The sequence below is a fragment of the Phalangium opilio genome, unplaced genomic scaffold, assembly GCF_054372755.1.
Source record: "Phalangium opilio isolate 3A_F unplaced genomic scaffold, DU_Popi_V2 ptg000061l_1, whole genome shotgun sequence".
NCBI lineage: Eukaryota > Metazoa > Arthropoda > Arachnida > Opiliones > Phalangiidae > Phalangium > Phalangium opilio.
The window spans coordinates 3,469,291-3,611,690 of NW_028324178.1; the positions used below are offsets into that span (position 1 = coordinate 3,469,291).

General features: G+C 42.3%; 2 protein-coding genes, 2 long non-coding RNA genes and 37 other non-coding genes across 43 annotated transcripts; 3 read left to right on the forward strand and 38 right to left on the reverse strand.

The window, feature by feature from the left end:
• Positions 1-9,538: 9,538 nt before the first annotated feature.
• LOC149663753 (uncharacterized) lies at positions 9,539-11,926 on the forward strand. Its single transcript, XM_089841966.1, has one exon. It carries the CDS (start codon positions 9,539-9,541, stop codon positions 11,924-11,926), a length of 2,388 nt encoding a protein of 795 aa, XP_089698092.1.
• A 112-nt stretch (positions 11,927-12,038) lies between these two features.
• Positions 12,039-13,598, forward strand: LOC149663754 (uncharacterized). The gene is made up of 5 exons (XM_089842114.1): positions 12,039-12,170; positions 12,243-12,427; positions 12,496-12,681; positions 12,758-13,003; positions 13,099-13,598. Exons 1-5 carry the CDS (start codon positions 12,083-12,085, stop codon positions 13,459-13,461), a joined length of 1,068 nt encoding a protein of 355 aa, XP_089698240.1. The 5' UTR covers positions 12,039-12,082; the 3' UTR covers positions 13,462-13,598.
• A 12,634-nt stretch (positions 13,599-26,232) lies between these two features.
• Positions 26,233-26,704, forward strand: LOC149663755 (uncharacterized). Its single transcript, XR_016368432.1, has 2 exons — positions 26,233-26,466; positions 26,554-26,704. It is a non-coding gene; the product is annotated as an uncharacterized LOC149663755 (long non-coding RNA).
• A 15,619-nt stretch (positions 26,705-42,323) lies between these two features.
• On the reverse strand, positions 42,324-44,556 carry LOC149663756 (uncharacterized). Of its 3 annotated transcripts, none has more exons than XR_016368435.1 (3): positions 44,417-44,556; positions 44,174-44,354; positions 42,324-42,612 (listed from the first exon to the last, which is right to left on the reverse strand). It is a non-coding gene; the product is annotated as an uncharacterized LOC149663756 (long non-coding RNA). The 3 variants fall into 3 exon arrangements; XR_016368434.1 differs by lacking the exon at positions 42,324-42,612 and adding an exon at positions 43,918-44,050; XR_016368433.1 differs by lacking the exon at positions 42,324-42,612 and adding an exon at positions 43,918-44,050 and having other exon boundaries at positions 44,111-44,354.
• Positions 44,557-45,235: 679 nt separating this feature from the next.
• On the reverse strand, positions 45,236-45,358 carry TRNAL-CAA (transfer RNA leucine (anticodon CAA)). Its single transcript has 2 exons — positions 45,321-45,358; positions 45,236-45,281 (listed from the first exon to the last, which is right to left on the reverse strand). It is a non-coding gene; the product is annotated as a tRNA-Leu (tRNA).
• Positions 45,359-45,425: 67 nt separating this feature from the next.
• TRNAL-CAA (transfer RNA leucine (anticodon CAA)) lies at positions 45,426-45,547 on the reverse strand. Its single transcript has 2 exons — positions 45,510-45,547; positions 45,426-45,471 (listed from the first exon to the last, which is right to left on the reverse strand). It is a non-coding gene; the product is annotated as a tRNA-Leu (tRNA).
• Positions 45,548-45,614: 67 nt separating this feature from the next.
• Positions 45,615-45,736, reverse strand: TRNAL-CAA (transfer RNA leucine (anticodon CAA)). Its single transcript has 2 exons — positions 45,699-45,736; positions 45,615-45,660 (listed from the first exon to the last, which is right to left on the reverse strand). It is a non-coding gene; the product is annotated as a tRNA-Leu (tRNA).
• Positions 45,737-50,144: 4,408 nt separating this feature from the next.
• Positions 50,145-50,266, reverse strand: TRNAL-CAA (transfer RNA leucine (anticodon CAA)). The gene is made up of 2 exons: positions 50,229-50,266; positions 50,145-50,190 (listed from the first exon to the last, which is right to left on the reverse strand). It is a non-coding gene; the product is annotated as a tRNA-Leu (tRNA).
• Positions 50,267-52,411: 2,145 nt separating this feature from the next.
• TRNAL-CAA (transfer RNA leucine (anticodon CAA)) lies at positions 52,412-52,533 on the reverse strand. The gene is made up of 2 exons: positions 52,496-52,533; positions 52,412-52,457 (listed from the first exon to the last, which is right to left on the reverse strand). It is a non-coding gene; the product is annotated as a tRNA-Leu (tRNA).
• Positions 52,534-55,054: 2,521 nt separating this feature from the next.
• Positions 55,055-55,177, reverse strand: TRNAS-CGA (transfer RNA serine (anticodon CGA)). The gene is made up of 2 exons: positions 55,140-55,177; positions 55,055-55,100 (listed from the first exon to the last, which is right to left on the reverse strand). It is a non-coding gene; the product is annotated as a tRNA-Ser (tRNA).
• Positions 55,178-56,377: 1,200 nt separating this feature from the next.
• On the reverse strand, positions 56,378-56,499 carry TRNAL-CAA (transfer RNA leucine (anticodon CAA)). Its single transcript has 2 exons — positions 56,462-56,499; positions 56,378-56,423 (listed from the first exon to the last, which is right to left on the reverse strand). It is a non-coding gene; the product is annotated as a tRNA-Leu (tRNA).
• Positions 56,500-58,832: 2,333 nt separating this feature from the next.
• Positions 58,833-58,954, reverse strand: TRNAL-CAA (transfer RNA leucine (anticodon CAA)). Its single transcript has 2 exons — positions 58,917-58,954; positions 58,833-58,878 (listed from the first exon to the last, which is right to left on the reverse strand). It is a non-coding gene; the product is annotated as a tRNA-Leu (tRNA).
• Positions 58,955-59,399: 445 nt separating this feature from the next.
• On the reverse strand, positions 59,400-59,521 carry TRNAL-CAA (transfer RNA leucine (anticodon CAA)). Its single transcript has 2 exons — positions 59,484-59,521; positions 59,400-59,445 (listed from the first exon to the last, which is right to left on the reverse strand). It is a non-coding gene; the product is annotated as a tRNA-Leu (tRNA).
• A 1,198-nt stretch (positions 59,522-60,719) lies between these two features.
• On the reverse strand, positions 60,720-60,841 carry TRNAL-CAA (transfer RNA leucine (anticodon CAA)). The gene is made up of 2 exons: positions 60,804-60,841; positions 60,720-60,765 (listed from the first exon to the last, which is right to left on the reverse strand). It is a non-coding gene; the product is annotated as a tRNA-Leu (tRNA).
• Positions 60,842-61,665: 824 nt separating this feature from the next.
• On the reverse strand, positions 61,666-61,787 carry TRNAL-CAA (transfer RNA leucine (anticodon CAA)). The gene is made up of 2 exons: positions 61,750-61,787; positions 61,666-61,711 (listed from the first exon to the last, which is right to left on the reverse strand). It is a non-coding gene; the product is annotated as a tRNA-Leu (tRNA).
• Positions 61,788-62,800: 1,013 nt separating this feature from the next.
• On the reverse strand, positions 62,801-62,922 carry TRNAL-CAA (transfer RNA leucine (anticodon CAA)). Its single transcript has 2 exons — positions 62,885-62,922; positions 62,801-62,846 (listed from the first exon to the last, which is right to left on the reverse strand). It is a non-coding gene; the product is annotated as a tRNA-Leu (tRNA).
• Positions 62,923-63,746: 824 nt separating this feature from the next.
• TRNAL-CAA (transfer RNA leucine (anticodon CAA)) lies at positions 63,747-63,868 on the reverse strand. Its single transcript has 2 exons — positions 63,831-63,868; positions 63,747-63,792 (listed from the first exon to the last, which is right to left on the reverse strand). It is a non-coding gene; the product is annotated as a tRNA-Leu (tRNA).
• Positions 63,869-64,314: 446 nt separating this feature from the next.
• TRNAL-CAA (transfer RNA leucine (anticodon CAA)) lies at positions 64,315-64,436 on the reverse strand. Its single transcript has 2 exons — positions 64,399-64,436; positions 64,315-64,360 (listed from the first exon to the last, which is right to left on the reverse strand). It is a non-coding gene; the product is annotated as a tRNA-Leu (tRNA).
• Positions 64,437-66,205: 1,769 nt separating this feature from the next.
• TRNAL-CAA (transfer RNA leucine (anticodon CAA)) lies at positions 66,206-66,327 on the reverse strand. Its single transcript has 2 exons — positions 66,290-66,327; positions 66,206-66,251 (listed from the first exon to the last, which is right to left on the reverse strand). It is a non-coding gene; the product is annotated as a tRNA-Leu (tRNA).
• Positions 66,328-67,340: 1,013 nt separating this feature from the next.
• TRNAL-CAA (transfer RNA leucine (anticodon CAA)) lies at positions 67,341-67,462 on the reverse strand. Its single transcript has 2 exons — positions 67,425-67,462; positions 67,341-67,386 (listed from the first exon to the last, which is right to left on the reverse strand). It is a non-coding gene; the product is annotated as a tRNA-Leu (tRNA).
• Positions 67,463-68,853: 1,391 nt separating this feature from the next.
• Positions 68,854-68,975, reverse strand: TRNAL-CAA (transfer RNA leucine (anticodon CAA)). The gene is made up of 2 exons: positions 68,938-68,975; positions 68,854-68,899 (listed from the first exon to the last, which is right to left on the reverse strand). It is a non-coding gene; the product is annotated as a tRNA-Leu (tRNA).
• A 5,172-nt stretch (positions 68,976-74,147) lies between these two features.
• On the reverse strand, positions 74,148-74,269 carry TRNAL-CAA (transfer RNA leucine (anticodon CAA)). Its single transcript has 2 exons — positions 74,232-74,269; positions 74,148-74,193 (listed from the first exon to the last, which is right to left on the reverse strand). It is a non-coding gene; the product is annotated as a tRNA-Leu (tRNA).
• A 7,625-nt stretch (positions 74,270-81,894) lies between these two features.
• TRNAL-CAA (transfer RNA leucine (anticodon CAA)) lies at positions 81,895-82,016 on the reverse strand. The gene is made up of 2 exons: positions 81,979-82,016; positions 81,895-81,940 (listed from the first exon to the last, which is right to left on the reverse strand). It is a non-coding gene; the product is annotated as a tRNA-Leu (tRNA).
• Positions 82,017-84,731: 2,715 nt separating this feature from the next.
• Positions 84,732-84,853, reverse strand: TRNAL-CAA (transfer RNA leucine (anticodon CAA)). Its single transcript has 2 exons — positions 84,816-84,853; positions 84,732-84,777 (listed from the first exon to the last, which is right to left on the reverse strand). It is a non-coding gene; the product is annotated as a tRNA-Leu (tRNA).
• A 4,223-nt stretch (positions 84,854-89,076) lies between these two features.
• Positions 89,077-89,198, reverse strand: TRNAL-CAA (transfer RNA leucine (anticodon CAA)). Its single transcript has 2 exons — positions 89,161-89,198; positions 89,077-89,122 (listed from the first exon to the last, which is right to left on the reverse strand). It is a non-coding gene; the product is annotated as a tRNA-Leu (tRNA).
• A 7,052-nt stretch (positions 89,199-96,250) lies between these two features.
• Positions 96,251-96,372, reverse strand: TRNAL-CAA (transfer RNA leucine (anticodon CAA)). Its single transcript has 2 exons — positions 96,335-96,372; positions 96,251-96,296 (listed from the first exon to the last, which is right to left on the reverse strand). It is a non-coding gene; the product is annotated as a tRNA-Leu (tRNA).
• Positions 96,373-99,273: 2,901 nt separating this feature from the next.
• TRNAL-CAA (transfer RNA leucine (anticodon CAA)) lies at positions 99,274-99,395 on the reverse strand. Its single transcript has 2 exons — positions 99,358-99,395; positions 99,274-99,319 (listed from the first exon to the last, which is right to left on the reverse strand). It is a non-coding gene; the product is annotated as a tRNA-Leu (tRNA).
• A 2,523-nt stretch (positions 99,396-101,918) lies between these two features.
• TRNAL-CAA (transfer RNA leucine (anticodon CAA)) lies at positions 101,919-102,040 on the reverse strand. Its single transcript has 2 exons — positions 102,003-102,040; positions 101,919-101,964 (listed from the first exon to the last, which is right to left on the reverse strand). It is a non-coding gene; the product is annotated as a tRNA-Leu (tRNA).
• Positions 102,041-103,807: 1,767 nt separating this feature from the next.
• On the reverse strand, positions 103,808-103,929 carry TRNAL-CAA (transfer RNA leucine (anticodon CAA)). Its single transcript has 2 exons — positions 103,892-103,929; positions 103,808-103,853 (listed from the first exon to the last, which is right to left on the reverse strand). It is a non-coding gene; the product is annotated as a tRNA-Leu (tRNA).
• A 1,767-nt stretch (positions 103,930-105,696) lies between these two features.
• On the reverse strand, positions 105,697-105,818 carry TRNAL-CAA (transfer RNA leucine (anticodon CAA)). The gene is made up of 2 exons: positions 105,781-105,818; positions 105,697-105,742 (listed from the first exon to the last, which is right to left on the reverse strand). It is a non-coding gene; the product is annotated as a tRNA-Leu (tRNA).
• Positions 105,819-108,150: 2,332 nt separating this feature from the next.
• On the reverse strand, positions 108,151-108,272 carry TRNAL-CAA (transfer RNA leucine (anticodon CAA)). The gene is made up of 2 exons: positions 108,235-108,272; positions 108,151-108,196 (listed from the first exon to the last, which is right to left on the reverse strand). It is a non-coding gene; the product is annotated as a tRNA-Leu (tRNA).
• A 17,784-nt stretch (positions 108,273-126,056) lies between these two features.
• Positions 126,057-126,178, reverse strand: TRNAS-CGA (transfer RNA serine (anticodon CGA)). Its single transcript has 2 exons — positions 126,141-126,178; positions 126,057-126,102 (listed from the first exon to the last, which is right to left on the reverse strand). It is a non-coding gene; the product is annotated as a tRNA-Ser (tRNA).
• Positions 126,179-128,131: 1,953 nt separating this feature from the next.
• On the reverse strand, positions 128,132-128,253 carry TRNAS-CGA (transfer RNA serine (anticodon CGA)). The gene is made up of 2 exons: positions 128,216-128,253; positions 128,132-128,177 (listed from the first exon to the last, which is right to left on the reverse strand). It is a non-coding gene; the product is annotated as a tRNA-Ser (tRNA).
• Positions 128,254-131,716: 3,463 nt separating this feature from the next.
• Positions 131,717-131,838, reverse strand: TRNAS-AGA (transfer RNA serine (anticodon AGA)). The gene is made up of 2 exons: positions 131,801-131,838; positions 131,717-131,762 (listed from the first exon to the last, which is right to left on the reverse strand). It is a non-coding gene; the product is annotated as a tRNA-Ser (tRNA).
• Positions 131,839-135,301: 3,463 nt separating this feature from the next.
• On the reverse strand, positions 135,302-135,423 carry TRNAS-AGA (transfer RNA serine (anticodon AGA)). The gene is made up of 2 exons: positions 135,386-135,423; positions 135,302-135,347 (listed from the first exon to the last, which is right to left on the reverse strand). It is a non-coding gene; the product is annotated as a tRNA-Ser (tRNA).
• A 2,707-nt stretch (positions 135,424-138,130) lies between these two features.
• Positions 138,131-138,252, reverse strand: TRNAS-CGA (transfer RNA serine (anticodon CGA)). The gene is made up of 2 exons: positions 138,215-138,252; positions 138,131-138,176 (listed from the first exon to the last, which is right to left on the reverse strand). It is a non-coding gene; the product is annotated as a tRNA-Ser (tRNA).
• Positions 138,253-138,506: 254 nt separating this feature from the next.
• On the reverse strand, positions 138,507-138,628 carry TRNAF-AAA (transfer RNA phenylalanine (anticodon AAA)). The gene is made up of 2 exons: positions 138,591-138,628; positions 138,507-138,552 (listed from the first exon to the last, which is right to left on the reverse strand). It is a non-coding gene; the product is annotated as a tRNA-Phe (tRNA).
• Positions 138,629-140,205: 1,577 nt separating this feature from the next.
• Positions 140,206-140,327, reverse strand: TRNAL-CAA (transfer RNA leucine (anticodon CAA)). Its single transcript has 2 exons — positions 140,290-140,327; positions 140,206-140,251 (listed from the first exon to the last, which is right to left on the reverse strand). It is a non-coding gene; the product is annotated as a tRNA-Leu (tRNA).
• A 257-nt stretch (positions 140,328-140,584) lies between these two features.
• TRNAS-CGA (transfer RNA serine (anticodon CGA)) lies at positions 140,585-140,706 on the reverse strand. Its single transcript has 2 exons — positions 140,669-140,706; positions 140,585-140,630 (listed from the first exon to the last, which is right to left on the reverse strand). It is a non-coding gene; the product is annotated as a tRNA-Ser (tRNA).
• A 632-nt stretch (positions 140,707-141,338) lies between these two features.
• On the reverse strand, positions 141,339-141,460 carry TRNAL-CAA (transfer RNA leucine (anticodon CAA)). The gene is made up of 2 exons: positions 141,423-141,460; positions 141,339-141,384 (listed from the first exon to the last, which is right to left on the reverse strand). It is a non-coding gene; the product is annotated as a tRNA-Leu (tRNA).
• Positions 141,461-141,717: 257 nt separating this feature from the next.
• Positions 141,718-141,839, reverse strand: TRNAL-CAA (transfer RNA leucine (anticodon CAA)). The gene is made up of 2 exons: positions 141,802-141,839; positions 141,718-141,763 (listed from the first exon to the last, which is right to left on the reverse strand). It is a non-coding gene; the product is annotated as a tRNA-Leu (tRNA).
• Between the last annotated feature and the right edge of the window lie 561 nt (positions 141,840-142,400).

A 142,400-nucleotide genomic window follows, 5' to 3' on the forward strand; every position in this document is an offset into this window, starting at 1 on the left:
ATATGGTTAGAGTCCAATACTTCCCAGGATAAGAAGTAATAAACTTCTGATATTATTTTTAATTTTTTTTTGAAGTTTTTACCCATGTGTAATTCTTCTATTTTTGACTAAACTCTATTTACTTATTAACTTGTTGTTTTCGGTTAATATTATTTTAATTATACTTAATGAGATTGAAATTAACCTTGTAGCGTGATAAGTGGCGTTGATTTAGTATTTAAAATGAGTTAAAATCAATAATTTCTTTGTTATGTTTAGTGAAGTTTTGAATTTTTCCGAACATTCAATATTTTACCCTAAATTTCCAATTTTCACGACTTTCCAAGTATTTTAATCATGATTTAAATTAGTTGGAGTGTTTTAATCTTAATTCGTTAGTCCAATTAAAATTATTCATGTCTTCATTACCTCTAAAATCTCTCTTTTTAGCCATATCGTAGTATACGATAGGCTCTTAGTTTGACCCGAGCCGTAGTAGTAGTACTAGTAGTAGTCGTGGCCGGAGTTTTCGCTTTCGTTATCGTCAGATTTTAGCTTAAAAGGAACTTTATATTACCACAACCCACCCATAGGGGTTACTGGGCTCGGTTAGAGATTTAATTTCAATTAAAATTTTTTCAGGTCAGACCCGGGAATCGAACCCGGGACACTGGCGCAGTAGACAAACATTCTAACCACTAAACCATAGAGACTTGATAGAAACCTCGAGTTTTTTATTATTTATTTTTATCTCTAAAATGTCGGGGTGATGTGGGGTGGGGTACCTCTCAATATGTGGGGTCGGATACTTTTGAATTTTTATCTGTGGGGTCGGATACTTATGAATTTGTATGTTTGGGGTTTTTATATTTATTTTCTTTTTATGTATGTGCTAATTAAATAGATAACGATTTTCCCCGTTTCCTACCGCGCTCATGTGTTTCGTTCTCGTTCGGTAGCTATCGTCATCTATGTTATGTTTGACTGGAACGTTTTGGCGGTTAATTCAAATGTGGGTTTAGATAGAGCTAACATAGTGCTAAATGAGCGTTATGCGTTTGATCATTTAGCATTACTAAAGGTAATTCGAGGGGATAATCACTAAAATGCGTAATCCCTATAACTAAACTTTCTCTTTCAAGAGTTTCTGGGCATAAGTCCTTGTTAGAAATTTATAAGATGCGATAAGTGTGCATCGGCAAATTCGGCATAAGTCTATGTTAAAAGCTCATCGAGGGGATTATCACTAAAAACTATCTGTTCTTCGATTCGCCGGAATATTAGAATTAAACCATAAGTAAATTTATACGGTTATAATTTAATCACTGTTTAGAGAGTAGGGAATCGAGGGGCTATTCACTCTGATTTTATGCACAGTAAATCATTTAAGCATTGAAAAACATAGCGCTATTCACTCATTAGGGTAAGGTATAGAGGGGTTATCCACTCATTAGGGTAGGGTATAGAGGGGCTATTCACTCGTACGATATGGCTACTATTACGAGCCCTTGGGCCGTCTTGTTTTAGGCTAATTTCATGTTAATTATCACCACGAAAAAAACCCTGCTTTTTCTAAGGGAAATTTATCGAAAGGGTGTGATTTTTTTTCGTTAAACATTACGATTGGGTGTCAAGTCTTGTAGATTTAAATCTCAATTTTAGAGATGGATATCCTTTTTCTTACCAAAAAATTATTTTCCCCTGTTAATTTCCGGTTAATTATACTTTATTAAGTTGAAAGGGTAGTAGGGTAGTAGGGTAGTTCATTAAGGTTCATTTAGTTTCTAAAAGGGGTTAGATAAATATTTTACTTTTGGTACCACTTTCAGTTCAGTTTTTTTACTTTTTACTGCACAATATTGTGACGATAAATGCCGTAACTCTATTTTATCCCGGATAGCCAAAGCAGAGAAGTCATTTAAAAATATTTTAGCAGACGACGAATAGTTGAATTCATATTATTCTGGAATTTGGGATAATTCTATAAAAGTTCGACCAAAATAAATTTAGGGTATAATAGTCCCTGTCAGCTATGGAACGCCAATCGTGTCACATGCAACACAAATCAACGCGTTAATATTTAAAATCAACGCGACAAAAATTTTTTGTCGCGTTAAAATTTATAACCAAAAAAATCCACGGATATTTTTGATAAAAATATTTTAACGAATCATATTACGGAAATCAGGAGGGAGTGGCAAAGGCGTGACTTTAAATTTAAACGCGACAAAATAATTTTAACGCGTTGAAAATATTTTAACGCGATGAAATCGTCTCGTCGCGTTGATTTTCATTTTAACGCGACAAAATCGTGTCGTTCATTTTCGATGGTTTTCTATTGGCTCAACCTTTGTCCAATAACCAGAAACCTTTGCCCAAAGGGAGTTGTTTAATGATCTTCACTAACATAATTGGTCCATTACCAGTTTCACGACATCAAATCTAGTATATCATTGGTCTAAATTATCGTCGCGTCAAAATATTTTCAACGCGTCAAAATCATCTTGCATGTGACACGATTGGCGAGTTTGTCGCGTTAAAAATGAAATTCAACGCGACAAAAAACCCGAAATCAACGCGACAAAAATCCGAAATCATCGCGTCAAAATCATCTTGCATGTGACACGATTGGCGAGTTTGTCGCGTTAAAAATGAAATTCTACGCGACAAAAATCCGAAATCATCGCGTCAAAATATTTTTAACGCGTCAAAATCATGTAGCATGTGACACGATTGGCGAGTTTGTCGCGTTAAAAATGAAATTCAACGCGACAAAAAACCCGAAATCAACGCGACAAAAATCCGAAATCATCGCGTCAAAATATTTTCAACGCGTCAAAATCATCTTGCATGTGACACGATTGGCGAGTTTGTCGCGTTAAAAATGAAATTCAACGCGACAAAAATCCGAAATCATCGCGTCAAAATATTTTTAACGCGTCAAAATCATGTAGCATGTGACACGATTGGCGAGTTTGTCGCATTAAAAATGAAATTCAACGCGACAAAAATCCGAAATCATCGCGTCAAAATATTTTCAACGCGTCAAAATCATGTAGCATGTGACACGATTGGCGAGTTTGTCGCGTTAAAAATGAAATTCAACGCGACAAAAATCCGAAATCAACGCGACAAAAATCCGAAATCATCGCGTCAAAATATTTTCAACGCGTCAAAATCATCTTGCATGTGACACGATTGGCGAGTTTGTCGCGTTAAAAATGAAAATCAACGCGACAAAAAACCCGAAATCATCGCGTCAAAAATCCGAAATCATCGCGTCAAAATATTTTCAACGCGTCAAAATCATCTTGCATGTGACACGATTGGCGAGTTTGTTGCGTTAAAAATGAAAATCAACGCGACAAAAAACCCGAAATCAACGCGTCAAAAATCCGAAATCATCGCGTCAAAATATTTTCAACGCGTCAAAATATTTTCAACGCGTCAAAATCATCTTGCATGTGACACGATTGGCGAGTTTGTCGCGTTAAAAATGAAATTCAACGCGACAAAAATCCGAAATCATCGCGTCAAAATATTTTTAACGCGTCAAAATCATGTAGCATGTGACACGATTGGCGAGTTTGTCGCGTTAAAAATGAAATTCAACGCGACAAAAATCCGAAATCAACGCGACAAAAATCCGAAATCATCGCGTCAAAATATTTTCAACGGGTCAAAATCATCTTGCATGTGACACGATTGGCGAGTTTGTCGCGTTAAAAATGAAATTCAACGCGACAAAAATCCGAAATCATCGCGTCAAAATATTTTCAACGCGTCAAAATCATGTAGCATGTGACACGATTGGCGAGTTTGTCGCGTTAAAAATGAAATTCAACGCGACAAAAATCCGAAATCAACGCGACAAAAATCCGAAATCATCGCGTCAAAATATTTTCAACGCGTCAAAATCATCTTGCATGTGACACGATTGGCGAGTTTGTCGCGTTAAAAATGAAATTCAACGCGACAAAAATCCGAAATCATCGCGTCAAAATATTTTCAACGCGTCAAAATCATGTAGCATGTGACACGATTGGCGAGTTTGTCGCGTTAAAAATGAAATTCAACGCGACAAAAATCCGAAATCATCGCGTCAAAATATTTTCAACGCGTCAAAATCATCTTGCATGTGACACGATTGGCGAGTTTGTCGCGTTAAAAATGAAATTCAACGCGACAAAAATCCGAAATCATCGCGTCAAAATATTTTTAACGTGTCAAAATCATGTAGCATGTGACACGATTGGCGAGTTTGTCGCGTTAAAAATGAAATTCAACGCGACAAAAAACCCGAAATCAACGCGACAAAAATCCGAAATCATCGCGTCAAAATATTTTCAACGCGTCAAAATCATCTTGCATGTGACACGATTGGCGAGATTGTCGCGTTAAAAATGAAATTCAACGCGACAAAAATCCGAAATCATTGCGTCAAAATATTTTCAACGCGTCAAAATCATCTTGCATGTGACACGATTGGCGAGTTTGTCGCGTTAAAAATGAAAATCAACGCGACAAAAAACCCGAAATCAACGCGACAAAAATCCGAAATCATCGCGTCAAAATATTTTCAATGCGTCAAAATCATCTTGCATGTGACACGATTGGCGAGTTTGTCGCGTTAAAAATGAAATTCAACGCGACAAAAATCCGAAATCATCGCGTCAAAATATTTTCAACGCGTCAAAATCATCTTGCATGTGACACGATTGGCGAGTTTGTCGCGTTAAAAATTAAAATCAACGTGACAAAATCATGTAGCATGTGAGACGATTGGCGAGTTAACGCGTTGAAATTCATGTCGTGCGGAGCTGAACACCGGTAATTCACCGATCCCTATTTTATAAGCAACCATGGGCTACGGTTCTTAATTCAGAGCGTTTCCGAACACACTTCTTTTTAAATCCAAGAAAAAAAAAATCCCAGCAACCAACCGAAGATTGCACAGTGCATAATCATAGGTTCAGTTGTAACTTTATGGTTTTCTATCACTGAAGAAGAGCCCTTAAAAGTATGTAGGCATTGAAAACTACGCCTGGTGTTGCTTTTAGCCAACCAGGCATCGCAAATCGTTTGGAATAGCGATATTAACATGGCGGATTTCAGGAGGCGTATTGCCAAACAAATTCTATTATGAGACCTCAGAAACGTTAATTACTTTATTCAATCACTGAAAATGAGGTAAATTTGGTTGTAAGAATCGCCGAATTAAAAATTATTATTTTAACAATTATAATTGAACGTTAACATTCGTGTGAGTTCAGCTCTATAATCTAAGCCTTGGTGTCAACTGCACTATAGAAGCCCGTTCAATCGGCCAATAAATGAGACCTTTGGATTATCGGCGGGAAGTTCGAATGATGGCAAAAGTAACATTTAAGTTCTATGGGAGGAGGTAGCTTTTTGGCCATATCCTCTGTCCTATTGATCCAATTGACCTGAAATTTTAATAAGACGTGTGGTTCGATGTGTTTTATTAATTTAAAAAGGATTCAAGATTTCAGAGTAGTGGGAAGATTTTATTTTTTTTTTGATATAAAAACTATTTTCCAAAAGTCAAAATGATGACTGAATATTTCTTCGGATCTACTGGTCCAAATGTCCTGAAATTTGAATGAGAGGTGTGTTTCAATCTATTTTATTATAATGAAAAGGATCTAAGCTTATAGAATGAATAGTTTTTAAATAAAAATTAATTTCCTATGTCAAAATCGTAAATTCAATACTTACAACCGGTTTCTAAGATAAAAAATACCCAATCTCATCCTACTTTTCCAAAACATGTCTTTTAGAGAATATTAGATTTAAGAAACCTAGACCTTTGGAACCAATTTTCTAAGATTTCAATCGAGACAAGGCCTTACATCTTGGCACCAATTTAGACATGGAGCCCATGAAATCATGTTGCCCCAAAGAATGTGGCGTCATAGGTTGAATCGGCAATGGCGAAAGGGACTTCAATGTATTTTCAAGCTTAAAATAATGATTGATTAATAATGACTAAAAGTGATTTTTAGCCTGGTTTGGGTTATTATTCAAGATGCTATGATGTGATGATGTAATTGAAATTCCTTATAAAAATTAATGCATTAAAATTTAAAATATAAAGTCTAACACACAAGAAGCTTCAGAATGTCAGAGGACAGCTGTGAGGGACCTTTTTTCTTCTTGGCCCTCCTTGACAACTGAGTATAATTTAAAACTATATATCCTTGTTTTTTACCAACATCAACAGGTATTATGAAATTTTCCCCAACGACTCTTTCAGTTAGCTTCTAATCATGTTTATTCTAAAATATGTAATCTTTTCAATAAATACAATCAGAAGTCCATTAAATTAGCCTAGGAAGTAACCAAAAGCGGGGTTTGGTACTCCCCTCTCTTGTGTAGCAATACTGAAGAAGGGCGACACATTCGCCACCTCGCGATAGTTTTTCTCAGATCTCCGGTTTAGGTGCGACTCGTACGCCAAAATTTGCCCTATCGAGAGAGAAAAAACTATTGGCCGAAAACGCCCCCTTCCACTGTAAAACCGAGCCCGCTTAAAAATAGGAGAAGGGATGGGGGTGTGAATTTTGGAACAGTCAAGGTCATTCAGTTTTTTATGACTCTTCATAAACCTATTGAAAAAAACTATTTAAAGGGAGGGTGAAGTAGAAAATCAAGTGGTTTTTTATCGATTCCCCTACTATTTACAAGACCAGTCTGCATAGTCAAACATTCAGGAAATACTAGCTCCGAATGATTTTAAAATTCAAATTAGGTTCAGATTTAAAAGATAATTTTAAATAAGGACGTCCGACCAATCGCGTAACCCACTGCCTTTTTATAATTAGTAGAAGAATCGATTAAAAAACCACTTTATTTTCTACTTCACCCTCCCTTTAACAACCGTGGCCGTTCCTTTTTTGAATTTTTTATAAAGCAAACACTCTACCCTTTAGAGATGTAGCGTTCATGGGCTGAAGAAGTCACGCCCCGCTCACGTCAAGAAAGACTTTCTAGAGAGGAGCTCGAGATTTCTAACTGTGTTAGGAAAGGGGAAAAAATTTAACCCCCTATCCATGGAGTTAGAAGGAGTTTTTATCCCAGCAGAGACGAACGCTATACCAGCCATTGTAATTGTTCACTTCCTAGGCTAATTTAATGGACTTCTGATACAATTTAGAACTAAAATTGATTTTTACTTGGTAGAAACACAAGGGCTCTTCTGAACCTTTCCAAAATAGGCGTGTTTTAGGCTTTAGGTACTATAATTTTGTTTAATTATAAGATTTTTAGTGTCATGCTTAAGCAATATGTTTAATAATTTATTAAAAAAATAAAATCTTCCCACTACTCTGAAATCTTGAATCCTTTTTAAATTAATAAAACACATCGAACCACACGTCTTATTAAAATTTCAGGTCAATTGGATCAATAGGACAGAGGATATGGCCAAAAAGCTACCTCCTCCCATAGAACTTAAATGTTACTTTTGCCAACATTCGAACTTCCCGCCGATAATCCAAAGGTCTCATTTATTGGCCGATTGAACGGGCTTCTATAGTGCAGTTGACACCAAGGCTTAGATTATAGAGCTGAACTCACACGAATGTTAACGTTCAATTATAATTGTTAAAATAATAATTTTTAATTCGGCGATTCTTACAACCAAATTTACCTCATTTTCAGTGATTGAATAAAGTAATTAACGTTTCTGAGGTCTCATAATAGAATTTGTTTGGCAATACGCCTCCTGAAATCCGCCATGTTAATATCGCTATTCCAAACGATTTGCGATGCCTGGTTGGCTAAAAGCAACACCAGGCGTAGTTTTCAATGCCTACATACTTTTAAGGGCTCTTCTTCAGTGATAGAAAACCATAAAGTTACAACTGAACCTATGATTATGCACTGTGCAATCTTCGGTTGGTTGCTGGGATTTTTTTTTCTTGGATTTAAAAAGAAGTGTGTTCGGAAACGCTCTGAATTAAGAACCGTAGCCCGTGGTTGCTTATAAAATAGGGATCGGTGAATTACCGGTGTTCAGCTCCGAACGACATGAATTTCAACGCGTTAACTCGCCAATCGTCTCACATGCTACATGATTTTGTCGCGTTGATTTTCATTTTTAACGCGACAAACTCGCCAATCGTGTCACATGCAAGATGATTTTGACGCGTTGAAAATATTTTGACGCGATGATTTCGGATTTTTGTCGCGTTGAATTTCATTTTTAACGCGACAAACTCGCCAATCGTGTCACATGCAAGATGATTTTGACGCGTTGAAAATATTTTGACGCGATGATTTCGGATTTTTGTCGCGTTGATTTCGGGTTTTTTTTACTCTATAGAGTAATGTCAGTTCTACGTATGCAAACGCGTCATACCCTTCTATCTCTTGGGTCAGTGTCAAAGGTGGGGTGGCGTAGCGGTTAGCGCTTTCGCCTCGCAGCAAGAGGATCCCGGGTTCGATCCCGGACTGTGGCACCGGGTGAAAATCTGGGAACAAATCCTTCTGCGTAGAGTTTGCAAGTTCTCTCCCCACTTGTTAAAAGGAGTTTTCCTCCGCGGTCTAACCCGGTTTCTCCTTTCCATCAAAAACTTGCTGAGGTTAACGGTAATAGTTAGTATAGGGCGCTGTAGGTTAGCTGTGGCATAGGGGCTAGCCACCACCCCTCTATGCATTGTAAAGGGACCCACCTGTAAATAAGTCGCGAGTTGACTTAGTGTGGATATCCCTTCCTAGACCAAGCTTAGATTATTATTATTATTATTATCCCCCCTACCAGTCGCGTACAGTATCCTCTCTTACAAAGCGCGCCTAGAGAGAGGGTTACACCCCCCTCTCTACCGACACTAAAGTTTATATATATCATTTTATCCTAGCAAGGGCTGAAAAACGTTCCTAGATCCATTGTTGAGTTGTAGGTATGTCCTTCAGCGTATCTTCTTCGTAAAGGGAGGCTGAAATGGAAATATAGTTACCACTTAAAATAGAATTCCTGTCTTTTAAAATTTAGGGTTAAGACTAAATAAAATTTCAGAGTTTCTAATTGATATTTATCAATTCTTCTACGTGCCTATAAATGCCAGTTTTTGTAAAATACCTCAAATTTGAATACGAAAACTACTTATTTGTCTCGTTGTTCCGATATCGATGTTTTAAATAATAAAAGATTTTCTTATATATTTAAAACAATCAAAACGGAAACATCGCAACAAATAGGTACTTTACGTATTCAAATTTGAGTTATTTTACAAAAACTGAAATTTGCAAGTACGCAGAATAATTGACAAATATCTATCAGCAACTCTGAAATTTCGTTCAGTCTTTACCCTCCCTTTAAAATGAGTGTCAGGAATTCTATTGAAGTTTCCACCCTTTTTCGGGTTTGGTTGAATTTTACACACATAGAAGCCCGAAGAAGATTTTGTAACCTTGAAAGACCTTATTCCCAATAATAATAATAATAGCAGAAGTATATAACCATAAACAATCGATAAAATGTAGTTGTGGTATATTTTGCTCGTTGCAGTCTACCGTGTGAGGTTTCTTAAGTATTATGGATCGTGAAGACATCATAGTGTGCCAGTTCTGTAGTTATTTCACCAAGGACAGTAAACTACTCTTGAAACATATCGTGCGATTTCATAAACATTCTGATAAAGTATCATTTCGCTGTAATACCTGTGGTGCAGTATTTAAAAATCCAAGTTCATTTAATACACACAAATCACGCAAGCACCCGTTTCAAGTTGATGTTTCGGATAATGACGATATCGCGAGTGGGAATGATGACGCGAATATAGTTGAGAGTTTTAATGATTTTAGAAATACTGCTAAGCCAATCCAAAAGTTCATCGAAGCAACTTATATTTTAAAATTAAAGGAGAAGCATGGATTGTCAGACGAAGTGATTCATGACATAATGGAGACCACTTCTGATCTGATAAAAACTTACAACTCAGAAAATATTGACAATAGAGGCAGAACTCTATTCGATGGACTAGAAACGGCTTACAAAAGAGAAAGGTTTTTTCAGTCTGAAATGAATTATGTTGCACCTGTTGCAGTTAAAATTTGCAACGCTATTAGTAGTAAATTTAAACCAGTATTGGCTTATTATATCCCGTTTCTGAAATCGCTCGAGATTCTTTTGACTATGCCAGAGGTTGAACGGTTTTTAATTAATAATTTTGAAAACGATCATGATACAATGTCAGACATATTTAGTGGGGAGAAAATTAAACAAAAATGTTTAGCTGAGGACAATACAGATAACGCTTTATATTTACTTTTTGACTTGTATTTGGATGACTTGGAAATTGCTAACCCCATAGGTGCGCACGCGAAAACTCACAAAGTGACAGTATTTTACTGGCGACTTCTTAACATACCTCCATTTTTGCGATCGAAATTAACTTCTATACAACTGCTCGCGGTTGGTAAACAAAAAGATATAAAGAAATTTGGGTTAGAGGTTTTGCTGAAGGATTTCATCGACGACATTAAATCGCTTAGCGCTGGGGTTAAGATAAATTTTAATGGAGTTGAAAGACTTATAAAAGGGAAAATAGCCTATGTTCTCGGAGACACTTTAGCAGCACAGGAAATTGGAGGATTCAAAGAGGGTGTTGGCAGCGCTTACAAATTATGTAGAACATGCGAAATCACTAGACCTGAAATTAAAGAATCCATTTCAGCAGACACATTTCGTTTAAGAGATGAAGTTGAACATAATGATCGTTTAGTTATGTTGCCCCAATGTTCGAAGAAAACTAGAATTTACTGGTCTAAAATGTGGGGAGTAAATAAAATTAGCCCTTTTGCTAATATACCAGATTTTAAAGTAACAAAAGACTTACTGCACGACCCAATGCATGTGTTACTGGAGGGTGTAGTTAAATATGAGATTAAGTTAATGCTTTTTCATTTTATCTACGAAGTTAAGTTTTTCAAATTAGAGGAGCTAAACGTTTCCATACAGTCATTTAAGTACCATAAAAATCAAGTTGAAGTAAAACCCTCTTTGATTGAAGAAAGTCATTTGAAAGGCAAAGGTGAGCTGAAGCAAACGGCTTCAGCCATGAAAACACTTCTTTTCCTTCTACCTATGTACATAGGTCATTTTATACCTAAAGAAAATCCGCATTGGATAAATATTTTACGATTAACTCAAATCACTCAGATCTGCTTTTCAAGTCTCGCGAATGAAAGTGCGCCTATAACACTTCATTGTCTAATTGCCGCGCACAACGACCACTTTCAAACACTTTATCCAAATTCAAATGTTACACCTAAAATGCACTACTTAGTCCATTTTCCAAAACAAATGAAAGAATACGGACCTTTAAGGTACCATTCTTGCATGAGGCTAGAAAGTAAGCACGCGTATTTCAAAGGAAAAAAATGGAGGTGTTTTAAGTCAGTACCCAAAACAATGGCCCTAAGGCATCAACGCTGGTTGTGCCTACAACAAACAAATGGAAGTGGCGGGAAAAATCAAAATTTCTTAGGTAGTTTAGATGATATTAAAGTTGGATTTGACTCTGACATTGACGATGAAATTAAGCCTTTGTTGCATTTATACGATGAAAATGCGGGTGCAACCCAGCTTATGCACGTAAGCCCGACAATAACGGTGTGCGGACATTGTTACGAAAAGGATATAGTCTTAATCGACAGTTATTCCGATCAATGTGGTCCCACCTTTATAGTGGTCGTCAGCACTGTGTGCATTAATCTGAAATGTTACATCATTTGTCTAAAAGCTGAAATTGATTTTTTTGACATCCATTTGAATCGTTATGTTTTCGAGAGACCTCGGAAAGGAAGGAAATTCCTATACCAAATTCAAAAACTTCAGTTTAAATGGCCACAAATCTCTCATATCACTAATGATAAATTTTATGTTATGTTATACAATACTCCAAGCCTGGAAGTGGTTTGATAATTGTTAAAAATTTTATGACTTTATCACCATCTCATTTCTAAATTGTTTCTCAACTTCATGTAATTCTTTAATTGTCCATTTTAAGATTTAAATATTTTATGGTAACAACAATAAAATACTTAGACAATTACTAATTTTTTAGAATGAAAAGAGATGCCCTTGTTTTTTAAAGTTACTAATCAAAATAGAGAAATTAAAAAAATAGTCACCGGAGAAAATTTTGAAGAATTTTTGAAAAATGGTGAGAATGTATCGAGTTTTTTGATGCGCAAACTTAGAAAAATGTCTAAAGGCTATTTATTTATATTTTCAGCATGTGTAAAACTAGGTATATCATCAACTGAGGGAGTGACACTAGTTTTGGAATCGGATGGAGCCGAGGTGGATGACTGGGATATTCTTTCTTTGGTCAGTAAAGAATTATTAATGCTTCTCCAGAAGAACGAGAAATATCGAGGAAAAAACTTTGAAGCCCAAGAGAGTGAATCAAATTCTACGGTGGGCGATTAATACTAAAAAGATATCTCTTCACTGTTCATAAGATAAAGACGTTGTTTTACATATAGTCGATAACCTTTCAAGATGTGCCTGTTATTGCTTCGGACATATCAGACATTCTTCCTGGGTATGAACTGATGGATTTGCAAGAAAATTTAAGTCATCATAACAGCTCTGAAATTTCGTTCAACATTGGCGAAACTTCGTCCGCTAATAGTTCCGTTTGGCCAACAGAAAGTTCACCTTCGACTTCGGTGGATTATCTTTATATTGTTTTGCTTAGAGTATTAGTTTCTTCAAATTGAGGTTCACTGATAAATTTGTGCACAGATTTCAACCCGAACCTCACTCAGGCTGCCTTCCAGTCTTCCACAACTTTCTGACTACACAGTAAAGAGGTTGATTGAAGGAAAGCCAATGGCTGTTTATGACCAACTGGTTAAGGAAATGGCTTACGGGTTGCTTCTTCATCATGAAATGAGAACACACGTTGAATACCAGGCTGCTGCAAATTTACTGTACAAAAATTATCCATGCATTGATGTCAGTAGGAAGAAGGAAAGCCAAGACTCAACGGTGAGTTTACCAAGACGATGTGGTTCATAAGAGGCCCATAACACAAATTGATGAAAGGAATAATGACTAAATAGAGCATAAAAATGCTTTTCTAGCGTTACTTCATAGACAGGCTTTCAGCGAAAATTAGACATATCAGGTGGCTTGAGAAACGTCGAGAGAGCAATCCAGAACACAATGATGAAACCCAGAGGCCCACAAAAAGAAAAAAAAACTCGCGAGTCACTACATTCAGCGTTGAAGTTGAACATGCAGAAGACGCCGATATTTCTTATGACGATGCTATAATTCAAATCAAGGTGGAATACAATGAAAAAGATCCAGATATCCCAAAAATATTGCGATTAAATCGCCAAACCTTTGTTGGAAGACGAAAATGGATGCAGAAAAACAATGTTAATTTTGAGACCTTTTTTGAAACATTTCCTTACTTTATGGACACACGCCTTGTAAGATGATTGTAATTAAAAATACACAATATTCTAGAAACTTAATTTAAAATAATTTACTACTATCTTAGTTGGAAGCCGAGTTTAATTTGATTTTGAAGGTAGAAGACTCAAAATCAACGCATTTGAAAAATGTAGAAAAACTATCGATGATTTTGAAAGAAGATATAGAATCTGTAATAATTAAATTTAGAATTCAAACTGGCTAGTTTTCCTCGCTAAATAATTTTAATCAAAGGACGATGAAGATTGCGATGATCTGCATCAAACTTTAGCGCTCATTAAATACTTGGAGAGAAATTTAAACACACCCCCACGGACTAAAGGATGCTCGAAGCAAAAGGGTAAAGGAAGGAAAAGTGAACCTTTTTCAATGATAAACGTATCAAAGGTAAGAAAATTGTACGTGGTAAGACCAAAGTACAGTGGGTTCTTTGAGCCGAAAATGTTCAATGACGTTTTGTCCAAAGGGACACGGTTTAAAAGTTGTGATTGGAATGTTTCACGAATGATCCCTCAAAATTGAGTAAGAAACTGAAAGACATCGCTAATTTAAAACACTCCTAATATAACTTGTAAACGTTGTTCCTTGGGGCAAACTACTGCACTTCGGTCCTACCACCCTTTTTAGAACACCGTGAACAACTGCAAAAAAATCAGTATGCATTAATATTATTCATATTGAATTCTCTCTAGGAAAACCCCGAGCCTTCTCTTAAAGATGCGCCACAATTAGTAGTAGTGGAAAAAAATGAAAATGAAACGGAGCTCTTTCTTGTTTTCAAAAGTAAAACCATAAAATTCCAAGAACCCTTGGTAAACTGCGTCTACTACTTGTTAGCTTTTTACTACGTTTTCGATTTAGCATACCCTTTGGTTTTGGGACAAGTGTTAGGGTTCCTCCAGGAATATTTAGTGGGTGATAAATCTTGCTCATTCCAAAAATCATCTAAATATTTAAAGTTTGTAGAAGAAAAGGAGATTGAAAAAAAATTATTACCATGAATTTGTAAATGTTTTTACGTGTCATTTAAGCCAAGAAATTAAATGATAATGAATTTAGTTTTTTTGTGTTGTTTAAAATTAAAAAAATTATTACAATGAATTTGAAAATGTTTTTACGTGTCATTTTAAGTCAAGCAATTAAATGTTAATGAATTTAGTTTTTTTGTGTTGTTTAAAATTAGTCTTACCTAATATCAAGTTTTATATATTAATTAAAAAAGAAAAACACTTTAGCCTTCCTTTATCATTAGATGTAAAACGTATCTGAAACCTCTACAATTTAGGCCTTCAAAATATTTAGAACCTAAACATTTTACCAATTTAGGGCCTGAACATTTTAGTGCTACACACGATTTAGAGCCTAAACATTTCACTTCTAAACAGCATTTAGATCCTAAACATTTTACTTCTAAACAGCATTTAGATCCTAAACATTTTAGTACTAAAAACCATTTAGAGCCTAAACATTTTACTACTAAACACCATTTAGAGCCTAAACATTTTAGTACTAAACACCATTTAGATCCTTTACATTTCAGTACTAAACACCATTTAGATCCTTTACATTTCAGTACTAAACACCATTTAGATCCTAAACATTTTAGTACTAAACACCATTTAGATCCTAAACATTTTAGTACTAAACACCATTTAGATCCTAAATATTTTAGTACTAAACACCATTTAGATCCTAAACATTTTAGTACTAAACACCATTTAGATCCTAAACATTTTAGTACTAAACACCATTTAGATCCTAAACCTTTTCGTATTAAACACCATTTAGAGCCTAAACATTTCGAACACTACACGTGTTTAGGTAAAACACATGTTTCAAAACGAGTCTCATTTTTCCGTTTAGGAAAATGTATAGACTCTAAACACTGTTTTTTCTGTGTGGTTTCAAAACTTAACTATAAATAAGAACAGCGCAATTGCGTGAATCTTTGGTGGAAGCCCCGTCATTGGGAGGCTAGACGTTTCTCGTAACCCTAGCCGATCGCCGCGTACGTCTTAACCTTAATGATGATGGAGTAGAAGCCAGTGTGTAGAGACTGGTGTCCATGTGGGATGGAAAAAAGACCAAAAGATGGTGGTGTGTAGAAGCCAGTGTGTACAAACTGGTGTCCTCGTTGGATGGACTAAAGACCAGATGATGGTGGTGTTTAGAAGCCAGAACGTACACTTTGGTGTCCATGTGGGATTTTAAAAAACCAGAAACGAAAGGAAAATTCATGATTGGAAAACCGCCCAAATTGCGGTATTCGGTCAAACGGGATTCGGTCGAACAAGACGTTCGATCCAATGGGATTCGACCCAATGGTAGACAATCGGAAATTACCTTAGTTGATTTAAAAGAAAGTGCAGATAACAAAACACTATACTTTATAATAATTATACTAAATATAAAAGTAAAATAATAAAAAAATTAACAACTATTACAAAAATTGAGCATTTGTATAGTGTATGACACAAAATTGGGTGGTCATTTATAGCATCTTCTCTGCTTTTGAAAAAAGGGGATCACTCTTTCAACAGTTTTTTTTGGATATTACCCTTCAGCGTATGAGACTCTAAATGAAAAAAAATATGAAAAATCACACCCAAGTAATAAAAGGTTTATGTACAACCTGCTCTTTGACTTTTATGGAAATCGGAGAAATGATTTTCCTCAATAAATGAAGCAATCCCCAGATTGTACGTTTTGAGCCTAAAACAACTGCAGGGAGCCCAGCGCAGTTGTTTTTAATATGTCCTTTTAATTTCACGAAATGCCCTACAAGTTTTCGTATATATTGCGTCAAATTTATCCTAAAATTTAGTTATCTCTTTAAAATAGAGATCACGTTTGAATTTTCGAGTTTAATTAAGTTCTTCTTCTCAAAGTAAAATTCAATCGAAAACTGAATACCGAACTGACTATTCGGTTAAAGTTCGACTGCCCTAAATTTACGTCCCTCGCACTAGTCGTCCATCAAAAACTACCAGCAAGTGCCTAAGAATATTTTAAGAAATACTTGGCCACCAATGAGGAGAGGTATTTGAAAATTTAGGAGCTGCGAATTGTTTTTCTCCTTGCTTTGTATTAACTATTCACGAATTTTAGGGATAATACCCGATTAATCGCGAATAGTTGAGCCTAGTATTCCCGAATACAATTTGCGATTAATCGGGTAGTTAAAAAATTACCAAGGCCTTAATATTCGGTATTCGATCTGGAATGAACTATTCGATTCGGTATTTGTTAAGGAAAATCTTTTGGTATTCGGTAATCGGTTCGATACCAAAAAAAGTGGTATTCGCACACCCCTAGTAAAATCCAATTTGTTATTTCCTTTTTTAGATTTATTAACATGGTTTAAGCCAAAATAGTATTAAATATACGAGCACTTTTAATCCCATATTTTTCTATAAAAGCGGGTGTTTTTTCCCCTATAAAACCCTATAATTTCTAAGAAAATTGGGTTTTTTTCCTATAAGGAATTATTACTTTTGGCTTGGCCGATGCCTGCAACTGCCTGAAGCCCCGATATGATACACTTACTTTTTATTAATCAAAGTATTAGATAATTTGATTTTATCTTGTCCGCAGATGGTTAAAAGTTTCTCTATCGTGGTTTTTTCTTTAACCCCGTCAAAGACTTCTCGAAACTAAAACACGAACAAAAAGGTTTTTCAAATGAAAAGAAAGGGTTACATCGGTTCGTCATTTAAATAAGATAAGGAAGATATATATACTTACAGACTCCACACTTTTGGAAGAATAATTCTGAAATAAGATCTAGATTGATATATTTTATAATTCGAGTTCGTTTATCCGTCGTTTAACTAACCTTGCGTTGCCTTAATGTTTTTAAATTCCACAACGGATTCGTCTTTGTCCGCTAGAAAAGCAAAACAAGATTGTCAAGACCCATATCAAAGCCACATCGTTCCTACGTTCCTGCTCTTAGTAGGGACACTATCATCACGAGTTCATTAGATATTTTCCTTCCATAAGTTTGTGCACTGGTTACAAACTGGAGCTTGTCACGAAGTGAGTGAGTGAGGTAGGACACAGATTCGAAGGGTGAGTGAGGCGCTGCTGTCGAAGGGCCTAAGTAATGCGGACTAAATACTTGCAGATGTTAACGGTAATAGTTAGTATAGGGTGCTGTAGGTTAGCTGTGGCGTAGGGGCTAGCCACCACCCCTCTATGCATTGTAAAGGGACCCACCTGTAAATAAACCCCAGGCTTAGTGTGGAAATCCCTTCGTAGACAAAGCTTAGATTATTATAAATAGGAGCTATATGGAAGTCCAGAAAAATTAACCACCCCCGATTGTAGACATTCAGTTGACTCGCTTCCGTCGTTCTCCCTCGAACTAGCTTTCAGTAATACTTCTAGCACTACGAAATATAGGTAGTGTCATACTTATAGAACATATTTTATAAACTTATGGGCGTATAAATAGAATTTCCTTACTTCCATTTGTCAGTCTCTCAGTAGCATTACTATGTATTGGAAGTGTCATACTTTTGGAACATATCTTATAAACTTAACGTTTTCAAACTTGTAGCATTATAAAAATGGAACTCTATCGGATGGAAGGTAAGCTCGATTGTGTTCCCGCCTCTACATATCACAATGCTAGTCTCTTTCAGCAAAGGTCATTAGTGTCATTACCATGTAACAATTGAAATTTTCTCGTTTTAGGCATATAATTGAGTTTGATCCATTGGAATTTCTCGCGACATTTTCCAACATTTTCTTTTCCAGGATCTCCAGGTCCATTTCAAAATCATTTTGGCAACTACCTTCTTTTCCCGGCAAAAACTTTGCGAGAAGTGACCGCATTTATCCGAGTTTTCTTTACTTTGGGACATAAATACGTTTATTATTTAAGTTAATAAAGGTTCACTTAGCATAATCAGAAGGGGAACGTGATAATCGTGGTGCGAGACACGGAGCGTGCCACGAGAGTTTTGTTAACAAAAAGGCAGGGCGGTACGCGATTGGTCGGAGGTCCTTGTTGAAAATTATCCTTAAAATCTGATCCTAATTTGAATTTTAAAATCATTCATTTAAAATCTTATAATTGGTAGAAGAATCGATAAAAAATCACTTGATTTTCTACTTCACCCTCCCTTTAAACAATTAATATAAAGCGAGTCGAAATAGACTTATGTTCGATCTAAATATAAAAAATTGCAATTTAGAAAATCTAATTTAGTTCAAAAACTTTGAGACATTTATAAATTCGTTTTCAAGCCTAAGAGTGAAGAGGAACGTCACGGAGAGGTAAAATGCTGGACGTCTTTAATTCGGTCACCGCGCTCTAAAGACGAATCGGGTCGACTTTCTTTACGACCCGACTCGGCCCGAGTCCAAACTTTAAAATTATAAACTTAAGCCGACCCGACCCGACCTTATTAAATTTGTAAATGAGCCCGGCCCAACCCGAAATAAATAACTAAAATCAAACCCGGCTCGAGTTAAAGCCAGGGAGAGCAAACGTAAACGAAGAACTTGAGCCCAGCGGCCGTATTCTGCTGAAAAAGTATGCTCCTCCCCCAGACTTAAGCTAACGGATTGGTCGGTCAGGATCGAACTTAAGGCTGTTGGTTGGATATCATGCTGCTGATGACGCCGTTTTGACCTAAGGGTGTTGACTCGTAAAAATAAATAGCGCAGGCTCTCCTCAACATAGTCAAAATAAACACGAAATTCAACCTGGGAAGAAATCCTTCTGCGTAGAGTTTGCAAGTTCTCTCCCCGCTTGTTAAAAGGAGTTTTCCTCCGCGGTCTAACCCGGTTTCTCCTTTCCATCAAAATTTGCAGAGGTTAACGGTAATAGTTAGTGTAGGTTAGCTGTGGCATAGGGGCTAGCCACCACCCCTCTATGCATTGTAAAGGGACCCACCTGTAAATAAGTCGCGAGTTGACTTAGTGTGGATATCCCTTCCTAGACCAAGCTTAGATTATTATTATTATTATTATTATTATTATTATTATTAATTATGAATTTGATGACCGCCGAAACGTTTAGGTTCTTGAATCGGTTATGTTACCGAATTTTATGGTTACTTGATGTTGCTGAACGCACTATGAAGCAGACGACAGCCAGCACTATTGTTCATTTCTAATTCTACAATGGCAGTTCGAGGCCGTGTTTATTTAGCTGCTGCTCCCTATATTGATGAACGTGATAACGGTGAGATTTATCGAAGGAATAAAGGCGATCCATATCTATTGCCAGATGAAGAATATTTAAGACAATACAGACTGAATAAAGACGAAGTTCGTGCCTTGTAATAATAATAATAATAATAAATGAATGAATGAATGAATTGAGTGTTTATTGTGCACGAAAAAAGTTGTTTACAACTCACGAGAACGGGCACATTTGAGTACAATGCAAAATAGATACAAATCACAATTATATATACAAGAATGTTTATACAATCTCAAATTTTAGATTAATGTACATGCAGGGGTTATTTGATAAAAATTTGGTTATTACAGTAGAGCTACGTCACGTAGGACTTGTTTCACTTGGAATAGAGTATCACAAAAGAGATCAATATCTGTTGCAAACAAATTGCACTTATGCTGCATCCTTACAATTGGAGTTATACTTTTACGGGGGTTATAGAAAGTCGAATTATGACGTATATTTTTAGGAACTAAAAAATTGAGGGACTCTAAAATGGTAGGGAGATGTAATCGGTTGTGTATCAATTTATGAATAAAACAAATATCATTGGACGAAAGAACTGTGGAAATTTGGGGAATGTCCAGATTTTTAAGTATCGATACAAAGTCATAGTTAGCTAGGGGCATAAAAAATGTGTGACAAAATTCAACAAATTTGCGCTGTACACGTTCGATCTTTAAGAGAAGATATGGGCTACATCCACCCCAGGCAACCCATCCAAATAGTAGGCGTGACCTAACAAGGCTAAGATATAGTGTTCGAAAATCAGCTAGGGAATGCAAAGCCAGGCATAATCGTAACGAAACCGCCAAAGTGCGACGGCAGATATTAATGGATTTGGTGACATGAGTTTTGAAAAGTAAGTGGGCATCAAAAACGGTGCCCAAATCTTTGGTTTCAGAGTCCTGTCGAACAGGCACGTGGTCAATTTCGTAAGAAGTCAAAACCGTGCGACAGACACGCCTTGTGAAGGTAACATGTACTGACTTAGATGGGTTTATAATAATAATAATAGTCTAGGCTTTGTCTAAGAAGGGATTTCTACACTAAGCCTGTGGCTTGTTTACAGGTGGGTCCCTTTACAATGCATAGAGGGGTGGTGGCTAGCCCCTATGCCACAGCTAACCTACAGCGCCCTACACTAACTATTACCGTTAACCTCTGCAAGTTTTGATGGAAAGGAGAAACCGGGTTAGACCGCGGAGGAAAACTCCTTTTAACAAGCGGGGAGAGAACTTGCAAACTATACGCAGAAGGATTTGTTCCCAGATTTTCACCCGGTGCCATAGTCCGGGATCGAACCCGGGATCCTCTAGCTGCGAGGCGAAAGCGCTAACCGCTACGCCACACGCACTCTAAATTAAAGGGATGCACAATCCGTTATGTATGGGCGTGTCAATAAGACTCAAGAACTATATTTTGGAGTAGTAGTGTTACTATTTCCTGGAGTAGTGATTAGGCTGTCGTCTGCTTGAACGTCTGTTCACAGTTTCGGCGGTATTGAACAAGCGAGCTCGGGAGTCTAGACGCGTTGTTGTGATAGTTACCGCGTTTATGTAGAGTAATTCAAGCAATGTCTACATGCAACTGCAAATCAAATTGCTTGTCTAGTAGTGGTAGAAATGGTTGTATTTCCGCAGGTCTGGCACAAAATGCAATAACTTGCGCACATGTGCATCAAGTTTAGTAGGGTGTATGAACAAACTGGGTAATGATGAGGACTGTGCATATGGTAAGATAAACAATTACAGTTAATTACTGAAGTTGAAGAATTTATAATTATTACTTTTACGTACAGCTAAACCCTTAAAATGAAAGAAAAGCATGCCTTGTGATAAACGGTCCAGAAAAGTGATAAATCTTTGAAACGTTCAATGGATGGTGAATTATTACAGGTACCATGTTTTAGTGGCCCTTGTTTGTAGCTTAATTGGAAATCATAATGCCCTTAGAAATCAAACACAAAACAATCAAGGTCCTCAACCTCTACTAAAACACAACCTAATGAATCAACCTCTAAGTCAAAACCTAATGAATCAAATTTATACGAAGTTCCACAAGAGTTGGACAATGCTACTGATAGAAACACAATTACATTGTCAAATGTTGTGGTTACTAGCACAAATATAAACGAAGAACTTCGCTCTACAAGCAAAGGACCATCCATAACATTAACCAGATTTCGGCAGCTCAACTGAGAGGTATTTTGTTTGAAATACTAGATAAAAACCCAAACATTGACATATCAAACTATATGGGAGTTATTGAAATGGGAATGGCACCTCAAAGCCCATACATTTCATCCCCTTCTGATGTACCAAAATGTGCAAATGCAATAATTGCCGACCAATGCCAACACCAGATGAAAATCTATGTTGTGCAAGGAGAATGTAATATACTTGGTTCATGAATGTCGTAACACACAATTGTTAAATAGATTTTATTTTTATAGCAATACTGGTTGTATTACATATACAGAAAGGTTTCGCTTTTTCGTGCTCGACCAAGAACAGCTTAGAATACATCTGGACAATGCATTTGACGTGGCTGGCATTGAGTTACAATATGAAACTGATAATTTTCGCCATGCAGCGTACAAACAATATGTATGGTGGCGCCACGGCCAATTGGGAAGAAACCATCGTCGCGTTGTACCATCATGCGCTGTTTTACAAATAAGAAACTTGTAACCAAGTCCTGACGGTACATACACAGGATGCAAGCCACCTGCAAGAGGACGTGGGAGAAGAGGCAATGTAAAAAACTAAAGCCTGTAACTACTAAGCATTTTATTAAAGTTGTCGAAAACAAAATACACGTAATTTATATCTTTATTATTTCATTCCTGGAACGTTCTAAAACGACTATATTTCAATCTCAGACATTTCAAAAGTTCTCTGTCAGGGCAGGGTTGTTTGGCAATGGTTTTCCTTATGTTTTGTGGGTTTTCGGGAAACATGTCAATCGATTTTCTCTTAACTTCTCCTGACATTGTCAGTTCAAGTAAATTCCTACTAAATCGTGAAGATTTGACAGGTTTTACTGGTACCAAGGTCCATCTTGAACTGACCTTAGAGCACTTCACCCTTGACCTATACCATTGAAAGTTTGAAACAATTTTATGCTTTATCATACAAATGTTATGAACTAGGACAAATTTATAATAATTATATACATTTCTGTTCCATCTTTTTTCAAAGAATATGGCCGAAAATTATTATCATTATAATCAAGCACCGCCAAGATGTTTTTCGCTATATATCCATTCCAACTACAGTACAAACAATACGTTTACTTTGATGCGCTCTAGGATTTATTGTTCATTTTGATCTTACGTAAAGGCAATTCGTTTTGGAGCGTATTTCAAAATCAGGTTATGGAAAGATTCCAAAGGGCCGCCTTCAAAACCAATTCGTTTTTAAAAAACAAACCAAATATAAATCATTTGCGACACGTTTCTACGATTAGTACCTAAAATTTGCATAAAAGTGAAAGTCTTTCAGAAAATTTAAATCTTTAACAAGTCCTCGCAACTTCTGATAAGCCACACTCTTATTCTCGAGCCACGGCTTGTCAGAGTTTCGCTCAGCTTCACTTAATTCTTCGTGATCACATGCACCAGTATACCATTCGTGATTATTACGAATATGATGCAATAAAGTCAACCATAGTAGCTAAACATACAATCTTATTTTTCCAAGAATAGGTTCTTTAACAATTTGTTTGTTCATTCTACAAACCCGCATTCTGTTGGCATCTCCTTCACAATTTTTAGACACCACCAAAAATGGTTAATAATGTCATAGATCCATGGTTTGATTGTATAGCATTCAGGTTCATCACACAGCCAAGAAAGCAAAGAATGTTTTAGTCATGTTGCTCATGAGTCTCATCCAGTCATTATCGAAATATTGTTTTTACACTTCCAAGCCTTTTGCGTAAATTTTTTGAAACGTGCCATATGTCCAAAGAATGTTTCACGTTCGGATAATCTTTCCCTAAATATTATTTTATTAAATACCTTTCAACACTGGCTTAGTAGTCGTTACACTAGACAATACTCAAAATGCAACGAATTTGGGGATGAACATCCGTTATAACTTCTTTTATTTTGCAATGTTGTCGCAACTGCTCCATAAGTTTACGGAAACAATACGGTTCCATGTTTGAACTCTTATTGTCTGTATGTCTGCAATCAGCAAACACAATTTCGATAATTTTATTTGTATCAATATCTACGGCGGTTAAGGTACAGTTCTTAGCAGAATAGCCAGGAGAGTCACACCGTGCGTCAACAATAATTGTTAGGGATTCTTTGCGTTTTGTGAGCAACGCAACTTAAAGCAATATTAAATTAAACATAAATGCTGTATGAGGCATTTTCAGACAAAAACGTTAAGAATTTGGCACCTGCTCCGAGTCCCAATATTGCAAAATCACAGGATAACATAGCTCAGTTTGAGACTTATAAAGGCTTGTTCTTTTATGGAGTTAATATTCAGCAAGGAGAGAAAAGAATCCAGCTAAAAGGGAAAAGCATTACACTGTTTAAAATTCCAGACACTAGTTTAAATCAAAAGATAAGTCACCATTGCAAATGATGTCCCAGAATAGAGAACACTGGCAGCAAAACGGTCATTAAACTTTGGAGCAGTTGAACACCATTTGTCAGAGTGATATTTCCTTTTACCACATCTCCATGAAATAATATAAGTGCCACCGTTGAAGTATGTAGTATAAGTTGAGAGCCACGGTCATTCACTTGGCATACTAGTCCGTTAACTTGTTTAATTAAAGACAACAGTTTCGTTGTTGAAGAAAAACATGTTTTCTCCTCGTTTCTTTCTAATGGCGTTGGAATTTCATGATCCCAATTCATTGACAGTTCTGATAACGCTGGACTTGAGAAAGACCCAAACGTAGCGCTATAATCAATTAGTAACGTTCTAGTGATTACGGTAAAGCTTCATATGACCCCTAATTTACTTTGAATTAAACGACACGTTTAGCTTGTCAAGAGTTGAAGGTAATTCAAGCTCAATACTAATACAAATACTTCATAATTAATATAAATTATGAATTACATGGTTACATACTGATCATACTCAAGAATGGATGGGAATAATGCCTTCTTTGGTGTTGCTTGTTTTGATGTTTCCGAGGTTTCTAACATAGTTGGTATAGTGCAGGTTTCAAGGCGCCTGTCAATACTTTGGATTAGTATCTATCTTCTTACTTTTAAGAATAATATAAGTAACAATACCTTTTCTTTAGATATGGGCTACAACTGTTGTCTCCACCATCAAGGTTATCAAAACCATCACATAATTTTGACTGTTTCAAGCTTCGCTTACTTTTACCATGCACGAAACCTTTTGTACTTTCCCTCTTTGGAGTGCTCATAACAGTTTTCTCTTGCATAAATTGCTCGTATTGAACTGGGGGTTCTACTATCTCTTTAGAAGTATTTAAATCATCAGTCAATTGTCCAGAAACAACAACTGAACCCGCGACAATTTCCTCAACAACACTGACAACAGTTATTACTGAATCTAGAAGGTTCAGGCAATCATTGCGCGTTCTTCAGAGTGTTGCTGCCTCAATTAAATCTACACAAGGATTCAAAGCTCCCATTATGCGGTTTGAATTAATAACTTCAATAGTGTTATCTTCTGGGTCTTCCGCAATTTGAAAACCAGTCCCTTCTACCACATCCTCAAGAACAGTTTCTTTGCAGCCCTGATGGTTATTGCAAACATAACAATCCGTGCAATATTGTTTGAGAATTTCCAAAAGATGTTTTGCAAAGAAACTGTTATCGTTATTTACAAATCGAGTTGTTGTTGCACCTTGATCAACTCTTACAGAGCTTCCAGCTACAGGTAAAGGCCTAGCATCAGGAAGGGTTTTCTGGGACTTCTCACTAAGCCATAACGATTTCTCCTTTTCCCACTCGTTAAAAACAAGTGTTAAACAGACTCTTGCCTTATTGCTTTTCTGCAGCGCTACCTTACGCTTCTCTTTCTTTAAATTGTTGTAAATTTTAATTTCGTCATCGATATCTAAAACACCGTTACCGCTCGCCATCGCCATTATTGATTTGCCAGTTGGCAAGATTTATAAGGATGCGATCATCATAACTCAACATAATGACGGTTAAACTAATCTGGTTTCTACGGTAGTAAGCGTCGAACGACCCGGCGGATAATCTAAACAAAACGCCGATGCCCATTCCCAATGCACTGATAATGCTACGAACTTCACGCATGCTCAGTAGAGCTATATTTGATGGAAGCAGCCATGGAAATAACACAGGTTTACAGGTCCAAAACCACTTTATTAATTACTCAGACTAGTTTTTTTATTCAAAAACCGAGGGTCACGAGTCCTAGGGACTTGTTTATTAATTCTAAACTTTGATAAATATTGAAAGGGGACCAGTTTATTAATTAAAGGTTTTCGTCAAATTTCGACTCCTTTCTCATTGCAAGGAGTCTTAATCTTATTTCCTAATAGATAGTTTTCACTCATGCCCGGCCTCCTGGTGTAAATGGTATGAATCCCACATGAGTGAAAACTATCTATTATCTCTACTCCTAGTCGTAGTGTCAGGTTAGTAGTAATCAGTACAGCGTTGCCAGACGTACGATAATTATAGTACAATGCGATAATTTTAAGAGTTACTATAATTATGACGCTGTACTAATAGGCTAAATTCGATAATTCGGCTTCGGCGTACGATAATTGTACGATAATTTAGAGGGAAATCTAACTAATCTGGGCACAAAAGGCTCGCTAGAGGAAGAAAAAGGTGAATTAGGATGAAATTATTCATGTTTTAAGTCCAAAGGCAGGATGAAAGAAAAGTTTGGAGACGTTATTTGTCCATCTCCTTCAGGACCCTTGTAAGTTGTACCGATTTTAGTATAATTGCAAGGTCAATCAGAACACCGCTGGAGCGTACGATAATTTTGGTTGAAAATCGATAATCTTTTGGCTTTCGTACGATAATGTAGTCAAAGATGGCTAAATAAAATTATTAAAAATGATTTGGGATCATGTAATTTTATATTTATAAATAATTTTAAAGTGGGACCAGTAGTAAAATAAATCGCACAGGGGTAACTGGTCTCAGGGACCAGTTTGAATATTGTTGATGTCGGGGTCACTGGTCCCGAGGACTAGTTGAAAAAAAAACCTTATTTCCATGGCTGGATGGAAGATAAGTTTGATATAGGCCCCTCCATCCTCAAACAACGAAGTTAAAAGCCATTTCCGAATCTCCGGCGCCAACGAACGTAGAGCAACTGAGAGCGTTCTTGGGCTTACTAAACTACTATGCCAAGTTCATTCCAAACTATTCCACTCAACTAACACCACTATATCGCCTACTGGAAAAAGCCTCTTGCTGGAAATGGGAGACCGAAGAAAGTCAAACCTTTGAGAAGGCCAAGAAGCTGCTGACCGAATCGAATCTCTTAGTACATTTCGACTAAACCAAGGAGATACGACTCGCCGCTGATGCATCACCTGTCGGAATAGGGGTCGTTATCTCGCACAACATCGAAGGGGAGGAACGTCCAATCTCGTTTGCCTCACGCACGCTCTCGCCAGCTGAAAAGAACTACTCGCATTTTGAGAAAGAGGCATTGGCGCTGATATATGGAGTCACCAAGTTTCGCGATTACCTACTGGGGCGACGCTTTACTCTACTTACCGACCATCAACCTCTGGTCAGTCTTCTCTCGGAAAATAAACCGATACCACAGATTACGAAGATGGGCGCTAGTACTATCAGCTTACGACTATCACATCGAATACAAGAAAGGGACATTACAAGGAAACGCCGACGCTTTGAGTCGCCTACTTTTACCGGTACAACACACGGAACCACCATTGCCAACGGAATACGTTCATTCGACGGAGAGAATTGACAGCAGTCCTACAACCACAGCAACTATAAGAAGAGAAACAGAAAACGATCCACTACTGCTAAAAGTTCTCGACAACGTAATGAACGGGTGGAATCGTCATGACAAAGAAGCCGCGGAAATGAAACCTTTCTACACCCGACGTGACGAACTATCGACTATGCAAGGCGTACTTATGATAGGACAGAGGTTAATCATACCGAAAAATCTCCGAACTCAAATGCTACAGCAACTTCACGAAACGCACGAAGGCATCGTTCGCATGAAGTCTCTGGCACGGTCCTTATGTTGGTGGCCAGGGATAGATGAAGATATCAAGGAAGTCAGCGAACAGTGCACTACATGTAGATCCCACGCACCAGAACCTCCGAAAAAGTTTTCGCCATGGCCAGATCCTGCGGAACCGTGGAAAAGAGTTCATTGCAACTTCGCTGGTCCAGTGGAAGGCAAACTGTTACTGATCACTGTGGACTCTTACACAAAATGGATCGAAGTGGACATCGTAGCTTCAGCTTCAACGGAAACAGTCATCAGAGCACTACGAAGCAAAATGGCCCGTTTCGGCATCATGACCACGCTAATAACGGACAATGCCACATGCTTTACCAGTGACCGATTCAAGGAATTCACATCCAACAACGGAATCACGCACATGACAATTGCGCCGTACCATCCGCAATCAAACGGCCAGGCCAAGAGAACCGTTCGAACGATAAAGGGATCGCTAAAGAAACTGTCTGGAGGCAGTAACGACGCTATCGACACACTTGGTGAGGGCCTGAACACCTTCCCCAAAGGTCCACTAGAGCAGAGACTTGCTCGAATCCTGATGCGCTATAGACGAACACCTCTAAAAGGCGGAAAATCACCCGCCGAACTCATGCTTGGGAGAAACATCGTCACGTGCTTAGATCTTTGTCACCCACGCAACCAACGTAAAGACATAGAGAGACACGTCACAAATCCATCCGAATTACAAGTCGCAGATCCTGTGTTGTCCGAAACTACTATCGTGGTCCAAAATGGATTCCCGGCGTAATTGACAGAAGAATAGGCAAAATGATGTACCAAGTGACCAGTGGCCATCTAACTCTTCGCAAACATCAGAATCAACTTAGAAAGCGGCACGCCACACCAAAGGATAGATCAAGGACATCGGAACCTCCGACACCTACATGCCTTGAAGAAATTAGGAACATAAAAAAAAGGAGAAAGTGATGTCGTGTTCGCATAAAAAACATTACCTAGCTAGTATATCTAATCTGACCTATTATTGTTATCTGACCTACTATCTAGTATATAAGCTGTAGCCACAATATCAAATCATGTCAGTATCCCGGTATCATTATATCTTGTCAGCTGTCTTTCACTTATGTAAGTAAACGATCATAACTCATGTAATAAAGTATTTTATTCGTCGGGTTATCGTTACTTGTTGTAAACACAACACACATTTTAGAGAACATTTACAATATCTTTAACTTCCTACAACTCGTGTAAAAACTTGCTAATTCTAGAGGGCCGGTAGGCCCTTCTAGATAAGATCCCACACCCTCCCGTAATGTTAAATGAAAATTCACAGATTTTCGCCGATTTTCCCATAGGAATAACATGGGGTTTTTGGTGCTCCTGTACATCGAATCATTTAAAAACTACATGGAAGTTAGCTTTCGGAATACTTTTAAATTAACAAGTAACTATTCAAGGTGTGCCTTTTTCAAGTTTCATCAAATTTAATTAAGTCTAAGTATGTTAATTTAATTAAAAATGTAAGTACCTCAAAAGATTATTCTACAGCAGACGACGCTAATTGTTCGTTACTCTACAGTAGACGACGCTAATTTGCCATTTCACCGCCTTGAAACTTTAACTTGATATTTTTCAATAAATATAACACTATATTTATTAAAAACTTCTCTGGCGGGTCTAATTTTCGTTTAATTATGTGTCGGTTGAAATTCTATACTTAAGATACCTTTTTAATTTATATTTTAGATGTTAGTTTCGACCAAGGCTTAAGTTGCCTTACTTAGGCCATGGATTTATAATAGAAGCTTACGCTTCATGGATATTTCCCTGTAGCCTTCAGTAAGGCATTTTGATTTTAAACACATTTATGTCACAAAAATTCGCGCGGGTGGGGACTGGGGGGGCTGATGACGTAGAAATTGAGGCAAACGTTTTTCTTTCGGCGCGCGTGCGCGCGTGCTTTTCTAAAAATAATTTCGCGAGCGCTATTCATAATTAGAACTCGATCACGTGAAAAACTTCAACCCCCCTCTGAATTTGCCTCAAATTCTACGTCACAAACGCGCGTGCCAGGCTGGTACTATTTCAGACGAGGAATAAATGTTGTGCGCGTTTTAAGGTCAGTGAAATATCCAGGAAGCGTAAGCTTCTATTATAAATCCATGCTTAGGCATACTATTGAGTGAGTCTATGCAATGGGCGATTGTAAAAGCTGGAAGGATAGATAAATCAGTGTTGGAAATAAGGATATTTTTGAAACTGGACCTGTGGCCTAGGTATTTTAATTAAAATAACTCTCCACGGTGCCAATCACTGTAAACGTACAAGGGCAGTGCACGCAATGTCATGGATAATTGCAATCGTAAAGTGGACAGTAAAAGATACGGCTTTGATAGTTTAAAAATCGTGGCAGGTTTGTTTTGAAGTTGACTATAAAGCTCGGGTTCTAAAACGAATTGTGAGCCGTATCATATAAGAATAGTAGAAGTGTAGAACCATTTTTAACCTCGTCCTAGAAGTGAAAAATTTCGCATTTCAGGCAAATATTATTCTATAATAGATTAATACAAATAAAGACTGAAGGAACAGATATTATATAAAAAAGGACTTGGTTTGCCCAAGCCTAAAAAACAAAACGATAAGAGTTTTTTCCAGTTGACTGAAGCGCGGATATTTTATTTTTCTATATAATTTTATAGACAATCTGTATTTTACTACTCTTTAATTCAATCTCCTGATTTTACTGGTAATGGATTTATTTCCTATAAATTAGTTGAAATAAAATATTACTATCTCAGATTTTTCATGATAAAATTTTTACGAAAATGGAATTGTTGTTGAAAAATCTGAGATAAGATATTTTATTTCAATTAATTTATAGGAAATAAATCCATTACCAGTAAAATCAGGAGATTGAATTAAAGAGTAGCAAAATACAGATTGTCTATAAAATTATATAGAAAAATAAAATATCCGCGCTTCAGTCAACTGGAAAAAACTCTTATCGTTTTGTTTTTTAGGCTTGGGCAAACCAAGTCCTTTTTTATATAATTGTAATTTAGCTTCTATTGCATCTTTCTGGACTAACGCTTTTTTGGAATTAACAATAACATTCTAGATTTGAAAATTATAAAAAAAATTTTTCTTATCGCCATGCCCAAAAAAATAATTTAGATTTGAGCCATATTTTCAAGTTTCAAGCGTTAACTTAAAGTACTAGTTAAAACTGTCGTAAAGATAACGACAAACTATTCTATTGACAAGTTTCATCCATTTTATTTAAATTCAAACGAGAGTGAGAAAATTCTATATCATTTTCGTGTCATAAGTACCTCTTATAAGCATGAATCTATTAATTAACATAAATTTATATCTTCATTGACTAGTTTACCTATTCAGGGATATAGGAGGGGCTTAGTGATTATGACGTTTGTCAAGTTCCGGGCAGGGCTCTAAATAAGGCACTAGTCAAAACATTTGACTACTTAAAAAAATGCCTTGACTACTAAAATAAATCGAAATCTGGGGGTTCACTACTCAACTTGACTAGTAAAAAAAATGTCCCAAATATTAGTAAACCATGCGTCTCACTTGTCAGTGACTACTAAAAAAATTGGGATAGGGGGCTCACTAGTCAGGCTGACTACTAAAAAAATATCTTTATGTAGAGCCCTGGTTCCGGGACTTTTTGTAAGTAGACGACGCATCTAGGGAGTGAATAGTGCTAACGTTTTGAGACGAGGAGGGAGGACATTGGGAAAATCGGAATTACATTCCTGGCGAACTTGTCTTAATTTCATTCTAGAAAAAAAAACCATCTAACCCAAATTAACACGATAGAAAGGCTAATGGTACAGATTTAGGTATTCGAAAAAAATAGTAAAAAAATTCTAAACCCGCCGCAAGTCGGTCAAATTTTTTTGGAAAATTTCAAAATTCACGCACTTACCGCCACTGAGCCCTAACGCTAACGTAGTCTGCGCCCATTCTTGAAAAATGGCTAGCGGGGAGTCGGGACTCGAATAAATTTACGGACGCGCGACGGAAATATATAGCTATGAAATTTTAAACACCCGCTGAAAATTAAAAGGAAAAGGACGAAAATTGTTTTGGATGTAACTAACTGTAAACACCAATATTTTGGGAAATTTGGCAAATTTCTTGGGAAGTACTTAATTGGAAACATGTATATTTTGGAAAAGGTGGTAAGCAAATTTTGGAAGCAACTAACTGTAAACATCATGTTTTTTGGGAAAGGAGGCAAATTGTTTTGAATGTAATTAAGTGTAAACATCATGTATTTTGGGAAAGGAGGCAAATTGTTCTGAATGTAATTAAGTGTAAACACCATTATTTTGGGGAAGGTGGCAAATTATTTGGGAAGTAACAAAGTGTAAATATTAGCATTTTGGAAAAGGCGTAGGCAAATTGTTCTGAATGTAATTAAGTGTAAACACCATTATTTTGGGGAAGGTGGCAAATTATTTGGGAAGTAACAAAGTGTAAATATTAGAATTTTGGAAAAGGCGTAGGCAAATTGTTTTGGAAGTAACTAACTGTAAACATCAGTATTTTGGGAAAGGCGGCAAATTAATGGTTAGCGTAACTAAATGTAGGCAACGATATTTTGGAAAAGGCAGAAAATTAAGGGTTAGAGTATTTTAATGAGCGCAACAGTATTTTGGCAAAGGCGTCAAATTAATCGAATTTAAGCCTAATCAAACTTAAACCTAATCGAGCCTAAACCAACCCAAAGTCTAATCGAACCTAAACTTATCCTAATCCTAATCGAACCTAAACTTATCCTAAGCCTAATCGAACCTAAATCTATCCTAAGCCTAACCTACCAAACCTAACCATACCAAACCTAACCTACCCTAACCAATAATAAACCTAACCTACCCTAGGCCTAATCGAACCTAAACAAACCTACCCTACCCTAGGCCTAATCGAACCTAACCAAACCTAACCTACCCTAGGCCTAATCGAACCTAACCAAACCTAACCTAAGCCTTAACCTAATCGAACCTAAACACATCCTAATAATTTGCCCTCTTTTCCAAAATATTTGTCTTTACAGATACTTGCATCCAAAACAATTGCCACCTTTTTCCAAAATACTCATGTTTATAGTTAGTTCGTTGAAAAATAATTTACTACCCTTTCCAAAATATTGGTGTTTGCAGTTACTTACATCCAAACCAATTTGCCACCTTTTCCAAAATATTGGTTTTATCTTCATTTACTCCTAAACAATATTACGCCTTTTCCAAAAAAAATGATGATCACATTTATTAGTTCCGAAATAATGTTACACTTTTTCTAAAATATCGTTTATCTTCATTTAGTTCTCAAATAATATTACGCCTTTTCCAAGCCGTTTATTTTTAAATATGAATAAAATTGAAGCTTTCTTGAATTATTACTCTATCCTGCTATGAGAATGGAAATGTTTCAGCGTGTTTTTAAAATCTCATATTTAATTTTCCGTCGCGAGTCCTTGTTGTAAATTTCTGCAGAACGCTTTTAGTCAAGGACGGGCGCAGACCGCGTTAGGGCTACATGGCGGTAAGTGCGTGCATTTTGAAATTTTAAAAAAAAATTTCACCGACTTGCGGCGGGTTTAGAATTGTTTTACTATTTTTTTCGAACTCCCCGTGGTCTGTTTAGTCAGAATCAAGTGTTGGTTGAGTTAATTAAGTAAAGTAAAATCCTACCCAGATTTATATTCTTGTTAATTAATAGATTCATTCTATAAGTTTAAGTGTAGATCGCAACACGCAGTGATTTCGTTGGTGAACTTTGCATTCCGAAGCAAATAGAAAGTTTGTGTATTATCAAGAAATTCAATTTGGTGTCGTAACTTTTTTAATTTGCATCTTGCAAGTTAATTAGTAGAATATTATTTCTGTTGTGATGACGGCTACTGTTCCTCACAACAACATGAGAAGAATGTAGAAAGGAACGCAGACGCTACTCAGGTTCAAATCAGTCGCGCTTTTCAACGGTTTCTCCCACTTGAACTGCTCAATCCTGTATTGGTTTTCAAAATCCAGATACTTGAAAACTTGCGTTTCGAAAAAAGGGTGCCATGCTGCAATAGAAAATAATCTTCAAACCAATTCATAATTTGCGATAAAATTCTTACTGACTTCAGTTGGACGGACTCATGCACATGGGGACTTCTTCTCACCCAAGAGGTGTTGAACATGGTATGCATGTAGTCGAAGCCAACTTTTTGTTGCCAAAAATAAAATCCTCCTTTGCTCATGATGAACTCTATCTTATTGGGTTTGTTGTACTCTGATTTCAACATACTATTCAGGCCTTCGATCGTTGTGATCGCAGCTTTAGTCCCTGAAATAATCGGAATGAAATAATTATCTTTCCTTAGAACGGTGAAATGACAGTAGAAAACTTCCTCCTCAATGGCGCTTAGCCATTCCTTTACAACAGGGTCCTGGGTTGCCTGTAGATACGCGCCAAAGACATCATAAGAAATGAGCAATTTAACATACTGAAGGATATTCACCGAAAATTTGAGCTGTTGGTATGTTTCCTCGTTCATTGCTGTTGTAAGTCCCGATTTAATCAAGTCCGAGAGAGTGTCGATGCTTTTGTAGCTTTCCGTGGTGAACTCCATCCGCATGAAGCAACCCAAGTAGAACAGAATGAAGGTCACTCCGATTAGCCACGACGCAGCCAGCAGACGACAAGTAATGTGTGGCAAAACGGAGGGAAACGCTGTAGGGAACAAAATTATCCCGTTGGCTTTACCATGAGTGATTTAAGCGCCAGCCATCTTTCGTTATGGGGACATAATCTTTGGTAATTTAGTTCCTCATAGAAAACTGGTGAATTGTTATCAGCTGTTTGGGGTGCGCTTAATCGCTTACGTTCGAGGCAGAAGAGCGACGCGTTCTCCCAGACATTTTCTAGGGTTTCTCGGGCCATTTTCTGGACAACTTTCTTAATAGGCATCGATTTGTATTTGTTTGTTACGATGGAGTAAGCGATGGGCAAAATGGACAGAACGACCAAAGTGAACACAATTAAAATCACCACCTAATTGAACCGAGAATGGAAATTAATCAATTGGGTGTTGAATGGAATGTTTATTGAGGAAAATTTACTGGCGTGTCCATGTTTAAGAAGGACAAGGAAGTGGACGTGACTCTCTTCGGAACAGCCGAAAGGATAATCGTGTTGGTCGTTCCGTAGGGAAAAGACTGAGTGAAATATTCCAGTCGTTTATCGAAAATTGAGCGTGACGTATCCAACGTGAAGATATGAAATTCCTAAAACCATCTTAAGGATTAAGTATTTATAATTCTTAATTACGTAATTAACTATAAGCGTTTTAATCACTTACAGTGAACAAGTGTAGCATAGATTCGGTATATAATGAATTTAAGTAAGGAATTGGAACAGGAGTCCACTTGACTCTGTAAATAGAGCGACAAAATGAATTAAAATATGACCTTAATTTATTCTTAATAGTTTTCATAAATTGAATCATATTCGTTTCTGAGGGATAATTAAGATAACATATAAGGAATTTTTCATATATTTTTGTCTCAAATCACAACCAAACGGGTTAACCCCTCGGTTCGATTACATTAGAGCTTTCCGCATTTCGCAGATCGATTTCGTCAAAAGAGCGAGCGAGCCAAGATTAATTCATTGCGTTAAGGCGATTCTTTCTCGCTCGCCCCAATTAATAGTTGTCTAATAGTTTGAAATATGAAATTTACTTCATGTTCAGGGATCGTTTTAAATACTGCCGCATCATTTCGTTCTCGACCCTTTTATTTATGCTATAATGAAATTCCTGAAAATAAATAAAAGTTCAAATGTTCTAGAAAATGGATTTTAATCCCGAGACTCTGGGCAATCTCGCTTCAACAATAATTATAAACTCACTGCAAGTGTCCCGTAGTTAATTTCGGTCTCATTGGCGAACCTATTATAAACCACTCATTTGTGAAAATCAAGGATAAATAGCATTTACGATTTGAAAATTCAAATTCTATACCTGTATTTGAAATATCGATTATTTCCCAGAAATTCCATTTCGTTCAGCGCCATTTTGGGCTCCACTTAAATCATAACGTGTTAAATCCGAAATTCGAATTACGACAATCCTATTATCGTCAAATCTCTAAAATTTTCGAGGCATAACGATTTTGTTAAATTTGAAGAAAGTTTGCTACGCTCCTTCGAGTACCTTTTTACGTTTAAGTGTGTTAAGCCTCGTGCCGAACAGTTTGCAAAATGAATAAAAAAAATATCATTTTAATAGCTAATTTTGTTAACCAAACACTCCTGCTAATGTTTCTGTTGCCAGGGTAACTGAAACGAAAATGATGAATAATGCATTTTTCCAATCAATATTTTTAATTTAAAATAAAATCCAGACTAAAAGAGTTGTACTTTTAAAGTTTAAAACATGGAAGGGAATGGGTTTTGTAGGGGAATTTTACCCTTTCTAAGACTGAATTCTGCTATGTACAAACTCTCGTTACATATAGTCTTGGTCTTGCTCGTTGCCCCACCTCCAATCTTTTTCGTTTTTCAAGAGGTGATGAAGTGAACTGGCGATTTTAGCGAAATCTTTTATAAATCGCCTGTTATAGCTCGCCATGCCGAGAAAACGTCTAAGTTGACGGACGTTCCTTGGTGTAGGGAATTCGGCCATAGCTTCTGTCTTTTCTGGGTCCACCTTCACACCAAGCTCCGAAACAGTACGTCCCAATGCTGCGCTCAATGCCAACCCTGCTTCCAATAACCGATTGAATACGTTTTCCAACGTTTCTATATGTGAATCAAAATCTGCGGTGGCGATAATTAAATCGTCCAAATAAGCGCAGACGCCTTTTCCCGATAGCGATAGGTCAGCAAACATGTTGTTGACCATGCGCTGAAATGTAGCCGGTGCACCGGTGAGACCAAACATGACAACTTTTGGTCGAAACAATCCGCTCGGTGTCACGAACGCAGCTATATCGCGGTGTGGCTCATATATCGGTACTTTATGGTATGCGGCGTTCACGTCTAAGGTCTTTATGAAAGCGGGCTTATGGATGGAGTCTAAAATGTCGTCTATACGCGGCAACGGATATGCGTCTTTTCTAGTTACACTATTAACCGGTCTAAAATCTATGCACATTCTCGTTTTCGACTTTTGCATAACTAAAAATGCTGGGCTTGCCCAGGGGCTGTTACTTGGCTCAATTATATCTAACTTAATTATATCACTAATAATGTTTTCTAAAATCACCCTTTTGGCTGGGTTGAAACGGTATGGGGGACTAGTTTTAGGTAACGCGTTCCCCACGTCAATATAATTATAATGTTCGATTCTTTCGGTTCTACCGGGAATCGTGGAAAATATGCTTTGGAACCTATACACCAAGTCCCTAAGCTGTTCCTGCTTCTCAAAATCTAGAGTATCGGTCCTTTCTAAGGCTGCTTTAATTCCATCATAATCGGTGAAACGGTTTTGATGAGCTAAACTACAACACAGTGGTACCTTTGCATTTACATTCTGAAATTCTATTGGCTCGCTATCCTTATCGGGCCAACTAAAACAATTTTTCCCAAAATTAGCTATCATACCCGTTTCCCGTAACATATAACGACCTATAATACAGGAATACTCTATGTTCGGAACGTAGACCGCCTCAAAACTTAACTGTTTCTTCGGTAAACCAAAATCTACTTTAACTAAACCTTCTGTAGCCAAAAGTGAACCATCTGATTTAGCTAATGTTAAATTATTTTGTTTTGTGCAATATCCGAATTTTTCTATAAGGGGTTTTATTGCGCTGTTAAGCAAAGTATGAGTGGATCCAGGATCCACTAAAGCTAAGCACGGTATAGGACCTACACAAATATCCAGATAATCTTGGCCCCTACAAAGTTCAGTGGTTTCGTTATACACGAGCTAGTGGGGTTCTCCTTCTTCTTTACCTCGATGCGGGACGGCTGACCCCTTTTTGGCCGCCCGCCACTTCGTTTCCCTTTTCTTTGGTTATCAGAACCGGCCCATTTTTATTTGGACAGTGAACATTTTTGTGCCCGAACTGATGGCTTTCGTAACACTGAATGTTTGAAAAGTAAGGGGCACTCCTTCCGTGTTCTGGCCGGTTACTCGGCCTAGACCAACAATTGTCTATGGTATGCCCCTGCTTTCCATAGCGCGCGTATTCACGAGGACGAGCACCGTTATTTTCTCTTTGAAAATTTTGACGGGTTGGTTGACCGGCAGTGTTCGCACTATGGTTAGCTACATTTTGATTTAAGATCGAAGGCTGCCTATTCCTTCTTGCTAGTCTTTCTATCATTACCGCGTCATCAATTAAATCTCGTAACGTGGCATAACTCTTCGTTATGAGATGGATTTTAATCTCCTGTCTGAGATTGTGTCTCGCTAGCCTGACTTGTTCGGCTGACGAAAGGGGCTCATTTAATTGTCCAAACAATTTTTGGAGGACGTCTAAATATTCACTGACCAATTCCTGTGTTTTTGTAAGCGTTCACTAATTTTATCCTTGACATGTTCTTCATTAGTCGTACGCTCGAAACGAGCCCTACATCTACTTTTAAATCGGCCCAGTCATGAAATCCGCCCTCTTCGTCAAACCAGTCAAACGCTGGACCCAACAACATTGTCGACATCCATCGTTGAATAAATTCTGATTCAGGCTGATTGCTAGTTAGCATCACCTGTCTCGCTCTCTTCAAAAACTGTTTCGGACTGGGGTCTGACGGATTACCGGTGTACGAGGGAATGTTTAACGGGGTAGAATAAGTAAAGGATGACCCTGGAAATACTGGAGTGGGAGCTACCATAGATCCTCCCGAGTTTGCTGTATTTGGACTTACGCTATGGGCGCTAGCGTTGGACGGTACAAATACGGCGCTTGCCGCACCTGACGGATAATGCATTAGGGTTTGAATCAAGTTTTGTTGAGAATTTTGGGTAGTGATTAATGAATCAATACGTGTTAATAATGCGTTTAGGGCATAGTGTGGGAGTACTACATTCGAAGAAGCGTTAAGTGAGGCATTACCGCTATTATTACCAGTGGGAACATTACGATTACCGACGGGAACATTACTATTACCGATGGGAACATTATTATTACCAGAATTAACATTACTAATTAAACTAACACCGAGACCCTGAGTTCCAGGAGGGATGGTCTGAACGGGACCTGCTGTGGGAACACTTTGCGTTTGTGCCTGACTCACATTGGGATGAAGAACAGTAGGGAAGCTAGGAGTTGTAGGTTGTGATCTAATAGGCGACGGTTGTCTGGAATGCGTAGGGGTTGCTGACAAAAACATGGTTTCGTTCACACCTTGCGCCGAATCATAACCTGGCTGACTTATCGCGTTGCGTCTCTCATAACGCTCATTACGTAACTGTTTTAATGTCTCTACTAACGTTGAATCGGATCTACTATAAGTATTAGCCATAAACAAAAGCTTTAGTTTCGGTTACCACAATTAAACCACTTAAACCATTCGATACAGTACGTTAACTAAAAATCAAAAACACTTTCAACCCTGCACAGTTACCGTAATTACACACTATCTTACAACCCTACACATCTAATCCTACTACTAGCATTTCCTTATTTAATTACACTATTTACATATATATGAACAAAACCATGGTATTCTTTCTAACGCCCGTCTTACACTTCGAATACAGCCTTTGTATCCCGGACCGACCCCCATTTTATCGATAAATACTTTTACTCCGGGTTCCTCCTCGCTTAACGGTAGAGGGTGGGGTTAGAGAGTCTTGTCCATATGTCTAGGGGATTTGTTTCTACTTTTGCGTTAGGAATAAGAAGACCATGCTTTGGGTTTCGCAAATACTCCAGATTTAATCATCAATCAAATCAAAACAACAATTCAACAAACAGCAAAATATGCATTGGCCTTACGGCCGTACCAATGCCAAATAAAAGACGTCAATAGTAAATTAAAAATAAATCTGTACGTTACAGTTTGTACCGAGCGTCCTGTTCCTTGACCGCCACGACGCGTAACCGGGTGCCGAATATTTACAAGATATTTACATATATTTACACGTCGCGCACCTCGCGTATGCCATCGGGGCTATATCGCCTTTTCAGAACGTCGTAGTTCTCAGGAACTCTTTTATTTTTTTGGCTCCTCTTGCAAGGTTCGGATCTCATATTATCAAGTCATTATCTCCTGTCTCTCCTATGGAGTCCGTCTATTTATGAGTTTTCATTTTGGACCCACACCTATGTCCACCAATTGGGACCGCGTCCCGGAAGCCCCCGAAACTGCTTTCCAATCAAACGAAAGCCCGAGAAACCTTTGCCAATCAGGCAAGTGTTGGCGTCAGGTCACGTCACGCGTGGTGCACGTGGACCGCTCGCCATTGGTCAGAGGCATTCCCGGGGCATGCTCGACCCTGGAGGTAACTTTCTCACGACCTCGAAAGTTCGAACACCTTAGCACTGGTGGTCGAGGTCGTGATAATAATCCTTTAAAAGAAGAACGCTTTAATTTTTACAATGATTTCCCTCCGTGCAAAAAGGTTTTCGACCAATGTTATGTAGAAAGTACCAATTGCCTAGGTAGGGCTATATTTTTGGTTGGCGACAACCTAGGCAATTGGTACTTTCTACATAGCATTGATCGAAACCCTTTTTGTCAGAAATAGAAAATACAAAAGAACTATAGGCACGGAGTTGAACCATGGGGATTACCAGCGGTTCTCACTTGGGATGGTCACCGCTAAAACCTTGCGAAAGTAATGTTTAAGCTATAAATAGGATCAGGAGACAAGAAAGGAGCGAGGCCTAACACTCTAACCATGGCGCCTGAAAGTCGTGCTAAAAATATAACCCCTTTGTTACTCTTCGAGCGACCAGCGCCCGAGAGAGTTTAAAGGAGGAAATAGTACACAGAACAAGGCGACCCAAGGGCTCGTAATAGTAGCCACATCGTACGAATGAATAGCCCCTCTATACCTACCTTTATGAATGGATAACCCCTCTATACCTTACCCTAATGAGTGAATAATGCTATCTTTTACAATGCTTAAATGATTTACCTTGCATAAAATCAGAGTGAATAGCCCCTCGATGCCCTACCCTAAACAGTGATAAAAACTTCTGCCCGGTTGATAAAAATTTAATATGCTTTTGCCTCTCCAACCGCGAAGTTATCTCCTGGCCTCGGATAAGATCATGACTCCTAGTTGAAGAGATAGAGGGAGAGAGAGAAGGGGACCGTGCCTGTGACAGACCTCTCTCTCCGAGTATATTGCTTTATTCGAGACCGTCTCTTTACAAGCGATTTTAGGCGAGGCTGTATAGTACTGGGCTGGCAAGTGAAAGGTCCGCGGTTCGATTCTCCGTGGAGGAAGAAAAGTTAAAAAAATAATTTATTCCCTGTATTAAGTTTAAAACTCCACCTGTGAACTGTTAACTAAAAAGTAAAATGTTTTCTCTCGACGTTCAAAAATGACGATCGAAAAATTTGATAACGCCAAAGGCAGGACTGTGACACTCCTACTACTACTACTACTACTACTACTACTACTACTACTACTACTACTACTACTACTACTACTACAAGAACAACAGGGCAGCGGCCGTATTCTGCAGAAAAGTTAAGCTCCTCCTTCTGCCCTTGGCTCGCTGGTTGGACCGTCAACCATTGTCCTTGGCCTTTTAATTGGCTACGTCTACCGATGACGTTCCTTGCCTTGGCTCAGTGATTGGAGGTTCAACCGGCAAAAATAAGCCTTTGAATTCAGTTCAGTTTGAGTTTCAAGTTGAACCAAATTTCGGTGTAAGGTCAGTGTACAGTGTAAATTTGTCGCCAAAGATCAGTGCTGCAACCTTTCACCCGAAACGTTTAAGCTATTAACGCCACCTATCGTATGAATTGAATAGTAATTTCGTGCCGTCTGCTCTTTCTCAATTTTAAATGACGTCAACGTATTTGACACAGCCGCTTGTTAAGGTAACATCGTTTAATGTTGAGTAAGTTATATATTTTCACGTAAATAATGTGCTTGACATATTTGTATAAAAAATTAAAAACCAATTGTAATTGCTGAATTAAGTATTAAACGTCAAATCTTTCCCTGTTTCCATGTTTTTACTTTGATAACATCGAACCACAACTACCTAAGCGTAATGAAGGCATAACGTGAAGGGCACACAGATTTTTGTATCAGTAGTTTTATTGGTAATGGTGAAACATTAATTTTTTCATTCCTGTGTAATTTAACTTCAACTTTTGAAGTTGTAATTACATGTATAATTATATTTTCTAACATTGGTAAGATTTATTTGTAGTTATTGTATTGAATTATACATAGTAAAGAAACATGTTTAAAAAACTGAAAGAGGCGCCGCATTCCCTCTATAAGTTGAAGGTTGTACCCTTGTTATTCATCAGTGACTTAGGTAACACGCCCAAGAGAGGACAAAGATGTGATAACATATCACAAAGCAGGTAAATGATGTCCACCGCCAACAGAGAACCCTTTCCCAAGGTGACATTCCTCAACAATATTCCACTTGTTATAGAAGAACGTGAAGCTCTGCGTATTGCAAATTTGGTAAGTTCTCGTAATGTATTAACCATGTTATTAACATAATTTTTTGTTGCAGGTGGGTGCAAGCTTCTTGAATAGCCTTCTTCCAGTTTTTGCTGAAGATTCCTCAAAGAGCCTTCTGCTTTCCATGAACATGGTGCTCATCCACTTGCCACTGAAGAACACAGACATGGTCATAAGAATGGTTTCTATTCGACGTAGGGTATAATAGTCCACCTTCTGAAAATTTCATTAGGACATTTTTTTGAGATAGAGGGTTGCTGCAAAGTCAGTTAACCATTAAGAGTTACTGCGGTGTCCTTTTAATTTTATTCTTCACTTCAACATTTCATTGTTCTTTTTTCCATCATTCCTTGCTATTTTTTCTGCATGCATGGCCTTATTCCTTTATTGTTTCATTTATAAATGGGCTAAACTTTCTTATAGCCTAGTAAGAAAAGCAAGAAACGCTCATAGCTTCCGCTAATGCATGTTTGGAGGCCCTACTCATGTTTGCGTCTGTTTGGCAAATAATGACTGAAAATGAAAGGGCTAGGAATGAATTCGAAAAGCTAAGGTTTGAAAATAAAAGGTTTAGACTGGAAACCGAGAGTATTCAAGCCAACATCATGACCGAAGTAAAAAATTGCAGCCTGAAAATAATGACTAGTTTTGTTCTTTGAAGACATGCTCAAGCGAAGCATGTTCTACTTTACTGCAGATAATATTCTAAATGCCATGATAGGTTGTTTGAATAACGTCTCCCTGTATTTCGATTATTTTCAATGCTCAATTTGGTATGCACTTTCTTCATGATGGCATAAACTCTCTCTGATTATTGTATTCTCCTTTGTGATTTTATAGTACTCATTGTAGATATTCTATTAATTCATTAACACCAAAGTTTCTTTAATATCCAATTTGACCTGTACTTTTTTTCATTCTCTCATTATAAATAGTTATTTTTTCGCGTTTAATCCATATAATTTATTACACGCGATATTTGCGTGTATTTTATGATTTATTTCTCGCATACGTGTTAGTTTACTGTTAACTTGTATTGTAATTTAGTAGACGCTTCATTTAATAAGCGCGTTAAATTATTGCATGGGTTATATGCATGCATTGAATAATGTATTAGATAGACATCATAACATTTTTTAAAATTATTTGGATTTTTGTTATCATTGACCGTTATTATAAGGGGTTGTGAGCCTGTGTGGATAGTGTTTGTCATCCTCATAGAGCTAAGAGGAGCCGGGGAGGGATTTAAAAAAGAAGAAAAAGTCTGTTACCGCCTTTAATGCTTTAAAACCGTTAATGGCATGTTTTTAATCTGTTCACATTAGAATTATGTTGATGATGTCTAGCCCGTACTCAAGATGACATTATTTATTTTATGTTGATGATGTCTAGCCTGTACTCAAAATGACATTATTTATAACCAGCATGCCAGCACCCAATCAGTCCCGATACACTCTCAAACCCAAAAATTCGGCAATTTATTTTCCACGTGTATTAAATTTTACATATTTCTGACTGTCAAGAGTTCATTGCTTTTTTCTGTTGCATGATTGCAATTTACATCCTCCGAAGTCTTCATGACCACATACCTATTTTAAATATAACTTAAACTATTCTATTGTCATTCATTAGACCTATTTCAGATTTACCATATTCATATTAAGAGAAACAAAGGGGTGATTATACCAATTGCTGCATACTGAAATGCTTACTTTTCAAGTAACTGTTCATTGGGAAGGTGTAAATATGGTTACTGGTTATGTTTTATAAGTTATGTCGATTTGCAGTTGTAAAGCGCTTCCGCGACTTCCAGTGTTAGTTGCGAGGCGCAAATGGCTTGACACTCAGTCTCTGGATAAGCTTTTTCGTCAGCAGTTGGAAGATATACCTCGTCTGCGAGAGGAAAGGATAAATATTGATTAAAGGGTATGGGTGTATCTCGCTCATGAACACACCATTCCATGAGAATATAATAAGTGCGAAATTGTTAATGCCACAAGAGCATGAACGAATCATGGAGTTGCTCTTGCGATTTTGGTCATGCTAAGTGCTCAAATAAGGCTTTAACCATTCAGTTACCACGGGCGATCAGCCCTCTCACCTTTTTACTGCAGTGACTTCTATACTGCGATCGACAGTTGCCACACAATCTGAATAAGTAATAAATAATAAAAGAAATAAATTAAATGGTGTGTTTTTATTTAAATCGGATTTTTAAGGGGGAAAATTAAAGAGTTTAGTTGAATACTTCATAAATTAATTAATCCTTCATAAATTACACTCACTACTTTTCTCGACACGTTGATCAACGTCGGGAGGTTGATAGAAAGTGTTGAAATGTCGTCTGCTGTAAGTGCGTTCAGCACATAGCGTTACCGAAGCAACCAGTAAAACCGGTGTTTAACCGGTAACTCATTTGTCAGTTTATGAAAAAACATTTTGAATTTGCTGTATAATTTGATAGTTTACATCTGAGTCTGCGCGGAATTTTCACCAATCACTGAGCCAAGGCATGTAACGTCATCGGTAGACGTAGCCAATTAAAAGGCCAAGGGCAATGGTTGACGGTCCAATCAGAGAGCCAAGGGCAGAAGGAGGAGCTTAACTTTTCTGCAGAATACGGCCGCTGAATACACAAACTCACGTTGTGAACGAAGGAAACTGAGCCCCTTGAGTCTAGCGCCTTAGACCGCTCGGCCACCCTAACTTGGATTCATTCAATTGGGACGTTGTATAAATTACAACTCTTCCAGTTAATTTCATAAAACATATCGTGTCAGAAGTGGGATTCGAACCCACGCCCTCAAACGAGGACCAGGAATACACTGATTCACGTTGTGAACGAAAGAAACTAAGCCCCTTGAGTCTGGCGCCTTAGACCGCTCGGCCATCCTGACTTGGATTCTTTCAATTGGGACGTTTTATAAATTACATCTATTCTAGTTAATTTCATAAAACATATCGTGTCAGAAGTGGGATTCGAACCCACGCCCTCATACGAGGACCAGAATACACAGATTCACGTTGTTAACGAAGGAAACTGAGCCCCTTGAGTCTGGTGCCTTAGACCGCTCGGCCATCCTGACTTGGATTCATTCAATTCGGACGTTTTATATATTACATCTCTTCCAGTTAATTTCATAAAACATATCGTGTCAGAAGTGGGATTCAAACCCACGCCCTCATACGAGGACCAGAAAACACAGATTCACGTTGTGAACGAAGGAAACTGAGCCCCTTGAGTCTGGCGCCTTAGACCGCTCGGCCATCCTGACATGGATTCTTTCAATTGGGGCGTTTTATAAATTACATCTCTTCCAGTTAATTTCATAAACCTTTTCGTGTCAGAAGTGGGATTCGAACCCACGCCCTCATACGAGGACCAGAATAGACAGATTCACGTCGTGAACGAAAGAAACTAAGCCCTTTGAATCTAGCGCCTTAGACCGCTCCGCCATCCTGACGTGGTCACTTCCAATTTGGACGTTTTATAAATTACATCCCTTCCAGTTAATTTCATAAAACATATCGTGTCAGAAGTGGGATTCGAACCCACGCCCTCATACGAGGACCAGAATACACAGATTCACGTTGTGAACGAAGGAAACTGAGCCCCTTGTGTCTGGCGCTTTAGACCGCTCCGCCATCCTGACGTGGTCACTTCTAATTTGGACGTTTTATAAATTACATCTCTTCCAGTTAATTTCATAAAACATATCGTGTCAGAAGTGGGATTCGAACCCACGCCCTCATATGAGGAGCAGAATACACTGATTCACGTTGAGAACGAAAGAAACTAGGTCCCTTGAGTTTGGCGCCTTAGACCGCTCCGCCATCCTGACGTGGTCACTTCTAATTTGGACGTTTTATAAATTACATCTCTTCCAGTTAATTTCATAAAACATATCGTGTCAGAAGTGCGATTCGAACCCAGGCCCTCAAACGAGGACCAGAATACACAGATTCACGTCGTGAACGAAAGAAACTAAGCCCCTTGAGTGTAGCGCCTTAGACCGCTCGGCCACCCTGACTTGGATTCATTCAATTAGGATGTTTTATAAATTACATCTCTTCCTGTTATTTTCTTAAAACATACCGTATCAGAAGAGGGATTCGAACCCACGCCCTCATACGAGGACCAGAATACACAGATTCACGTTGTGAACGAAAGAAACTAGGTCCCTTGAGTTTGGCGCCTTAGACCGCTCCGCCATCCTGACGTGGTCACTTCTAATTTGGACGTTTTATAAATTACATCTCTTCCAGTTAATTTCATAAAACATATCGTGTCAGAAGTGCGATTCGAACCCAGGCCCCCAAACGAGGACCAGAGTACACTGATTCACGTTGAGAACGAAAGAAACTAGGTCCCTTGAGTTTGGCGCCTTAGACCGCTCCGCCATCCTGACGTGGTCACTTCTAATTTGGACGTTTTATAAATTACATCTCTTCCAGTTAATTTCATAAAACATATCGTGTCAGAAGTGCGATTCGAACCCAGGCCCTCAAACGAGGACCAGAATACACAGATTCACGTCGTGAACGAAAGAAACTAAGCCCCTTGAGTGTAGCGCCTTAGACCGCTCGGCCACCCTGACTTGGATTCATTCAATTAGGATGTTTTATAAATTACATCTCTTCCAGTTATTTTTTTAAAACATACCGTATCAGAAGAGGGATTCGACCCCACGCCCTCATGAGGAGCAGAATACACTGATTCACGTTGAGAACGAAAGAAACTAGGTCCCTTGAGTTTGGCGCCTTAGACCGCAACGCCATCCTGACGTGGTCACTTCTAATTTGGACGTTTTATAAATTACATCTCTTCCAGTTAATTTCATAAAACATATCGTGTCAGAAGTGCGATTCGAACCCAGGCCCTCAAACGAGGACCAGAATACACAGATTCACGTCGTGAACGAAAGAAACTAAGCCCCTTGAGTGTAGCGCCTTAGACCGCTCCGCCATCCTGACGTGGTCACTTCCAATTTGGACGTTTTATAAATTACATCCCTTCCAGTTAATTTCATAAAACATATCGTGTCAGAAGTGGGATTCGAACCCACGCCCTCATACGAGGACCAGAATACACAGATTCACGTTGTGAACGAAGGAAACTGAGCCCCTTGAGTTTGGCGCCTTAGACCGCTCCGCCATCCTGACGTGGTCACTTCTAATTTGGACGTTTTATAAATTACATCTCTTCCAGTTAATTTCATAAAACATATCGTGTCAGAAGTGCGATTCGAACCCAGGCCCTCAAACGAGGACCAGAATACACAGATTCACGTCGTGAACGAAAGAAACTAAGCCCCTTGAGTGTAGCGCCTTAGACCGCTCGGCCACCCTGACTTGGATTCATTCAATTAGGATGTTTTATAAATTACATCTCTTCCAGTTATTTTCTTAAAACATACCTTATCAGAAGAGGGATTCGAACCCACGCCCTCATACGAAGACCAGAATACACAGATTCACGTTGTGAACGAAGGAAACTGAGCCCCTTGTGTCTGGCGCCTTAGACCGCTCCGCCATCCTGACGTGGTCACTTCTAATTTGGACGTTTTATAAATTACATCTCTTCCAGTTAATTTCATAAAACATATCGTGTCAGAAGTGGGATTCGACCCCACGCCCTCATGAGGAGCAGAATACACTGATTCACGTTGAGAACGAAGGAAACTGAGCCCCTTGAGTCTCGCGCCTTAGACCGCTCTGCCATCCTGACATGGATTCTTTCAATTGGGACGTTTAATTAACTATATCTCTTCCAGTTAAATTCTTAAAGCATATCGTGTCAGAAGTGGGATTCGAACCCAGGCCCTCATACGAGGACCAGAATACACAGATTCCCGTTGTGAACGAAAGAAACTACGCCCCTCGAGTCTTGCGCCTTAGACCGCTCCGCCATCCTGGCGTGGTCACTTCTAATTTGGACGTTTTATAAATTACATCTCTTCCAGTTAATTTCATAAAACATATCGTGTCAGAAGTGGGATTCGAACCCACGCCCTCATACGAGGACCAGAATACACAGATTCACGTTGTGAACAAAGGAAAATGAGCCCCTTGAGTCTGGCGCCTTAGACCGCTCCGCCATCCTGACGTGGTCACTTCTAATTTGGACGTTTTATAAATTACATCTCTTCCAGTTAATTTCATAAAACATATCGTGTCAGAAGTGGGATTCGAACCCACGCCCTCATACGAGGACCAGAATACACAGATTCACGTTGTGAACAAAGGAAAATGAGCCCCTTGAGTCTGGCGCCTTAGACCGCTCCGCCATCCTGACGTGGTCACTTCTAATTTGGACGTTTTATAAATTACATCTCTTCCAGTTAATTTCATAAAACATATCGTGTCAGAAGTGGGATTCGAACCCACGCCCTCATACGAGGACCAGAATACACAGATTCACGTTGTGAACAAAGGAAAATGAGCCCCTTGAGTCTGGCGCCTTAGACCGCTCCGCCATCCTGACTGGGATTCATTCAATTGGGACGTTTTATGAATTACATCTCTTCCAGTTAATTTCATAAAACATATCGTGTCAGAAGTGGTATTCGAACCCACGCCCTCATACGAGGACCAGAATACACTGATTCACGTTGAGAACGAAAGAAACTAGGTCCCTTGAGTCTGGCGCCTTAGACCGCTCCGCCATCCTGGCTTGGATTCATTCAATTGGGACGTTTTTTAAATTACATCTCCTCCAGTTAATTTCATGAAACATATCGTGACAGAAGTGGGATTCGAACCCACGCCCTCATACGAGGACCAGAATACACTGATTCACGTTGAGAACGAAAGAAACTAGGTCCCTTGATTCTGGCGCCTTAGACCGCTCGGCCATCCTGACGTTGATTCGTTTTCTTTGGACGTTTTATAAATTACATCTTTTCCAGTTATATTTATAAAACATCGGGTCAGAATTGGGATTTGAATCCACGCCCTCATTCGAGGACCAGAATACACAGATTCACGTCGTGAACGAAAGAAACTAAGCCCCTTGAGTGTAGCGCCTTAGACCGCTCGGCCACCCTGACTTGGATTCATTCAATTGGGATGTTTTATTAATTACATCTCTTCCAGTTAATTTCATAAAACATATCGTGTCAGAAGTGGGATTCGAACCCAGGCCCTCATACGAGGACCAGAATACACAAATTCACCTTGTGAACGAAGGAAACTGAGCCCCTTGAGTCTGGCGCCTTAGAACGCTCGGCCACCCTAACTTGGATTCATTCAATTGGGACGTTGTATAAATACATCTCTTCCAGTTAATTTCATAAAACATATCGTGTCAGAAGTGGGATTCGAACTCGCGCCCTCATACGAGGACCAGGAATACACAGATTCACGTTGTGAACGAAAGAAACTAAGCCCCTTGAGTCTGGCGCCTTAGACCGCTCGGCCATCCTGACATGGATTCATTCAATTGGGACGTTTTATAAATTACATCTATTCTAGTTAATTTCATAAAACATATCGTGTCAGAAGTGGGATTCGAACCCACGCCCTCATACGAGGACCAGAATACACAGATTCACGTTGTTAACGAAGGAAACTGAGCCCCTTGAGTCTGGCGCCTTAGACCACTCGGCCATCGTGACTTGGATTCATTCAATTCGGACGTTTTATAAATTACATCTCTTCCAGTTAATTTCATAAAACATATCGTGTCAGAAGTGGGATTCGAACCCACGCCCTCATACGAGGACCAGAAAACACAGATTCACGTTGTGAACGAAGGAAACTGAGCCCCTTGAGTCTGGCGCCTTAGACCGCTCGGCCATCCTGACATGGATTCTATCAATTGTAGCGTTTTATAAATTACATCTCTTCCAGTTAATTTCATAAAACATATCGTGTCAGAAGTGGGATTCGAACCCACGCCCTCATACGAGGACCAGTATACACAGATTCACGTTGTGAACGAAAGAAACTACGCCACTTGAGTCTTGCGCCTTAGACCGCTCCGCCATCCTGGCGTGGTCACTTCTTATTTGGACGTTTTATAAATTACATCTCTTCCAGTTAATTTCATAAAACATATCGTGTCAGAAGTGGGATTCGAACCCACGCCCTCATACGAGGACCAGAATACACAGAGTCACGTTGTGAACAAAGGAAACTGAGCCCCTTGAGTCTGGCGCCTTAGACCGCTCCGCCATCCTGACGTGGTTACTTCTAATTTGGACGTTTTATAAATTACATCTCTTCCAGTTAATTTCATAAAACATATCGTGTCAGAAGTGGGATTCGAACCCACGCCCTCTTACGAGGACCAGAATACACAGATTCACGTTGTGAACGAAGGAAACTGAGCCCCTTGAGTCTGGCGCCTTAGACCGCTCCGCCATCCTGACTTATATTCATTCAATTGGGACGTTTTATGAATTACATCTCTTCCAGTTAATTTCATAAAACATATCGTGTCAGAAGTGGGATTCGAACCCACGCCCTCATACGAGGACCAGAATACACTGATTCACGTTGAGAACGAAAGAAACTAGGTCCCTTGAGTCTGGCGCCTTAGACCGCTCCGCCATCCTGGCGTGGTCACTTCTAATTTGGACGTTTTATAAATTACATCTCTTCCAGTTAATTTCATAAAACATATCGTGTCAGAAGTGGGATTCGAACCCACGCCCTCATACGAGGACCATAATACACAGATTCACGTCGTGAACGAAAGAAACTAAGCCCCTTGAGTGTAGCGCCTTAGACCGCTCGGCCACCCTGACTTGGATTCATTCAATTGGGACGTTTTATGAATTACATCTCTTCCAGTTAATTTCATAAAACATATGGTGTCAGAAGTGGTATTCGAACCCACGCCCTCATACGAGGACCAGAATACACTGATTCACGTTGAGAACGAAAGAAACTAGGTCCCTTGAGTCTGGCGCCTTAGACCGCTCCGCCATCCTGGCGTGGTCACTTCTAATTTGGACGTTTTATAAATTACATCTCTTCCAGTTAATTTCATAAAACATATCGTGTCAGAAGTGGGATTCGAACCCACGCCCTCATACGAGGACCAGAATACACAGATTCACGTCGTGAACGAAAGAAACTAAGCCCCTTGAGTGTAGCGCCTTAGACCGCTCGGCCATCCTGACGTTGATTCATTTTCTTTGGACGTTTTATAAATTACATCTTTTCCAGTTAAATTTATAAAACATATCGTGTCAGAATTGGGATTTGAATCCACGCCCTCATTCGAGGACCAGAATACACAGATCCACATCGGAAAGGAATGAAACTAAGCCTTTCGAGTCTGGCGCATTAGACCACTCGGCCATCCTGACATGGTTTTATCTAGTTATTACGTTTTCAATTACATCTCTTCCAGTTATTTTCTTAAAACATATCGTATCAGAAGTGGCATTCGAACCCACGCCCTCATACAAGGACCAGAATACACAGATTCACGTCGTGAACGAAAGAAACAAAGCCCCTTGAGTCTAGCGCCTTAGACCGCTCGGCCATCCTGACGTGGTCTCTTGTAATTTGGACGTTTAATTAATTACATCTCTTCCAGTTAATTTCTTAAAACATATCGTGTCAGAAGTGGGATTCGAACCCACGCCCTCATACGAGGACCAGAATACACAGATTCACGTTGTGAACGAAGGAAACTGAGCCCCTTGAGTCTGGCGCCTTAGACCGCTCGGTCATCCTGACTTGGATTCGTTCAATTGGTACGTTTTATAAATTACATCTCTTCCAGTTAATTTCATAAAACATATCGTGTCAGAAGTGGGATACGAACCCACGCCCTCATACGAGGACCAGGAATACACAGATTCACGTTGTGAACGAAAGAAACTAAGCCCCTCGAGTCTAGCGCCTTAGACCGCTCGGCCATCCTGACGTGGTCTCTTGTAATTTGGACGTTTAATTAATTACATCTCTTCCAGTTAATTTCTTAAAACATATCGTGTCAGAAGTGGGATTCGAACCCACGCCCTCATACGAGGACCAGAATACACAGATTCACGTTGTTAACGAAGGAAACTGAGCCCCTTGAGTCTGGCGCCTTAGACCGCTCGGCCATCCTGACCTGGATTCATTCAATTCGGACGTTTTATAAATTACATCTCTTCCAGTTAATTTCATAAAACATATCTTGTCAGAAGTGGGATTCGAACCCACGCCCTCATACGAGGCCCAGAAAACACAGATTCACGTTGTGAACGAAGGAAACTGAGCCCATTGAGCCTGGGCCTTAGACCGCTCGGCCATCCTGACATGGATTCTATCAATTGGGGCGTTTTATAAATTACATCTCTTCCAGTTACTTTCATAAACCTTTTCGTGTCAGAAGTGGGATTCGAACCCACGCCCTCATACGAGGACCAGAATAGACAGATTCACGTCGTGAACGAAGGAAACTGAGCCCCTTGAGTCTCGCGCCTTAGACCGCTCTGCCATGCTGACATGGATTCTTTCAATTGGGACGTTTAATTAATTATATCTCTTCCAGTTAAATTCTTAAAACATATCGTGTCAGAAGTGGGATTCGAACCCAGGCCCTCATACGAGGACCAGAATACACAAATTCACGTTGTGAACGAAGGAAACTGAGCCCCTTGAGTCTGGCGCCTTAGACCGCTCGGCCACCCTAACTTGGATTCATTCAATTGGGACGTTGTATAAATACATCTCTTCCAGTTAATTTCATAAAACATATCGTGTCAGAAGTGGGATTCGAACTCGCGCCCTCATACGAGGACCAGGAATACACAGATTCACGTTGTGAACGAAAGAAACTAAGCCCCTTGAGTCTGGCGCCTTAGACCGCTCGGCCATCCTGACATGGATTCATTCAATTGGGACGTTTTATAAATTACATCTATTCTAGTTAATTTCATAAAACATATCGTGTCAGAAGTGGGATTCGAACCCACGCCCTCATACGAGGACCAGAATACACAGATTCACGTTGTTAACGAAGGAAACTGAGCCCCTTGAGTCTGGCGCCTTAGACCGCTCCGCCATCCTGACGTGGTTACTTCTAATTTGGACGTTTTATAAATTACATCTCTTCCAGTTAATTTCATAAAACATATCGTGTCAGAAGTGGGATTCGAACCCACGCCCTCTTACGAGGACCAGAATACACAGATTCACGTTGTGAACGAAGGAAACTGAGCCCCTTGAGTCTGGCGCCTTAGACCGCTCCGCCATCCTGACTTATATTCATTCAATTGGGACGTTTTATGAATTACATCTCTTCCAGTTAATTTCATAAAACATATCGTGTCAGAAGTGGGATTCGAACCCACGCCCTCATACGAGGACCAGAATACACTGATTCACGTTGAGAACGAAAGAAACTAGGTCCCTTGAGTCTGGCGCCTTAGACCGCTCCGCCATCCTGGCGTGGTCACTTCTAATTTGGACGTTTTATAAATTACATCTCTTCCAGTTAATTTCATAAAACATATCGTGTCAGAAGTGGGATTCGAACCCACGCCCTCATACGAGGACCATAATACACAGATTCACGTCGTGAACGAAAGAAACTAAGCCCCTTGAGTGTAGCGCCTTAGACCGCTCGGCCACCCTGACTTGGATTCATTCAATTGGGACGTTTTATGAATTACATCTCTTCCAGTTAATTTCATAAAATATATGGTGTCAGAAGTGGTATTCGAACCCACGCCCTCATACGAGGACCAGAATACACTGATTCACGTTGAGAACGAAAGAAACTAGGTCCCTTGAGTCTGGCGCCTTAGACCGCTCCGCCATCCTGGCGTGGTCACTTCTAATTTGGACGTTTTATAAATTACATCTCTTCCAGTTAATTTCATAAAACATATCGTGTCAGAAGTGGGATTCGAACCCACGCCCTCATACGAGGACCAGAATACACAGATTCACGTCGTGAACGAAAGAAACTAAGCCCCTTGAGTGTAGCGCCTTAGACCGCTCGGCCATCCTGACGTTGATTCATTTTCTTTGGACGTTTTATAAATTACATCTTTTCCAGTTAAATTTATAAAACATATCGTGTCAGAATTGGGATTTGAATCCACGCCCTCATTCGAGGACCAGAATACACAGATCCACATCGGAAAGGAATGAAACTAAGCCTTTCGAGTCTGGCGCATTAGACCACTCGGCCATCCTGACATGGTTTTATCTAGTTATTACGTTTTCAATTACATCTCTTCCAGTTATTTTCTTAAAACATATCGTATCAGAAGTGGCATTCGAACCCACGCCCTCATACAAGGACCAGAATACACAGATTCACGTCGTGAACGAAAGAAACAAAGCCCCTTGAGTCTAGCGCCTTAGACCGCTCGGCCATCCTGACGTGGTCTCTTGTAATTTGGACGTTTAATTAATTACATCTCTTCCAGTTAATTTCTTAAAACATATCGTGTCAGAAGTGGGATTCGAACCCACGCCCTCATACGAGGACCAGAATACACAGATTCACGTTGTGAACGAAGGAAACTGAGCCCCTTGAGTCTGGCGCCTTAGACCGCTCGGTCATCCTGACTTGGATTCGTTCAATTGGTACGTTTTATAAATTACATCTCTTCCAGTTAATTTCATAAAACATATCGTGTCAGAAGTGGGATTCGAACCCACGCCCTCATACGAGGACCAGGAATACACAGATTCACGTTGTGAACGAAAGAAACTAAGCCCCTCGAGTCTAGCGCCTTAGACCGCTCGGCCATCCTGACGTGGTCTCTTGTAATTTGGACGTTTAATTAATTACATCTCTTCCAGTTAATTTCTTAAAACATATCGTGTCAGAAGTGGGATTCGAACCCACGCCCTCATACGAGGACCAGAATACACAGATTCACGTTGTTAACGAAGGAAACTGAGCCCCTTGAGTTAGGCGCCTTAGACCGCTCGACCATCCTGACCTGGATTCATTCAATTCGGACGTTTTATAAATTACATCTCTTCCAGTTAATTTCATAAAACATATCTTGTCAGAAGTGGGATTCGAACCCACGCCCTCATACGAGGCCCAGAAAACACAGATTCACGTTGTGAACGAAGGAAACTGAGCCCATTGAGCCTGGGCCTTAGACCGCTCGGCCATCCTGACATGGATTCTATCAATTGGGGCGTTTTATAAATTACATCTCTTCCAGTTACTTTCATAAACCTTTTCGTGTCAGAAGTGGGATTCGAACCCACGCCCTCATACGAGGACCAGAATAGACAGATTCACGTCGTGAACGAAGGAAACTGAGCCCCTTGAGTCTCGCGCCTTAGACCGCTCTGCCATGCTGACATGGATTCTTTCAATTGGGACGTTTAATTAATTATATCTCTTCCAGTTAAATTCTTAAAACATATCGTGTCAGAAGTGGGATTCGAACCCAGGCCCTCATACGAGGACCAGAATACACAAATTCACGTTGTGAACGAAGGAAACTGAGCCCCTTGAGTCTGGCGCCTTAGACCGCTCGGCCACCCTAACTTGGATTCATTCAATTGGGACGTTGTATAAATACATCTCTTCCAGTTAATTTCATAAAACATATCGTGTCAGAAGTGGGATTCGAACTCGCGCCCTCATACGAGGACCAGGAATACACAGATTCACGTTGTGAACGAAAGAAACTAAGCCCCTTGAGTCTGGCGCCTTAGACCGCTCGGCCATCCTGACATGGATTCATTCAATTGGGACGTTTTATAAATTACATCTATTCTAGTTAATTTCATAAAACATATCGTGTCAGAAGTGGGATTCGAACCCACGCCCTCATACGAGGACCAGAATACACAGATTCACGTTGTTAACGAAGGAAACTGAGCCCCTTGAGTCTGGCGCCTTAGACCACTCGGCCATCGTGACTTGGATTCATTCAATTCGGACGTTTTATAAATTACATCTCTTCCAGTTAATTTCATAAAACATATCGTGTCAGAAGTGGGATTCGAACCCACGCCCTCATACGAGGACCAGAAAACACAGATTCACGTTGTGAACGAAGGAAACTGAGCCCCTTGAGTCTGGCGCCTTAGACCGCTCGGCCATCCTGACATGGATTCTATCAATTGTAGCGTTTTATAAATTACATCTCTTCCAGTTAATTTCATAAAACATATCGTGTCAGATTGGGATTCGAACCCACGCCCTCATACGAGGACCAGGAATACACAGATTCACGTTGTGAACGAAAGAAACTAAGCCCCTTGAGTCTGGCGCCTTAGACCGCTCGGCCATCCTGACATGGATTCTTTCAATTGGGATGTTTTATAAATTACATCTCTTCCAGTTAATTTCATAAAACATATCGTGTCAGAAGTGGGATTCGAACCCACGCCCTCATACGAGGACCAGTATACACAGATTCACGTTGTGAACGAAAGAAACTACGCCACTTGAGTCTTGCGCCTTAGACCGCTCCGCCATCCTGGCGTGGTCACTTCTAATTTGGACGTTTTATAAATTACATCTCTTCCAGTTAATTTCATAAAACATATCGTGTCAGAAGTGCGATTCGAACCCAGGCCCTCAAACGAGGACCAGAATACACAGATTCACGTCGTGAACGAAAGAAACTAAGCCCCTTGAGTCTGGCGCCTTAGACCGCTCCGCCATCCTGACGTGGTTACTTCTAATTTGGACGTTTTATAAATTACATCTCTTCCAGTTAATTTCATAAAACATATCGTGTCAGAAGTGGGATTCGAACCCACGCCCTCTTACGAGGACCAGAATACACAGATTCACGTTGTGAACGAAGGAAACTGAGCCCCTTGAGTCTGGCGCCTTAGACCGCTCCGCCATCCTGACTTATATTCATTCAATTGGGACGTTTTATGAATTACATCTCTTCCAGTTAATTTCATAAAACATATCGTGTCAGAAGTGGGATTCGAACCCACGCCCTCATACGAGGACCAGAATACACTGATTCACGTTGAGAACGAAAGAAACTAGGTCCCTTGAGTCTGGCGCCTTAGACCGCTCCGCCATCCTGGCGTGGTCACTTCTAATTTGGACGTTTTATAAATTACATCTCTTCCAGTTAATTTCATAAAACATATCGTGTCAGAAGTGGGATTCGAACCCACGCCCTCATACGAGGACCATAATACACAGATTCACGTCGTGAACGAAAGAAACTAAGCCCCTTGAGTGTAGCGCCTTAGACCGCTCGGCCACCCTGACTTGGATTCATTCAATTGGGACGTTTTATGAATTACATCTCTTCCAGTTAATTTCATAAAACATATGGTGTCAGAAGTGGTATTCGAACCCACGCCCTCATACGAGGACCAGAATACACTGATTCACGTTGAGAACGAAAGAAACTAGGTCCCTTGAGTCTGGCGCCTTAGACCGCTCCGCCATCCTGGCGTGGTCACTTCTAATTTGGACGTTTTATAAATTACATCTCTTCCAGTTAATTTCATAAAACATATCGTGTCAGAAGTGGGATTCGAACCCACGCCCTCATACGAGGACCAGAATACACAGATTCACGTCGTGAACGAAAGAAACTAAGCCCCTTGAGTGTAGCGCCTTAGACCGCTCGGCCATCCTGACGTTGATTCATTTTCTTTGGACGTTTTATAAATTACATCTTTTCCAGTTAAATTTATAAAACATATCGTGTCAGAATTGGGATTTGAATCCACGCCCTCATTCGAGGACCAGAACACACAGATCCACATCGGGAAGGAATGAAACTAAGCCTTTCGAGTCTGGCGCATTAGACCACTCGGCCATCCTGACATGGTTTTATCTAGTTATTACGTTTTCACTTACATCTCTTCCAGTTATTTTCTTAAAACATATCGTATCAGAAGTGGCATTCGAACCCACGCCCTCATACAAGAACCAGAATACACAGATTCACGTCGTGAACGAAAGAAATTAGGCCCCTTGAGTCTAGCGCCTTAGACCGCTCGGCCATCCTGACGTGGTCTCTTGTAATTTGGACGTTTAATTAATTACATCTCTTCCAGTTAATTTCTTAAAACATATCGTGTCAGAAGTGGGATTCGAACCCACGCCCTCATACGAGGACCAGAATACACAGATTCACGTTGTGAACGAAGGAAACTGAGCCCCTTGAGTCTGGCGCCTTAGACCGCTCGGTCATCCTGACTTGGATTCGTTCAATTGGGACGTTTTATAATTTACATCTCTTCCAGTTAATTTCATAAAACATATCGTGTCAGAAGTGGGATTCGAACCCACGCCCTCATACGAAGACCAGAATACACAGATTCACGTTGTGAACGAAGGAAACTGAGCCCCTTGAGTCTGGCGCCTTAGACCGCTCCGCCATCCTGACTTGGATTCATTCAATTGGGACGTTTTATAAATTACATCTCTTCCAGTTAATTTCATAAAACATATCGTGTCAGAAGTGGGATTCGAACCCACGCCCTCATACGAGGACCAGAAAACACAGATTCACGCTGTGAACGAAGGAAACTGAGCCCCTTGAGTCTGGCGCCTTAGACCGCTCGGCCATCCTGACATGGATTCTATCAATTGGGGCGTTTTATAAATTACATCTCTTCCAGTTAATTTCATAAAACATATCGTGTCAGAAGTGGTATTCGAACCCACGCCCTCATACGAGGACCAGAATACACTGATTCACGTTGAGAACGAAAGAAACTAGGTCCCTTGAGTCTGGCGCCTTAGACCGCTCCGCCATCCTGGCGTGGTCAGTTCTAATTTGGACGTTTTATAAATTACATCTCTTCCAGTTAATTTCATAAAACATATCGTGTCAGAAGTGGGATTCGAACCCACGCCCTCATACGAGGACCAGAATACACAGATTCACGTTGTGAACGAAGGAAACTGAGCCCCTTGAGTCTGGCGCCTTAGACTTCTCCGCCATCCTGACTTGGATTCATTCAATTGGGACGTTTTATAAATTACATCTCTTCCAGTTAATTTCATAAAACATATCGTGTCAGAAGTGGGATTCGAACCCACGCCCTCATACGAGGACCAGAAAACACAGATTCACGCTGTGAACGAAGGAAACTGAGCCCCTTGAGTCTGGCGCCTTAGACCGCTCGGCCATCCTGACATGGATTCTATCAATTGGGGCGTTTTATAAATTACATCTCTTCCAGTTAATTTCATAAAACATATCGTGTCAGAAGTGGTATTCGAACCAACGCCCTCATACGAGGACCAGAATACACTGATTCACGTTGAGAACGAAAGAAACTAGGTCCCTTGAGTCTGGCGCCTTAGACCGCTCCGCCATCCTGGCGTGGTCACTTCTAATTTGGACGTTTTATAAATTACATCTCTTCCAGTTAATTTCATAAAACATATCGTGTCAGAAGTGGGATTCGAACCCACGCCCTCATACGAGGACCAGAATACACAGATTCACGTCGTGAACGAAAGAAACTAAGCCCCTTGAGTGTAGCGCCTTGGACCGCTCGGCCATCCTGACGTTGATTCATTTTCTTTGGACGTTTTATAAATTACATCTTTTCCAGTTAAATTTATAAAACATATCGTGTCAGAATTGGGATTTGAATCCACGCCCTCATTCGAGGACCAGAACACACAGATCCACATCGGGAAGGAATGAAACTAAGCCTTTCGAGTCTGGCGCATTAGACCACTCACCGTCCTGACATGGTTTTATCTAGTTATTACGTTTTCACTTACATCTCTTCCAGTTATTTTCTTAAAACATATCGTATCAGAAGTGGCATTCGAACCCACGCCCTCATACAAGGACCAGAATACACAGATTCACGTCGTGAACGAAAGAAACTTAGCCCCTTGAGTCTAGCGCCTTTGACCGCTCGGCCATCCTGACGTGGTCTCTTGTAATTTGGACGTTTAATTAATTACATCTCTTCCAGTTAATTTCTTAAAACATATCGTGTCAGAAGTGGGATTCGAAACCACGCCCTCATACGAGGACCAGAATACACAGATTCACGTTGTGAACGAAGGAAACTGAGCCCCTTGAGTCTGGCGCCTTAGACCGCTCGGTCATCCTGACTTGGATTCGTTCAATTGGGACGTTTTATAAATTACATCTCTTCCAGTTAATTTCATAAAACATATCGTGTCAGAAGTGGGATTCGAACCCACGCCCTCATACGAGGACCAGAATACACAGATTCACGTTGTGAACGAAGGAAACTGAGCCCCTTGAGTCTGGCGCCTTAGACCGCTCCGCCATCCTGACTTGGATTCATTCAATTGGGACGTTTTATAAATTACATCTCTTCCAGTTAATTTCATAAAACATATCGTGTCAGAAGTGGGATTCGAACCCACGCCCTCATACGAGGACCAGAAAACACAGATTCACGTTGTGAACGAAGGAAACTGAGCCCCTTGAGTCTGGCGCCTTAGACCGCTCGGCCATCCTGACATGGATTCTATCAATTGGGGCGTTTTATAAATTACATCTCTTCCAGTTAATTTCATAAAACATATCGTGTCAGAAGTGGGATTCGAACCAACGCCCTCATACGAGAACCAGGAATACACAGATTCACGTTGTGAACGAAAGAAACTAAGCCCATTGAGTCTGGCGCCTTAGACCGCTCGGCCATCCTGACATGGATTCTTTCAATTGGGATGTTTTATAAATTACATCTCTTCCAGTTAATTTCATAAAACATATCGTGTCAGAAGTGGGATTCGAACCCACGCCCTCATACGAGGACCAGTATACACAGATTCACGTTGTGAACGAAAGAAACTACGCCACTTGAGTCTTGCGCCTTAGACCGCTCCGCCATCCTGGCGTGGTCACTTCTAATTTGGACGTTTTATAAATTACATCTCTTCCAGTTAATTTCATAAAACATATCGTGTCAGAAGTGGGATTCGAAACCACGCCCTCATACGAGGACCAGAATACACAGATTCACGTTGTGAACGAAGGAAACTGAGCCCCTTGAGTCTGGCGCCTTAGACCGCTCGGTCATCCTGACTTGGATTCGTTCAATTGGGACGTTTTATAAATTACATCTCTTCCAGTTAATTTCATAAAACATATCGTGTCAGAAGTGGGATTCGAACCCACGCCCTCATACGAGGACCAGAATACACAGATTCACGTTGTGAACGAAGGAAACTGAGCCCCTTGAGTCTGGCGCCTTAGACCGCTCCGCCATCCTGACTTGGATTCATTCAATTGGGACGTTTTATAAATTACATCTCTTCCAGTTAATTTCATAAAACATATCGTGTCAGAAGTGGGATTCGAACCCACGCCCTCATACGAGGACCAGAAAACACAGATTCACGTTGTGAACGAAGGAAACTGAGCCCCTTGAGTCTGGCGCCTTAGACCGCTCGGCCATCCTGACATGGATTCTATCAATTGGGGCGTTTTATAAATTACATCTCTTCCAGTTAATTTCATAAAACATATCGTGTCAGAAGTGGGATTCGAACCAACGCCCTCATACGAGAACCAGGAATACACAGATTCACGTTGTGAACGAAAGAAACTAAGCCCATTGAGTCTGGCGCCTTAGACCGCTCGGCCATCCTGACATGGATTCTTTCAATTGGGATGTTTTATAAATTACATCTCTTCCAGTTAATTTCATAAAACATATCGTGTCAGAAGTGGGATTCGAACCCACGCCCTCATACGAGGACCAGTATACACAGATTCACGTTGTGAACGAAAGAAACTACGCCACTTGAGTCTTGCGCCTTAGACCGCTCCGCCATCCTGGCGTGGTCACTTCTAATTTGGACGTTTTATAAATTACATCTCTTCCAGTTAATTTCATAAAACATATCGTGTCAGAAGTGGGATTCGAACCCACGCCCTCATACGAGGACCAGAATACACAGATTCACGTTGTGAACAAAGGAAACTGAGCCCCTTGATTCTGGCGCCTTAGACCGCTCCGCCATCCTGACGTGGTCACTTCTAATTTGGACGTTTAATTAATTACATCTCTTCCAGTTAATTTCTTAAAACATATCGTGTCAGAAGTGGGATTCGAACCCACGCCCTCATACGAGGACCAGAATACACAGATTCACGTTGTGAACGAAGGAAACTGAGCCCCTTGAGTCTGGCGCCTTAGACCGCTCGGTCATCCTGACTTGGATTCGTTCAATTGGGACGTTTTATAAATTACATCTCTTCCAGTTAATTTCATAAAACATATCGTGTCAGAAGTGGGATTCGAACCCACGCCCTCATACGAGGACCAGAATACACAGATTCACGTTGTGAACGAAGGAAACTGAGCCCCTTGAGTCTGGCGCCTTAGACCGCTCCGCCATCCTGACTTGGATTCATTCAATTGGGACGTTTTATAAATTACATCTCTTCCAGTTAATTTCATAAAACATATCGTGTCAGAAGTGGGATTCGAACCCACGCCCTCATACGAGGACCAGAAAACACAGATTCACGTTGTGAACGAAGGAAACTGAGCCCCTTGAGTCTGGCGCCTTAGACCGCTCGGCCATCCTGACATGGATTCTATCAATTGGGGCGTTTTATAAATTACATCTCTTCCAGTTAATTTCATAAAACATATCGTGTCAGAAGTGGGATTCGAACCAACGCCCTCATACGAGGACCAGGAATACACAGATTCACGTTGTGAACGAAAGAAACTAAGCCCCTTGAGTCTGGCGCCTTAGACCGCTCGGCCATCCTCACATGGATTCTTTCAATTGGGATGTTTTATAAATTACATCTCTTCCAGTTAATTTCATAAAACATATCGTGTCAGAAGTGGGATTCGAACCCACGCCCTCATACGAGGACCAGTATACACAGATTCACGTTGTGAACGAAAGAAACTACGCCACTTGAGTCTTGCGCCTTAGACCGCTCCGCCATCCTGGCGTGGTCACTTCTAATTTGGACGTTTTATAAATTACATCTCTTCCAGTTAATTTCATAAAACATATCGTGTCAGAAGTGGGATTCGAACCCACGCCCTCATACGAGGACCAGAATACACAGATTCACGTTGTGAACGAAGGAAACTGAGCCCCTTGAGTCTGGCGCCTTAGACCGCTCGGTCATCCTGACTTGGATTCGTTCAATTGGGACGTTTTATAAATTACATCTCTTCCAGTTAATTTCATAAAACATATCGTGTCAGAAGTGGGATTCGAACCCACGCCCTCATACGAGGACCAGAATACACAGATTCACGTTGTGAACGAAGGAAACTGAGCCCCTTGAGTCTGGCGCCTTAGACCGCTCCGCCATCCTGACTTGGATTCATTCAATTGGGACGTTTTATAAATTACATCTCTTCCAGTTAATTTCATAAAACATATCGTGTCAGAAGTGGGATTCGAACCCACGCCCTCATACGAGGACCAGAAAACACAGATTCACGTTGTGAACGAAGGAAACTGAGCCCCTTGAGTCTGGCGCCTTAGACCGCTCGGCCATCCTGACATGGATTCTATCAATTGGGGCGTTTTATAAATTACATCTCTTCCAGTTAATTTCATAAAACATATCATGTCAGAAGTGGGATTCGAACCAACGCCCTCATACGAGGACCAGGAATACACAGATTCACGTTGTGAACGAAAGAAACTAAGCCCCTTGAGTCTGGCGCCTTAGACCGCTCGGCCATCCTCACATGGATTCTTTCAATTGGGATGTTTTATAAATTACATCTCTTCCAGTTAATTTCATAAAACATATCGTGTCAGAAGTGGGATTCGAACCCACGCCCTCATACGAGGACCAGTATACACAGATTCACGTTGTGAACGAAAGAAACTACGCCACTTGAGTCTTGCGCCTTAGACCGCTCCGCCATCCTGGCGTGGTCACTTCTAATTTGGACGTTTTATAAATTACATCTCTTCCAGTTAATTTCATAAAACATATCGTGTCAGAAGTGGGATTCGAACCCACGCCCTCATACGAGGACCAGAATACACAGATTCACGTTGTGAACAAAGGAAACTGAGCCCCTTGAGTCTGGCGCCTTAGACCGCTCGGCCATCCTGACATGGATTCTTTCAATTGGGATGTTTTATAAATTACATCTCTTCCAGTTAATTTCATAAAACATATCGTGTCAGAAGTGGGATTCGAACCCACGCCCTCATACGAGAACCAGAAAACACAGATTCACGTTGTGAACGAAGGAAACTGAGCCCCTTGAGTCTGGCGCCTTAGACCGCTCGGCAATCCTGACATGCATTCTATCAATTGGGGCGTTTTATAAATTACATCTCTTCCAGTTAATTTCATAAAACATATCGTGTCAGAAGTGGGATTCGAACCAACGCCCTCATACGAGGACCAGGAATACACAGATTCACGTTGTGAACGAAAGAAACTAAGCCCCTTGAGTCTGGCGCCTTAGACCGCTCGGCCATCCTGACATGGATTCTTTCAATTGGGATGTTTTATAAATTACATCTCTTCCAGTTAATTTCATAAAACATATCGTGTCAGAAGTGGGATTCGAACCCACGCCCTCATACGAGGACCAGTATACACAGATTCACGTTGTGAACGAAAGAAACTACGCCACTTGAGTCTTGCGCCTTAGACCGCTCCGCCATCCTGACGTGGTCACTTCTAATTAGGACGTTTTATAAATTACATCTCTTCCAGTTAATTTCATAAAACATATCGTGTCAGAAGTGGGATTCGAACCCACGCCCTCATACGAGGACCAGAATACACAGATTCACGTCGTGAACGAAAGAAACTAAGCCCCTTGAGTGTAGCGCCTTAGACCGCTCGGCCACCCTGACTTGGATTCATTCAATTGGGACGTTTTATAAATTACATCTCTTCCAGTTAATTTCATAAAACATATCGTGTCAGAAGTGGGATTCGAACCCACGCCCTCATACGAGGACCAGAATACACAGATTCACGTTGTGAACAAAGGAAACTGAGCCCCTTGAGTCTGGCGCCTTAGACCGCTCCGCCATCCTGACGTGGTCACTTCTAATTTGGACGTTTAATTAATTACATCTCTTCCAGTTAATTTCTTAAAACATATCGTGTCAGAAGTGGGATTCGAACCCACGCCCTCATACGAGGACCAGAATACACAGATTCACGTCGTGAACGAAAGAAACTAAGCCCCTTGAGTGTAGCGCCTTAGACCGCTCGGCCACCCTGACTTGGATTCATTCAATTGGGATGTTTTATTAATTATATCTCTTCCTGTTAATTTCATAAAACATATCGTGTCAGAAGTGGGATTCGAACCCACGCCCTCTTACGAGGACCAGAATACACAGATTCACGTTGTGAACGAAGGAAACTGAGCCCCTTGAGTCTGGCGCCTTAGACCGCTCCGCCATCCTGACTTGGATTCATTCAATTGGGACGTTTTATGAATTACATCTCTTCCAGTTAATTTCATAAAACATATCGTGTCAGAAGTGGGATTCGAACCCACGCCCTCATACGAGGACCAGTATACACAGATTCACGTTGTGAACGAAAGAAACTACGCCACTTGAGTCTTGCGCCTTAGACCGCTCCGCCATCCTGGCGTGGTCAATTCTAATTTGGACGTTTAATAAATTACATCTCTTCCAGTTAATTTCATAAAACATATCGTGTAAGAAGTGGGATTCGAACCCACGCCCTCATACGAGGACCAGAATACACAGATTCACGTCGTGAACGAAAGAAACTAAGCCCCTTGAGTGTAGCGCCTTAGACCGCTCGGCCACCCTGACTTGGATTCATTCAATTGGGATGTTTTATTAATTACATCTCTTCCTGTTAATTTCATAAAACATATCGTGTCAGAAGTGGGATTCGAACCCACGCCCTCATACGAGGACCAGAAAACACAGATTCACGTTGTGAACGAAGGAAACTGAGCCCCTTGAGTCTGGCGCCTTAGACCGCTCGGCCATCCTGACATGGATTCTATCAATTGGGGCGTTTTATAAATTACATCTCTTCCAGTTATTTTCATAAAACATATCTTGTCAGAAGTGGGATTCGAACCAACGCCCTCATACGAGGACCAGGAATACACAGATTCACGTTGTGAACGAAAGAAACTAAGCCCATTGAGTCTGGCGCCTTAGACCGCTCGGCCATCCTGACATGGATTCTTTCAATTGGGATGTTTTATAAATTACATCTCTTCCAGTTAATTTCATAAAACATATCGTGTCAGAAGTGGGATTCGAACCCACGCCCTCATACGAGGACCAGTATACACAGATTCACGTTGTGAACGAAAGAAACTACGCCACTTGAGTCTTGCGCCTTAGACCGCTCCGCCATCCTGGCGTGGTCACTTCTAATTTGGACGTTTTATAAATTACATCTCTTCCAGTTAATTTAATAAAACATATCGTGTCAGAAGTGGGATTCGAACCCACGCCCTCATACGAGGACCAGAATACACAGATTCACGTTGAGAACAAAGGAAACTGAGCCCCTTGAGTCTGGCGCCTTAGACCGCTCCGCCATCCTGACGTGGTCACTTCTAATTTGGACGTTTAATTAATTACATCTCTTCCAGTTAATTTCTTAAAACATATCGTGTCAGAAGTGGGATTCGAACCCACGCCCTCATACGAGGACCAGAATACACAGATTCACGTTGTGAACGAAGGAAACTGAGCCCCTTGAGTCTGGCGCCTTAGACCGCTCGGTCATCCTGACTTGGATTCGTTCAATTGGGACGTTTTATAAATTACATCTCTTCCATTTAATTTCATAAAACATATCGTGTCAGAAGTGGGATTCGAACCCACGCCCTCATACGAGGACCAGAATACACAGATTCACGTTGTGAACGAAGGAAACTGAGCCCCTTGAGTCTGGCGCCTTAGACCGCTCCGCCATCCTGACTTGGATTCATTCAATTGGGACGTTTTATAAATTACATCTCTTCCAGTTAATTTCATAAAACATATCGTGTCAGAAGTGGGATTCGAACCCACGCCCTCATACGAGGACCAGAAAACACAGATTCACGTTGTGAACGAAGGAAACTGAGCCCCTTGAGTCTGGCGCCTTAGACCGCTCGGCCATCCTGACATGGATTCTATCAATTGGGGCGTTTTATAAATTACATCTCTTCCAGTTAATTTCATAAAACATATCGTGTCAGAAGTGGGATTCGAACCAACGCCCTCATACGAGGACCAGGAATACACAGATTCACGTTGTGAACGAAAGAAACTAAGCCCCTTGAGTCTGGCGCCTTAGACCGCTCGGCCATCCTGACATGGATTCTTTCAATTGGGATGTTTTATAAATTACATCTCTTCCAGTTAATTTCATAAAACATATCGTGTCAGAAGTGGGATTCGAACCCACGCCCTCATACGAGGACCAGTATACACAGATTCACGTTGTGAACGAAAGAAACTACGCCACTTGAGTCTTGCGCCTTAGACCGCTCCGCCATCCTGGCGTGGTCACTTCTAATTTGGACGTTTTATAAATTAAATCTCTTCCAGTTAATTTCATAAAACATATCGTGTCAGAAGTGGGATTCGAACCCACGCCCTCATACGAGGACCAGAATACACAGATTCACGTTGTGAACAAAGGAAACTGAGCCCCTTGAGTCTGGCGCCTTAGACCGCTCCGCCATCCTGACGTGGTCACTTCTAATTAGGACGTTTTATAAATTACATCTCTTCCAGTTAATTTCATAAAACATATCGTGTCAGAAGTGGGATTCGAACCCACGCCCTCATACGAGGACCAGAATACACAGATTCACGTCGTGAACGAAAGAAACTAAGCCCCTTGAGTGTAGCGCCTTAGACCGCTCGGCCACCCTGACTTGGATTCATTCAATTGGGACGTTTTATAAATTACATCTCTTCCAGTTAATTTCATAAAACATATCGTGTCAGAAGTGGGATTCGAACCCACGCCCTCATACGAGGACCAGAATACACAGATTCACGTTGTGAACAAAGGAAACTGAGCCCCTTGAGTCTGGCGCCTTAGACCGCTCCGCCATCCTGACGTGGTCACTTCTAATTTGGACGTTTAATTAATTACATCTCTTCCAGTTAATTTCTTAAAACATATCGTGTCAGAAGTGGGATTCGAACCCACGCCCTCATACGAGGACCAGAATACACAGATTCACGTTGTGAACGAAGGAAACTGAGCCCCTTGAGTCTGGCGCCTTAGACCGCTCGGTCATCCTGACTTGGATTCGTTCAATTGGGACGTTTTATAAATTACATCTCTTCCAGTTAATTTCATAAAACATATCGTGTCAGAAGTGGGATTCGAACCCACGCCCTCATACGAGGACCAGAATACACAGATTCACGTTGTGAACGAAGGAAACTGAGCCCCTTGAGTCTGGCGCCTTAGACCGCTCCGCCATCCTGACTTGGATTCATTCAATTGGGACGTTTTATAAATTACATCTCTTCCAGTTAATTTCATAAAACATATCGTGTCAGAAGTGGGATTCGAACCCACGCCCTCATACGAGGACCAGAAAACACAGATTCACGTTGTGAACGAAGGAAACTGAGCCCCTTGAGTCTGGCGCCTTAGACCGCTCGGCCATCCTGACATGGATTCTATCAATTGGGGCGTTTTATAAATTACATCTCTTCCAGTTAATTTCATAAAACATATCGTGTCAGAAGTGGGATTCGAACCAACGCCCTCATACGAGGACCAGGAATACACAGATTCACGTTGTGAACGAAAGAAACTAAGCCCCTTGAGTCTGGCGCCTTAGACCGCTCGGCCATCCTGACATGGATTCTTTCAATTGGGATGTTTTATAAATTACATCTCTTCCAGTTAATTTCATAAAACATATCGTGTCAGAAGTGGGATTCGAACCCACGCCCTCATACGAGGACCAGTATACACAGATTCACGTTGTGAACGAAAGAAACTACGCCACTTGAGTCTTGCGCCTTAGACCGCTCCGCCATCCTGGCGTGGTCACTTCTAATTGGACGTTTTATAAATTACATCTCTTCCAGTTAATTTCATAAAACATATCGTGTCAGAAGTGGGATTCGAACCCACGCCCTCATACGAGGACCAGAATACACAGATTCACGTTGTGAACAAAGGAAACTGAGCCCCTTGAGTCTGGCGCCTTAGACCGCTCCGCCATCCTGACGTGGTCACTTCTAATTAGGACGTTTTATAAATTACATCTCTTCCAGTTAATTTCATAAAACATATCGTGTCAGAAGTGGGATTCGAACCCACGCCCTCATACGAGGACCAGAATACACAGATTCACGTCGTGAACGAAAGAAACTAAGCCCCTTGAGTGTAGCGCCTTAGACCGCTCGGCCACCCTGACTTGGATTCATTCGATTGGGACGTTTTATAAATTACATCTCTTCCAGTTAATTTCATAAAACATATCGTGTCAGAAGTGGGATTCGAACCCACGCCCTCATACGAGGACCAGAATACACAGATTCACGTTGTGAACAAAGGAAACTGAGCCCCTTGAGTCTGGCGCCTTAGACCGCTCCGCCATCCTGACGTGGTCACTTCTAATTTGGACGTTTAATTAATTACATCTCTTCCAGTTAATTTCTTAAAACATATCGTGTCAGAAGTGGGATTCGAACCCACGCCCTCATACGAGGACCAGAATACACAGATTCACGTTGTGAACGAAGGAAACTGAGCCCCTTGAGTCTGGCGCCTTAGACCGCTCGGTCATCCTGACTTGGATTCGTTCAATTGGGACGTTTTATAAATTACATCTCTTCCAGTTAATTTCATAAAACATATCGTGTCAGAAGTGGGATTCGAACCCACGCCCTCATACGAGGACCAGAATACACAGATTCACGTTGTGAACGAAGGAAACTGAGCCCCTTGAGTCTGGCGCCTTAGACCGCTCCGCCATCCTGACTTGGATTCATTCAATTGGGACGTTTTATAAATTACATCTCTTCCACTTAATTTCATAAAACATATCGTGTCAGAAGTGGGATTCGAACCCACGCCCTCATACGAGGACCAGAAAACACAGATTCACGTTGTGAACGAAGGAAACTGAGCCCCTTGAGTCTGGCGCCTTAGACCGCTCGGCCATCCTGAGATGGATTCTATCAATTGGGGCGTTTTATAAATTACATCTCTTCCAGTTAATTTCATAAAACATATCGTGTCAGAAGTGGGATTCGAACCAACGCCCTCATACGAGGACCAGGAATACACAGATTCACGTTGTGAACGAAAGAAACTAAGCCCCTTGAGTCTGGCGCCTTAGACCGCTCGGTCATCCTGACATGGATTCTTTCAATTGGGATGTTTTATAAATTACATCTCTTCCAGTTAATTTCATAAAACATATCGTGTCAGAAGTGGGATTCGAACCCACGCCCTCATGCGAGGACCAGTATACACAGATTCACGTTGTGAACGAAAGAAACTACGCCACTTGAGTCTTGCGCCTTAGACCGCTCCGCCATCCTGGCGTGGTCACTTCTAATTTGGACGTTTTATAAATTACATCTCTTCCAGTTAATTTCATAAAACATATCGTGTCAGAAGTGGGATTCGAACCCACGCCCTCATACGAGGACCAGAATACACAGATTCACGTAGTGAACAAAGGAAACTGAGCCCCTTGAGTCTGGCGCCTTAGACCGCTCCGCCATCCTGACGTGGTCACTTCTAATTAGGACGTTTTATAAATTACATCTCTTCCAGTTAATTTCATAAAACATATCGTGTCAGAAGTGGGATTCGAACCCACGCCCTCATACGAGGACCAGAATACACAGATTCACGTCGTGAACGAAAGAAACTAAGCCCCTTGAGTTTAGCGCCTTAGACCGCTCGGCCACCCTGACTTGGATTCATTCAATTGGGATGTTTTATTAATTACATCTCTTCCTGTTAATTTCATAAAACATATCGTGTCAGAAGTGGGATTCGAACCCACGCCCTCTTACGAGGACCAGAATACACAGATTCACGTTGTGAACGAAGGAAACTGAGCCCCTTGAGTCTGGCGCCTTAGACCGCTCCGCCATCCTGACTTGGATTCATTCAATTGGGACGTTTTATGAATTACATCTCTTCCAGTTAATTTCATAAAACATATCGTGTCAGAAGTGGGATTCGAACCCACGCCCTCGTACGAGGACCAGTATACACAGATTCACGTTGTGAACGAAAGAAACTACGCCACTTGAGTCTTGCGCCTTAGACCGCTCCGCCATCCTGGCGTGGTCAATTCTAATTTGGACGTTTTATAAATTACATCTCTTCCAGTTAATTTCATAAAACATATCGTGTCAGAAGTGGGATTCGAACCCACGCCCTCATACGAGGACCAGAATACACAGATTCACGTAGTGAACAAAGGAAACTGAGCCCCTTGAGTCTGGCGCCTTAGACCGCTCCGCCATCCTGACGTGGTCACTTCTAATTAGGACGTTTTATAAATTACATCTCTTCCAGTTAATTTCATAAAACATATCGTGTCAGAAGTGGGAATCGAACCCACGCCCTCATACGAGGACCAGAATACACAGATTCACGTCGTGAACGAAAGAAACTAAGCCCCTTGAGTTTAGCGCCTTAGACCGCTCGGCCACCCTGACTTGGATTCATTCAATTGGGATGTTTTATTAATTACATCTCTTCCTGTTAATTTCATAAAACATATCGTGTCAGAAGTGGGATTCGAACCCACGCCCTCTTACGAGGACCAGAATACACAGATTCACGTTGTGAACGAAGGAAACTGAGCCCCTTGAGTCTGGCGCCTTAGACCGCTCCGCCATCCTGACTTGGATTCATTCAATTGGGACGTTTTATGAATTACATCTCTTCCAGTTAATTTCATAAAACATATCGTGTCAGAAGTGGGATTCGAACCCACGCCCTCATACGAGGACCAGTATACACAGATTCACGTTGTGAACGAAAGAAACTACGCCTCTTGAGTCTTGCGCCTTAGACCGCTCCGCCATCCTGGCGTGGTCAATTCTAATTTGGACGTTTTATAAATTACATCTCTTCCAGTTAATTTCATAAAACATATCGTGTCAGAAGTGGGATTCGAACCCACGCCCTCATACGTGGACCAGAATACACAGATTCACGTTGTGAACAAAGGAAACTAAGCCCCTTGAGTCTGGCGCCTTAGACCGCTCCGCCATCCTGACGTGGTCACTTCTAATTTGGACGTTTTATAAATTACATCTCTTCCAGTTAATTTCATAAAACATATCGTGTCAGAAGTGGGATTCGAACCCACGCCCTCATACGAGGACCAGAATACACAGATTCACGTCGTGAACGAAAGAAACTAAGCCCCTTGAGTGTAGCGCCTTAGACCGCTCGGCCACCCTGACTTGGATTCATTCGATTGGGACGTTTTATAAATTACATCTCTTCCAGTTAATTTCATAAAACATATCGTGTCAGAAGTGGGATTCGAACCCACGCCCTCATACGAGGACCAGAATACACAGATTCACGTTGTGAACAAAGGAAACTGAGCCCCTTGAGTCTGGCGCCTTAGACCGCTCCGCCATCCTGACGTGGTCACTTCTAATTTGGACGTTTAATTAATTACATCTCTTCCAGTTAATTTCTTAAAACATATCGTGTCAGAAGTGGGATTCGAACCCACGCCCTCATACGAGGACCAGAATACACAGATTCACGTTGTGAACGAAGGAAACTGAGCCCCTTGAGTCTGGCGCCTTAGACCGCTCGGTCATCCTGACTTGGATTCGTTCAATTGGGACGTTTTATAAATTACATCTCTTCCAGTTAATTTCATAAAACATATCGTGTCAGAAGTGGGATTCGAACCCACGCCCTCATACGAGGACCAGAATACACAGATTCACGTTGTGAACGAAGGAAACTGAGCCCCTTGAGTCTGGCGCCTTAGACCGCTCCGCCATCCTGACTTGGATTCATTCAATTGGGACGTTTTATAAATTACATCTCTTCCACTTAATTTCATAAAACATATCGTGTCAGAAGTGGGATTCGAACCCACGCCCTCATACGAGGACCAGAAAACACAGATTCACGTTGTGAACGAAGGAAACTGAGCCCCTTGAGTCTGGCGCCTTAGACCGCTCGGCCATCCTGAGATGGATTCTATCAATTGGGGCGTTTTATAAATTACATCTCTTCCAGTTAATTTCATAAAACATATCGTGTCAGAAGTGGGATTCGAACCAACGCCCTCATACGAGGACCAGGAATACACAGATTCACGTTGTGAACGAAAGAAACTAAGCCCCTTGAGTCTGGCGCCTTAGACCGCTCGGTCATCCTGACATGGATTCTTTCAATTGGGATGTTTTATAAATTACATCTCTTCCAGTTAATTTCATAAAACATATCGTGTCAGAAGTGGGATTCGAACCCACGCCCTCATGCGAGGACCAGTATACACAGATTCACGTTGTGAACGAAAGAAACTACGCCACTTGAGTCTTGCGCCTTAGACCGCTCCGCCATCCTGGCGTGGTCACTTCTAATTTGGACGTTTTATAAATTACATCTCTTCCAGTTAATTTCATAAAACATATCGTGTCAGAAGTGGGATTCGAACCCACGCCCTCATACGAGGACCAGAATACACAGATTCACGTAGTGAACAAAGGAAACTGAGCCCCTTGAGTCTGGCGCCTTAGACCGCTCCGCCATCCTGACGTGGTCACTTCTAATTAGGACGTTTTATAAATTACATCTCTTCCAGTTAATTTCATAAAACATATCGTGTCAGAAGTGGGATTCGAACCCACGCCCTCATACGAGGACCAGAATACACAGATTCACGTAGTGAACAAAGGAAACTGAGCCCCTTGAGTCTGGCGCCTTAGACCGCTCGGCCACCCTGACTTGGATTCATTCAATTGGGATGTTTTATTAATTACATCTCTTCCTGTTAATTTCATAAAACATATCGTGTCAGAAGTGGGATTCGAACCCACGCCCTCTTACGAGGACCAGAATACACAGATTCACGTTGTGAACGAAGGAAACTGAGCCCCTTGAGTCTGGCGCCTTAGACCGCTCCGCCATCCTGACTTGGATTCATTCAATTGGGACGTTTTATGAATTACATCTCTTCCAGTTAATTTCATAAAACATATCGTGTCAGAAGTGGGATTCGAACCCACGCCCTCGTACGAGGACCAGTATACACAGATTCACGTTGTGAACGAAAGAAACTACGCCACTTGAGTCTTGCGCCTTAGACCGCTCCGCCATCCTGGCGTGGTCAATTCTAATTTGGACGTTTTATAAATTACATCTCTTCCAGTTAATTTCATAAAACATATCGTGTCAGAAGTGGGATTCGAACCCACGCCCTCATACGAGGACCAGAATACACAGATTCACGTAGTGAACAAAGGAAACTGAGCCCCTTGAGTCTGGCGCCTTAGACCGCTCCGCCATCCTGACGTGGTCACTTCTAATTAGGACGTTTTATAAATTACATCTCTTCCAGTTAATTTCATAAAACATATCGTGTCAGAAGTGGGAATCGAACCCACGCCCTCATACGAGGACCAGAATACACAGATTCACGTCGTGAACGAAAGAAACTAAGCCCCTTGAGTTTAGCGCCTTAGACCGCTCGGCCACCCTGACTTGGATTCATTCAATTGGGATGTTTTATTAATTACATCTCTTCCTGTTAATTTCATAAAACATATCGTGTCAGAAGTGGGATTCGAACCCACGCCCTCTTACGAGGACCAGAATACACAGATTCACGTTGTGAACGAAGGAAACTGAGCCCCTTGAGTCTGGCGCCTTAGACCGCTCCGCCATCCTGACTTGGATTCATTCAATTGGGACGTTTTATGAATTACATCTCTTCCAGTTAATTTCATAAAACATATCGTGTCAGAAGTGGGATTCGAACCCACGCCCTCATACGAGGACCAGTATACACAGATTCACGTTGTGAACGAAAGAAACTACGCCTCTTGAGTCTTGCGCCTTAGACCGCTCCGCCATCCTGGCGTGGTCAATTCTAATTTGGACGTTTTATAAATTACATCTCTTCCAGTTAATTTCATAAAACATATCGTGTCAGAAGTGGGATTCGAACCCACGCCCTCATACGAGGACCAGAATACACAGATTCACGTTGTGAACAAAGGAAACTAAGCCCCTTGAGTCTGGCGCCTTAGACCGCTCCGCCATCCTGACGTGGTCACTTCTAATTTGGACGTTTTATAAATTACATCTCTTCCAGTTAATTTCATAAAACATATCGTGTCAGAAGTGGGATTCGAACCCACGCCCTCATACGAGGACCAGAATACACAGATTCACGTCGTGAACGAAAGAAACTAAGCCCCTTGAGTGTAGCGCCTTAGACCGCTCGGCCACCCTGACTTGGATTAATTCAATTGGGATGTTTTATTAATTACATCTCTTCCAGTTAATTTCATAAAACATATCGTGTCAGAAGTGGGATTCGAACCCACGCCCTCATACGAGGACCAGTATACACAGATTCACGTTGTGAACGAAAGAAACTACGCCACTTGAGTCTTGCGCCTTAGACCGCTCCGCCATCCTGGCGTGGTCAATTCTAATTTGGACGTTTTATAAATTACATCTCTTCCAGTTAATTTCATAAAACATATCGTGTCAGAAGTGGGATTCGAACCCACGCCCTCATACGAGGACCAGAATACACAGATTCACGTAGTGAACAAAGGAAACTGAGCCCCTTGAGTCTGGCGCCTTAGACCGCTCCGCCATCCTGACGTGGTCACTTCTAATTTGGACGTTTTATAAATTACATCTCTTCCAGTTAATTTCATAAAACATATCGTGTCAGAAGTGGGATTCGAACCCACGCCCTCATACGAGGACCAGAATACACAGATTCACGTCGTGAACGAAAGAAACTAAGCCCCTTGAGTGTAGCGCCTTAGACCGCTCGGCCACCCTGACTTGGATTCATTCAATTGGGATGTTTTATTAATTACATCTCTTCCTGTTAATTTCATAAAACATATCGTGTCAGAAGTGGGATTCGAACCCACGCCCTCTTACGAGGACCAGAATACACAGATTCACGTTGTGAACGAAGGAAACTGAGCCCATTGAGTCTGGCGCCTTAGACCGCTCCGCCATCCTGACTTGGATTCATTCAATTGGGACGTTTTATGAATTACATCTCTTCCAGTTAATTTCATAAAACATATCGTGTCAGAAGTGGTATTCGAACCCACGCCCTCATACGAGGACCAGAATACACTGATTCACGTTGAGAACGAAAGAAACTAGGTCCCTTGAGTCTGGCGCCTTAGACCGCTCCGCCATCCTGGCGTGGTCACTTCTAATTTGGACGTTTTATAAATTACATCTCTTCCAGTTAATTTCATAAAACATATCGTGTCAGAAATGGGATTCGAACCCACGCCCTCATACGAGGACCAGAATACACAGATTCACGTTGTGAACGAAGGAAACTGAGCCCCTTGAGTCTGGCGCCTTAGACCGCTCCGCCATCCTGACTTGGATTCATTCAATTGGGACGTTTTATGAATTACATCTCTTCCAGTTAATTTCATAAAACATATCGTGTCAGAAGTGGTATTCGAACCCACGCCCTCATATGAGGACCAGAATACACTGATTCACGTTGAGAACGAAAGAAACTAGGTCCCTTGAGTCTGGCGCCTTAGACCGCTCCGCCATCCTGGCGTGGTCACTTCTAATTTGGACGTTTTATAAATTACATCTCTTCCAGTTAATTTCATAAAACATATCGTGTCAGAAATGGGATTCGAACCAACGCCCTCATACGAGGACCAGAATACACAGATTCACGTCGTGAACGAAAGACACTAAGCCCCTTGAGTGTAGCGCCTTAGACCGCTAGGCCATCCTGACGTTGATTCATTTCCTTTGGACGTTTTATAAATTACATCTTTTCCAGTTAAATTTATAAAACATATCGTGTCAGAATTGGGATTTGAATCCAGGCCCTCATTCGAGGACCAGAACACACAGATCCACATCGGGAAGGAATGAAGCTAAGCCTTTCGAGTCTGGCGCATTAGACCACTCGGCCATCCTGACATGGTTTTATCTAGTTATTACGTTTTCACTTACATCTCTTCCAGTTATTTTCTTAAAACATATCGTATCAGAAGTGGCATTCGAACCCACGCCCTCATACAAGGACCAGAATACACAGATTCACGTCGTGAACGAAAGAAACTAAGCCCCTTGAGTCTAGCGCCTTAGACCGCTCGGCCATCCTGACGTGGTCTCTTGTAATTTGGACGTTTAATTAATTACATCTCTTCCAGTTAATTTCTTAAAACATATCGTGTCAGAAGTGGGAATCGAACCCACGCCCTCATACGAGGACCAGAATACACAGATTCACGTTGTGAACGAAGGAAACTGAGCCCCTTGAGTCTGGCGCCTTAGACCGCTCCGCCATCCTTACTTGGATTCATTCAATTGGGACGTTTTATGAATTACATCTCTTCCAGTTAATTTCATAAAACATATCGTGTCAGAAGTGGGATTCGAACCCACGCCCTCATACGAGGACCAGAATACACAGATTCACGTTGTGAACGAAGGAAACTGAGCCCCTTGAGTCTGGCGCCTTAGACCGCTCCGCCATCCTTACTTGGATTCATTCAATTGGGACGTTTAATTAATTACATCTCTTCCAGTTAATTTCTTAAAACATATCGTGTCAGAAGTGGGATTCGAACCCACGCCCTCATACGAGGACCAGAATACACAGATTCACGTTGTGAACAAATGAAACTGAGCCCCTTGAGTCTGGCGCCTTAGACCGCTCCGCCATCCTGACGTGGTCACTTCTAATTTGGACGTTTTATAAATTACATCTCTTCCAGTTAATTTCATAAAACATATCGTGTCAGAAGTGGGATTCGAACCCACGCCCTCATACGAGGACCATAATACACAGATTCACGTCGTGAACGAAAGAAACTAAGCCCCTTGAGTGTAGCGCCTTAGACCGCTCGGCCACCCTGACTTGGATTCATTCAATTGGGATGTTTTATTAATTACATCTCTTCCAGTTAATTTCATAAAACATATCGTGTCAGAAGTGGGATTCGAACCCACGCCCTCTTACGAGGACCAGAATACACAGATTCACGTTGTGAACGAATGAAACTAAGCCCCTTGAGTGTAGCGCCTTAGACCGCTCCGCCATCCTGACTTGGATTCATTCAATTGGGACGTTTTATGAATTATATCTCTTCCAGTTAATTTCATAAAACATATCGTGTCAGAAGTGGGATTCGAACCCACGCCCTCATACGAGGACTAAGAATACACAGATTCACGTTGTGAACAAAGGAAACTGAGCCCCTTGAGTCTGGCGCCTTAGACCGCTCCGCCATCCTGACGTGGTCACTTCTAATTTGGACGTTTAATAAATTACATCTCTTCCAGTTAATTTCATAAAACATATCGTGTCAGAAGTGGGATTCGAACCCACGCCCTCATACGAGGACCAGAATACACAGATTCACGTCGTGAACGAAAGAAACTAAGCCCCTTGAGTGTAGCGCCTTAGACCGCTCGGCCACCCTGACTTGGATTCATTCAATTGGGATGTTTTATAAATTACATCTCTTCCTGTTAATTTCATAAAACATATCGTGTCAGAAGTGGGATTCGAACCCACGCCCTCTTACGAGGACCAGAATACACAGATTCACGTTGTGAACGAAGGAAACTGAGCCCCTTGAGTCTGGCGCCTTAGACCGCTCCGCCATCCTGACTTGGATTCATTCAATTGGGACGTTTTATGAATTACATCTCTTCCAGTTAATTTCATAAAACATATCGTGTCAGAAGTGGGATTCGAACCCACGCCCTCATACGAGGACCAGTATACACAGATTCACGTTGTGAACGAAAGAAACTACGCCACTTGAGTCTTGCGCCTTAGACCGCTCCGCCATCCTGGCGTGGTCAATTCTAATTTGGACGTTTTATAAATTACATCTCTTCCAGTTAATTTCATAAAACATATCGTGTCAGAAGTGGGATTCGAACCCACGCCCTCATACGAGGACCAGAATACACAGATTCACGTTGTGAACAAAGGAAACTGAGCCCCTTGAGTCTGGCGCCTTAGACCGCTCCGCCATCCTGACGTGGTCACTTCTAATTTGGACGTTTTATAAATTACATCTCTTCCAGTTAATTTCATAAAACATATCGTGTCAGAAGTGGGATTCGAACCCACGCCCTCATACGAGGACCATAATACACAGATTCACGTCGTGAACGAAAGAAACTAAGCCCCTTGAGTGTAGCGCCTTAGACCGCTCGGCCACCCTGACTTGGATTCATTCAATTGGGATGTTTTATTAATTACATCTCTTCCAGTTAATTTCATAAAACATATCGTGTCAGAAGTGGGATTCGAACCCACGCCCTCTTACGAGGACCAGAATACACAGATTCACGTTGTGAACGAAAGAAACTAAGCCCCTTGAGTGTAGCGCCTTAGACCGCTCCGCCATCCTGACTTGGATTCATTCAATTGGGACGTTTTATGAATTACATCTCTTCCAGTTAATTTCATAAAACATATCGTGTCAGAAGTGGTATTCGAACCCACGCCCTCATACGAGGACCAGAATACACTGACTCACGTTGAGAACGAAAGAAACTAGGTCCCTTGAGTCTGGCGCCTTAGACCGCTCCGCCATCCTGGCGTGGTCAATTCTAATTTGGACGTTTTATAAATTACATCTCTTCCAGTTAATTTCATAAAACATATCGTGTCAGAAGTGGGATTCGAACCCACGCCCTCATACGAGGACCAGAATACACAGATTCACGTTGTGAACAAAGGAAACTGAGCCCCTTGAGTCTGGCGCCTTAGACCGCTCCGCCATCCTGACGTGGTCACTTCTAATTTGGACGTTTTATAAATTACATCTCTTCCAGTTAATTTCATAAAACATATCGTGTCAGAAGTGGGATTCGAACCCACGCCCTCATACGAGGACCAGAATACACAGATTCACGTCGTGAACGAAAGAAACTAAGCCCCTTGAGTGTAGCGCCTTAGACCGCTCGGCCACCCTGACTTGGATTCATTCAATTGGGATGTTTTATTAATTACACCTCTTCCTGTTAATTTCATAAAACATATCGTGTCAGAAGTGGGATTCGAACCCACGCCCTCTTACGAGGACCAGAATACACAGATTCACGTTGTGAACGAAGGAAACTGAGCCCCTTGAGTCTGGCGTCTTAGACCGCTCCGCCATCCTGACTTGGATTCATTCAATTGGGACGTTTTATGAATTACATCTCTTCCAGTTAATTTCATAAAACATATCGTGTCAGAAGTGGGATTCGAACCCACGCCCTCATACGAGGACCAGTATACACAGATTCACGTTGTGAACGAAAGAAACTACGCCACTTGAGTCTTGCGCCTTAGACCGCTCCGCCATCCTGGCGTGGTCAATTCTAATTTGGACGTTTTATAAATTACATCTCTTCCAGTTAATTTCATAAAACATATCGTGTCAGAAGTGGGATTCGAACCCACGCCCTCATACGAGGACCAGAATACACAGATTCACGTTGTGAACAAAGGAAACTGAGCCCCTTGAGTCTGGCGCCTTAGACCGCTCCGCCATCCTGACGTGGTCACTTCTAATTTGGACGTTTTTTAATTACATCTCTTCCAGTTAATTTCATAAAACATATCGTGTCAGAAGTGGGATTCGAACCCACGCCCTCATACGAGGACCAGAATACACAGATTCACGTCGTGAACGAAAGAAACTAATCCCCTTGAGTGTAGCGCCTTAGACCGCTCGGCCACCCTGACTTGGATTCATTCAATTGGGATGTTTTATTAATTACATCTCTTCCTGTTAATTTCATAAAACATATCGTGTCAGAAGTGGGATTCGAACCCACGCCCTCTTACGAGGACCAGAATACACAGATTCACGTTGAGAACGAAAGAAACTAGGTCCCTTGAGTCTGGCGCCTTAGACCGCTCCGCCATCCTGACTTGGATTCATTCAATTGGGACGTTTTATGAATTACATCTCTTCCAGTTAATTTCATAAAACATATCGTGTCAGAAGTGGTATTCGAACCCACGCCCTCATACGAGGACCAGAATACACTGATTCACGTTGAGAACGAGAGAAACTAGGTCCCTTGAGTCTGGCGCCTTAGACCGCTCCGCCATCCTGGCGTGGTCACTTCTAATTTGGACGTTTTATAAATTACATCTCTTCCAGTTAATTTCATAAAACATATCGTGTCAGAAATGGGATTCGAACCAACGCCCTCATACGAGGACCAGAATACACAGATTCACGTCGTGAACGAAAGAAACTAAGCCCCTTGAGTCTAGCGCCTTAGACCGCTCGGCCATCCTGACGTGGTCTCTTGTAATTTGGACGTTTAATTAATTACATCTCTTCCAGTTAATTTCTTAAAACATATCGTGTCAGAAGTGGGATTCGAACCCACGCCCTCATACGAGGACCAGAATACACAGATTCACGTTGTGAACGAAGGAAACTGAGCCCCTTGAGTCTGGCGCCTTAGACCGCTCAGCCATCCTGACTTGGATTCATTCAATTGGGACGTTTTATGAATTACATCTCTTCCAGTTAATTTCATAAAACATATCGTGTCAGAAGTGGTATTCGAACCCACGCCCTCATACGAGGACCAGAATACACTGACTCACGTTGAGAACGAAAGAAACTAGGTCCCTTGAGTCTGGCGCCTTAGACCGCTCCGCCATCCTGGCGTGGTCAATTCTAATTTGGACGTTTTATAAATTACATCTCTTCCAGTTAATTTCATAAAACATATCGTGTCAGAAGTGGGATTCGAACCCACGCCCTCATACGAGGACCAGAATACACAGATTCACGTTGTGAACAAAGGAAACTGAGCCCCTTGAGTCTGGCGCCTTAGACCGCTCCGCCATCCTGACGTGGTCACTTCTAATTTGGACGTTTTATAAATTACATCTCTTCCAGTTAATTTCATAAAACATATCGTGTCAGAAGTGGGATTCGAACCCACGCCCTCATACGAGGACCAGAATACACAGATTCACGTCGTGAACGAAAGAAACTAAGCCCCTTGAGTGTAGCGCCTTAGACCGCTCGGCCACCCTGACTTGGATTCATTCAATTGGGATGTTTTATTAATTACATCTCTTCCAGTTAATTTCATAAAACATATCGTGTCAGAAGTGGGATTCGAACCCACGCCCTCTTACGAGGACCAGAATACACAGATTCACGTTGTGAACGAAAGAAACTAAGCCCCTTGAGTGTAGCGCCTTAGACCGCTCCGCCATCCTGACTTGGATTCATTCAATTGGGACGTTTTATGAATTACATCTCTTCCAGTTAATTTCATAAAACATATCGTGTCAGAAGTGGTATTCGAACCCACGCCCTCATACGAGGACCAGAATACACTGACTCACGTTGAGAACGAAAGAAACTAGGTCCCTTGAAGTCTGGCGCCTTAGACCGCTCCGCCATCCTGGCGTGGTCAATTCTAATTTGGACGTTTTATAAATTACATCTCTTCCAGTTAATTTCATAAAACATATCGTGTCAGAAGTGGGATTCGAACCCACGCCCTCATACGAGGACCAGAATACACAGATTCACGTTGTGAACAAAGGAAACTGAGCCCCTTGAGTCTGGCGCCTTAGACCGCTCCGCCATCCTGACGTGGTCACTTCTAATTTGGACGTTTTATAAATTACATCTCTTCCAGTTAATTTCATAAAACATATCGTGTCAGAAGTGGGATTCGAACCCACGCCCTCATACGAGGACCAGAATACACAGATTCACGTCGTGAACGAAAGAAACTAAGCCCCTTGAGTGTAGCGCCTTAGACCGCTCGGCCACCCTGACTTGGATTCATTCAATTGGGATGTTTTATTAATTACATCTCTTCCAGTTAATTTCATAAAACATATCGTGTCAGAAGTGGGATTCGAACCCACGCCCTCTTACGAGGACCAGAATACACAGATTCACGTTGTGAACGAAAGAAACTAAGCCCCTTGAGTGTAGCGCCTTAGACCGCTCCGCCATCCTGACTTGGATTCATTCAATTGGGACGTTTTATGAATTACATCTCTTCCAGTTAATTTCATAAAACATATCGTGTCAGAAGTGGTATTCGAACCCACGCCCTCATACGAGGACCAGAATACACTGACTCACGTTGAGAACGAAAGAAACTAGGTCCCTTGAAGTCTGGCGCCTTAGACCGCTCCGCCATCCTGGCGTGGTCAATTCTAATTTGGACGTTTTATAAATTACATCTCTTCCAGTTAATTTCATAAAACATATCGTGTCAGAAGTGGGATTCGAACCCACGCCCTCATACGAGGACCAGAATACACAGATTCACGTTGTGAACAAAGGAAACTGAGCCCCTTGAGTCTGGCGCCTTAGACCGCTCCGCCATCCTGACGTGGTCACTTCTAATTTGGACGTTTTATAAATTACATCTCTTCCAGTTAATTTCATAAAACATATCGTGTCAGAAGTGGGATTCGAACCCACGCCCTCATACGAGGACCAGAATACACAGATTCACGTCGTGAACGAAAGAAACTAAGCCCCTTGAGTGTAGCGCCTTAGACCGCTCGGCCACCCTGACTTGGATTCATTCAATTGGGATGTTTTATTAATTACACCTCTTCCTGTTAATTTCATAAAACATATCGTGTCAGAAGTGGGATTCGAACCCACGCCCTCTTACGAGGACCAGAATACACAGATTCACGTTGTGAACGAAGGAAACTGAGCCCCTTGAGTCTGGCGTCTTAGACCGCTCCGCCATCCTGACTTGGATTCATTCAATTGGGACGTTTTATGAATTACATCTCTTCCAGTTAATTTCATAAAACATATCGTGTCAGAAGTGGTATTCGAACCCACGCCCTCATACGAGGACCAGAATACACTGATTCACGTTGAGAACGAAAGAAACTAGGTCCCTTGAGTCTGGCGCCTTAGACCGCTCCGCCATCCTGGCGTGGTCACTTCTAATTTGGACGTTTTATAAATTACATCTCTTCCAGTTAATTTCATAAAACATATCGTGTCAGAAATGGGATTCGAACCAACGCCCTCATACGAGGACCAGAATACACAGATTCACGTCGTGAACGAAAGAAACTAAGCCCCTTGAGTCTAGCGCCTTAGACCGCTCGGCCATCCTGACGTGGTCTCTTGTAATTTGGACGTTTAATTAATTACATCTCTTCCAGTTAATTTCTTAAAACATATCGTGTCAGAAGTGGGATTCGAACCCACGCCCTCATACGAGGACCAGAATACACAGATTCACGTTGTGAACGAAGGAAACTGAGCCCCTTGAGTCTGGCGCCTTAGACCGCTCAGCCATCCTGACTTGGATTCATTCAATTGGGACGTTTTATGAATTACATCTCTTCCAGTTAATTTCATAAAACATATCGTGTCAGAAGTGGGATTCGAACCCACGCCCTCATACGAGGACCAGAATACACTGACTCACGTTGAGAACGAAAGAAACTAGGTCCCTTGAGTCTGGCGCCTTAGACCGCTCCGCCATCCTGACGTGGTCACTTCTAATTTGGACGTTTTATAAATTACATCTCTTCCAGTTAATTTCATAAAACATATCGTGTCAGAAGTGGGATTCGAACCCACGCCCTCATACGAGGACCAGAATACACAGATTCACGTCGTGAACGAAAGAAACTAAGCCCCATGAGTGTAGCGCCTTAGACCGCTCGGCCACCCTGACTTGGATTCATTCAATTGGGATGTTTTATTAATTACATCTCTTCCTGTTAATTTCATAAAACATATCGTGTCAGAAGTGGGATTCGAACCCACGCCCTCATACGAGGACCAGAATACACAGATTCACGTTGTGAACAAAGGAAACTAAGCCCCTTGAGTGTAGCGCCTTAGACCGCTAGGCCATCCTGACGTTGATTCATTTCCTTTGGACGTTTTATAAATTACATCTTTTCCAGTTAAATTTATAAAACATATCGTGTCAGAATTGGGATTTGAATCCACGCCCTCATTCGAGGACCAGAACACACAGATCCACATCGGGAAGGAATGAAGCTAAGCCTTTCGAGTCTGGCGCATTAGACCATTCGGCCATCCTGACATGGTTTTATCTAGTTATTACGTTTTCACTTACATCTCTTCCAGTTATTTTCTTAAAACATATCGTATCAGAAGTGGCATTCGAACCCACGCCCTCATACGAGGACCAGAATACACAGATTCACGTCGTGAACGAAAGAAACTAAGCCCCTTCAGTGTAGCGCCTTAGACCGCTCGGCCACCCTGACTTGGATTCATTCAATTGGGATGTTTTATTAATTACATCTCTTCCTGTTAATTTCATAGAACATATCGTGTCAGAAGTGGGATTCGAACCCACGCCCTCTTACGAGGACCAGAATACACAGATTCACGTTGTGAACGAAGGAAACTGAGCCCCTTGAGTCTGGCGCCTTAGACCGCTCCGCCATCCTGGCTTGGATTCATTCAATTGGGACGTTTTATGAATTACATCTCTTCCAGTTAATTTCATAAAACATATCGTGTCAGAAGTGGGATTCGAACCCACGCCCTCATACGAGGACCAGAATACACAGATTCACGTTGTGAACAAAGGAAACTGAGCCCCTTGAGTCTGGCGCCTTAGACCGCTCCGCCATCCTGACTTGGATTCATTCAATTGGGACGTTTTATGAATTACATCTCTTCCAGTTAATTTCATAAAACATATCGTGTCAGAAGTGGGATTCGAACCCACGCCCTCTTACGAGGACCAGAATACACAGATTCACGTTGAGAACGAAAGAAACTAGGTCCCTTGAGTCTGGCGCCTTAGACCGCTCCGCCATCCTGACTTGGATTCATTCAATTGGGACGTTTTATGAATTACATCTCTTCCAGTTAATTTCATAAAACATATCGTGTCAGAAGTGGTATTCGAACCCACGCCCTCATACGAGGACCAGAATACACTGATTCACGTTGAGAACGAGAGAAACTAGGTCCCTTGAGTCTGGCGCCTTAGACCGCTCCGCCATCCTGGCGTGGTCACTTCTAATTTGGACGTTTTATAAATTACATCTCTTCCAGTTAATTTCATAAAACATATCGTGTCAGAAATGGGATTCGAACCAACGCCCTCATACGAGGACCAGAATACACAGATTCACGTCGTGAACGAAAGAAACTAAGCCCCTTGAGTCTAGCGCCTTAGACCGCTCCGCCATCCTGACGTGGTCACTTCTAATTTGGACGTTTTATAAATTACATCTCTTCCAGTTAATTTCATAAAACATATCGTGTCAGAAGTGGGATTCGAACCCACGCCCTCATACGAGGACCAGAATACACAGATTCACGTCGTGAACGAAAGAAACTAAGCCCCTTGAGTGTAGCGCCTTAGACCGCTCGGCCACCCTGACTTGGATTCATTCAATTGGGATGTTTTATTAATTACACCTCTTCCTGTTAATTTCATAAAACATATCGTGTCAGAAGTGGGATTCGAACCCACGCCCTCTTACGAGGACCAGAATACACAGATTCACGTTGTGAACGAAGGAAACTGAGCCCCTTGAGTCTGGCGTCTTAGACCGCTCCGCCATCCTGACTTGGATTCATTCAATTGGGACGTTTTATGAATTACATCTCTTCCAGTTAATTTCATAAAACATATCGTGTCAGAAGTGGTATTCGAACCCACGCCCTCATACGAGGACCAGAATACACTGATTCACGTTGAGAACGAAAGAAACTAGGTCCCTTGAGTCTGGCGCCTTAGACCGCTCCGCCATCCTGGCGTGGTCACTTCTAATTTGGACGTTTTATAAATTACATCTCTTCCAGTTAATTTCATAAAACATATCGTGTCAGAAATGGGATTCGAACCAACGCCCTCATACGAGGACCAGAATACACAGATTCACGTTGTGAACGAAGGAAACTGAGCCCCTTGAGTCTGGCGCCTTAGACCGCTCCGCCATCCTGGCTTGGATTCATTCAATTGGGACGTTTTATGAATTACATCTCTTCCAGTTAATTTCATAAAACATATCGTGTCAGAAGTGGGATTCGAACCCACGCCCTCATACGAGGACCAGAATACACAGATTCACGTTGTGAACAAAGGAAACTGAGCCCCTTGAGTCTGGCGCCTTAGACCGCTCCGCCATCCTGACTTGGATTCATTCAATTGGGACGTTTTATGAATTACATCTCTTCCAGTTAATTTCATAAAACATATCGTGTCAGAAGTGGGATTCGAACCCACGCCCTCTTACGAGGACCAGAATACACAGATTCACGTTGAGAACGAAAGAAACTAGGTCCCTTGAGTCTGGCGCCTTAGACCGCTCCGCCATCCTGACTTGGATTCATTCAATTGGGACGTTTTATGAATTACATCTCTTCCAGTTAATTTCATAAAACATATCGTGTCAGAAGTGGTATTCGAACCCACGCCCTCATACGAGGACCAGAATACACTGATTCACGTTGAGAACGAGAGAAACTAGGTCCCTTGAGTCTGGCGCCTTAGACCGCTCCGCCATCCTGGCGTGGTCACTTCTAATTTGGACGTTTTATAAATTACATCTCTTCCAGTTAATTTCATAAAACATATCGTGTCAGAAATGGGATTCGAACCAACGCCCTCATACGAGGACCAGAATACACAGATTCACGTCGTGAACGAAAGAAACTAAGCCCCTTGAGTCTAGCGCCTTAGACCGCTCCGCCATCCTGACGTGGTCACTTCTAATTTGGACGTTTTATAAATTACATCTCTTCCAGTTAATTTCATAAAACATATCGTGTCAGAAGTGGGATTCGAACCCACGCCCTCATACGAGGACCAGAATACACAGATTCACGTCGTGAACGAAAGAAACTAAGCCCCTTGAGTGTAGCGCCTTAGACCGCTCGGCCACCCTGACTTGGATTCATTCAATTGGGATGTTTTATTAATTACACCTCTTCCTGTTAATTTCATAAAACATATCGTGTCAGAAGTGGGATTCGAACCCACGCCCTCTTACGAGGACCAGAATACACAGATTCACGTTGTGAACGAAGGAAACTGAGCCCCTTGAGTCTGGCGTCTTAGACCGCTCCGCCATCCTGACTTGGATTCATTCAATTGGGACGTTTTATGAATTACATCTCTTCCAGTTAATTTCATAAAACATATCGTGTCAGAAGTGGTATTCGAACCCACGCCCTCATACGAGGACCAGAATACACTGATTCACGTTGAGAACGAAAGAAACTAGGTCCCTTGAGTCTGGCGCCTTAGACCGCTCCGCCATCCTGGCGTGGTCACTTCTAATTTGGACGTTTTATAAATTACATCTCTTCCAGTTAATTTCATAAAACATATCGTGTCAGAAATGGGATTCGAACCAACGCCCTCATACGAGGACCAGAATACACAGATTCACGTCGTGAACGAAAGAAACTAAGCCCCTTGAGTCTAGCGCCTTAGACCGCTCGGCCATCCTGACGTGGTCTCTTGTAATTTGGACGTTTAATTAATTACATCTCTTCCAGTTAATTTCTTAAAACATATCGTGTCAGAAGTGGGATTCGAACCCACGCCCTCATACGAGGACCAGAATACACAGATTCACGTTGTGAACGAAGGAAACTGAGCCCCTTGAGTCTGGCGCCTTAGACCGCTCAGCCATCCTGACTTGGATTCATTCAATTGGGACGTTTTATGAATTACATCTCTTCCAGTTAATTTCATAAAACATATCGTGTCAGAAGTGGTATTCGAACCCACGCCCTCATACGAGGACCAGAATACACTGACTCACGTTGAGAACGAAAGAAACTAGGTCCCTTGAGTCTGGCGCCTTAGACCGCTCCGCCATCCTGGCGTGGTCAATTCTAATTTGGACGTTTTATAAATTACATCTCTTCCAGTTAATTTCATAAAACATATCGTGTCAGAAGTGGGATTCGAACCCACGCCCTCATACGAGGACCAGAATACACAGATTCACGTTGTGAACAAAGGAAACTGAGCCCCTTGAGTCTGGCGCCTTAGACCGCTCCGCCATCCTGACGTGGTCACTTCTAATTTGGACGTTTTATAAATTACATCTCTTCCAGTTAATTTCATAAAACATATCGTGTCAGAAGTGGGATTCGAACCCACGCCCTCATACGAGGACCAGAATACACAGATTCACGTCGTGAACGAAAGAAACTAAGCCCCTTGAGTGTAGCGCCTTAGACCGCTCGGCCACCCTGACTTGGATTCATTCAATTGGGATGTTTTATTAATTACATCTCTTCCTGTTAATTTCATAAAACATATCGTGTCAGAAGTGGGATTCGAACCCACGCCCTCATACGAGGACCAGAATACACAGATTCACGTTGTGAACAAAGGAAACTAAGCCCCTTGAGTGTAGCGCCTTAGACCGCTAGGCCATCCTGACGTTGATTCATTTCCTTTGGACGTTTTATAAATTACATCTTTTCCAGTTAAATTTATAAAACATATCGTGTCAGAATTGGGATTTGAATCCACGCCCTCATTCGAGGACCAGAACACACAGACCCACATCGGGAAGGAATGAAGCTAAGCCTTTCGAGTCTGGCGCATTAGACCATTCGGCCATCCTGACATGGTTTTATCTAGTTATTACGTTTTCACTTACATCTCTTCCAGTTATTTTCTTAAAACATATCGTATCAGAAGTGGCATTCGAACCCACGCCCTCATACAAGGACCAGAATACACAGATTCACGTCGTGAACGAAAGAAACTAAGCCCCTTGAGTCTAGCGCCTTAGACCGCTCGGCCATCCTGACGTGGTCTCTTGTAATTTGGACGTTTAATTAATTACATCTCTTCCAGTTAATTTCTTAAAACATATCGTGTCAGAAGTGGGATTCGAACCCACGCCCTCATACGAGGACCAGAATACACAGATTCACGTCGTGAACGAAAGAAACTAAGCCCCTTGAGTGTAGCGCCTTAGACCGCTCGGCCACCCTGACTTGGATTCATTCAATTGGGATGTTTTATTAATTACATCTCTTCCTGTTAATTTCATAGAACATATCGTGTCAGAAGTGGGATTCGAACCCACGCCCTCTTACGAGGACCAGAATACACAGATTCACGTTGTGAACGAAGGAAACTGAGCCCCTTGAGTCTGGCGCCTTAGACCGCTCCGCCATCCTGACTTGGATTCATTCAATTGGGACGTTTTATGAATTACATCTCTTCCAGTTAATTTCATAAAACATATCGTGTCAGAAGTGGGATTCGAACCCACGCCCTCATACGAGGACCAGTATACACAGATTCACGTTGTGAACGAAAGAAACTACGCCGCTTGAGTCTTGCGCCTTAGACCGCTCCGCCATCCTGGCGTGGTCAATTCTAATTTGGACGTTTTATAAATTACATCTCTTCCAGTTATATTCATAAAACATATCGTGTCAGAAGTGGGATTCGAACCCACGCCCTCATACGAGGACCAGAATACACAGATTCACGTTGTGAACAAAGGAAACTGAGCCCCTTGAGTCTGGCGCCTTAGACCGCTCCGCCATCCTGACGTGGTCACTTCTAATTTGGACGTTTTTTAATTACATCTCTTCCAGTTAATTTCATAAAACATATCGTGTCAGAAGTGGGATTCGAACCCACGCCCTCATACGAGGACCAGAATACACAGATTCACGTCGTGAACGAAAGAAACTAAGCCCCTTGAGTGTAGCGCCTTAGACCGCTCGGCCACCCTGACTTGGATTCATTCAATTGGGATGTTTTATTAATTACATCTCTTCCTGTTAATTTCATAAAACATATCGTGTCAGAAGTGGGATTCGAACCCACGCCCTCTTACGAGGACCAGAATACACAGATTCACGTTGTGAACGAAGGAAACTGAGCCCCTTGAGTCTGGCGCCTTAGACCGCTCCGCCATCCTGACTTGGATTCATTCAATTGGGACGTTTTATGAATTACATCTCTTCCAGTTAATTTCATAAAACATATCGTGTCAGAAGTGGTATTCGAACCCACGCCCTCATACGAGGACCAGAATACACTGATTCACGTTGAGAACGAAAGAAACTAGGTCCCTTGAGTCTGGCGCCTTAGACCGCTCCGCCATCCTGGCGTGGTCACTTCTAATTTGGACGTTTTATAAATTAGATCTCTTCCAGTTAATTTCATAAAACATATCGTGTCAGAAATGGGATTCGAACCCACGCCCTCATACGAGGACCAGAATACACAGATTCACGTTGTGAACGAAGGAAACTGAGACCCTTGAGTCTGGCGCCTTAGACCGCTCCGCCATCCTGACTTGGATTCATTCAATTGGGACGTTTTATGAATTACATCTCTTCCAGTTAATTTCATAAAACATATCGTGTCAGAAGTGGTATTCGAACCCACGCCCTCATACGAGGACCAGAATACACTGATTCACGTTGAGAACGAAAGAAACTATGTCCCTTGAGTCTGGCGCCTTAGACCGCTCCGCCATCCTGGCGTGGTCACTTCTAATTTGGACGTTTTATAAATTACATCTCTTCCAGTTAATTTCATAAAACATATCGTGTCAGAAATGGGATTCGAACCAACGCCCTCATACGAGGACCAGAATACACAGATTCACGTCGTGAACGAAAGACACTAAGCCCCTTGAGTGTAGCGCCTTAGACCGCTAGGCCATCCTGACGTTGATTCATTTCCTTTGGACGTTTTATAAATTACATCTTTTCCAGTTAAATTTATAAAACATATCGTGTCAGAATTGGGATTTGAATCCACGCCCTCATTCGAGGACCAGAACACACAGATCCACATCGGGAAGGAATGAAGCTAAGCCTTTCGAGTCTGGCGCATTAGACCACTCGGCCATCCTGACATGGTTTTATCTAGTTATTACGTTTTCACTTACATCTCTTCCAGTTATTTTCTTAAAACATATCGTATCAGAAGTGGCATTCGAACCCACGCCCTCATACAAGGACCAGAATACACAGATTCACGTCGTGAACGAAAGAAACTAAGCCCCTTGAGTCTAGCGCCTTAGACCGCTCGGCCATCCTGACGTGGTTTCTTGTAATTTGGACGTTTAATTAATTACATCTCTTCCAGTTAATTTCTTAAAACATATCGTGTCAGAAGTGGGATTCGAACCCACGCCCTCATACGAGGACCAGAATACACAGATTCACGTTGTGAACGAAGGAAACTGAGCCCCTTGAGTCTGGCGCCTTAGACCGCTCCGCCATCCTGACTTGGATTCATTCAATTGGGACGTTTTATGAATTACATCTCTTCCAGTTAATTTCATAAAACATATCGTGTCAGAAGTGGTATTCGAACCCACGCCCTCATACGAGGACCAGAATACACTGATTCACGTTGAGAACGAAAGAAACTTGGTCCCTTGAGTCTGGCGCCTTAGACCGCTCCGCCATCCTGACGTGGTCACTTCTAATTTGGACGTTTTATAAATTACATCTCTTCCAGTTAATTTCATAAAACATATCGTGTCAGAAGTGGGATTCGAACCCACGCCCTCATACGAGGACCATAATACACAGATTCACGTCGTGAACGAAAGAAACTAAGCCCCTTGAGTGTAGCGCCTTAGACCGCTCGGCCACCCTGACTTGGATTCATTCAATTGGGATGTTTTATTAATTACATCTCTTCCAGTTAATTTCATAAAACATATCGTGTCAGAAGTGGGATTCGAACCCACGCCCTCTTACGAGGACCAGAATACACAGATTCACGTTGTGAACGAAAGAAACTAAGCCCCTTGAGTGTAGCGCCTTAGACCGCTCCGCCATCCTGACTTGGATTCATTCAATTGGGACGTTTTATGAATTACATCTCTTCCAGTTAATTTCATTAAACATATCGTGTCAGAAGCGGTATTCGAACCCACGCCCTCATACGAGGACCAGAATACACTGACTCACGTTGAGAACGAAAGAAACTAGGTCCCTTGAGTCTGGCGCCTTAGACCGCTCCGCCATCCTGGCGTGGTCACTTCTAATTTGGACGTTTTATAAATTACATCTCTTCCAGTTAATTTCATAAAACATATCGTGTTAGAAGTGGGATTCGAACCCACGCCCTCATACGAGGACCAGAATACACAGATTCACGTCGTGAACGAAAGAAACTAAGCCCCTTGAGTGTAGCGCCTTAGACCGCTCGGCCATCCTGACGTTGATTCATTTTCTTTGGACGTTTTATAAATTACATCTTTTCCAGTTAAATTTATAAAACATATCGTGTCAGAATTGGGATTTGAATCCACGCCCTCATTCGAGGACCAGAACACACAGATCCACATCGGGAAGGAATGAAACTAAGCCTTTCGAGTCTGGTTCATTAGACCACTCGGCCATACTGACATGGTTTTATCTAGTTATTACGTTTTCACTTACATCTCTTCCAGTTATTTTCTTAAAACATATCGTATCAGAAGTGGCATTCGAACCCACGCCCTCATACAAGGACCAGAATACACAGATTCACGTCGTGAACGAAAGAAACTAAGCCCCTTGAGTCTAGCGCCTTAGACCGCTCGGCCATCCTGACGTGGTCTCTTGTAATTTGGACGTTTAATTAATTACATCTCTTCCACTTAATTTCTTAAAACATATCGTGTCAGAAGTGGGATTCGAACCCACGCCCTCATACGAGGACCAGAATACACAGATTCACGTTGTGAACGAAGGAAACTGAGCCCCTTGAGTCTGTCGCCTTAGACCGCTCGGTCATCCTGACTTGGATTCGTTCAATTGGGACGTTTTATAAATTACATCTCTTCCAGTTAATTTCATAAAACATATCGTGTCAGAAGTGGGATTCGAACCCACGCCCTCATACGAGGACCAGAATACACAGATTTACGTTGTGAACGAAGGAAACTGAGCCCCTTGAGTCTGGCGCCTTAGACCGCTCCGCCATCCTGACTTGGATTCATTCAATTGGGACGTTTTATAAATTACATCTCTTCCAGTTAATTTCATAAAACATATCGTGTCAGAAGTGGGATTCGAACCCACGCCCTCATACGAGGACCAGAAAACACAGACTCACGTTGTGAACAACGGAAACTGAGCCCCTTGAGTCTGGCGCCTTAGACCGCTCGGCCATCGTGACATGGATTCTTTCAATTGGGATGTTTTATAAATTACATCTCTTCCAGTTAATTTCATAAAACATATCGTGTCAGAAGTGGGATTCGAACCCACGCCCTCATACGAGGACCAGGAATACACAGATTCACGTTGTGAACGAAAGAAACTAAGCCCCTTGAGTCTGGCGCCTTAGACCGCTCGGCCATCCTGACATGGATTCTTTCAATTGGGATGTTTTATAAATTACATCTCTTCCAGTTAATTTCATAAAACATCGTGTCAGAAGTGGGATTCGAACCCACGCCCTCATACGAGGACCAGTATACACAGATTCACGTTGTGAACGAAAGAAACTACGCCACTTGAGTCTTGCGCCTGAGACCGCTCCGCCATCCTGGCGTGGTCACATCTAATTTGGACGTTTTATAAATTACATCTCTTCCAGTTAATTTCATAAAACATATCGTGTCAGAAGTGGGATTCGAACCCACGCCCTCATACGAGGACCAGAATACACAGATTCACGTTGTGAACAAAGGAAACTGAGCCCCTTGAGTCTGGCGCCTTAGACCGCTCCGCCATAATGACGTGGTCACTTCTAATTTGGACGTTTTATAAATTACATCTCTTCCTGTTAATTTCATAAAACATATCGTGTCAGAAGTGGGATTCGAACCCACGCCCTCTTACGAGGACCAGAATACACAGATTCACGTTGTGAACGAAGGAAACTGAGCCCCTTGAGTCTGGCGCCTTAGACCGCTCCGCCATCCTGACTTGGATTCATTCAATTGGGACGTTTTATGAATTACATCTCTTCCAGTTAATTTCATAAAACATATCGTGTCAGAAGTGGTATTCGAACCCACGCCCTCATACGAGGACCAGAATACACTGATTCACGTTGAGAACGAAAGAAACTAGGTCCCTTGAGTCTGGCGCCTTAGACCGCTCCGCCATCCTGGCGTGGTCACTTCTAATTTGGACGTTTTATAAATTACATCTCTTCCAGTTAATTTCATAAAACATATCGTGTCAGAAGTGGGATTCGAACCCACGCCCTCATACGAGGACCAGAATACACAGATTCACGTTGTGAACAAAGGAAACTGAGCCCCTTGAGTCTGGCGCCTTAGACCGCTCCGCCATCCTGACGTGGTCACTTCTAATTTGGACGTTTTATAAATTACATCTCTTCCAGTTAATTTCATAAAACATATCGTGTCAGAAGTGGGATTCGAACCCACGCCCTCATACGAGGACCAGAATACACAGATTCACGTTGTGAACGAAGGAAACTGAGCCCCTTGAGTCTGTCGCCTTAGACCGCTCGGTCATCCTGACTTGGATTCGTTCAATTGGGACGTTTTATAAATTACATCTCTTCCAGTTAATTTCATAAAACATATCGTGTCAGAAGTGGGATTCGAACCCACGCCCTCATACGAGGACCAGAATACACAGATTTACGTTGTGAACGAAGGAAACTGAGCCCCTTGAGTCTGGCGCCTTAGACCGCTCCGCCATCCTGACTTGGATTCATTCAATTGGGACGTTTTATAAATTACATCTCTTCCAGTTAATTTCATAAAACATATCGTGTCAGAAGTGGGATTCGAACCCACGCCCTCATACGAGGACCAGAAAACACAGACTCACGTTGTGAACAACGGAAACTGAGCCCCTTGAGTCTGGCGCCTTAGACCGCTCGGCCATCCTGACATGGATTCTTTCAATTGGGATGTTTTATAAATTACATCTCTTCCAGTTAATTTCATAAAACATATCGTGTCAGAAGTGGGATTCGAACCCACGCCCTCATACGAGGACCAGGAATACACAGATTCACGTTGTGAACGAAAGAAACTAAGCCCCTTGAGTCTGGCGCCTTAGACCGCTCGGCCATCCTGACATGGATTCTTTCAATTGGGATGTTTTATAAATTACATCTCTTCCAGTTAATTTCATAAAACATCGTGTCAGAAGTGGGATTCGAACCCACGCCCTCATACGAGGACCAGTATACACAGATTCACGTTGTGAACGAAAGAAACTACGCCACTTGAGTCTTGCGCCTGAGACCGCTCCGCCATCCTGGCGTGGTCACATCTAATTTGGACGTTTTATAAATTACATCTCTTCCAGTTAATTTCATAAAACATATCGTGTCAGAAGTGGGATTCGAACCCACGCCCTCATACGAGGACCAGAATACACAGATTCACGTTGTGAACAAAGGAAACTGAGCCCCTTGAGTCTGGCGCCTTAGACCGCTCCGCCATAATGACGTGGTCACTTCTAATTTGGACGTTTTATAAATTACATCTCTTCCTGTTAATTTCATAAAACATATCGTGTCAGAAGTGGGATTCGAACCCACGCCCTCTTACGAGGACCAGAATACACAGATTCACGTTGTGAACGAAGGAAACTGAGCCCCTTGAGTCTGGCGCCTTAGACCGCTCCGCCATCCTGACTTGGATTCATTCAATTGGGACGTTTTATGAATTACATCTCTTCCAGTTAATTTCATAAAACATATCGTGTCAGAAGTGGTATTCGAACCCACGCCCTCATACGAGGACCAGAATACACTGATTCACGTTGAGAACGAAAGAAACTAGGTCCCTTGAGTCTGGCGCCTTAGACCGCTCCGCCATCCTGGCGTGGTCACTTCTAATTTGGACGTTTTATAAATTACATCTCTTCCAGTTAATTTCATAAAACATATCGTGTCAGAAGTGGGATTCGAACCCACGCCCTCATACGAGGACCAGAATACACAGATTCACGTTGTGAACAAAGGAAACTGAGCCCCTTGAGTCTGGCGCCTTAGACCGCTCCGCCATCCTGACGTGGTCACTTCTAATTTGGACGTTTTATAAATTACATCTCTTCCAGTTAATTTCATAAAACATATCGTGTCAGAAGTGGGATTCGAACCCACGCCCTCATACGAGGACCAAAATACACAGATTCACGTCGTGAACGAAAGAAACTAAGCCCCTTGAGTGTAGCGCCTTAGACCGCTCCGCCATCCTGACGTGGTCACTTCTAATTTGGACGTTTTATAAATTACATCTCTTCCTGTTAATTTCATAAAACATATCGTGTCAGAAGTGGGATTCGAACCCACGCCCTCTTACGAGGACCAGAATACACAGATTCACGTTGTGAACGAAGGAAACTGAGCCCCTTGAGTCTGGCGCCTTAGACCGCTCCGCCATCCTGACTTGGATTCATTCAATTGGGACGTTTTATGAATTACATCTCTTCCAGTTAATTTCATAAAACATATCGTGTCAGAAGTGGTATTCGAACCCACGCCCTCATACGAGGAACAGAATACACTGATTCACGTTGAGAACGAAAGAAACTAGGTCCCTTGAGTCTGGCGCCTTAGACCGCTCCGCCATCCTGGCGTGGTCACTTCTAATTTGGACGTTTTATAAATTACATCTCTTCCAGTTAATTTCATAAAACATATCGTGTCAGAAGTGGGATTCGAACCCACGCCCTCATACGAGGACCAGAATACACAGATTCACGTTGTGAACAAAGGAAACTGAGCCCCTTGAGTCTGGCGCCTTAGACCGCTCCACCATCCTGACGTGGTCACTTCTAATTTGGACGTTTTATAAATTACATCTCTTCCAGTTAATTTCATAAAACATATCGTGTCAGAAGTGGGATTCGAACCCACGCCCTCATACGAGGACCAGAATACACAGATTCACGTCGTGAACGAAAGAAACTAAGCCCCTTGAGTGTAGCGCCTTAGACTGCTCCGCCATCCTGACGTGGTCACTTCTAATTTGGACGTTTTATAAATTACATCTCTTCCTGTTAATTTCATAAAACATATCGTGTCAGAAGTGGGATTCGAACCCACGCCCTCTTACGAGGACTAGAATACACAGATTCACGTTGTGAACGAAGGAAACTGAGCCCCTTGAGTCTGGCGCCTTAGACCGCTCCGCCATCCTGACTTGGATTCATTCAATTGGGACGTTTTATGAATTACATCTCTTCCAGTTAATTTCATAAAACATATCGTGTCAGAAGTGGTATTCGAACCCACGCCCTCATACGAGGACCAGAATACACTGATTCACGTTGAGAACGAAAGAAACTAGGTCCCTTGAGTCTGGCGCCTTAGACCGCTCCGCCATCCTGGCGTGGTCACTTCTAATTTGGACGTTTTATAAATTACATCTCTTCCAGTTAATTTCATAAAACATATCGTGTCAGAAGTGGGATTCGAACCCACGCCCTCATACGAGGACCAGAATACACAGATTCACGTTGTGAACAAAGGAAACTGAGCCCCTTGAGTCTGGCGCCTTAGACCGCTCCGCCATCCTGACGTGGTCACTTCTAATTTGGACGTTTTATAAATTACATCTCTTCCAGTTAATTTCATAAAACATATCGTGTCAGAAGTGGGATTCGAACCCACGCCCTCATACGAGGACCAGAATACACAGATTCACGTTGTGAACAAAGGAAACTGAGCCCCTTGAGTCTGGCGCCTTAGACCGCTCCGCCATCCTGACGTGGTCACTTCTAATTTGGACGTTTTATAAATTACATCTCTTCCAGTTAATTTCATACAACATATCGTGTCAGAAGTGGGAGTCGAACCCACGCCCTCATACGAGGACCAGAAAACACAGATTCACGTTGTGAACAAAGGAAACTGAGCCCCTTGAGTCTGGCGCCTTAGACCGCTCGGCCATCCTGACATGGATTCTTTCAATTGGGATGTTTTATAAATTACATCTCTTCCAGTTAATTTCATAAAACATATCGTGTCAGAAGTGGGATTCGAACCCACGCCCTCATACGAGGACCAGGAATACACAGATTCACGTTGTGAACGAAAGAAACTAAGCCCCTTGAGTGTGGCGCCTTAGACCGCTCGGCCATCCTGACATGGATTCTTTCAATTGGGATGTTTTATAAATTACATCTCTTCCAGTTAATTTCATAAAACATCGTGTCAGAAGTGGGATTCGAACCCACGCCCTCATACGAGGACCAGTATACACAGATTCACGTTGTGAACGAAAGAAACTACGCCACTTGAGTCTTGCGCCTTAGACCGCTCCGCCATCCTGGCGTGGTCACTTCTAATTTGGACGTTTTATAAATTACATCTCTTCCAGTTAATTTCATAAAACATATCGTGTCAGAAGTGGGATTCGAACCCACGCCCTCATACGAGGACCAGAATACACAGATTCACGTTGTGAACAAAGGAAACTGAGCCCCTTGAGTCTGGCGCCTTAGACCGCTCCGCCATCCTGACGTGGTCACTTCTAATTTGGACGTTTTATAAATTACATCTCTTCCAGTTAATTTCATAAAACATATCGTGTCAGAAGTGGGATTCGAACCCACGCCCTCATACGAGGACCAAAATACACAGATTCACGTCGTGAACGAAAGAAACTAAGCCCCTTGAGTGTAGCGCCTTAGACCGCTCCGCCATCCTGACGTGGTCACTTCTAATTTGGACGTTTTATAAATTACATCTCTTCCTGTTAATTTCATAAAACATATCGTGTCAGAAGTGGGATTCGAACCCACGCCCTCTTACGAGGACCAGAATACACAGATTCACGTTGTGAACGAAGGAAACTGAGCCCCTTGAGTCTGGCGCCTTAGACCGCTCCGCCATCCTGACTTGGATTCATTCAATTGGGACGTTTTATGAATTACATCTCTTCCAGTTAATTTCATAAAACATATCGTGTCAGAAGTGGTATTCGAACCCACGCCCTCATACGAGGACCAGAATACACTGATTCACGTTGAGAACGAAAGAAACTAGGTCCCTTGAGTCTGGCGCCTTAGACCGCTCCGCCATCCTGGCGTGGTCACTTCTAATTTGGACGTTTTATGAATTACATCTCTTCCAGTTAATTTCATAAAACATATCGTGTCAGAAGTGGTATTCGAACCCACGCCCTCATACGAGGACCAGAATACACTGATTCACGTTGAGAACGAAAGAAACTAGGTCCCTTGAGTCTGGCGCCTTAGACCGCTCCGCCATCCTGGCGTGGTCACTTCTAATTTGGACGTTTTATAAATTACATCTCTTCCAGTTAATTTCATAAAACATATCGTGTCAGAAGTGGGATTCGAACCCACGCCCTCATACCAGGACCAGAATACACAGACTCACGTTGTGAACAAAGGAAACTGAGCCCCTTGAGTCTGGCGCCTTAGACCGCTCCACCATCCTGACGTGGTCACTTCTAATTTGGACGTTTTATAAATTACATCTCTTCCAGTTAATTTCATAAAACATATCGTGTCAGAAGTGGGATTCGAACCCACGCCCTCATACGAGGACCAGAATACACAGATTCACGTCGTGAACGAAAGAAACTAAGCCCCTTGAGTGTAGCGCCTTAGACTGCTCCGCCATCCTGACGTGGTCACTTCTAATTTGGACGTTTTATAAATTACATCTCTTCCTGTTAATTTCATAAAACATATCGTGTCAGAAGTGGGATTCGAACCCACGCCCTCTTACGAGGACCAGAATACACAGATTCACGTTGTGAACGAAGGAAACTGAGCCCCTTGAGTCTGGCGCCTTAGACCGCTCCGCCATCCTGACTTGGATTCATTCAATTGGGACGTTTTATGAATTACATCTCTTCCAGTTAATTTCATAAAACATATCGTGTCAGAAGTGGTATTCGAACCCACGCCCTCATACGAGGACCAGAATACACTGATTCACGTTGAGAACGAAAGAAACTAGGTCCCTTGAGTCTGGCGCCTTAGACCGCTCCGCCATCCTGGCGTGGTCACTTCTAATTTGGACGTTTTATAAATTACATCTCTTCCAGTTAATTTCATAAAACATATCGTGTCAGAAGTGGGATTCGAACCCACGCCCTCATACGAGGACCAGAATACACAGATTCACGTTGTGAACAAAGGAAACTGAGCCCCTTGAGTCTGGCGCCTTAGACCGCTCCGCCATCCTGACGTGGTCACTTCTAATTTGGACGTTTTATAAATTACATCTCTTCCAGTTAATTTCATAAAACATATCGTGTCAGAAGTGGGATTCGAACCCACGCCCTCATACGAGGACCAGAATACACAGATTCACGTTGTGAACAAAGGAAACTGAGCCCCTTGAGTCTGGCGCCTTAGACCGCTCCGCCATCCTGACGTGGTCACTTCTAATTTGGACGTTTTATAAATTACATCTCTTCCAGTTAATTTCATAAAACATATCGTGTCAGAAGTGGGAGTCGAACCCACGCCCTCATACGAGGACCAGAAAACACAGATTCACGTTGTGAACAAAGGAAACTGAGCCCCTTGAGTCTGGCGCCTTAGACCGCTCGGCCATCCTGACATGGATTCTTTCAATTGGGATGTTTTATAAATTACATCTCTTCCAGTTAATTTCATAAAACATATCGTGTCAGAAGTGGGATTCGAACCCACGCCCTCATACGAGGACCAGGAATACACAGATTCACGTTGTGAACGAAAGAAACTAAGCCCCTTGAGTCTGGCGCCTTAGACCGCTCGGCCATCCTGACATGGATTCTTTCAATTGGGATGTTTTATAAATTACATCTCTTCCAGTTAATTTCATAAAACATCGTGTCAGAAGTGGGATTCGAACCCACGCCCTCATACGAGGACCAGTATACACAGATTCACGTTGTGAACGAAAGAAACTACGCCACTTGAGTCTTGCGCCTTAGACCGCTCCGCCATCCTGGCGTGGTCACTTCTAATTTGGACGTTTTATGAATTACATCTCTTCCAGTTAATTTCATAAAACATATCGTGTCAGAAGTGGTATTCGAACCCACGCCCTCATACGAGGACCAGAATACACTGATTCACGTTGAGAACGAAAGAAACTAGGTCCCTTGAGTCTGGCGCCTTAGACCGCTCCGCCATCCTGGCGTGGTCACTTCTAATTTGGACGTTTTATAAATTACATCTCTTCCAGTTAATTTCATAAAACATATCGTGTCAGAAGTGGGATTCGAACCCACGCCCTCATACGAGGACCAGAATACACAGATTCACGTTGTGAACAAAGGAAACTGAGCCCCTTGAGTCTGGCGCCTTAGACCGCTCCACCATCCTGACGTGGTCACTTCTAATTTGGACGTTTTATAAATTACATCTCTTCCAGTTAATTTCATAAAACATATCGTGTCAGAAGTGGGATTCGAACCCACGCCCTCATACGAGGACCAGAATACACAGATTCACGTCGTGAACGAAAGAAACTAAGCCCCTTGAGTGTAGCGCCTTAGACTGCTCCGCCATCCTGACGTGGTCACTTCTAATTTGGACGTTTTATAAATTACATCTCTTCCTGTTAATTTCATAAAACATATCGTGTCAGAAGTGGGATTCGAACCCACGCCCTCTTACGAGGACCAGAATACACAGATTCACGTTGTGAACGAAGGAAACTGAGCCCCTTGAGTCTGGCGCCTTAGACCGCTCCGCCATCCTGACTTGGATTCATTCAATTGGGACGTTTTATGAATTACATCTCTTCCAGTTAATTTCATAAAACATATCGTGTCAGAAGTGGTATTCGAACCCACGCCCTCATACGAGGACCAGAATACACTGATTCACGTTGAGAACGAAAGAAACTAGGTCCCTTGAGTCTGGCGCCTTAGACCGCTCCGCCATCCTGGCGTGGTCACTTCTAATTTGGACGTTTTATAAATTACATCTCTTCCAGTTAATTTCATAAAACATATCGTGTCAGAAGTGGGATTCGAACCCACGCCCTCATACGAGGACCAGAATACACAGATTCACGTTGTGAACAAAGGAAACTGAGCCCCTTGAGTCTGGCGCCTTAGACCGCTCCGCCATCCTGACGTGGTCACTTCTAATTTGGACGTTTTATAAATTACATCTCTTCCAGTTAATTTCATAAAACATATCGTGTCAGAAGTGGGATTCGAACCCACGCCCTCATACGAGGACCAGAATACACAGATTCACGTTGTGAACAAAGGAAACTGAGCCCCTTGAGTCTGGCGCCTTAGACCGCTCCGCCATCCTGACGTGGTCACTTCTAATTTGGACGTTTTATAAATTACATCTCTTCCAGTTAATTTCATAAAACATATCGTGTCAGAAGTGGGAGTCGAACCCACGCCCTCATACGAGGACCAGAAAACACAGATTCACGTTGTGAACAAAGGAAACTGAGCCCCTTGAGTCTGGCGCCTTAGACCGCTCGGCCATCCTGACATGGATTCTTTCAATTGGGATGTTTTATAAATTACATCTCTTCCAGTTAATTTCATAAAACATATCGTGTCAGAAGTGGGATTCGAACCCACGCCCTCATACGAGGACCAGGAATACACAGATTCACGTTGTGAACGAAAGAAACTAAGCCCCTTGAGTCTGGCGCCTTAGACCGCTCGGCCATCCTGACATGGATTCTTTCAATTGGGATGTTTTATAAATTACATCTCTTCCAGTTAATTTCATAAAACATCGTGTCAGAAGTGGGATTCGAACCCACGCCCTCATACGAGGACCAGTATACACAGATTCACGTTGTGAACGAAAGAAACTACGCCACTTGAGTCTTGCGCCTTAGACCGCTCCGCCATCCTGGCGTGGTCACTTCTAATTTGGACGTTTTATGAATTACATCTCTTCCAGTTAATTTCATAAAACATATCGTGTCAGAAGTGGTATTCGAACCCACGCCCTCATACGAGGACCAGAATACACTGATTCACGTTGAGAACGAAAGAAACTAGGTCCCTTGAGTCTGGCGCCTTAGACCGCTCCGCCATCCTGGCGTGGTCACTTCTAATTTGGACGTTTTATAAATTACATCTCTTCCAGTTAATTTCATAAAACATATCGTGTCAGAAGTGGGATTCGAACCCACGCCCTCATACGAGGACCAGAATACACAGATTCACGTTGTGAACAAAGGAAACTGAGCCCCTTGAGTCTGGCGCCTTAGACCGCTCCACCATCCTGACGTGGTCACTTCTAATTTGGACGTTTTATAAATTACATCTCTTCCAGTTAATTTCATAAAACATATCGTGTCAGAAGTGGGATTCGAACCCACGCCCTCATACGAGGACCAGAATACACAGATTCACGTCGTGAACGAAAGAAACTAAGCCCCTTGAGTGTAGCGCCTTAGACTGCTCCGCCATCCTGACGTGGTCACTTCTAATTTGGACGTTTTATAAATTACATCTCTTCCTGTTAATTTCATAAAACATATCGTGTCAGAAGTGGGATTCGAACCCACGCCCTCTTACGAGGACCAGAATACACAGATTCACGTTGTGAACGAAGGAAACTGAGCCCCTTGAGTCTGGCGCCTTAGACCGCTCCGCCATCCTGACTTGGATTCATTCAATTGGGACGTTTTATGAATTACATCTCTTCCAGTTAATTTCATAAAACATATCGTGTCAGAAGTGGTATTCGAACCCACGCCCTCATACGAGGACCAGAATACACTGATTCACGTTGAGAACGAAAGAAACTAGGTCCCTTGAGTCTGGCGCCTTAGACCGCTCCGCCATCCTGGCGTGGTCACTTCTAATTTGGACGTTTTATAAATTACATCTCTTCCAGTTAATTTCATAAAACATATCGTGTCAGAAGTGGGATTCGAACCCACGCCCTCATACGAGGACCAGAATACACAGATTCACGTTGTGAACAAAGGAAACTGAGCCCCTTGAGTCTGGCGCCTTAGACCGCTCCGCCATCCTGACGTGGTCACTTCTAATTTGGACGTTTTATAAATTACATCTCTTCCAGTTAATTTCATAAAACATATCGTGTCAGAAGTGGGATTCGAACCCACGCCCTCATACGAGGACCAGAATACACAGATTCACGTTGTGAACAAAGGAAACTGAGCCCCTTGAGTCTGGCGCCTTAGACCGCTCCGCCATCCTGACGTGGTCACTTCTAATTTGGACGTTTTATAAATTACATCTCTTCCAGTTAATTTCATAAAACATATCGTGTCAGAAGTGGGAGTCGAACCCACGCCCTCATACGAGGACCAGAAAACACAGATTCACGTTGTGAACAAAGGAAACTGAGCCCCTTGAGTCTGGCGCCTTAGACCGCTCGGCCATCCTGACATGGATTCTTTCAATTGGGATGTTTTATAAATTACATCTCTTCCAGTTAATTTCATAAAACATATCGTGTCAGAAGTGGGATTCGAACCCACGCCCTCATACGAGGACCAGGAATACACAGATTCACGTTGTGAACGAAAGAAACTAAGCCCCTTGAGTCTGGCGCCTTAGACCGCTCGGCCATCCTGACATGGATTCTTTCAATTGGGATGTTTTATAAATTACATCTCTTCCAGTTAATTTCATAAAACATCGTGTCAGAAGTGGGATTCGAACCCACGCCCTCATACGAGGACCAGTATACACAGATTCACGTTGTGAACGAAAGAAACTACGCCACTTGAGTCTTGCGCCTTAGACCGCTCCGCCATCCTGGCGTGGTCACTTCTAATTTGGACGTTTTATAAATTACATCTCTTCCAGTTAATTTCATAAAACATATCGTGTCAGAAGTGGGATTCGAACCCACGCCCTCATACGAGGACCAGAATACACAGATTCACGTTGTGAACAAAGGAAACTGAGCCCCTTGAGTCTGGCGCCTTAGACCGCTACGCCATCCTGACGTGGTCACTTCTAATTTGGACGTTTTATAAATTACATCTCTTCCAGTTAATTTCATAAAACATATCGTGTCAGAAGTGGGATTCGAACCCACGCCCTCATACGAGGACCAGAATACACAGATTCACGTCGTCAACGAAAGAAACTAAGCCCCTTGAGTGTAGCGCCTTAGACCGCTCCGCCATCCTGACGTGGTCACTTCTAATTTGGACGTTTTATAAATTACATCTCTTCCTGTTAATTTCATAAAACATATCGTGTCAGAAGTGGGATTCGAACCCACGCCCTCTTACGAGGACCAGAATACACAGATTCACGTTGTGAACGAAGGAAACTGAGCCCCTTGAGTCTGGCGCCTTAGACCGCTCCGCCATCCTGACTTGGATTCATTCAATTGGGACGTTTTATGAATTACATCTCTTCCAGTTAATTTCATAAAACATATCGTGTCAGAAGTGGTATTCGAACCCACGCCCTCATACGAGGACCAGAATACACTGATTCACGTTGAGAACGAAAGAAACTAGGTCCCTTGAGTCTGGCGCCTTAGACCGCTCCGCCATCCTGGCGTGGTCACTTCTAATTTGGACGTTTTATAAATTACATCTCTTCCAGTTAATTTCATAAAACATATCGTGTCAGAAGTGGGATTCGAACCCACGCCCTCATACGAGGACCAGAATACACAGATTCACGTCGTGAACGAAAGAAACTAAGCCCCTTGAGTGTAGCGCCTTAGACCGCTCCGCCATCCTGACGTCCACTTCTAATTTGGACGTTTTATAAATTACATCTCTTCCTGTTAATTTCATAAAACATATCGTGTCAGAAGTGGGATTCGAACCCACGCCCTCATACGAGGACCAGAATACACAGATTCACGTTGTGAACAAAGGAAACTGAGCCCCTTGAGTCTGGCGCCTTAGACCGCTCCGCCATCCTTACGTGGTCACTTCTAATTTGGACGTTTTATAAATTACATCTCTTCCTGTTAATTTCATAAAACATATCGTGTCAGAAGTGGGATTCGAACCCACGCCCTCTTACGAGGACCAGAATACACAGATTCACGTTGTGATCGAAGGAAACTGAGCCCCTTGAGTCTCGCGCCTTAGACCGCTCGGCCATCCTGACTTGGATTCATTCAATTCGGACGTTTTATAAATTACATCTATTCTAGTTAATTTCATAAAACATGTCGTTTCAGAAGTGGGATTCGAACCCACGCCCTCATACGAGGACCAGAATACACAGATTCACGTTGTGAACAAAGGAAACTGAGCCCCTTGAGTCTGGCGCCTTAGACCGCTCCGCCATCCTGACGTGGTCACTTCTAATTTGGACGTTTTATAAATTACATCTCTTCCAGTTAATTTCATAAAACATATCGTGTCAGAAGTGGGATTCGAACCCACGCCCTCATACGAGGACCAGAATACACAGATTCACGTTGTGAACAAAGGAAACTGAGCCCCTTGAGTCTGGCGCCTTAGACCGCTCCGCCATCCTGACGTGGTCACTTCTAATTTGGACGTTTTATAAATTACATCTCTTCCAGTTAATTTCATAAAACATATCGTGTCAGAAGTGGGATTCGAACCCACGCCCTCATACGAGGACCAGAATACACAGATTCACGTTGTGAACAAAGGAAACTGAGCCCCTTGAGTCTGGCGCCTTAGACCGCTCCGCCATCCTGACGTGGTCACTTCTAATTTGGACGTTTTATAAATTACATCTCTTCCAGTTAATTTCATAAAACATATCGTGTCAGAAGTGGGAGTCGAACCCACGCCCTCATACGAGGACCAGAAAACACAGATTCACGTTGTGAACAAAGGAAACTGAGCCCCTTGAGTCTGGCGCCTTAGACCGCTCGGCCATCCTGACATGGATTCTTTCAATTGGGATGTTTTATAAATTACATCTCTTCCAGTTAATTTCATAAAACATATCGTGTCAGAAGTGGGATTCGAACCCACGCCCTCATACGAGGACCAGGAATACACAGATTCACGTTGTGAACGAAAGAAACTAAGCCCCTTGAGTCTGGCGCCTTAGACCGCTCGGCCATCCTGACATGGATTCTTTCAATTGGGATGTTTTATAAATTACATCTCTTCCAGTTAATTTCATAAAACATCGTGTCAGAAGTGGGATTCGAACCCACGCCCTCATACGAGGACCAGTATACACAGATTCACGTTGTGAACGAAAGAAACTACGCCACTTGAGTCTTGCGCCTTAGACCGCTCCGCCATCCTGGCGTGGTCACTTCTAATTTGGACGTTTTATAAATTACATCTCTTCCAGTTAATTTCATAAAACATATCGTGTCAGAAGTGGGATTCGAACCCACGCCCTCATACGAGGACCAGAATACACAGATTCACGTTGTGAACAAAGGAAACTGAGCCCCTTGAGTCTGGCGCCTTAGACCGCTACGCCATCCTGACGTGGTCACTTCTAATTTGGACGTTTTATAAATTACATCTCTTCCAGTTAATTTCATAAAACATATCGTGTCAGAAGTGGGATTCGAACCCACGCCCTCATACGAGGACCAGAATACACAGATTCACGTCGTGAACGAAAGAAACTAAGCCCCTTGAGTGTAGCGCCTTAGACCGCTCCGCCATCCTGACGTGGTCACTTCTAATTTGGACGTTTTATAAATTACATCTCTTCCTGTTAATTTCATAAAACATATCGTGTCAGAAGTGGGATTCGAACCCACGCCCTCTTACGAGGACCAGAATACACAGATTCACGTTGTGAACGAAGGAAACTGAGCCCCTTGAGTCTGGCGCCTTAGACCGCTCCGCCATCCTGACTTGGATTCATTCAATTGGGACGTTTTATGAATTACATCTCTTCCAGTTAATTTCATAAAACATATCGTGTCAGAAGTGGTATTCGAACCCACGCCCTCATACGAGGACCAGAATACACTGATTCACGTTGAGAACGAAAGAAACTAGGTCCCTTGAGTCTGGCGCCTTAGACCGCTCCGCCATCCTGGCGTGGTCACTTCTAATTTGGACGTTTTATAAATTACATCTCTTCCAGTTAATTTCATAAAACATATCGTGTCAGAAGTGGGATTCGAACCCACGCCCTCATACGAGGACCAGAATACACAGATTCACGTCGTGAACGAAAGAAACTAAGCCCCTTGAGTGTAGCGCCTTAGACCGCTCCGCCATCCTGACGTGGTCACTTCTAATTTGGACGTTTTATAAATTACATCTCTTCCTGTTAATTTCATAAAACATATCGTGTCAGAAGTGGGATTCGAACCCACGCCCTCATACGAGGACCAGAATACACAGATTCACGTTGTGAACAAAGGAAACTGAGCCCCTTGAGTCTGGCGCCTTAGACCGCTCCGCCATCCTGACGTGGTCACTTCTAATTTGGACGTTTTATAAATTACATCTCTTCCTGTTAATTTCATAAAACATATCGTGTCAGAAGTGGGATTCGAACCCACGCCCTCTTACGAGGACCAGAATACACAGATTCACGTTGTGATCGAAGGAAACTGAGCCCCTTGAGTCTCGCGCCTTAGACCGCTCGGCCATCCTGACTTGGATTCATTCAATTCGGACGTTTTATAAATTACATCTATTCTAGTTAATTTCATAAAACATATCGTTTCAGAAGTGGGATTCGAACCCACGCCCTCATACGAGGACCAGAAAACACAGATTCACGTTGTGAACGAAGGAAACTAAGCCCCTTGAGTCTGGCGCCTTAGACCGCTCCGCCATCCTGACTTGGATTCATTCAATTGGGACGTTTTATGAATTACATCTCTTCCAGTTAATTTCATAAAACATATCGTGTCAGAAGTGGTATTCGAACCCACGCCCTCATACGAGGACCAGAATACACTGATTCACGTTGAGAACGAAAGAAACTAGGTCCCTTGAGTCTGGCGCCTTAGACCGCTCCGCCATCCTGGCGTGGTCACTTCTAATTTGGACGTTTTATAAATTACATCTCTTCCAGTTAATTTCATAAAACATATCGTGTCAGAAGTGGGATTCGAACCCACGTCCTCATACGAGGACCAGAATACACAGATTCACGTTGTGAACAAAGGAAACTGAGCCCCTTGAGTCTGGCGCCTTAGACCGCTCCGCCATCCTGACGTGGTCACTTCTAATTTGGACGTTTTATAAATTACATCTCTTCCAGTTAATTTCATAAAACATATCGTGTCAGAAGTGGGATTCGAACCCACGCCCTCATACGAGGACCAGAATACACAGATTCACGTCGTGAACGAAAGAAACTAAGCCCCTTGAGTGTAGCGCCTTAGACCGCTCCGCCATCCTGACGTGGTCACTTCTAATTTGGACGTTTTATAAATTACATCTCTTCCTGTTAATTTCATAAAACATATCGTGTCAGAAGTGGGATTCGAACCCACGCCCTCTTACGAGGACCAGAATACACAGATTCACGTTGTGAACGAAGGAAACTGAGCCCCTTGAGTCTGGCGCCTTAGACCGCTCCGCCATCCTGACTTGGATTCATTCAATTGGGACGTTTTATGAATTACATCTCTTCCAGTTAATTTCATAAAACATATCGTGTCAGAAGTGGTATTCGAACCCACGCCCTCATACGAGGACCAGAATACACTGATTCACGTTGAGAACGAAAGAAACTAGGTCCCTTGAGTCTGGCGCCTTAGACCGCTCCGCCATCCTGGCGTGGTCACTTCTAATTTGGACGTTTTATAAATTACATCTCTTCCAGTTAATTTCATAAAACATATCGTGTCAGAAGTGGGATTCGAACCCACGCCCTCATACGAGGACCAGAATACACAGATTCACGTTGTGAACAAAGGAAACTGAGCCCCTTGAGTCTGGCGCCTTAGACCGCTCCGCCATCCTGACTTGGATTCATTCAATTGAGACGTTTTATGAATTACATCTCTTCCAGTTAATTTCATAAAACATATCGTGTCAGAAATGGGATTCGAACCAACGCCCTCATACGAGGACCAGAATACACAGATTCACGCAGTGAACGAAAGACACTAAGCCCCTTGAGTGTAGCGCCTTAGACCGCTAGGCATCCTGACGTTGATTCATTTCCTTTGGACGTTTTATAAATTACATCTTTTCCAGTTAAATTTATAAAACAAATCGTGTCAGAATTGGGATTTGAATCCACGCCCTCATTCGAGGACCAGAACACACAGATCCACATCGGGAAGGAATGAAGCTAAGCCTTTCGAGTCTGGCGCATTAGACCACTCGGCCATCCTGACATGGTTTTATCTAGTTATTACGTTTTCACTTACATCTCTTCCAGTTATTTTCTTAAAACATATCGTATCAGAAGTGGCATTCGAACCCACGCCCTCATACAAGGACCAGAATACACAGATTCACGTCGTGAACGAAAGAAACTAAGCCCCTTGAGTCTAGCGCCTTAGACCGCTCGGCCATCCTGACGTGGTCTCTTGTAATTTGGACGTTTAATTAATTACATCTCTTCCAGTTAATTTCTTAAAACATATCGTGTCAGAAGTGGGATTCGAACCCACGCCCTCATACGAGGACCAGAATACACAGATTCACGTTGTGAACGAAGGAAACTGAGCCCCTTGAGTCTGGCGCCTTAGACCGCTCCGCCATCCTGACTTGGATTCATTCAATTGGGACGTTTTATGAATTACATCTCTTCCAGTTAATTTCATAAAACATATCGTGTCAGAAGTGGTATTCGAACCCACGCCCTCATACGAGGACCAGAATACACTGATTCACGTTGAGAACGAAAGAAACTAGGTCCCTTGAGTCTGGCGCCTTAGACCGCTCCGCCATCCTGGCGTGGTCACTTCTAATTTGGACGTTTTATAAATTACATCTCTTCCAGTTAATTTCATAAAACATATCGTGTCAGAAATGGGATTCGAACCAACGCCCTCATACGAGGACCAGAATACACAGATTCACGTCGTGAACGAAAGACACTAAGCCCCTTGAGTGTAGCGCCTTAGACCGCTAGGCCATCCTGACGTTGATTCATTTTCTTTGGACGTTTTATAAATTACATCTTTTCCAGTTAAATTTATAAAACATATCGTGTCAGAATTGGGATTTGAATCCACGCCCTCATTCGAGGACCAGAACACACAGATCCACATCGGGAAGGAATGAAACTAAGCCTTTCGAGTCTGGCGCATTAGACCACTCGGCCATCCTGACATGGTTTTATCTAGTTATTACGTTTTCACTTACATCTCTTCCAGTTATTTTCTTAAAACATATCGTATCAGAAGTGGCATTCGAACCCACGCCCTCATACAAGGACAAGAATACACAGATCCACGTCGTGAACGAAAGAAACTAAGCCCCTTGAGTCTAGCGCCTTAGACCGCTCGGCCATCCTGACGTGGTCTCTTGTAATTTGGACGTTTAATTAATTACATCTCTTCCAGTTAATTTCTTAAAACATATCGTGTCAGAAGTGGGATTCGAACCCACGCCCTCATACGAGGACCAGAATACAAAGATTCACGTTGTGAACGAAGGAAACTGAGCCCCTTGAGTCTGGCGCCTTAGACCGCTCCGCCATCCTGACTTGGATTCATTCAATTGGGACGTTTTATGAATTACATCTCTTCCAGTTAATTTCATAAAACATATCGTGTCAGAAGTGGTATTCGAACCCTCGCCCTCATACGAGGACCAGAATACACTGATTCACGTTGAGAACGAAAGAAACTAGGTCCCTTGAGTCTGCCGCCTTAGACCGCTCCGCCATCCTGGCGTGGTCACTTCTAATTTGGACGTTTTATAAATTACATCTCTTCCAGTTAATTTCATAAAACATATCGTGTCAGAAATGGGATTCGAACCAACGCCCTCATACGAGGACCAGAATACACAGATTCACGTCGTGAACGAAAGACACTAAGCCCCTTGAGTGTAGCGCCTTAGACCGCTAGGCCATCCTGACGTTGATTCATTTTCTTTGGACGTTTTATAAATTACATCTTTTCCAGTTAAATTTATAAAACATATCGTGTCAGAATTGGGATTTGAATCCACGCCCTCATTCGAGGACCAGAACACACAGATCCACATCGGGAAGGAATGAAACTAAGCCTTTCGAGTCTGGCGCATTAGACCACTCGGCCATCCTGACATGGGTTTATCTAGTTATTACGTTTTCACTTACATCTCTTCCAGTTATTTTCTTAAAACATATCGTATCAGAAGTGGCATTCGAACCCACGCCCTCATACAAGGACAAGAATACACAGATCCACGTCGTGAACGAAAGAAACTAAGCCCCTTGAGTCTAGCGCCTTAGACCGCTCGGCCATCCTGACGTGGTCTCTTGTAATTTGGACGTTTAATTAATTACATCTCTTCCAGTTAATTTCTTAAAACATATCGTGTCAGAAGTGGGATTCGAACCCACGCCCACATACGAGGACCAGAATACACAGATTCACGTTGTGAACAAAGGAAACTGAGCCCCTTGAGTCTGGCGCCTTAGACCGCTCCGCCATCCTGACGTGGTCAGTTCTAATTTGGACGTTTTATAAATTACATCTCTTCCAGTTAATTTCATAAAACATATCGTGTCAGAAGTGGGATTCGAACCCACGCCCTCATACGAGGACCATAATACACAGATTCACGTCGTGAACGAAAGAAACTAAGCCCCTTGAGTGTAGCGCCTTAGACCGCTCGGCCACCCTGACTTGGATTCATTCAATTGGGATGTTTTATTAATTACATCTCTTCCAGTTAATTTCATAAAACATCGTGTCAGAAGTGGGATTCGAACCCACGCCCTCTTACGAGGACCAGAATACACAGATTCACGTTGTGAACGAAAGAAACTAAGCCCCTTGAGTGTAGCGCCTTAGACCGCTCCGCCATCCTGACTTGGATTCATTCAATTGGGACGTTTTATGAATTACATCTCTTCCAGTTAATTTCATAAAACATATCGTGTCAGAAGTGGTATTCGAACCCACGCCCTCATACGAGGACCAGAATACACTGACTCACGTTGAGAACGAAAGAAACTAGGTCCCTTGAGTCTGGCGCCTTAGACCGCTCCGCCATCCTGGCGTGGTCACTTCTAATTTGGACGTTTTATAAATTACATCTCTTCCAGTTAATTTCATAAAACATATCGTGTCAGAAGTGGGATTCGAACCCACGCCCTCATACGAGGACCATAATACACAGATTCACGTCGTGAACGAAAGAAACTAAGCCCCTTGAGTGTAGCGCCATAGACCGCTCGGCCATCCTGACGTTGATTCATTTTCTTTGGACGTTTTATAAATTACATCTTTTCCAGTTAAATTTATAAAACATATCGTGTCAGAATTGGGATTTGAATCAACGCCCTCATTCGAGGACCAGAACACACAGATCCACATCGGGAAGGAATGAAACTAAGCCTTTCGAGTCTGGCGCATTAGACCACTCGGCCATACTGACATGGTTTTTACCTCTCCGTGTGACGTAGTCCAGGAGAGGTTCTGTAACGGCCGTGTCTGTGTGTCTGTCTGTGTGTCTGTCTGTGTGTCTGTGTGTCTGTGTGTCTGTGTGTCTGTCTGTTGTTACACCCACGTGACCGCGTTCGCAGTTTGCGTATCGGAGCAAACGTGTTCGCCATTTCCGAACTGCTTTCACAGTCACGGAAATGGCTCCTCTACTTGAGTTCTCATACCACCATCTTCTGGTCTTTGTCCATTCCACTTGGACACCAGTCTGTTCTTACTGGCTTCTAATCACCACCATCTTCTTGGTCTTCGTCCATTCGACTTGGGCACCAGTCTGTACATACTGGCTTCTAATCACCACCATCTTCTGTTCTTTGTCAATCCCACATTGACACCAGTCTGCACTTACACTGGCTACTAACACCACCATCCACTGGTCTTCCGTCTATTCCACATAGACACCAATCTGTATCATTGGCTTCTACTCCATTATCATCGTTTGGTTTTAGGATATACGCGGCGATCAGCTAGGGTTACGAGAAACGTCTAGCCTCCCTAAGGTGGGATCGCCACCAAAGGTTTTCGCAATTGCGCTTTTTCCTTACTATTATAATGGAAACGAATAGTATATATACCCCAAAATCTGAAGGAAGCGGGCAGGAGGGGTACTTTTCACTTTAAACGTCAATATTAGCAAAGTATGAGATAATAATAGGTATAACTTTATTTTAAACGATGTAACTATTATTAATGTTAATTATTGAAGATTAAAATAATTAAAAATAATTATATTTATTTAAATATTAAAGATAAACCTCTCGTGCAAAGAGAGAGAGATTAAATCATTGCCTCCAATATCTACCAAGGCCCGTGAATGCGATATATTTCCTTCATTGCCTCCTATATTTATCAAGGCCCGTGCATTGCGATATATTTTTCAAAACAACAACCAAAATGGGAAGCTCCTCTCAGAAACATAATAATTTCTTTTCTCTGTATATGAATTGAAAATATGGATAATATTGCGCTCCTTCTTTAATGGTATGAATCCTTGCCTGTCTATTAATATTTTACGTAGGAGTAATACGTTCGTTTTGTTTTGATGTGTAAAGTCATCCTACAGAACTATAATATTCCCTTTATCCATAATATAAAGTGAATATGTGGAAATATTTTTCGTAATTATGATGCATTTTGTAGTTTTGTAGCTTTAAAGCTCTGTTTCATTTAGATATTCCAAGGATAGTTTTTAATATTATTATTTGAAATGGCTGTTTATATATTACTTGAGCTATACTACATCTGTATATAGAATAATCCTTGATCTAATGATTTCGTGAAGAAGGCTAAGGTCTGGACTCTGTCGGGTAAATCAAGTATTATCCGCTATAGGCGTAGTGAACCAAAGAGTAAATAATTGTGACCTGAGGTGTAGTAAACTTTGGGTTTTGATGTTCGTGTCTGTAATGAAGGACATTAACGGTTCAGAGTGAGCCGAAAGTTAAATACACGTTTAAATAATCAGGTTTAAATTTTATAATAGAAGAAAGCATCATGGTAGAAATTAGATCACAAAGAAAGGGCTAATCGTAATCGGGTTATAGCTTTGAAGTTTTATTCTTGTTATGGAGCGCATTGACTTCTTGACACGGAGAGGTAATATTTTGGTTTTCCCAACTTGTATCTAGTTATTACGTTTTCACTTACATCTCTTCCAGTTATTTTCTTAAAACATATCGTATCAGAAGTGGCATTCGAACCCACGCCCTCATACAAGGACAAGAATACACAGATCCACGTCGTGAACGAAAGAAACTAAGCCCCTTGAGTCTAGCGCCTTAGACCGCTCGGCCATCCTGACGTGGTCTCTTGTAATTTGGACGTTTAATTAATTACATCTCTTCCAGTTAATTTCTTAAAACATATCGTGTCAGAAGTGGGATTCGAACCCACGCCCACATACGAGGACCAGAATACACAGATTCACGTTGTGAACAAAGGAAACTGAGCCCCTTGAGTCTGGCGCCTTAGACCGCTCCGCCATCCTGACGTGGTCACTTCTAATTTGGACGTTTTATAAATTACATCTCTTCCTGTTAATTTCATAAAACATATCGTGTCAGAAGTGGGATTCGAACCCACGCCCTCTTACGAGGACCAGAATACACAGATTCACGTTGTGATCGAAGGAAACTGAGCCCCTTGAGTCTCGCGCCTTAGACCGCTCGGCCATCCTGACTTGGATTCATTCAATTCGGACGTTTTATAAATTACATCTATTCTAGTTAATTTCATAAAACATATCGTTTCAGAAGTGGGATTCGAACCCACGCCCTCATACGAGGACCAGAAAACACAGATTCACGTTGTGAACGAAGGAAACTAAGCCCCTTGAGTCTGGCGCCTTAGACCGCTCCGCCATCCTGACTTGGATTCATTCAATTGGGACGTTTTATGAATTACATCTCTTCCAGTTAATTTCATAAAACATATCGTGTCAGAAGTGGTATTCGAACCCACGCCCTCATACGAGGACCAGAATACACTGATTCACGTTGAGAACGAAAGAAACTAGGTCCCTTGAGTCTGGCGCCTTAGACCGCTCCGCCATCCTGGCGTGGTCACTTCTAATTTGGACGTTTTATAAATTACATCTCTTCCAGTTAATTTCATAAAACATATCGTGTCAGAAGTGGGATTCGAACCCACGTCCTCATACGAGGACCAGAATACACAGATTCACGTTGTGAACAAAGGAAACTGAGCCCCTTGAGTCTGGCGCCTTAGACCGCTCCGCCATCCTGACGTGGTCACTTCTAATTTGGACGTTTTATAAATTACATCTCTTCCAGTTAATTTCATAAAACATATCGTGTCAGAAGTGGGATTCGAACCCACGCCCTCATACGAGGACCAGAATACACAGATTCACGTCGTGAACGAAAGAAACTAAGCCCCTTGAGTGTAGCGCCTTAGACCGCTCCGCCATCCTGACGTGGTCACTTCTAATTTGGACGTTTTATAAATTACATCTCTTCCTGTTAATTTCATAAAACATATCGTGTCAGAAGTGGGATTCGAACCCACGCCCTCTTACGAGGACCAGAATACACAGATTCACGTTGTGAACGAAGGAAACTGAGCCCCTTGAGTCTGGCGCCTTAGACCGCTCCGCCATCCTGACTTGGATTCATTCAATTGGGACGTTTTATGAATTACATCTCTTCCAGTTAATTTCATAAAACATATCGTGTCAGAAGTGGTATTCGAACCCACGCCCTCATACGAGGACCAGAATACACTGATTCACGTTGAGAACGAAAGAAACTAGGTCCCTTGAGTCTGGCGCCTTAGACCGCTCCGCCATCCTGGCGTGGTCACTTCTAATTTGGACGTTTTATAAATTACATCTCTTCCAGTTAATTTCATAAAACATATCGTGTCAGAAGTGGGATTCGAACCCACGCCCTCATACGAGGACCAGAATACACAGATTCACGTTGTGAACAAAGGAAACTGAGCCCCTTGAGTCTGGCGCCTTAGACCGCTCCGCCATCCTGACTTGGATTCATTCAATTGAGACGTTTTATGAATTACATCTCTTCCAGTTAATTTCATAAAACATATCGTGTCAGAAATGGGATTCGAACCAACGCCCTCATACGAGGACCAGAATACACAGATTCACGCAGTGAACGAAAGACACTAAGCCCCTTGAGTGTAGCGCCTTAGACCGCTAGGCATCCTGACGTTGATTCATTTCCTTTGGACGTTTTATAAATTACATCTTTTCCAGTTAAATTTATAAAACAAATCGTGTCAGAATTGGGATTTGAATCCACGCCCTCATTCGAGGACCAGAACACACAGATCCACATCGGGAAGGAATGAAGCTAAGCCTTTCGAGTCTGGCGCATTAGACCACTCGGCCATCCTGACATGGTTTTATCTAGTTATTACGTTTTCACTTACATCTCTTCCAGTTATTTTCTTAAAACATATCGTATCAGAAGTGGCATTCGAACCCACGCCCTCATACAAGGACCAGAATACACAGATTCACGTCGTGAACGAAAGAAACTAAGCCCCTTGAGTCTAGCGCCTTAGACCGCTCGGCCATCCTGACGTGGTCTCTTGTAATTTGGACGTTTAATTAATTACATCTCTTCCAGTTAATTTCTTAAAACATATCGTGTCAGAAGTGGGATTCGAACCCACGCCCTCATACGAGGACCAGAATACACAGATTCACGTTGTGAACGAAGGAAACTGAGCCCCTTGAGTCTGGCGCCTTAGACCGCTCCGCCATCCTGACTTGGATTCATTCAATTGGGACGTTTTATGAATTACATCTCTTCCAGTTAATTTCATAAAACATATCGTGTCAGAAGTGGTATTCGAACCCACGCCCTCATAAAAGGACCAGAATACACTGATTCACGTTGAGAACGAAAGAAACTAGGTCCCTTGAGTCTGGCGCCTTAGACCGCTCCGCCATCCTGGCGTGGTCACTTCTAATTTGGACGTTTTATAAATTACATCTCTTCCAGTTAATTTCATAAAACATATCGTGTCAGAAATGGGATTCGAACCAACGCCCTCATACGAGGACCAGAATACACAGATTCACGTCGTGAACGAAAGACACTAAGCCCCTTGAGTGTAGCGCCTTAGACCGCTAGGCCATCCTGACGTTGATTCATTTTCTTTGGACGTTTTATAAATTACATCTTTTCCAGTTAAATTTATAAAACATATCGTGTCAGAATTGGGATTTGAATCCACGCCCTCATTCGAGGACCAGAACACACAGATCCACATCGGGAAGGAATGAAACTAAGCCTTTCGAGTCTGGCGCATTAGACCACTCGGCCATCCTGACATGGTTTTATCTAGTTATTACGTTTTCACTTACATCTCTTCCAGTTATTTTCTTAAAACATATCGTATCAGAAGTGGCATTCGAACCCACGCCCTCATACAAGGACAAGAATACACAGATCCACGTCGTGAACGAAAGAAACTAAGCCCCTTGAGTCTAGCGCCTTAGACCGCTCGGCCATCCTGACGTGGTCTCTTGTAATTTGGACGTTTAATTAATTACATCTCTTCCAGTTAATTTCTTAAAACATATCGTGTCAGAAGTGGGATTCGAACCCACGCCCTCATACGAGGACCAGAATACACAGATTCACGTTGTGAACGAAGGAAACTGAGCCCCTTGAGTCTGGCGCCTTAGACCGCTCCGCCATCCTGACTTGGATTCATTCAATTGGGACGTTTTATGAATTACATCTCTTCCAGTTAATTTCATAAAACATATCGTGTCAGAAGTGGCATTCGAACCCACGCCCTCATACAAGGACAAGAATACACAGATCCACGTCGTGAACGAAAGAAACTAAGCCCCTTGAGTCTAGCGCCTTAGACCGCTCGGCCATCCTGACGTGGTCTCTTGTAATTTGGACGTTTAATTAATTACATCTCTTCCAGTTAATTTCTTAAAACATATCGTGTCAGAAGTGGGATTCGAACCCACGCCCACATACGAGGACCAGAATACACAGATTCACGTTGTGAACAAAGGAAACTGAGCCCCTTGAGTCTGGCGCCTTAGACCGCTCCGCCATCCTGACGTGGTCAGTTCTAATTTGGACGTTTTATAAATTACATCTCTTCCAGTTAATTTCATAAAACATATCGTGTCAGAAGTGGGATTCGAACCCACGCCCTCATACGAGGACCATAATACACAGATTCACGTCGTGAACGAAAGAAACTAAGCCCCTTGAGTGTAGCGCCTTAGACCGCTCGGCCACCCTGACTTGGATTCATTCAATTGGGATGTTTTATTAATTACATCTCTTCCAGTTAATTTCATAAAACATCGTGTCAGAAGTGGGATTCGAACCCACGCCCTCTTACGAGGACCAGAATACACAGATTCACGTTGTGAACGAAAGAAACTAAGCCCCTTGAGTGTAGCGCCTTAGACCGCTCCGCCATCCTGACTTGGATTCATTCAATTGGGACGTTTTATGAATTACATCTCTTCCAGTTAATTTCATAAAACATATCGTGTCAGAAGTGGTATTCGAACCCACGCCCTCATACGAGGACCAGAATACACTGACTCACGTTGAGAACGAAAGAAACTAGGTCCCTTGAGTCTGGCGCCTTAGACCGCTCCGCCATCCTGGCGTGGTCACTTCTAATTTGGACGTTTTATAAATTACATCTCTTCCAGTTAATTTCATAAAACATATCGTGTCAGAAGTGGGATTCGAACCCACGCCCTCATACGAGGACCATAATACACAGATTCACGTCGTGAACGAAAGAAACTAAGCCCCTTGAGTGTAGCGCCATAGACCGCTCGGCCATCCTGACGTTGATTCATTTTCTTTGGACGTTTTATAAATTACATCTTTTCCAGTTAAATTTATAAAACATATCGTGTCAGAATTGGGATTTGAATCAACGCCCTCATTCGAGGACCAGAACACACAGATCCACATCGGGAAGGAATGAAACTAAGCCTTTCGAGTCTGGCGCATTAGACCACTCGGCCATACTGACATGGTTTTATCTAGTTATTACGTTTTCACTTACATCTCTTCCAGTTATTTTCTTAAAACATATCGTATCAGAAGTGGCATTCGAACCCACGCCCTCATACAAGGACAAGAATACACAGATCCACGTCGTGAACGAAAGAAACTAAGCCCCTTGAGTCTAGCGCCTTAGACCGCTCGGCCATCCTGACGTGGTCTCTTGTAATTTGGACGTTTAATTAATTACATCTCTTCCAGTTAATTTCTTAAAACATATCGTGTCAGAAGTGGGATTCGAACCCACGCCCACATACGAGGACCAGAATACACAGATTCACGTTGTGAACAAAGGAAACTGAGCCCCTTGAGTCTGGCGCCTTAGACCGCTCCGCCATCCTGACGTGGTCAGTTCTAATTTGGACGTTTTATAAATTACATCTCTTCCAGTTAATTTCATAAAACATATCGTGTCAGAAGTGGGATTCGAACCCACGCCCTCATACGAGGACCATAATACACAGATTCACGTCGTGAACGAAAGAAACTAAGCCCCTTGAGTGTAGCGCCTTAGACCGCTCGGCCACCCTGACTTGGATTCATTCAATTGGGATGTTTTATTAATTACATCTCTTCCAGTTAATTTCATAAAACATATCGTGTCAGAAGTGGGATTCGAACCCACGCCCTCTTACCAGGACCAGAATACACAGATTCACGTTGTGAACGAAAGAAACTAAGCCCCTTGAGTGTAGCGCCTTAGACCGCTCCGCCATCCTGACTTGGATTCATTCAATTGGGACGTTTTATGAATTACATCTCTTCCAGTTAATTTCATAAAACATATCGTGTCAGAAGTGGTATTCGAACCCACGCCCTCATACGAGGACCAGAATACACTGACTCACGTTGAGAACGAAAGAAACTAGGTCCCTTGAGTCTGGCGCCTTAGACCGCTCCGCCATCCTGGCGTGGTCACTTCTAATTTGGACGTTTTATAAATTACATCTCTTCCAGTTAATTTCATAAAACATATCGTGTCAGAAGTGGGATTCGAACCCACGCCCTCATACGAGGACCAGAATACACAGATTCACGTCGTGAACGAAAGAAACTAAGCCCCTTGAGTGTAGCGCCTTAGACCGCTCGGCCATCCTGACGTTGATTCATTTTCTTTGGACGTTTTATAAATTACATCTTTTCCAGTTAAATTTATAAAACATATCGTGTCAGAATTGGGATTTGAATCCACGCCCTCATTCGAGGACCAGAACACACAGATCCACATCTGGAAGGAATGAAACTTAGCCTTTCGAGTCTGGCGCATTAGACCACTCGGCCATACTGACATGGTTTTATCTAGTTATTACGTTTTCACTTACATCTCTTCCAGTTATTTTCTTAAAACATATCGTATCAGAAGTGGCATTCGAACCCACGCCCTCATACAAGGACCAGAATACACAGATTCACGTCGTGAACGAAAGAAACTAAGCCCCTTGAGTCTAGCGCCTTAGACCGCTCGGCCATCCTGACGTGGTCTCTTGAAATTTGGACGTTTAATTAATTACATCTCTTCCAGTTAATTTCTTAAAACATATCGTGTCAGAAGTGGGATTCGAACCCACGCCCTCATACGAGGACCAGAATACACAGATTCACGTTGTGAACGAAGGAAACTGAGCCCCTTGAGTCTGGCGCCTTAGACCGCTCCGCCATCCTGACTTGGATTCATTCAATTGGGACGTTTTATGAATTACATCTCTTCCAGTTAATTTCACAAAACATATCGTGTCAGAAGTGGTATTCGAACCCACGCCCTCATACGAGGACCAGAATACACAGATTCACGTTGTGAACGAAAGAAACTAAGCCCCTTGAGTGTAGCGCCTTAGACCGCTCCGCCATCCTGACTTGGATTCATTCAATTGGGACGTTTTATGAATTACATCTCTTCCAGTTAATTTCATAAAACATATCGTGTCAGAAGTGGTATTCGAACCCACGCCCTCATACGAGGACCAGAATACACTGACTCACGTTGAGAACGAAAGAAACTAGGTCCCTTGAGTCTGGCGCCTTAGACCGCTCCGCCATCCTGGCGTGGTCACTTCTAATTTGGACGTTTTATAAATTACATCTCTTCCAGTTAATTTCATAAAACATATCGTGTCAGAAGTGGGATTCGAACCCACGCCCTCATACGAGGACCATAATACACAGATTCACGTCGTGAACGAAAGAAACTAAGCCCCTTGAGTGTAGCGCCATAGACCGCTCGGCCATCCTGACGTTGATTCATTTTCTTTGGACGTTTTATAAATTACATCTTTTCCAGTTAAATTTATAAAACATATCGTGTCAGAATTGGGATTTGAATCAACGCCCTCATTCGAGGACCAGAACACACAGATCCACATCGGGAAGGAATGAAACTAAGCCTTTCGAGTCTGGCGCATTAGACCACTCGGCCATACTGACATGGTTTTATCTAGTTATTACGTTTTCACTTACATCTCTTCCAGTTATTTTCTTAAAACATATCGTATCAGAAGTGGCATTCGAACCCACGCCCTCATACAAGGACAAGAATACACAGATCCACGTCGTGAACGAAAGAAACTAAGCCCCTTGAGTCTAGCGCCTTAGACCGCTCGGCCATCCTGACGTGGTCTCTTGTAATTTGGACGTTTAATTAATTACATCTCTTCCAGTTAATTTCTTAAAACATATCGTGTCAGAAGTGGGATTCGAACCCACGCCCACATACGAGGACCAGAATACACAGATTCACGTTGTGAACAAAGGAAACTGAGCCCCTTGAGTCTGGCGCCTTAGACCGCTCCGCCATCCTGACGTGGTCAGTTCTAATTTGGACGTTTTATAAATTACATCTCTTCCAGTTAATTTCATAAAACATATCGTGTCAGAAGTGGGATTCGAACCCACGCCCTCATACGAGGACCATAATACACAGATTCACGTCGTGAACGAAAGAAACTAAGCCCCTTGAGTGTAGCGCCTTAGACCGCTCGGCCACCCTGACTTGGATTCATTCAATTGGGATGTTTTATTAATTACATCTCTTCCAGTTAATTTCATAAAACATATCGTGTCAGAAGTGGGATTCGAACCCACGCCCTCTTACCAGGACCAGAATACACAGATTCACGTTGTGAACGAAAGAAACTAAGCCCCTTGAGTGTAGCGCCTTAGACCGCTCCGCCATCCTGACTTGGATTCATTCAATTGGGACGTTTTATGAATTACATCTCTTCCAGTTAATTTCATAAAACATATCGTGTCAGAAGTGGTATTCGAACCCACGCCCTCATACGAGGACCAGAATACACTGACTCACGTTGAGAACGAAAGAAACTAGGTCCCTTGAGTCTGGCGCCTTAGACCGCTCCGCCATCCTGGCGTGGTCACTTCTAATTTGGACGTTTTATAAATTACATCTCTTCCAGTTAATTTCATAAAACATATCGTGTCAGAAGTGGGATTCGAACCCACGCCCTCATACGAGGACCAGAATACACAGATTCACGTCGTGAACGAAAGAAACTAAGCCCCTTGAGTGTAGCGCCTTAGACCGCTCGGCCATCCTGACGTTGATTCATTTTCTTTGGACGTTTTATAAATTACATCTTTTCCAGTTAAATTTATAAAACATATCGTGTCAGAATTGGGATTTGAATCCACGCCCTCATTCGAGGACCAGAACACACAGATCCACATCTGGAAGGAATGAAACTTAGCCTTTCGAGTCTGGCGCATTAGACCACTCGGCCATACTGACATGGTTTTATCTAGTTATTACGTTTTCACTTACATCTCTTCCAGTTATTTTCTTAAAACATATCGTATCAGAAGTGGCATTCGAACCCACGCCCTCATACAAGGACCAGAATACACAGATTCACGTCGTGAACGAAAGAAACTAAGCCCCTTGAGTCTAGCGCCTTAGACCGCTCGGCCATCCTGACGTGGTCTCTTGAAATTTGGACGTTTAATTAATTACATCTCTTCCAGTTAATTTCTTAAAACATATCGTGTCAGAAGTGGGATTCGAACCCACGCCCTCATACGAGGACCAGAATACACAGATTCACGTTGTGAACGAAGGAAACTGAGCCCCTTGAGTCTGGCGCCTTAGACCGCTCCGCCATCCTGACTTGGATTCATTCAATTGGGACGTTTTATGAATTACATCTCTTCCAGTTAATTTCACAAAACATATCGTGTCAGAAGTGGTATTCGAACCCACGCCCTCATACGAGGACCAGAATACACTGATTCACGTTGAGAACGAAAGAAACTAGGTCCCTTGAGTCTGGCGCCTTAGACCGCTCTGCCATCCTGGCGTGGTCACTTCTAATTTGGACGTTTTATAAATTACATCTCTTCCAGTTAATTTCATAAAGCATATCGTGTCAGAAGTGGGATTCGAACCCACGCCCTCATACGAGGACCAGAATACACAGATTCACGTTGTGAACAAAGGAAACTGAGCCCCTTGAGTCTGGCGCCTTAGACCGCTCCGCCATCCTGACGTGGTCACTTCTAATTTGGACGTTTTATAAATTACATCTCTTCCAGTTAATTTCATAAAACATATCGTGTCAGAAGTGGGATTCGAATCCACGCCCTCATTCGAGGACCAGAACACACAGATCCACATCGGGAAGGAATGAAACTAAGCCTTTCGAGTCTGGCGCATTAGACCACTCGGCCATCCTGACATGGTTTTATCTAGTTATTACGTTTTCACTTACATCTCTTCCAGTTATTTTCTTAAAACATATCGTATCAGAAGTGGCATTCGAACCCACGCCCTCATACAAGGACCAGAATACACAGATTCACGTCGTGAACGAAAGAAACTAAGCCCCTTGAGTCTAGCGCCTTAGACCGCTCGGCCATCCTGACGTGGTCTCTTGTAATTTGGACGTTTAATTAATTACATCTCTTCCAGTTAATTTCTTAAAACATATCGTGTCAGAAGTGGGATTCGAACCCACGCCCTCATACGAGGACCAGAATACACAGATTCACGTTGTGAACAACGGAAACTGAGCCCCTTGAGTCTGGCGCCTTAGACCGCTCCGCCATCCTGACGTGGTCACTTCTAATTTGGACGTTTTATAAATTACATCTCTTCCAGTTAATTTCATAAAACATATCGTGTCAGAAGTGGGATTCGAACCCACGCCCTCATACGAGGACCATAATACACAGATTCACGTCGTGAACGAAAGAAACTAAGCCCCTTGAGTGTAGCGCCTTAGACCGCTCGGCCACCCTGACTTGGATTCATTCAATTGGGATGTGTTATTAATTACATCTCTTCCAGTTAATTTCATAAAACATATCGTGTCAGAAGTGGGATTCGAACCCACGCCCTCTTACGAGGACCAGAATACACAGATTCACGTTGTGAACGAAAGAAACTAAGCCCCTTGAGTGTAGCGCCTTAGACCGCTCCGCCATCCTGACTTGGATTCATTCAATTGGGACGTTTTATGAATTACATCTCTTCCAGTTAATTTCATTAAACATATCGTGTCAGAAGTGGTATTCGAACCCACGCCCTCATACGAGGACCAGAATACACTGACTCACGTTGAGAACGAAAGAAACTAGGTCCCTTGAGTCTGGCGCCTTAGACCGCTCCGCCATCCTGGCGTGGTCACTTCTAATTTGGACGTTTTATAAATTACATCTCTTCCAGTTAATTTCATAAAACATATCGTGTTAGAAGTGGGATTCGAACCCACGCCCTCATACGAGGACCAGAATACACAGATTCACGTCGTGAACGAAAGAAACTAAGCCCCTTGAGTGTAGCGCCTTAGACCGCTCGGCCATCCTGACGTTGATTCATTTTCTTTGGACGTTTTATAAATTACATATTTTCCAGTTAAATTTATAAAACATATCGTGTCAGAATTGGGATTTGAATCCACGCCCTCATTCGAGGACCAGAACACACAGATCCACATCGGGAAGGAATGAAACTAAGCCTTTCGAGTCTGGTTCATTAGACCACTCGGCCATACTGACATGGTTTTATCTAGTTATTACGTTTTCACTTACATTTCCTCCAGTTATTTTCTTAAAACATATCGTATCAGAAGTGGCATTCGAACCCACGCCCTCATACAAGGACCAGAATACACAGATTCACGTCGTGAACGAAAGAAACTAAGCCCCTTGAGTCTAGCGCCTTAGACCGCTCGGCCATCCTGACGTGGTCTCTTGAAATTTGGACGTTTAATTAATTACATCTCTTTCAGTTAATTTCATAAAACATATCGTGTCAGAAGTGGTATTCGAACCCACGCCCTCATACGAGGACCAGAATACACTGATTCACGTTGAGAACGAAAGAAACTAGGTCCCTTGAGTCTGGCGCCTTAGACCGCTCTGCCATCCTGGCGTGGTCACTTCTAATTTGGACGTTTTATAAATTACATCTCTTCCAGTTAATTTCATAAAGCATATCGTGTCAGAAGTGGGATTCGAACCCACGCCCTCATACGAGGACCAGAATACACAGATTCACGTTGTGAACAAAGGAAACTGAGCCCCTTGAGTCTGGCGCCTTAGACCGCTCCGCCATCCTGACGCGGTCACTTCTAATTTGGACGTTTTATAAATTACATCTCTTCCAGTTAATTTCATAAAACATATCGTGTCAGAAGTGGGATTCGAATCCACGCCCTCATTCGAGGACCAGAACACACAGATCCACATCGGGAAGGAATGAAACTAAGCCTTTCGAGTCTGGCGCATTAGACCACTCGGCCATCCTGACATGGTTTTATCTAGTTATTACGTTTTCACTTACATCTCTTCCAGTTATTTTCTTAAAACATATCGTATCAGAAGTGGCATTCGAACCCACGCCCTCATACAAGGACCAGAATACACAGATTCACGTCGTGAACGAAAGAAACTAAGCCCCTTGAGTCTAGCGCCTTAGACCGCTCGGCCATCCTGACGTGGTCTCTTGTAATTTGGACGTTTAATTAATTACATCTCTTCCAGTTAATTTCTTAAAACATATCGTGTCAGAAGTGGGATTCGAACCCACGCCCTCATACGAGGACCAGAATACACAGATTCACGTTGTGAACAACGGAAACTGAGCCCCTTGAGTCTGGCGCCTTAGACCGCTCCGCCATCCTGACGTGGTCACTTCTAATTTGGACGTTTTATAAATTACATCTCTTCCAGTTAATTTCATAAAACATATCGTGTCAGAAGTGGGATTCGAACCCACGCCCTCATACGAGGACCATAATACACAGATTCACGTCGTGAACGAAAGAAACTAAGCCCCTTGAATGTAGCGCCTTAGACCGCTCGGCCACCCTGACTTTGATTCATTCAATTGGGATGTTTTATTAATTACATCTCTTCCAGTTAATTTCATAAAACATATCGTGTCAGAAGTGGGATTCGAACCCACGCCCTCTTACGAGGACCAGAATACACAGATTCACGTTGTGAACGAAAGAAACTAAGCCCCTTGAGTGTAGCGCCTTAGACCGCTCCGCCATCCTGACTTGGATTCATTCAATTGGGACGTTTTATGAATTACATCTCTTCCAGTTAATTTCATTAAACATATCGTGTCAGAAGTGGTATTCGAACCCACGCCCTCATACGAGGACCAGAATACACTGACTCACGTTGAGAACGATAGAAACTAGGTCCCTTGAGTCTGGCGCCTTAGACCGCTCCGCCATCCTGGCGTGGTCACTTCTAATTTGGACGTTTTATAAATTACATCTCTTCCAGTTAATTTCATAAAACATATCGTGTTAGAAGTGGGATTCGAACCCACGCCCTCATACGAGGACCAGAATACACAGATTCACGTCGTGAACGAAAGAAACTAGGTCCCTTGAGTGTAGCGCCTTAGACCGCTCCGCCATCCTGACTTGGATTCATTCAATTGGGACGTTTTATGAATTACATCTCTTCCAGTTAATTTCATAAAACATATCGTGTCAGAAGTGGTATTCGAACCCACGCCCTCATACGAGGACCAGAATACACAGATTCACGTTGTGAACAAAGGAAACTGAGCCCCTTGAGTCTGGCGCCTTAGACCGCTCGGCCATCCTGACGTTGATTCATTTTCTTTGGACGTTTTATAAATTACATCTTTTCCAGTTAAATTTATAAAACATATCGTGTCAGAATTGGGATTTGAATCCACGCCCTCATTCGAGGACCAGAACACACAGATCCACATCGGGAAGGAATGAAACTAAGCCTTTCGAGTCTGGTTCATTAGACCACTCGGCCATACTGACATGGTTTTATCTAGTTATTACGTTTTCACTTACATCTCTTCCAGTTATTTTCTTAAAACATATCGTATCAGAAGTGGCATTCGAACCCACGCCCTCATACAAGGACCAGAATACACAGATTCACGTCGTGAACGAAAGAAACTAAGCCCCTTGAGTCTAGCGCCTTAGACCGCTCGGCCATCCTGACGTGGTCTCTTGAAATTTGGACGTTTAATTAATTACATCTCTTCCAGTTAATTTCTTAAAACATATCGTGTCAGAAGTGGGATTCGAACCCACGCCCTCATACGAGGACCAGAATACACAGATTCACGTTGTGAACGAAGGAAACTGAGCCCCTTGAGTCTGGCGCCTTAGACCGCTCCGCCATCCTGACTTGGATTCATTCAATTGGGACGTTTTATAAATTACATCTCTTCCAGTTAATTTCATAAAACATATCGTGTTAGAAGTGGGATTCGAACCCACGCCCTCATACGAGGACCAGAATACACAGATTCACGTCGTGAACGAAAGAAACTAGGTCCCTTGAGTGTAGCGCCTTAGACCGCTCCGCCATCCTGACTTGGATTCATTCAATTGGGACGTTTTATGAATTACATCTCTTCCAGTTAATTTCATAAAACATATCGTGTCAGAAGTGGTATTCGAACCCACGCCCTCATACGAGGACCAGAATACACTGACTCACGTTGAGAACGAAAGAAACTAGGTCCCTTGAGTCTGGCGCCTTAGACCGCTCCGCCATCCTGGCGTGGTCACTTCTAATTTGGACGTTTTATAAATTACATCTCTTCCAGTTAATTTCATAAAACATATCGTGTTAGAAGTGGGATTCGAACCCACGCCCTCATACGAGGACCAGAATACACAGATTCACGTCGTGAACGAAAGAAACTAAGCCCCTTGAGTGTAGCGCCTTAGACCGCTCGGCCATCCTGACGTTGATTCATTTTCTTTGGACGTTTTATAAATTACATCTTTTCCAGTTAAATTTATAAAACATATCGTGTCAGAATTGGGATTTGAATCCACGCCCTCATTCGAGGACCAGAACACACAGATCCACATCGGGAAGGAATGAAACTAAGCCTTTCGAGTCTGGTTCATTAGACCACTCGGCCATACTGACATGGTTTTATCTAGTTATTACGTTTTCACTTACATCTCTTCCAGTTATTTTCTTAAAACATATCGTATCAGAAGTGGCATTCGAACCCACGCCCTCATACAAGGACCAGAATACACAGATTCACGTCGTGAACGAAAGAAACTAAGACCCTTGAGTCTAGCGCCTTAGACCGCTCGGCCATCCTGACGTGGTCTCTTGAAATTTGGACGTTTAATTAATTACATCTCTTCCAGTTAATTTCTTAAAACATATCGTGTCAGAAGTGGGATTCGAACCCACGCCCTCATACGAGGACCAGAATACACAGATTCACGTTGTGAACGAAGGAAACTGAGCCCCTTGAGTCTGGCGCCTTAGACCGCTCCGCCATCCTGACTTGGATTCATTCAATTGGGACGTTTTATGAATTACATCTCTTCCAGTTAATTTCATAAAACATATCGTGTCAGAAGTGGTATTCGAACCCACGCCCTCATACGAGGACCAGAATACACTGATTCACGTTGAGAACGAAAGAAACTAGGTCCCTTGAGTCTGGCGCCTTAGACCGCTCTGCCATCCTGGCGTGGTCACTTCTAATTTGGACGTTTTATAAATTACATCTCTTCCAGTTAATTTCATAAAGCATATCGTGTCAGAAGTGGGATTCGAACCCACGCCCTCATACGAGGACCAGAATACACAGATTCACGTTGTGAACAAAGGAAACTGAGCCCCTTGAGTCTGGCGCCTTAGACCGCTCCGCCATCCTGACGTGGTCACTTCTAATTTGGACGTTTTATAAATTACATCTCTTCCAGTTAATTTCATAAAACATATCGTGTCAGAAGTGGGATTCGAATCCACGCCCTCATTCGAGGACCAGAACACACAGATCCACATCGGGAAGGAATGAAACTAAGCCTTTCTAGTCTGGCGCATTAGACCACTCGGCCATCCTGACATGGTTTTATCTAGTTATTACGTTTTCACTTACATCTCTTCCAGTTATTTTCTTAAAACATATCGTATCAGAAGTGGCATTCGAACCCACGCCCTCATACAAGGACCAGAATACACAGATTCACGTCGTGAACGAAAGAAACTAAGCCCCTTGAGTCTAGCGCCTTAGACCGCTCGGCCATCCTGACGTGGTCTCTTGTAATTTGGACGTTTAATTAATTACATCTCTTCCAGTTAATTTCTTAAAACATATCGTGTCAGAAGTGGGATTCGAACCCACGCCCTCATACGAGGACCAGAATACACAGATTCACGTTGTGAACAACGGAAACTGAGCCCCTTGAGTCTGGCGCCTTAGACCGCTCCGCCATCCTGACGTGGTCACTTCTAATTTGGACGTTTTATAAATTACATCTCTTCCAGTTAATTTCATAAAACATATCGTGTCAGAAGTGGGATTCGAACCCACGCCCTCATACGAGGACCATAATACACAGATTCACGTCGTGAACGAAAGAAACTAAGCCCCTTGAATGTAGCGCCTTAGACCGCTCGGCCACCCTGACTTTGATTCATTCAATTGGGATGTTTTATTAATTACATCTCTTCCAGTTAATTTCATAAAACATATCGTGTCAGAAGTGGGATTCGAACCCACGCCCTCTTACGAGGACCAGAATACACAGATTCACGTTGTGAACGAAAGAAACTAAGCCCCTTGAGTGTAGCGCCTTAGACCGCTCCGCCATCCTGACTTGGATTCATTCAATTGGGACGTTTTATGAATTACATCTCTTCCAGTTAATTTCATTAAACATATCGTGTCAGAAGTGGTATTCGAACCCACGCCCTCATACGAGGACCAGAATACACTGACTCACGTTGAGAACGATAGAAACTAGGTCCCTTGAGTCTGGCGCCTTAGACCGCTCCGCCATCCTGGCGTGGTCACTTCTAATTTGGACGTTTTATAAATTACATCTCTTCCAGTTAATTTCATAAAACATATCGTGTTAGAAGTGGGATTCGAACCCACGCCCTCATACGAGGACCAGAATACACAGATTCACGTCGTGAACGAAAGAAACTAGGTCCCTTGAGTGTAGCGCCTTAGACCGCTCCGCCATCCTGACTTGGATTCATTCAATTGGGACGTTTTATGAATTACATCTCTTCCAGTTAATTTCATAAAACATATCGTGTCAGAAGTGGTATTCGAACCCACGCCCTCATACGAGGACCAGAATACACAGATTCACGTTGTGAACAAAGGAAACTGAGCCCCTTGAGTCTGGCGCCTTAGACCGCTCGGCCATCCTGACGTTGATTCATTTTCTTTGGACGTTTTATAAATTACATCTTTTCCAGTTAAATTTATAAAACATATCGTGTCAGAATTGGGATTTGAATCCACGCCCTCATTCGAGGACCAGAACACACAGATCCACATCGGGAAGGAATGAAACTAAGCCTTTCGAGTCTGGTTCATTAGACCACTCGGCCATACTGACATGGTTTTATCTAGTTATTACGTTTTCACTTACATCTCTTCCAGTTATTTTCTTAAAACATATCGTATCAGAAGTGGCATTCGAACCCACGCCCTCATACAAGGACCAGAATACACAGATTCACGTCGTGAACGAAAGAAACTAAGCCCCTTGAGTCTAGCGCCTTAGACCGCTCGGCCATCCTGACGTGGTCTCTTGAAATTTGGACGTTTAATTAATTACATCTCTTCCAGTTAATTTCTTAAAACATATCGTGTCAGAAGTGGGATTCGAACCCACGCCCTCATACGAGGACCAGAATACACAGATTCACGTTGTGAACGAAGGAAACTGAGCCCCTTGAGTCTGGCGCCTTAGACCGCTCCGCCATCCTGACTTGGATTCATTCAATTGGGACGTTTTATAAATTACATCTCTTCCAGTTAATTTCATAAAACATATCGTGTTAGAAGTGGGATTCGAACCCACGCCCTCATACGAGGACCAGAATACACAGATTCACGTCGTGAACGAAAGAAACTAGGTCCCTTGAGTGTAGCGCCTTAGACCGCTCCGCCATCCTGACTTGGATTCATTCAATTGGGACGTTTTATGAATTACATCTCTTCCAGTTAATTTCATAAAACATATCGTGTCAGAAGTGGTATTCGAACCCACGCCCTCATACGAGGACCAGAATACACTGACTCACGTTGAGAACGAAAGAAACTAGGTCCCTTGAGTCTGGCGCCTTAGACCGCTCCGCCATCCTGGCGTGGTCACTTCTAATTTGGACGTTTTATAAATTACATCTCTTCCAGTTAATTTCATAAAACATATCGTGTTAGAAGTGGGATTCGAACCCACGCCCTCATACGAGGACCAGAATACACAGATTCACGTCGTGAACGAAAGAAACTAAGCCCCTTGAGTGTAGCGCCTTAGACCGCTCGGCCATCCTGACGTTGATTCATTTTCTTTGGACGTTTTATAAATTACATCTTTTCCAGTTAAATTTATAAAACATATCGTGTCAGAATTGGGATTTGAATCCACGCCCTCATTCGAGGACCAGAACACACAGATCCACATCGGGAAGGAATGAAACTAAGCCTTTCGAGTCTGGTTCATTAGACCACTCGGCCATACTGACATGGTTTTATCTAGTTATTACGTTTTCACTTACATCTCTTCCAGTTATTTTCTTAAAACATATCGTATCAGAAGTGGCATTCGAACCCACGCCCTCATACAAGGACCAGAATACACAGATTCACGTCGTGAACGAAAGAAACTAAGACCCTTGAGTCTAGCGCCTTAGACCGCTCGGCCATCCTGACGTGGTCTCTTGAAATTTGGACGTTTAATTAATTACATCTCTTCCAGTTAATTTCTTAAAACATATCGTGTCAGAAGTGGGATTCGAACCCACGCCCTCATACGAGGACCAGAATACACAGATTCACGTTGTGAACGAAGGAAACTGAGCCCCTTGAGTCTGGCGCCTTAGACCGCTCCGCCATCCTGACTTGGATTCATTCAATTGGGACGTTTTATGAATTACATCTCTTCCAGTTAATTTCATAAAACATATCGTGTCAGAAGTGGTATTCGAACCCACGCCCTCATACGAGGACCAGAATACACTGATTCACGTTGAGAACGAAAGAAACTAGGTCCCTTGAGTCTGGCGCCTTAGACCGCTCTGCCATCCTGGCGTGGTCACTTCTAATTTGGACGTTTTATAAATTACATCTCTTCCAGTTAATTTCATAAAGCATATCGTGTCAGAAGTGGGATTCGAACCCACGCCCTCATACGAGGACCAGAATACACAGATTCACGTTGTGAACAAAGGAAACTGAGCCCCTTGAGTCTGGCGCCTTAGACCGCTCCGCCATCCTGACGTGGTCACTTCTAATTTGGACGTTTTATAAATTACATCTCTTCCAGTTAATTTCATAAAACATATCGTGTCAGAAGTGGGATTCGAATCCACGCCCTCATTCGAGGACCAGAACACACAGATCCACATCGGGAAGGAATGAAACTAAGCCTTTCTAGTCTGGCGCATTAGACCACTCGGCCATCCTGACATGGTTTTATCTAGTTATTACGTTTTCACTTACATCTCTTCCAGTTATTTTCTTAAAACATATCGTATCAGAAGTGGCATTCGAACCCACGCCCTCATACAAGGACCAGAATACACAGATTCACGTCGTGAACGAAAGAAACTAAGCCCCTTGAGTGTAGCGCCTTAGACCGCTCGGCCACCCTGACTTGGATTCATTCAATTGGGATGTTTTATTAATTACATCTCTTCCAGTTAATTTCATAAAACATATCGTGTCAGAAGTGGGATTCGAACCCACGCCCTCTTACGAGGACCAGAATACACAGATTCACGTTGTGAACGAAAGAAACTAAGCCCCTTGAGTGTAGCGCCTTAGACCGCTCCGCCATCCTGACTTGGATTCATTCAATTGGGACGTTTTATGAATTACATCTCTTCCAGTTAATTTCATTAAACATATCGTGTCAGAAGTGGTATTCGAACCCACGCCCTCATACGAGGACCAGAATACACTGACTCACGTTGAGAACGAAAGAAACTAGGTCCCTTGAGTCTGGCGCCTTAGACCGCTCCGCCATCCTGGCGTGGTCACTTCTAATTTGGACGTTTTATAAATTACATCTCTTCCAGTTAATTTCATAAAACATATCGTGTTAGAAGTGGGATTCGAACCCACGCCCTCATACGAGGACCAGAATACACAGATTCACGTCGTGAACGAAAGAAACTAAGCCCCTTGAGTGTAGCGCCTTAGACCGCTCGGCCATCCTGACGTTGATTCATTTTCTTTGGACGTTTTATAAATTACATCTTTTCCAGTTAAATTTATAAAACATATCGTGTCAGAATTGGGATTTGAATCCACGCCCTCATTCGAGGACCAGAACACACAGATCCACATCGGGAAGGAATGAAACTAAGCCTTTCGAGTCTGGTTCATTAGACCACTCGGCCATACTGACATGGTTTTATCTAGTTATTACGTTTTCACTTACATCTCTTCCAGTTATTTTCTTAAAACATATCGTATCAGAAGTGGCATTCGAACCCACGCCCTCATACAAGGACCAGAATACACAGATTCACGTCGTGAACGAAAGAAACTAAGCCCCTTGAGTCTAGCGCCTTAGACCGCTCGGCCATCCTGACGTGGTCTCTTGAAATTTGGACGTTTAATTAATTACATCTCTTCCAGTTAATTTCTTAAAACATATCGTGTCAGAAGTGGGATTCGAACCCACGCCCTCATACGAGGACCAGAATACACAGATTCACGTTGTGAACGAAGGAAACTGAGCCCCTTGAGTCTGGCGCCTTAGACCGCTCCGCCATCCTGACTTGGATTCATTCAATTGGGACGTTTTATGAATTACATCTCTTCCAGTTAATTTCATAAAACATATCGTGTCAGAAGTGGTATTCGAACCCACGCCCTCATACGAGGACCAGAATACACTGACTCACGTTGAGAACGAAAGAAACTAGGTCCCTTGAGTCTGGCGCCTTAGACCGCTCCGCCATCCTGGCGTGGTCACTTCTAATTTGGACGTTTTATAAATTACATCTCTTCCAGTTAATTTCATAAAACATATCGTGTTAGAAGTGGGATTCGAACCCACGCCCTCATACGAGGACCAGAATACACAGATTCACGTCGTGAACGAAAGAAACTAAGCCCCTTGAGTGTAGCGCCTTAGACCGCTCGGCCATCCTGACGTTGATTCATTTTCTTTGGACGTTTTATAAATTACATCTTTTCCAGTTAAATTTATAAAACATATCGTGTCAGAATTGGGATTTGAATCCACGCCCTCATTCGAGGACCAGAACACACAGATCCACATCGGGAAGGAATGAAACTAAGCCTTTCGAGTCTGGTTCATTAGACCACTCGGCCATACTGACATGGTTTTATCTAGTTATTACGTTTTCACTTACATCTCTTCCAGTTATTTTCTTAAAACATATCGTATCAGAAGTGGCATTCGAACCCACGCCCTCATACAAGGACCAGAATACACAGATTCACGTCGTGAACGAAAGAAACTAAGCCCCTTGAGTCTAGCGCCTTAGACCGCTCGGCCATCCTGACGTGGTCTCTTGAAATTTGGACGTTTAATTAATTACATCTCTTCCAGTTAATTTCTTAAAACATATCGTGTCAGAAGTGGGATTCGAACCCACGCCCTCATACGAGGACCAGAATACACAGATTCACGTTGTGAACGAAGGAAACTGAGCCCCTTGAGTCTGGCGCCTTAGACCGCTCCGCCATCCTGACTTGGATTCATTCAATTGGGACGTTTTATGAATTACATCTCTTCCAGTTAATTTCATAAAACATATCGTGTCAGAAGTGGTATTCGAACCCACGCCCTCATACGAGGACCAGAATACACTGATTCACGTTGAGAACGAAAGAAACTAGGTCCCTTGAGTCTGGCGCCTTAGACCGCTCTGCCATCCTGGCGTGGTCACTTCTAATTTGGACGTTTTATAAATTACATCTCTTCCAGTTAATTTCATAAAGCATATCGTGTCAGAAGTGGGATTCGAACCCACGCCCTCATACGAGGACCAGAATACACAGATTCACGTTGTGAACAAAGGAAACTGAGCCCCTTGAGTCTGGCGCCTTAGACCGCTCCGCCATCCTGACGTGGTCACTTCTAATTTGGACGTTTTATAAATTACATCTCTTCCAGTTAATTTCATAAAACATATCGTGTCAGAAGTGGGATTCGAATCCACGCCCTCATTCGAGGACCAGAACACACAGATCCACATCGGGAAGGAATGAAACTAAGCCTTTCGAGTCTGGCGCATTAGACCACTCGGCCATCCTGACATGGTTTTATCTAGTTATTACGTTTTCACTTACATCTCTTCCAGTTATTTTCTTAAAACATATCGTATCAGAAGTGGCATTCGAACCCACGCCCTCATACAAGGACCAGAATACACAGATTCACGTCGTGAACGAAAGAAACTAAGCCCCTTGAGTCTAGCGCCTTAGACCGCTCGGCCATCCTGACGTGGTCTCTTGTAATTTGGACGTTTAATTAATTACATCTCTTCCAGTTAATTTCTTAAAACATATCGTGTCAGAAGTGGGATTCGAACCCACGCCCTCATACGAGGACCAGAATACACAGATTCACGTTGTGAACAACGGAAACTGAGCCCCTTTAGTCTGGCGCCTTAGACCGCTCCGCCATCCTGACGTGGTCACTTCTAATTTGGACGTTTTATAAATTACATCTCTTCCAGTTAATTTCATAAAACATATCGTGTCAGAAGTGGGATTCGAACCCATGCCCTCATACGAGGACCATAATACACAGATTCACGTCGTGAACGAAAGAAACTAAGCCCCTTGAGTGTAGCGCCTTAGACCGCTCGGCCACCCTGACTTGGATTCATTCAATTGGGATGTTTTATTAATTACATCTCTTCCAGTTAATTTCATAAAACATATCGTGTCAGAAGTGGGATTCGAACCCACGCCCTCTTACGAGGACCAGAATACACAGATTCACGTTGTGAACGAAAGAAACTAAGCCCCTTGAGTGTAGCGCCTTAGACCGCTCCGCCATCCTGACTTGGATTCATTCAATTGGGACGTTTTATGAATTACATCTCTTCCAGTTAATTTCATTAAACATATCGTGTCAGAAGTGGTATTCGAACCCACGCCCGCATACGAGGACCAGAATACACTGACTCACGTTGAGAACGAAAGAAACTAGGTCCCTTGAGTCTGGCGCCTTAGACCGCTCCGCCATCCTGGCGTGGTCACTTCTAATTTGGACGTTTTATAAATTACATCTCTTCCAGTTAATTTCATAAAACATATCGTGTTAGAAGTGGGATTCGAACCCACGCCCTCATACGAGGACCAGAATACACAGATTCACGTCGTGAACGAAAGAAACTAAGCCCCTTGAGTGTAGCGCCTTAGACCGCTCGGCCATCCTGACGTTGATTCATTTTCTTTGGACGTTTTATAAATTACATCTTTTCCAGTTAAATTTATAAAACATATCGTGTCAGAATTGGGATTTGAATCCACGCCCTCATTCGAGGACCAGAACACACAGATCCACATCGGGAAGGAATGAAACTAAGCCTTTCGAGTCTGGTTCATTAGACCACTCGGCCATACTGACATGGTTTTATCTAGTTATTACGTTTTCACTTACATCTCTTCCAGTTATTTTCTTAAAACATATCGTATCAGAAGTGGCATTCGAACCCACGCCCTCATACAAGGACCAGAATACACAGATTCACGTCGTGAACGAAAGAAACTAAGCCCCTTGAGTCTAGCGCCTTAGACCGCTCGGCCATCCTGACGTGGTCTCTTGTAATTTGGACGTTTAATTAATTACATCTCTTCCACTTAATTTCATAAAACATATCGTGTCAGAAGTGGGATTCGAACCCACGCCCTCATACGAGGACCAGAATACACAGATTCACGTTGTGAACGAAGGAAACTGAGCCCCTTGAGTCTGTCGCCTTAGACCGCTCGGTCATCCTGACTTGGATTCGTTCAATTGGGACGTTTTATAAATTACATCTCTTCCAGTTAATTTCATAAAACATATCGTGTCAGAAGTGGGATTCGAACCCACGCCCTCATACGAGGACCAGGATACACAGATTCACGTTGTGAACGAAGGAAACCGAGCCCCTTGAGTCTGGCGCCTTAGACCGCTCCGCCATCCTGACTTGGATTCATTCAATTGGGACGTTTTATAAATTACATCTCTTCCAGTTAATTTCATAAAACATATCGTGTCAGAAGTGGGATTCGAACCCACGCCCTCATACGAGGACCAGAAAACACAGATTCACGTTGTGAACAAAGGAAACTGAGCCCCTTGAGTCTGGCGCCTTAGACCGCTCGGCCATCCTGACATGGATTCTATCAATTGGGGCGTTTTATAAATTACATCTCTACCAGTTAATTTCATAAAACATATCGTGTCAGAAGTGGGATTCGAACCCACGCCCTCATACGAGGACCAGGAATACACAGATTCACGTTGTGAACGAAAGAAACTAAGCCCCTTGAGTCTGGCGCCTTAGACCGCTCGGCCATCCTGACATGGATTCTTTCAATTGGGATGTTTTATAAATTACATCTCTTCCAGTTAATTTCATAAAACATATCGTGTCAGAAGTGGGATTCGAACCCACGCCCTCATACGAGGACCAGAACACACAGATCCACATCGGGAAGGAATGAAACTAAGCCTTTCGAGTCTGGTTCATTAGACCACTCGGCCATACTGACATGGTTTTATCTAGTTATTACGTTTTCACTTACATCTCTTCCAGTTATTTTCTTAAAACATATCGTATCAGAAGTGGCATTCGAACCCACGCCCTCATACAAGGACCAGAATACACAGATTCACGTCGTGAACGAAAGAAACTAAGCCCCTTGAGTCTAGCGCCTTAGACCGCTCGGCCATCCTGACGTGGTCTCTTGTAATTTGGACGTTTAATTAATTACATCTCTTCCACTTAATTTCATAAAACATATCGTGTCAGAAGTGGGATTCGAACCCACGCCCTCATACGAGGACCAGAATACACAGATTCACGTTGTGAACGAAGGAAACTGAGCCCCTTGAGTCTGTCGCCTTAGACCGCTCGGTCATCCTGACTTGGATTCGTTCAATTGGGACGTTTTATAAATTACATCTCTTCCAGTTAATTTCATAAAACATATCGTGTCAGAAGTGGGATTCGAACCCACGCCCTCATACGAGGACCAGGATACACAGATTCACGTTGTGAACGAAGGAAACCGAGCCCCTTGAGTCTGGCGCCTTAGACCGCTCCGCCATCCTGACTTGGATTCATTCAATTGGGACGTTTTATAAATTACATCTCTTCCAGTTAATTTCATAAAACATATCGTGTCAGAAGTGGGATTCGAACCCACGCCCTCATACGAGGACCAGAAAACACAGATTCACGTTGTGAACAAAGGAAACTGAGCCCCTTGAGTCTGGCGCCTTAGACCGCTCGGCCATCCTGACATGGATTCTATCAATTGGGGCGTTTTATAAATTACATCTCTACCAGTTAATTTCATAAAACATATCGTGTCAGAAGTGGGATTCGAACCCACGCCCTCATACGAGGACCAGGAATACACAGATTCACGTTGTGAACGAAAGAAACTAAGCCCCTTGAGTCTGGCGCCTTAGACCGCTCGGCCATCCTGACATGGATTCTTTCAATTGGGATGTTTTATAAATTACATCTCTTCCAGTTAATTTCATAAAACATATCGTGTCAGAAGTGGGATTCGAACCCACGCCCTCATACGAGGACCAGAAAACACAGATTCACGTTGTGAACAAAGGAAACTGAGCCCCTTGAGTCTGGCGCCTTAGACCGCTCGGCCATCCTGACATGGATTCTATCAATTGGGGCGTTTTATAAATTACATCTCTACCAGTTAATTTCATAAAACATATCGTGTCAGAAGTGGGATTCGAACCCACGCCCTCATACGAGGACCAGGAATACACAGATTCACGTTGTGAACGAAAGAAACTAAGCCCCTTGAGTCTGGCGCCTTAGACCGCTCGGCCATCCTGACATGGATTCTTTCAATTGGGATGTTTTATAAATTACATCTCTTCCAGTTAATTTCATAAAACATATCGTGTCAGAAGTGGGATTCGAACCCACGCCCTCATACGAGGACCAGAATACACTGATTCACGTTGAGAACGAAAGAAACTGGGTCCCTTGAGTCTGGCGCCTTAGACCGCTCCGCTATCCTGGCGTGGTCACTTCTAATTTGGACGTTTAATTAATTATATCTCTTCCAGTTAAATTCTTAAAACATATCGTGTCAGAAGTGGGATTCGAACCCAGGCCCTCATACGAGGACCAGAATACACAAATTCACGTTGTGAACGAAGGAAACTGAGCCCCTTGAGTCTGGCGCCTTAGACCGCTCGGCCA

Excerpts from the sequence above, each read along its gene's own strand:
- LOC149663754 (XM_089842114.1), top strand. The coding sequence starts at position 12,083 with ATGCCCTTGTTTTTTAAAGTTACTAATCAAAATAGAGAAATTAAAAAA. Across the intron at positions 12,171-12,242 it reads TGAAGAATTTTTGAAAAATG|CATGTGTAAAACTAGGTATA; the intron begins GTGAGAATGTAT and ends TTATATTTTCAG. Across the intron at positions 13,004-13,098 it reads AGGAAAGCCAAGACTCAACG|CGTTACTTCATAGACAGGCT; the intron begins GTGAGTTTACCA and ends ATGCTTTTCTAG.
- LOC149663753 (XM_089841966.1), top strand. The coding sequence starts at position 9,539 with ATGGATCGTGAAGACATCATAGTGTGCCAGTTCTGTAGTTATTTCACC.